The 124,487-nt window shown below is 41.4% G+C and overlaps 9 protein-coding genes across 28 annotated transcripts in view; 2 read left to right on the top strand and 7 right to left on the bottom strand.

Annotated features, from left to right (window-relative positions):
- LOC105426335 (uncharacterized) overlaps positions 1-174 on the bottom strand; it is a 10,190-nt gene extending 10,016 nt beyond the window's left edge. For all 3 annotated transcript variants that reach the window (XM_089079482.1, XM_089079481.1, XM_011637511.3), the window contains exon 1: positions 1-174. This exon is cut by the window's left edge and continues 13 nt beyond it. In XM_089079482.1, coding sequence (XP_088935608.1) covers positions 1-45 — 45 coding nt within the window. In that variant the 5' untranslated portion in view covers positions 46-174.
- Positions 1-1,085, bottom strand: part of LOC105426334 (uncharacterized) — a 12,311-nt gene extending 11,226 nt beyond the window's left edge. The window contains exon 1 of the mRNA XM_089079497.1: positions 171-1,085. The gene's annotated coding sequence lies outside the window, so the exon portion shown is untranslated. The remainder of the gene's footprint in view (positions 1-170) is intronic.
- A 1,730-nt stretch (positions 1,086-2,815) lies between these two features.
- Cnep1r2 (CTD nuclear envelope phosphatase 1 regulatory subunit 2) lies at positions 2,816-4,857 on the top strand. 2 transcript variants are annotated; one of them, XM_011637506.3, is made up of 5 exons: positions 2,816-2,888; positions 2,973-3,027; positions 3,261-3,332; positions 3,408-3,542; positions 3,620-4,857. In XM_011637506.3, exons 2-5 carry the CDS (start codon positions 3,000-3,002, stop codon positions 3,775-3,777), a joined length of 393 nt encoding a protein of 130 aa, XP_011635808.1. In that variant the 5' UTR covers positions 2,816-2,888; positions 2,973-2,999; the 3' UTR covers positions 3,778-4,857. The 2 variants fall into 2 exon arrangements, with proteins under 2 accessions (XP_011635808.1, XP_088935253.1); XM_089079127.1 differs by having other exon boundaries at positions 2,859-3,027.
- On the bottom strand, positions 4,281-8,830 carry LOC105426333 (regulation of nuclear pre-mRNA domain-containing protein 1B). Its single transcript, XM_011637507.3, has 5 exons — positions 8,481-8,830; positions 7,532-7,833; positions 7,081-7,215; positions 6,279-6,554; positions 4,281-6,178 (listed from the first exon to the last, which is right to left on the bottom strand). Exons 1-5 carry the CDS (start codon positions 8,629-8,631, stop codon positions 6,029-6,031), a joined length of 1,014 nt encoding a protein of 337 aa, XP_011635809.2. The 5' UTR covers positions 8,632-8,830; the 3' UTR covers positions 4,281-6,028.
- An 833-nt stretch (positions 8,831-9,663) lies between these two features.
- L (zinc finger protein Lobe) lies at positions 9,664-85,313 on the bottom strand. 5 transcript variants are annotated; one of them, XM_025218076.2, is made up of 10 exons: positions 84,916-85,313; positions 76,074-76,154; positions 75,625-75,687; positions 61,004-61,075; positions 24,277-24,515; positions 22,042-22,184; positions 13,835-15,677; positions 12,325-13,410; positions 11,796-12,020; positions 9,664-11,358 (listed from the first exon to the last, which is right to left on the bottom strand). In XM_025218076.2, the coding sequence occupies exons 1-10, from the start codon at positions 84,953-84,955 to the stop codon at positions 10,990-10,992; spliced, it is 4,161 nt and encodes a 1,386-aa protein (XP_025073861.2). In that variant the 5' UTR covers positions 84,956-85,313; the 3' UTR covers positions 9,664-10,989. The 5 variants fall into 5 exon arrangements, with proteins under 5 accessions (XP_025073861.2, XP_088935236.1, XP_088935237.1 ...); XM_089079110.1 differs by having other exon boundaries at positions 75,625-75,684; XM_089079111.1 differs by lacking the exon at positions 76,074-76,154.
- Positions 85,314-87,379: 2,066 nt separating this feature from the next.
- Lamtor4 (Late endosomal/lysosomal adaptor, MAPK and MTOR activator 4) lies at positions 87,380-88,639 on the top strand. Of its 2 annotated transcripts, none has more exons than XM_011637501.3 (3): positions 87,380-87,562; positions 87,791-87,865; positions 88,303-88,639. In XM_011637501.3, the coding sequence occupies exons 1-3, from the start codon at positions 87,527-87,529 to the stop codon at positions 88,543-88,545; spliced, it is 354 nt and encodes a 117-aa protein (XP_011635803.2). In that variant the 5' UTR covers positions 87,380-87,526; the 3' UTR covers positions 88,546-88,639. The 2 variants fall into 2 exon arrangements, with proteins under 2 accessions (XP_011635803.2, XP_011635804.1); XM_011637502.2 differs by having other exon boundaries at positions 87,559-87,640.
- Positions 88,640-88,841: 202 nt separating this feature from the next.
- On the bottom strand, positions 88,842-90,433 carry LOC105426327 (coiled-coil domain-containing protein 130 homolog). The gene is made up of 5 exons (XM_011637500.3): positions 90,273-90,433; positions 89,791-90,106; positions 89,458-89,718; positions 89,213-89,345; positions 88,842-89,138 (listed from the first exon to the last, which is right to left on the bottom strand). Exons 2-5 carry the CDS (start codon positions 90,100-90,102, stop codon positions 88,921-88,923), a joined length of 924 nt encoding a protein of 307 aa, XP_011635802.2. The 5' UTR covers positions 90,103-90,106; positions 90,273-90,433; the 3' UTR covers positions 88,842-88,920.
- A 129-nt stretch (positions 90,434-90,562) lies between these two features.
- On the bottom strand, positions 90,563-101,535 carry LOC105426326 (uncharacterized). Of its 2 annotated transcripts, none has more exons than XR_016139856.1 (6): positions 98,462-101,535; positions 95,806-96,366; positions 94,943-95,192; positions 94,295-94,375; positions 92,081-93,103; positions 90,563-91,686 (listed from the first exon to the last, which is right to left on the bottom strand). XR_016139856.1 is itself a non-coding variant. In XM_011637499.3 (6 exons), exons 1-5 carry the CDS (start codon positions 98,465-98,467, stop codon positions 92,235-92,237), a joined length of 1,767 nt encoding a protein of 588 aa, XP_011635801.2. In that variant the 5' UTR covers positions 98,468-101,535; the 3' UTR covers positions 90,563-91,686; positions 92,228-92,234. The 2 variants fall into 2 exon arrangements, 1 of the variants encoding a protein (XP_011635801.2); XM_011637499.3 differs by having other exon boundaries at positions 92,228-93,103.
- A 4,693-nt stretch (positions 101,536-106,228) lies between these two features.
- Positions 106,229-124,487, bottom strand: part of sei (potassium voltage-gated channel seizure) — a 99,655-nt gene continuing 81,396 nt past the window's right edge. For 5 of the 11 annotated variants that reach the window (XM_089079602.1, XM_011637487.3, XM_011637490.3 and 2 more), the window contains 16 exons: positions 120,147-120,390; positions 119,185-119,366; positions 117,622-117,642; positions 113,666-113,820; positions 113,225-113,345; positions 112,983-113,103; positions 112,270-112,579; positions 111,752-112,088; positions 111,314-111,501; positions 110,988-111,112; positions 110,192-110,287; positions 109,742-109,882; positions 109,219-109,540; positions 108,867-108,944; positions 107,491-107,730; positions 106,229-107,169 (listed from right to left, as the gene is read on the bottom strand). In XM_089079602.1, coding sequence (XP_088935728.1) covers positions 106,806-107,169; positions 107,491-107,730; positions 108,867-108,944; positions 109,219-109,540; positions 109,742-109,882; positions 110,192-110,287; positions 110,988-111,112; positions 111,314-111,501; positions 111,752-112,088; positions 112,270-112,579; positions 112,983-113,103; positions 113,225-113,345; positions 113,666-113,820; positions 117,622-117,642; positions 119,185-119,366; positions 120,147-120,390 — 3,045 coding nt within the window. In that variant the 3' untranslated portion in view covers positions 106,229-106,805. The remainder of the gene's footprint in view (positions 107,170-107,490; positions 107,731-108,866; positions 108,945-109,218; positions 109,541-109,741; positions 109,883-110,191; positions 110,288-110,987; positions 111,113-111,313; positions 111,502-111,751; positions 112,089-112,269; positions 112,580-112,982; positions 113,104-113,224; positions 113,346-113,665; positions 113,821-117,621; positions 117,643-119,184; positions 119,367-120,146; positions 120,391-124,487) is intronic. The other 6 variants (XM_011637488.3, XM_011637495.3, XM_011637492.3 and 3 more) reach the window with 6 other exon arrangements.

Below are 124,487 nucleotides of genomic sequence, written 5' to 3'. Positions count from 1 at the left end.
CCATTGGAGTCTCTTCTGTTCCACCAACGATGTCCTTCCAGTCATCCTCGGTTACGCAATTCCCGCGGGAAGACGTAACGAATAAGCGCGGCAGCGACAATGGATGATCGGAAAAGGCGAAAGAGGATCCTAAACTAAACTCATAACGATTGACATTCTCGACTGCCTACCTCTTCGGGGATCAGCAATAGTCAGCGGCAATTCCCATCAGCACGATTCATCATTTGAAATTACATCGAAAACTCTTCTTATTGTTTGCTAACATTCCATTTCTTCCATAAAAAATTTATTTGCACATATTTCGCGATCAATACTTTTTATCGATTTATAATTGCAGCGCAAAGTCGTGTTGTGCTTCGAAATGCCCGAAAAAGATAAACAAACTTTTTCATTAATTCAAAATTGAAGATAAGAAGCTTCAAATTTTCATGTTTTTATCATATTTTTTTCCTTTGTAGAGTAAGTTTTATCGCATTAAATTTCACTTTGAAAAATTGCAAGAATCTTATTGTTAAAAATTTAATTATTTGGTAGGCGATTTTAAAACAAACAAGATTAGAATTCTGTTAGTTTGATTATTGAGCTTATAGTGCTATTAATTTAACATTTAACAAAATAATTTCTAAACTTTACAAGCATCATTTTTCACTAAGATGACGCAGTACTTAGTCACCGGAAATTTCGGCAGACTTTATTTCTTTCCCAACACCGAACGCGATGACGTCGTCAACATTTTTATTGATTATCATCGAACCGAATATAAGAATCGAGAACTTCGCGAACCGAGGCATTTTCCGTTGATTGATTCTTCGATCGAACGGAAATCGTTTCAGCGATGGATCGCGACTCAGTTTCGATGGTCAACCGACTTCCTCCCAGACTGGGTGTTTTATCGTCTCGGGAATTCTTGTGAATGGAGTCGCAAGAACAATGTTCTCCGCGATTAACTGCGAGAAGACAGTTTCGCAACCCCTCCAACGACGAAGTCTCGTCTTCCGGAACACGGTTTCCCGGACTCCGCGACCACCCCGTCGCGTTAATATTCGTGTGACTGCGGTGGGGTTCGCGCGTGGTAGCCCCCTGGGCGCCAAGGAAGTCCAATGTGCGTCGCGGATTCGATCGCGGGTTTCCATAGGAACTGTCGCGCGCGAATCATACTCCCTTGCACCGTGTCCTCAGGGTAGATAATATTGACCGTGTCGCGATAAGGGATAATGACCTCCACTTTCGCGGTCAGAGATCACATTCCCACGCCGGCGGGCTTCTCCCTTTATGGAGAAGACGTGATGAGCTTTTCCATGAAAAATAAGTGAACCATACAGAAAATATCAAGAGGGTGAAATCGAATTCTTACATAGATCTCGAATATGAAGACAATTCTCGGAATTATAAATAGTGCAACGTCTTTGCAGAATATATTCTTCTGATATGATTTGTCGATTTTGCAACTTTTAATTTCCACCATTTTCAACTTTTAATTTTAATTGCAACTTGTAATTTAAAATCCTGAAATTCCAGAATTCGCAATTCTTAAAATTTTAGATAATATTATAATTTTTGGAATTTTCAATGACGCAATCTCTTTCTCTTTTTTTTCTTGCCAATTACGTTTTACTGGTACTCTGTATCTTAATTGAGTTTTCTGGGACTTGAAAGATTGATTCTCGGAATCGTATTTCTTGGAAATTTTGGAAAATTCTTAAGATTTTAAATTATAGGATTAGTAACGTCTTCTTATTGATTATAGTTATCTGATTCTTTGTTAATTTTCGAGATTTCTGATTTTTGCGATTTAAAGGCCAAATTTTTAAAGAATCGCACTTTATAAATTTTTTAAATAATTTATGGAATTTTAAATAATGCTCTTTATTTAATTATAATTTCCTAACATTTTATTAATTTTTAATAAACTTATACTTTCATGTTAAAATTATCAAATTTAAAATTCTGAAAACTGCAGTTTTTTAGAATTTTTTAGTTTAGAATAATTTTAAAAATATATGTATTTATATTTATTTATAATATAAATAGTATTTATAATTATATATAATACATGTATTTCTAAATATTATAAAATATATACATTACAATCAATATCATCAATATCATCAATATCAAGGTACAGATATAAAAACCAAGGTTATGCGTTTTTACTCGTAAATAAAATATAAATAATCTACATTACGCTAAACAAGTAAACATGTAAGCTATGTAAATCATATATAAAATACATCACTTATGTAAACCTATGAATGATAGAAGATTCATATATTATTTATATAGTATATTTTATTTAGACAAATATTTAGACAAATTAATATATAATAAATACATATATATGATATAAAATATTATATATGTATTTATTATATATTGTATATGTATTTATTATAATATCATATGTATTGTATATGTATTTATTACACATATATTTTGAGAAAATAAATTGATACTTTTATTTGAACCTGATATAATGAAAATTTGATACATTATCAATTACTACAACTTTTTAATAGTTAATATTATATATCTTTATTATTAATACACTACAAGCAAATATATTAACAATTTTAAAACTTAATTACATTTTTTTGTATTTTGCATTATCCAATTTACAATAATTTATATGTACGTATTATCTATATGAAAAAGGTTTATTTAAACATCACGTAAACATTATACAAAAAAAAATAGAGTAATCCTGTAAATATAATCTTAAAATATACAGCACATTCTGGTTTTTTCTGGTTCTTATAATTCTGCAGAGAACTGCATTATCAACAATAAAAAGAGAATTTACTTCGTCGATGTATTATTGACTGAGAAAATTCGCGAGAGATTATTTCGGAGACTTCACGACGCTACCGCGAATGCTATCATCGCACGCGGTACAGTATTGTTTATTCATCAATTACTATCGAACATACGAATCACTTATTGCAAATACGTGATTTTTCATCTTTATCTCACAGATGCGTATCCTGAACCTGTAGAGAGTTATGTCGTTGGATCAGACAGTATGCGAAGGTGAATGCAATTAAAAATGTGACAGATGGATGTGTCATTTAAACCGGTGTAGAGATAAACAATCTGTCAACGGCTTGTATTTATTTTTAATTGTTCTCGGTTTGCGTCTCAAGTTCGAGAAGAGATAGTTCGGTTAGCTCCACTTAGTATTAGAGATATTCGACTGATTCTTGGATATACGTGTCAGTTTTGATGGTTGCCTGTCGAGATAAACTTTTACTTTACATTTTCAGATTTGAAAGCTTTCGAAAGGCGACTCACCGAGGTTATCGCAAGTCTACAACCGGCCACCAAGCGATGGAGACGTATGTTTTATTTTTTTTTGTTTTGTTGTCGAATGTCCTAATGACAAGGTTCAAGAAATCTGAATATTTTTGCAGTGTTGTTGTGTGCAGTGTCCACTTTCACCGCTATCGGTGCTTGGTATTGGTTGACAGATCCAAACACATCAGCAGTGCCCTTCACACAGAGTTTATATAATCATCCATTCTTTACAATGGCTAGTGTAATTTTAGGTGGGTATGAAAGAATCCTGTTTGCATTTTGCACAAATTGACTTTGCAGATTGTAACGTTGTTAAATCATTTTGCAGTAATATTATTCATGCTGGGAGTACACAGACGAGTGATAGCACCTAGTATTATAACTCAGCGAGCCAGGAGTGTACTTGGCGATTTCAACATGAGTTGTGACGATACTGGAAAGTTAATCTTGAAACCTACGAGACCTCCCCATCCTCACGAAACTTAGAATATTTGCGATTATCAAGTAAATGTGAGAAATAAATACAAAATGAGCTCAGTCATTCTTGTTACAGTATCGTTTTGAAATTTATGACAAGTAGAAAATTTAGAATTATATATTTTGACTTATGGATTTTTAATTAATTATGCATTATGTGATCTTTTATGATGCATATTAAACTTATATATGTGAATATAATATGTGATCTACCTGAGCATGTGCTAAATCTTGGAATCGCAATTTTTTCGAAGCTTGAATAATACCATTAATTAATTAATACCAATTAATATTTTCTTGATATCACGATCTAAAATGTAAAAAAGAAATAATCAAATCGGAGAGTAAGTTTCATAAATTCAAAAGTTCCACGAGTTCCGAAAATTCCTGAAATTTTAATTGCAGATTCGAACAGTTTGAATGTTTCCTAAAAAAGCAAAGTATTAGGAGAATACAAACAGATGAGAGGTGGTAATTACGACTTTCGAAACTGCGATTTCAAAGCCGCGATGTATATAACGATTAAAACATTTATTCGTAGTAATATTCCGCATGTTACAATTTTCTTTTCCATTTTTTTCTCTTGTATGCACAATCACGCATTTGTCTTTTTAAAATAGTTACATGTACAATATTATAATCTATGCGGACTACGGTTCATTCACAATCAAATATTCACGAGGAGCCGTCTTGTCAGTTCTGAAATCATATTAGACTATAATATGTAATATGTACAAATGATTACCGACCACAGAGTACTATTTTCAACGTACCGCCAATGGACAATGATTGCGTATGTGAAAAATGTCTTGTAAGATGTCTTTAACAATTGTACAGAGCACAAAGCAAACCCTGTTGCTTTTTAAAAGTATGTGTGTACATACTTTTGTCGCCGATTTGGTACCAAGAGTAGAAAGTCTTGGCTAGCCTATCGATAAATTTCGTGATAATTTTGCCAAATGTTGGGTTGCATATAGTTTTATGCAATTTACGATTTTCGCACATTTAATAATGCGCGCTTTTTACATGCATACATTATATAATTTGAGATAAATCAGTTTACGGAATAAATCGTATGAGTTACAGGAACATTGTCTTTTGTGTCATTAGGAGATGTACATATATAAGATGTACATATATACCTCTCTTTTCTGTAACAATTTATTTTTCATAAAAATGATTCTACGTTAGCCTATTTAGATACGGTACGCTGTTCCGCAAAAAAGGATTCAAAAAGAAATTAGGCAACTCGTCACTTAAAGTACAAAACCGAGAGTTACAGCGCACGATAGATTTTTATCGTCCTTATATTCATTTATTCGCAATAAGAATAGTCATTCACGTAATCATAAGAACTTCTTATTTATATATGTACATGTATAAATAAAAAATTCTTATCCCCATCAAAAAACGATTATGAACAGTTTTATTTTCAGTATCAACAGCCTCAGTAATTTTACGCATCTTCCCATCGGTACTTCCTCGTTTCGTACTTACGCACGTAACATACAGGGATTCTCGTTTTACACACCACACACACACACACACACGCGCGCGCGCGCGCGCGCGTATATGTGTGTGTGTGTGTGTATATATATGTATGTATATATATGTATATATAATGTATATACAGAGTATCTCATAATTAGTTATATACTTCTCCTGAGCAGATAGAATCTATATTAAATAGAAAAATCCTATATCATTTTGCAATTTCTGCAATAATTAAAAAGCAATTAAATCATTAATTAAATTAAACAATTATTAATTTATAAAATAAACATGCATTCGCTCGAAGAGATAGGGATGTTTGGAAAGGTGTAATGCATGCTCTGTATTATTTATACACCTCCAAATTCTATGCTCTATTATTATTACACCTCCAAACATTTTATTCTATAGCAATTATAACTACATGTAATGGGGGGGAGGGGACTATCTCTTCGTGCAAATGTATGTTTCAGATTTTTATAAATTAATTTCATTAATTATTGAAAGAAAGTTGCAAAATAATAGAGGGTTTTTTACTCAGTATAACCCTCTGCTCACGAAAAATGTATAAGTAATTATGAAACATCCTGTGTATCGAATTTATCAAATATTTTATAGTATAAAGTCATCATCGACTACAATCACACTTTCATCGTCGTACAAATCTATTGTATTATAGATCTCTTTATGATTTTCATCTATATCCGCGTGTAAACTGAAGTGATAACTATATGAACAGCACTTGCCCAAATGCCTTACTGAGCTTACACTAGTGCATGGAAAATAGATCGCCGGCGGAAGGAAGAGGCGCCAAGCCGCCAGTCACATCGGGCAGTTGCGTCAAATCGGGGAGATTCGAAATGTGAGACTTTACTTCCGATCGAACCGCACATACCTTCTTGAGCTTCTCTTTATAATCCTACGTATGAAAAAAAAAATTTAGTATATTATATCTAATACCTTTTTCAAATTTACTTTAATTTATTTAAATAATAAGAAAAGAGGAGAAATATTAATACCTCTAAAGTACTTTGAGCTTGTTGAAGTAGTTGTCTTTGCGCTAAAGTGTAATCCCGCAGCATCGTCAGTAGTCTTCTCCTGTCCTCCATCTCGGCTTGCAGCCGTCCGTTATAGTCGGCGAGAAGAGCAGCAGCTTCGTTCACCGCTGCACTCAATTGATCTGCAGCTGTCCGATCAGCGAGGTTCGCAAGCAACGAAACCTCAGAGACTTCCGGTGGTAAGGATGCAATACGTTCTCTAACACCAGCATCTGAGGACGCAGTATTTTCCAGGTCCTGAAAAGCACAGAAGGCTTCGTTAATGATGTTCTGGACCTCTCAACGATTCGTCGCGTCTTGCGGAATTTTTCTACTGTTGTTATATTAAAAATAAATGTAACTTTATTTGTAAGAAGAATAACAAAACACATGGTATATTGCTGCAACGCGATAAATAAAAAAAAAATCAGTCAATTAAAAAATGTGGCATTGATAATACAGAGAGTAATATTCCTCTTATTAAAGCAAAGCGCTCATCAATCGCTAAAAAGAAATCAGCATTCGCTCGATTTATTTTGTGAAAGGCGAAGCTTACAAGAACCAAAAAAAAGGAATACGCAAATGTAACCCTATTTGGAGTGAAAGAAATCGGCAACACTACTAAATAAAAATATATAAAACCGATAGGGTGGATGTATCGGCTGTCGAAGTGTCTGCTGATATGCCTCATGGATTCAACATGTATTTTCATATGAACAAAATATTTTATTGCTAACGATACAAATTCCGCATCATTATTGTCGCTTGTATAATTGATATTAACCATTAAGGCTTTGATTAGTTCCTCGGTTTCTGGTGGATCACCGCCGGGAGTTCTTGGGCTTAACGTAACGTGAAGTTCTTTGGTGCCGTCTACTTCTATTTCAGTCTCTGATTTCTTTCTTTCCTTCTTGTCCTTCTACAAGCACAACAAATACATATAGATCTTTTCAAAACTTTAATTTAGTTAATATAAAAATCAAAATTATTCAGTACATAGAAAAATTGTATTTACGAATTACATTGTACTACTAAACATTATGTAAACTTTCTTATTTTTGTAACAGCTAATGGCTTAAAGGCTTTGAATATGTCTTAAATATTTACTTTAGCTTCAAAAAATTTTAATTATATAAATTAAAATTATAAAAATTAATTATATAAATTATATAAATAAATTATAAAAATTTTAATTATATATCAGGAATTCTTAATATTATTTAAAACCTTCATACCTTTACTTTTTCTATTTCAACCTTTGCTTTCTTTTTTGGTGGCATAACAGAATCCTTTTCAGATTCCGCGAAAGCTGCTTTAAATTCGGCTATTTGTGCTTTGTCATAAACTCCTCTCTCTTCCCAGATTTGTAGTAACCTATTCAATCGCTCTCTTGTTTTCTCATCGAAACCTTTCATGTGCTCAAAAGCTTTTGGCAAAACTGTCTCAAATTCTTTTCCAAATTCTGGCCCTTTCTTCTTGCTATTTTGGATAACATCATTTGCTAGATACATGAACATCAACTTGCGATTGTCCTTCACTGTAAAAATTTATGTAAAGAAATATTAAACTTATGTAGATAACTTTCACATAAGGAGTTAAAGTTAGAAAAATTATGATGATAAGTAGTGATCCTAAAGATTCATGTGTTTACAATATAATGTTTTAATTATAATTATTTAACTTATTTATACATATATATATATGTTTAATCTTTTACTTCCAAATGTATCCTATTTGATTATTTGCCTCATAGTAAATTTAAATGTTATCGTTATTAACATTTGCTTCTGTAATAACCATTAACATATCATCACTTCCTTGCCATTATCTTTTACGAATAGCAATAATATTTAATGTCTTCAAAAACCTTGTTTAATACATAAGCATGAAAATTTAAGCCAACGTAATTTTCTTTAACCCTTTATCCTCTTTTTCTTCAATCTTAAAAAATTAACAATTAACAAAGTTTCTCTTCTAAATAACATTCATAGATATCTATTCGACTACGTAACCGTAATCGTGGCAATTAACGGTGCGTCGTGCAGCAGCGATAACGCACACGATCATAACCTCAAAATTTCGGTGACGAAGCGTCCCGGGTCATCCTGCGGCGTCGTCGAGCCCAGGTAAACATTTCGATTCGGCGGCATGACAAACCGGGACATTCTCGCGATAGACTCGTACCTTTGCACATCTCTTTGAACCAGATCTTTACGATGGTCGGATGATGCTTTCTGTGATGGATCAGCCAGAGCGAGAGCGTCTGGATGCTTTGCTGTGACGGATTCAGATCCATCAGCCGTTTGACCAGGGCGCTCTCCGTGAACCCCGTCATCGCGCGTCGGCTGCCGTCGGCGACTTCGTCAACGAGGCCTTCCTCGTAGTCTCTGTCCCGAATGGAATCGCGTTCCTCGACTTACCGTTGTTGCGAAGTTTCCGAGGATACGAGAAGGCACAAGTCCCGCGTGGTGCCGACCGGACAACAGCTGAATCAAGTGCAAACTTACGATACGACGCAGCGGGACGCGCGATCTGCGCATGCGCGCTGATTCATACGAAGTGCCATCAGCATTGCCTACGGAACTTAGTGAAAATTATATTCGCGTGCTATTGCTCTTCTTTAATGATGGTAAGTATGGACTTGATTTTATCGACCGAAAAAACAAGTGGGTTCCAACAACTCGCGATGAATGACGTCACCAGTTTGAAAGCCAAAAAATTTTTTTTTTGACAAGTCAATTCCAATAAGACATTCCCGATCGCACAAATATCATTTGAGCTTTAAGCGACACTTAATACATAATGTATGTCATACATATCATATATTAAGTTTAAAATTTAAGATAACGTTGCAATCGGGTCTCAGATTATCTATTCCTTATCTATAGATATAAATATCTATGCAGATACATGTTTGAATTCACATTTTATCTCGAAGCAATATTTTAACATGAAACTTTTTTTATAATGTTTGTTATAAAGCTACAAAGCTTGCTACAACACTAAATTCTGCAATTTAATTTTTAAAAATTTACAATGAAATATGCACTTTATCGTACTCTGTAGCACAAATCTAGTTACATCAAATGAATTATTTATTTTAACTTTTTTTTTTTAAAAATGCTCTATACAGACTTGCAAGTAATTCTTCTGATGATAAATATTGTAATTACATGCAAATCTCTTAATATTGCCGTAATACAGATGAACAGGAATTTATTTAAAACAGAGATCTCTCCTGCCGATCTTCAAATGAAATCGCACGCGTTTTCCTTTTACATATATTGATTTTCTAATTATTTATCGATCAAACGAGCACGATCGATGGCATGAAACAGCTCGGGAAGAGACGGACGAAACGATTAAACAGATTTAGAACAATAATTTATTTGTATATAATGTTACCTTATTAGGAAAGACGACTATATATATATATATATATATATATATATATATATATATATATATATATATATATATATGCACGCCCAATGGACAAGTTTACTGTATATACAGTACGCAGAGTTTTTGAAACAATAATCTTATTGCGTACAGAACTATTTTATCGCTATACATCTAATGGACAGGTTATTGCGTTTCCTCTTAAATACCAATGATTTCATCGCTTATGTCGTTGATATATAAATCGATAGAACATTTATAATATACCTCTATTTGTGATATTTACAAATTCCATTTGTGAAGAAGATTATCATCTTCTCGAGTTCAGCACCCGATTATAACAAATCAATTAATAATTAATAATTAATAATTAATAATTGTTTCACTTAGAGAACATAATTAGAAATCAATAAAACAACCAAATGTTCAATATTGTATAAATATTAAAGAAATAGAGAATTTAATATATATTTAAAACGATTTAATCTCTTTTTTTTTTAACTTTTGATACTCAGAATCTCTTTTGTTCACAAAATTTCTGAGTAAGTTGCGTGTGAAAATAATTTCAAGATTGACACATTTACAAAGAGATTAAATCGATTTTTCTGTACCAATATCTGGGATTCGACTCATTGAAATTTAGGATTTAGATCCTCCTTCCTCTGAAATTCAAGCATTAATTCAAGTATTAACATGTATAACGTAAATTTAATAACAATCGGTATTGATATACAATATATAAATGTATATATATATTTAAGATTATGATTGCTTTAATTTTGACAGTCGGGCGAACTTCGTTAGAACAGCCAGACGTTTGCCGTTGATCATCGAAGCGCTCGGAAAAGGAAAAAGTTTAGGCATTAGACTTCTATAACCATAATCATAAGACTAAACATACTTGTTTGAAACGACATGAGATTAATATTAGATATTCTCTCATCAAACTTAACATAAACAAGCCTATGTTTCTTGAGAACATGAATATTCGGCTAAACTTGAAATCGACATCGGGATTTGAGGATAAAAGAGGCGTCACGCAGTTTTACAATCAAAGTTCCATTTTCGCCGTGTAAAAAACTAATCATCTGGGATAATCATCGGGAATCTTCATCGATAATACTCTTAGTTAATACTGTATCGAACTTCAACAGCCCCGTCTGCAAGTCGATGTCGTTGTCGTAGGGAATATTCACCAACACTTAATGTCATGTTACAGCTTGAACAACTTAAACAACAAATTGCTAATAATCAATTAATCCCAGAATGGAACGAAACGTCACGCAGAAAGTCACGATTCCATTCTGCCGGACGTCACCTCGTCGTCCACTTCCGTCTTCAGTTTCTGCTCCTCTCGTCCAGCCTCCCCGTGTTCCGCTTGTCCTACCTGATCTACGTTCACTTCCTCCTCTTCCTCCTCCTCTTCCTTGCCGCTTTGTATCACCTCCTCTTTCACCGTTACGCCGCCGCCGTCGCGCTTCTCGGGCTCGTGATTTTTCGCCTCGCGAATATTCTCGCCCGATGAAGACTGCGTCTCTTCTCCTGAACGGTGGAAGGTCAGCACGTGGTGGTCCAGTTCCGCGCTGAAGAAGAACTTTAGCGTGCACTTGGAACAATCATACGGTCGCGCGTCCAGACCGTGTTCCTGCAGCATGTGATTCTGCAAAAAAAAAAAATCGTATTGATCCATATCCGAATTACAAAGAGAACAGAATAATAAACTTTGCGTTTCGAGATTTTTGTATGGAAAGGTAAATAAAATCGATGAGACGAGACGAATCTAAAAGAAAATGACGCGATTCCCGCGTAATTAACCATCGTTCAGCTAAAGTGTAGGAAAAAAGAATCTGAATTTTATTTATTAGAGTATTTGCGAGTTAAGAAAAAGATTGTAAGTCAAATTTTCATTTAAAGAGCAGTGAATTAACTCGTTTCAATAAGAATTATCCTTCTCGCATGTTATTTCCAAGGCTATTTATCCGAGCGTTTTCTTCTTCTCCGAGAGTCCACGGTTGTTTTCCGGTTACCGTAAATGCGAGTGGATAACTGTTATTTCACGTTTGAGACGTATTAGCAGACAGTCGCGTCGAGTCGTACCTGAAGGCCAATGGGAGTTGTGAAGAGCGACTGGCAGATGTAACAGCTAAGAGCGGCACAACCGGCGAAAGTGTGCTCTATTAAGTGAATTTGCAGCTGCATAGGACTCGCAGCCTCAAATAAGCACAAGTGGCACCGTAAAGCCTCCAAGGACGCTTTTCCGGATGCATCCAAATGTTCCTTCCTCACGTGCTGCTGAATTTTCGCCTCGCTTGGAAATGACATCTAGGAATTAAATTTTTTTTTCTTTTATCTTGAAAGATCAAATCCACGTTTGAAAATATAAATTCAAAATGATATATCATCCTTAAAAATAAGAAAAATATTCCCGCGCTATATATTTTTAACAAAAAGCTTGAAAATTCTAGTCTAGTCTTGTGATTTTGACATTTTAAAACAAAAATTAATAAACTTTCCGTTTATCGAAATTTAATTTTCTAATTATCGTTATTTTAGCAAAGTAAAGGTCAGAGGGAAAGAAAAAGAGAGAGAAAATTATGTAAAATGTATATAGTAGCTCTGCACTAACTTGACACTGTATACAGGTGTAGGTATTCGAGCCACCACCGCCAGGCTTCTCGTGCTCGGCGAGCCGGTGCTTCTCCGCCTCTTCGAAATCCTCGAACTTCACCCCGCACTCCTCGCAGCGCTTCTTATCCGCGTTTCCCTCGTTCCTCGGCCGATCCTCTACCTTGAGCGACCCTCTCTCGTGCTCCCACTTGTCCTTAGCTCCGTCCCACTGGCCGTCTTTGTTCGCGAGCCAGGTCGCCTCATATTTCGCCCGATGCTCGTAGGTCGTCGAGTTCAGAATAGGCAGACCCTGGGAGTGTCGCATGTAGCACGGCTTGCAGACCCTGAGTAACTGTCCGCTCGTGCTGGCGGGATTGGGCGGCAGATTGACAAAGTCCTCGGCCGCGAAGTCGCGCAGGCAGAGGCAGCAACCCTGACTCTGGCCTTTGCCGCCGGGACTGGCCGGGCTGGCGCCGGCGCTGCGAGAACCCGAGGACGTTCGTAGGTGATGTCGCGCGTGCAGACGACACTCCAGGTCGCTGATCAGCGTCTGACGGCAGACGACGCATGGCGCGGGCAGATGGGGCAGCGTGCTGTCCAGTCGTTGCTGCGGGTCCACGTTCTCCAGACTGTGTCTCTGCACGTGGTCCAGGAACTGGCTCTCCGACGTGAGGCAACCGCGACACACCACGCACGTGTCGCTCAGCTGGATCTTGCAGTGTTTCTGCAGCTTGTGCTCGGCCAGACTCGCGCCGGACGGACACACCTCGTCGCAGATGTTGCACTTGTGACGTCCGCCCGGCTCGTTGGACGCGTGCTGCAGTCTCGTGTGGGATTCCAGCTCGCTTCTCGAGCGACATATCTCGCCGCAATAGCCGCACGTCATGCTCAAGGTGGACAGACTCTTGTTGGATAGCTTGGGTGGCGTGTGAGCGAGCTTCTTGTGCGCCTGCAACTCGGCTTCATTCGCGAATTCGCCGCGCTCGCAGAGCTCGCATTGCTGACCGGAGTTGCCGTAATTCGAACGTTTGTTGTTGTTGTCGCGCTGACTCACGGAGTTGTTGTTGCTCGACGCTGGCGAACGACCTCTCTTCAACGATTTCGCCTAGATTTCGGAAAAGAAAAAAATCAAATGATTTTACGCGTACCTCTACGGTTATATCATATTGTACAGAATATCTCGGTGTGATGTAAAATAAGAGAATTTTTTTATTATTTAAATGTACAGAATGCAGAGTTCAAAAGTGTAAAAATTATGTTTAAGAACGTGTAACTATTTGTCCAAGGTCCGATTGCACCAACGTTATTTTGGCTTTAAGCGAGACTTAAATACGTGTCTGTCTTTAATCATTTAGAAAGAAAAATAAAGACAAATATATGTTTAAATACTCGATTAAAGCTGAAATAACGTTGGTGCCTAATCCAGCCTTTTTTTTTATTTAAAATAAATTTATAATTTTTTCCTTGCCACGTTGATATTGATTAATTTTCTCTCATTCTATCACTGTCGAACAAATTAAAATCCTTACTTCCTCCTGATTTCTATTAGATCGTTGAACGCGTCCGTTTTCCCTGTTCCTAATCAACGGCGTCTGATGATCCTGCACCGCCTGATGGTGGACCTGAGCTACGTGTCGATCCAGCAGGAACTCCACCGCGAAACCCTCCCTGCAAATGGGACACCTATAGAGACTGGCCGAGTGGCTGGCCAGGTGAAGCTGAAGCTCGAGCTCCGAGCCGCAGCAGATGCCGCAGAAGACGCAGCGCGCCCCGACGACGCCGGGCGTTGAAGCCGGACTTCTCGTGGCAGCCCCGACGGGACTGCTGTTCATCAGGGACGAAACGATGGAGGGTGGCGCGTGCACGTTGCGCACGTGGGCCGCGATCTCGGCCTCGCTCCGGAAGAAGCTCCTGCCGTCGCCGGAAACCGTCGCCGCGTTCGCACTTCCCGGCGGCGAGTTCTCATTGTTGGACACGGCGCACACGCTGCATCGATAGATTCGGCACTCCTGGCTGTGCTTGACCGCGAAGTGCACCTGTATCGCCACCTTGGAGTCGAACGTGTCCCGGCACAGGGCGCAACGGTAGAGATGATGCGCGTGGGCGTCGAGCAGATGCCTCTGGAGTTGGTCCGGATGTGGATAGAGCTTCTTGCAGGCGCCGCATGCGTATTCCTTGCTGACCTGGCCCAGGTAGTGCTTGGTCAGGTGTGCCAGCATGTCTTCGCGGGTCGAGAATACGGCCTCGCACTTGGGGCACAAGTGCTGCCGGGCGGAGATCTCCTGGTTGCGGTGGTCGGCCTGCAGGTGCCGAGCCACGTGTTCGCGGAAGGACTCGAAGTCCTTCAGCGCGGCGTTGCACTGCCCGCACAAAAGAGTGTCGGCGGTGTAACTAGCGGCGGCAGTGGTGGTGGCATCCGCGGACGGTCTGGTCGGACGTTTGTTCGTGAGATCGGCGGCCTCGGGGACGTCCCTGTTCTTCGGCATCCTGGTGTCTCTCATCGCGGCGCCGTCGTAAACGCCGTTCAGCTTCGTCTCGCCGTAATCCATACCGGCCGTCGGCGCTGGTCGGCGATTCTCGCAATGCTGGAGAACGTAATGCTCGGCGTAGGTCGCCGCCGAGGTGCACGGGATGCCGCACAGCGGGCATATCACCATCGTCGCGCCGAAGCCGCTGTCGACCCGGTGTATCGAGAGCGAGTGGTCGCGCAGGCAGGCCAGGGTGGAGAATTTCATGGTGCAGAGGTCGCAGGTGAACGCGTTCTCGTAGTGATCCCGCTCGCCGGCGGGTCTGTCAGCTCGTTCCTCTGGCGGGTACTTCCGGTCCGAGCGCGGGTCCTTCGGCCCGTCCTGACAATCGGGCGGCTTGTCACGCGAGCAGAACACCGCCTGCTGCTCGTTCGACGTTCTATTCGGCGACGGTGGTCGCGCTAAACCACTATCTCCGCCGCTGAGGATGGCCTGGTGCATCGTGCGCACGTGCATCTGCAGCTGCTGTATGCAGCTGAACGAATCCCGGGTGCAGTACATGCACGTGAGCTTCAGGGGCGAGTTGAGAATCGGCGTGGTGGAGGCACTGCCGGTGACTTGCGACGTCTTCAGGATGTTCCTCGGGTTCAGGCTGAGATTCAGCGACGGCGACGGCGACGACGGCACCGGCGGCGAGGACGTGCTGTGCGAGGAGACGCTTCTCCTACCGTAATCGACATCCTGGAGCTTACCGGCCGACTGAGAGGATGACGACTGGTGATGCTTCTTGTGAGATTGCATGTGCGACGTTAAGGCCGCGGCTGAGCTGTAGCCTCTCGTACAGGCCGTGCACTGATAAGGCCTCTGGGTGTCGTGCGTCTTCAAGTGGATCTTCAGGTGATCGCTGGTGAAATGAAATATTGGAGCTCGTGACGGCAATTGTCAAATCTGTACTTGAGGGGATTCTGAACATGTCTGTATTACCGAGAACGCGGTAATTTTTGTATCGCTTTAATTTTTTATTAATTTGATAGATTTGGAAATTCTTCTCCACAATTAAAGTTTATATATATTAACACGTATCTAGCATATAAATTTCGTATTAAGAACGAGAAAAATTTTTTAAATTTAGATTTTTTTTTTACCATTTGTTATTTTAATATGCCGAAGCTGTCAAGTCACGTCAATATTTACTTTATATAAAAATTTTGAACCTGTACCTACAAAACTGATATTGCTAGACTAGAAGATTATATGAAGAAACAACGTTGAGTTTTTAGGATTAGGCTAGATACCTGATGTAATACACAAAAGCAATACGAAAATTTGTTTATGTGTGTATCATGTGTTTACAGAAATGCATGTATGTATGTATGTATGTATGTTTAAATGTGTGTGTGTGTGTGTGTGTGTGTGTGTGTGTGTGTGTGTGTGTGTGTGTGTGTGTATATATGAACGTAGAATGTATTACACCTATTTTTATTTACGAAAGATTATGAAAAACTTATAGATTATTCTAAATTACATTTTAAAGTAGTATAAGAAATTTTGCGGCGAATTAGTAAGTTATACTCTTAATAAATTTAATTATTATTTACGGAATAATTAATTTCTAGCGCGATAAAACTTCATATAAATTATCTTATTTATATTTAAAGATTAATAGAATACTTAAAATATTTATATTAAAAAATTGGGATTTTTGTCATTAATTACACTTTTATTAATATATGTTTATTAATATACATTTCTATTTTATATTTAAATAATTTTCCAGATTCTAAACTTTGTTACATTGTTTTTAAATACGATTTAGAATAATCTGAAAATTTTTCATAATTTTTTTCATTATAAATATAAAAATTATAAAAATAGGTGTAATACATCCTTAAATCGATACGTTAAAATACGATTTAAAATACGGTAAAATTATCAAGTTAATAATTCAATTATTAACTCGATCACGTTTGTTATACACGTAAAATGAAATGAGTGATAAAAAAATAATTATTATTTTATTCAAAATTGAAAATGTGATAATACGTGTTGGAAATAACTTTTTCACTTAAATAATGTTACGCCAATAAAAGGATATTTTATTATCCTCTTATTGATTTATCAATTGCCAAGATCCAATTCAAGGTATTTTAAGATTAAATCAACCGTTCTTCCACACTGACCATCCTGACATCCGCGATCACCATATATTGTTCTCGGAATAGATGACCGGTGCTATAGACCGACTCATCTTTAAAACGCTAAATCGCCTTTCGTTTTACAAATCCGGGATCTAATTCAGGAAATTCTATTTTCTGTAATACGTGACAAGTCCATGTATATTAAGGTTCATCAGGAACTCCGCGCTGTCAATCACATTTGGAAATAGACCTCACCTTACGGAGATATTTTGATATTTCCAGTACGGAAGTCGGACATAAAACTGTCGAGTAAGCGCGGTAGCGTATCCTTAGTAATACAGATTATTATTAAACGTCCAATAACGCTAATTTATCGGCATGTCGATAACTCTCGGGCAACTCGAAATGATGTACTCGCGTTTAATATCGAATTAGAGTTATCGGTGATGCGAATTCCAAATCCGAGGGAAAGAATTAAACGACGGCGAATTCGATTAAGAGCGCATCGTGGGAAACGTAATGAAGACAGACGGAGCTCGTCGCAATTAGCCTGAAAATATTTTTCTCTCCTCGAACGCTAATTAAGTGTCCTACTAATGAAAGGCTGAATGTATTACTTAGATCGGCATCGACGTCGAGGGCGATCGCGTTAAGCCCGTCGTTTTTACCGTTTGAAGAATGAATAAATAATTCTCATCCTGTTGAAAGGTGGGAAATCTAGCTAAAATCATTCCTCGCCGTATCACCGCCGTTTCCACACGGGCGAGAAGCTATTAATGTATGAATTTTAAGTGCTATCGATCTCTCCCCGATATTTAAATGTGCAACAGCAGCATCGAAATATGAAATCGTTATTCCGCATTGAAATAAAAGGAGTATAATAAAATTAGATTTACTTAAGTTCGATATCAATGTTTTAAAATCTTTCTTTTCTGACATTAAATAACAGTTTGATACGAGAAAAATAAGATAAAAAGTATTGCCGCGCTCGTAACTCTTGATAAAGAAATTGGGAAAAATTCTCTGTTGTTTCTCAGCCAGACGATCGCCAATTGATAACGCAAATGGAATAAATAAAATTAATGCGAACCGAGGGTAATATGCGAAGTTAATTTATTTATCGCATTCCTCGTAGAATCGTCCGACTAAAATATTATATTCGCAAACTGTGGAGTCTATCTCGTGCATCTCATATTTTTATCACAATTCACCTCACCGAGATGACACACGCGTGAAAAATTGTTTTTCTATTAGCTTCGGTATGACTAAATGGAAGCCCCGAAATATATCGAGCCCGAGTAACTATTTTCGGTGTTCTCTCTCGCGAAATGGGCGAGCCTTAAATGTATATAATAAAAATATGATATTCGAGTCGTTTTTACTCGTACCGACCAGGTAATTGTATATGAAGTGTTGCATTTATAGCAACAGCGAGTGTCGAATATGGCAGCGGGCGCGGAGATTTCGGAGCCGGGTCGAGACCGGGTAACGACTCCGGCGATTTTCGCGGTGGACCATGACGGATGAATAATTCATCAGTGTATACGTCGGTCCAGATCGACGGTGCGGCGGCGGTGGAAAACTGAAACGCCACGCTCGCTTAAAGCGAGGTCAGCCCACGAGGTCCGAGAGGAGATGAGGAGGAGGCGAGGAACGGCAAGAGAGGCGAGAGTCAAGCCGGGCGACGGTCAAGCGAGCTGTCCCGGCACGCCGAAACGAAGACAGACGGCGAATTTACTCCTGCACTTTGCGCCTGAATTATTCATGCGCCACCAGGATTATCGCCCGGGTGAACCGCGGCTGTCCTATTATCGAGCGTATCGCTTCGCGGCCGGCCGGTCGAGCGCGACCGACGACGACGCGAAAAAGAGAAGACGTGGGCGGAAAAAAAAAAAAAGGCGAGGAGAGAAGGAGTAAAAAGAGGAGACGCCGAGGAGGAAACGGAGGAGCGTTCAAAAGCGTCGCGCGCTCGGCTTAACGAGGAGGACGGATCAACAGCGCCGGTGTCGAGCGAGGTATTAAATACTGCTCGCGCATTCCTGTTTTGACGTCACTATTACGCGACGTCTCGCCGGCGTGTCACCTTCGACGAGAGATGATAAGAGAGAGATGGCCGTGAGGACACTCGGAGAAGTTCCGCTCGCGATAATCGCACAGATTAAGCACAGAATTCGCTTGGCTTGCATGAATACGAGCGAATTCTTGCGAGTTACGATATACTGCGTATTTTACATCTCGTTTGTCTATTCGAATTTTTTTTTTTATTGGAAAAAGTGAGAAAACTGAATTGGAGAATTTAGAGCCTCCCTATTCGAAATAATCATTTAGCTTGTCGATTGCGGGATTGAAAAGAGATCGAGAGCTCTGAAGGGGAACTGAATTATTTAATAATGCGGTCGTCTTCGAGTATTTTTTCCCAAGATAGATTCTTCAGCGTCTATCGGAGTTGTATTTCAAAAATAGGATTTTACGAAGATCTGTATTTTTAAAATTTAATTCACCGAGAGAAAAACGCTTTGTCTTCAAAACTATTTGTGACTTTCATTACTGCGAGAGAAAAATAAATCTATATAGGTAATAAATTTATATAGGTAAATTCCTGAAATAACTATTAGTATAAAGAAAGTTAACGATTCGACTGTTCGATCTTTGCGAAAATGTGGAGTTCAAGTGTGTAATGGCGAGCAGCCATTATACAAGAAGAAGGTCGCGTTTGGGGTGCTGAAAGGAAATGGAAATAAATGATCCGTTAAACTCCACCTCGCCAGGTCAAAGAATCACCCCCATCGTGGTGATTCGTGGGTGCGCGTTTAGCGTGCTCGATCTTTGCTCTCGTCAATCTTCAAACATTTATTTACTCTGTAAAAATTTAAATGTGGAAGGTCGTTTATTCAATAAAAAAACAATCTAGTTTTCGACATTTTTTTTACTGATTTTTCAAATAGTCAATATCGTTTTGCCTAAGCATGCGATTGTTGAAGTTCGACTAACTCTACAAGTCTTGTCTGTATCAAAATTCATACAAAAAGACGACATAAAAAATACATCGACCAAAGAAGCGGAGGGCAATACCAAGAGGTCGAATCGTGACTTCGGATCCATGAGAATTACGAGAAACTACCGTAAAATGCGATCTCGCTGCCGCATTCCGTGAGAATAAAAACATCCTCGTGGGACGCGATCTTACTCGCTAGGATACGTCAGATATTTCTGATTGGTTTCGGTCGAACCGAATCTAACTTCGAGGACAAGTTAAGACACCAGTACCATGTAAAGCAATTTTAAAGCAAACATATTTTTTTCAAAATTTTCGGAGATGTAGAGCATTTTTGAAAAATTTATAACAAAGGGAGATGATTTTTTTTCGATATGTCGGTGCGATCGGATATTGATTTTAGAATTAAATACATTTCTACTATTTCGATTTTATTAAAGTCTCCTAAATAGAAGATATATATTCTATTTAAAAAAGACTTTAGTAAGATTTAAATAATAGAAAGTATTTAACCTTAAAATCAGTATCTGATCGAGTGACATATAAAAAAATCATCTCCTTTAGTTATAAATTTTTAATTTCACAAATGTTCTACATCTCCGAAAATTTGGAAAAAGATATGTTTGCTTTAAAATTAACACCCCCCCCCCACACACACACACACACACGTATCACTAACGATACGATCGGAAAGTTACATTGTTGCGTTGTCCACAATCTGTCATGAGCGAAAGTCTTGGTTAAGGGCTGACAGATTTCTCGCGTTGCGAGACACTCAAACGTGAGAACCACGGAGATTTTCACCCTTTTGTTGGGTCACCCAAACCGACTGCTAAAGTGGGAGGACGAATAGAGACGTGGCGTAAAGATCTGGCAGTGCGATTGTAACAGCGGCTGACAGGTGAGGAGCAAAGATCTGTTAGGACTTCCTTCGAAATGGCATCATTTGCATCTGTGGTTAGCTTCAGGAAAGAAGAAAGTCTATGAAAATAGATACGAAAAATGTATAATCGGCAAACAATTATATTATAATTAGAATAATAACGTAATTTTATAAAAGAGATTAGAATAGGATACTCGAATCTCAAGAATCGACGATTTTAATGAATTTACATATTTATTAATCAGTTTTTATTAATGTATTTAATTACTTTTAAATTATTTATTTATTTTAAGCTAATTTAATTGCAGAACTTCGGAGTTCGATTCTTTTGATTGGAAGGGAAGCTAATGACAAGAATAAAACGAAGCTGCGAGGAGTTTGTGCGAGCTTTCGGTCGCGAGCGCGACTTTAACGGCCGGCGAAGGCGGACGAGCGGCAACGAGGCTCTTGACTAATGTTCTACCTGTTGTCCCGTAACACCTATGCGTCCTACCTGTCCGCTCGCCCGGGCCCCGCGGGGGCCCCGCGTATACGCGAGCGCACACGCGTGTATACACACACGTGTGTCACGTTAGAAAAAGGTGCTTCGCGCGCGCGCGCGCGCGGGCCCTATTTGCGGGGCCAGCTTAGCATTTCAATGCGCGAAGAGACGATTCAATGCCGAGAGTGCCGTGCCCGTGCGTGCGTGCGTGCGTGCGTGCATGCGTGCGTGCGTGGCGTGCGTGAATGCGCGAGAGGGCACATGCTACGCGTGAGAAAGAGGGAAACAAACCACCTCCCCGACGGGAGGGGTACGAGGGGGGAAGGAAGAAAGAAACAGCCACGTAAGAGAGTAAGCTTGACTAATGCCACCCGGGGCCGCGGTCGTCGTGTGATCATTACTCATTTGTCACCCGTTGGATCGGGGTCCTCTGGAATCAGCCCCGGAGGGATCCCGTTGGGCCCCGCGCGTCGCGCACCGACGACCGGCAGCACCCCGTCGAGGCAGCGCCTCGTTCAGCCATCTGTTGGCGTTTACGGCCGCGCCAGAGAGCGCGATTATTATTATTTTTTTTTTTACACCTTGATGATCCTCATTGATCATATATCTACACGTGTGTTTGTGTTTCGTGACATAATCCGTAAATGTGAAGGAGTTCGGAGGGAAGGAAGTCCGAGGTTTGCGACTTCGTTGTGCGAAGATCTGTCGCCGATCGCTTGACAAATTCGATCGTGGACAAAGCGAGATATCGCCGATAAAATTTGCACTTACCTTCTGGAGAAGGCGGCCTCACATTTCGAGCAGCGGTACCGTCTGTCCCCGGTATGCAACTTCACGTGACGATCGCGACTACGCTTATGCTTGAACAGTCTGTTGCACCAACTGCATCGATACGGCATCTGATCGCCGTGGCTCTGCAATCAATAGGTGTTTGCGTGTTGCTGATAGTATTTCTTCGATTACACGATTTTATTTATGAAAAAAAAAAAGAATATAGATAGCTATAGAAAAATTTAATTGCATAAATCCATAATTGTGACTAAATAAAATTATCGTACCTCTGACGCTTCACTAAAAATCATAGAATCCAATGAAACTTATATATCGCTTAAAAGTTGCAACCTTCATTTTGGAATTTCAAAGTACCATTGATGCGCAGCTTAAAGAGTTTTTTGCTGTATATTTAGATATATATATATATATATATAATAAAATGTGTACCACACACTCGTTAATATATTCCCCGAAACATTGCGTCAACGTTAGCGACGCGTCATTTTCCAACACGTTATTTTCAATTTATGTAAAATTAAAAATCCATAGAAATTACAAGATAAAAAGTGTCTATATCAAATCCTGGAGGGTTCAGTTACAATTAACGTCTTTATACTCAGATACTCCGCGCGCGAAACTTCATCGAGCGTACGAGAAGAGAAGAGTCGGTGGAAGAGAAGGGGCGAGGTTTGCAGAGCCTTCAAGAAGAAGACGTAACGCTGGCTCTCCTCCGTCGGCTGCGAAGACGCGTCACCCATCCAGATCACACGATATGATCCATACGGCCACCTTCTTTGTGCGGCGCGCTCCCGCTCGAGGAGCTAAAGCGTTTCTCCGGCTACGAAATGGTCGCGACAAGGTAAGTAAGCTCGGCACGTACGATGATACCGTGCCGGTCGACTTTCGAGCCGTCGGCTCCTTTGAAGAGACAATCTGGACGATGGGCGAAGCGATCGCCGCCTTGGTCTCTCGCTCGGACCGCGGGGAGGAGGAGGGGGAGGGGGGGAGGGGGAGGCACCGACGCTGGACGGCTCGCCGATGGCGACAGGAGGCCTGTATGCTCGCCAGTGTTCGACAATCAGACGACAATAGGAGACATTAAAAAAATGAACGCTCGGCTGAGAATTCGGCCCATATGATTATACCTATATATCGGGATGTCAAGGAGTGTCGTCAACAAATTACGTCTACGGACGCGTGGCTAATAATAAATCTTATCGTTTATCTCTCGAAGCTGCTTCCTATCTCGGAATCTTTAATCCTGGAAGACGTGATATCCTAAGGATCTTCAAAACTTTTGCGAATTCGTCGGCATTAACTTCCGCGTGACAGGTTCGCAAAGATTGAGATTAACTCGCCGTCGGCTGTCGGCGGAGTAAGGCCGGCATTGTGCGTAGCATAAATAGACAGCTATCTTACCTAGACTCGGGGACTCGTCTTGATTATCGGAGTCGTATCTACGCGCGATTCAGCTCGCGTATGATATATATATATATATATATTCCAGCAGCGCGGGGGCTTTCGCGTTGTGAAAAGGAGAAGGGACGCGACGGGGCGGCCGCCACCTGGACGAATAACCTGATAACCGGTACAACCTGTTATGGGCACGGCGGTATAGATTCTGACCCGACGATGACCCCGCGTCATGGCCGGCCTCGGACGCGGAAGAGCGAGATAGTGCCACCGCCATGCAAAACGGAAAAAAAATCCGAAGGAGAGGACTCGCCACGCGTCTCTTCCGCGGCGACGGAAACGCGTTGACCGCGTACGGGACACGTCGACCTCGCGGAATCGCGCGACACCTCGGACTTTTTCTCACACGGCGCGAACAGAGTTCTGCTCGCGCAACGAGCATACTAATGCCTGGTGTGACGAGCGTCAATCCTCTCGGTTTCGTATTTCCCTTTTCGGTCGTACGCGGCTAACCCCGCTGTCTTACATCAACGCGTGATACTCCTGAGGTTGCGGCAATTTTTGTTAACCTCAGCAGCATTGCGAATCGCGAAAATCCAGGAGGATTGATGTACCTTTGAGCTATCGCGAAGAAACGATGGAACGCTCGACCCTTCTCATCTTTGTATCCATGGATCTTTCAGCGAAGAGATTTTTATTCTCTAAACGTTGCGATCCGAATCTTAGACGTGTATTTGCAACTTTTGTTTTCAACAATAACGAGTTATCTTGACTGGGGAATATCTATTGTTGGAAGAGTCCTGTGTCGAATGTCCTTACCTGTTCGTGCTTCTTCAGATAGCTGAGCCGCGGAAATGTCCTGTCGCAGAATTGGCAGGGGTACGGGGCGGCGGGATTATTGCCGTCGGGATTGACACCGACGTCGGCGTCGACCTCGGGCTCCGACGGGAAGCTGGCCGATGTCGGCGTCGCGCAGGAGGACGGCGTCTCGCCGCCGCGACGCGAGTTGGGCCCGCCATCCTCGCTGTGCCATGAGGAACTTCCGGTTCCCAGGGCCTCTGAAATCAATTTGGAGCAGAAATAATGTCAATAATGTGCCTTGATATCAAAATTGAATCTGAGATTTTTTTTTCACGATCTTAAGTCTGGATAATTTTTCAGTGTCTCTTTAGAATTTCTTCGCGAGAAGAGGATCTCACATTTAAAGCAAGCTTATGAGCTCATTGTATATTCGCGTAATGACACTACGAATCTGGCCGGTCTCACCTCGCTTGTTACGCATTCTTTTATTTCATTCCCGAGTAACGAGTGAAGACGGTAAAACTCGTACCATTAACCCACGAGCCTTGACTGGCTTGAGAAAGATCGTGGTCCTGGACGACCCTAGATCGCGTTAGGCTATGTCAACAAGCAGGTCCAAGCAGGACCTCGCTGTCGTTAACTCAGGGTCACTTGACACTTGGGTTTGAATTTTTCACAGTGTGCAATTTTTACAAGACAAAATCATATTCATTTATCTAATAATACACTTAATTCAACATATCATTTCGTACGCAAAAATTAATTAATACCGTAGGAGATCTCGAAAATATTATAGGTGCAAGATAATTCCTCATTGTTTTGACGAAAGTTACGCATTGTAACATGCACCTTGAAAACGCGTGAAACAATTCGGAAGTAGTGACCCCGGCACGAAACGTCAAATGACTTCGGGGGCAAAAGGGTCAAGTGAAGGGTCCCCGCGTCTCTGTCACAGAAAATCCGGCTTATCCTCCGCCTCGTCGTCGAGGGAGAGCGTGTCGCGCCGTTACTTCCGGTGCGGTCACGCCGGCTAATCACGAATAATTTATAATTGCCGGGAATGAGGACTTAGAGAGATCACCGGGCACTTTCGTGATAGAGGCGAAGCGGGGCGCGTCGCGCGTAAATGGTGGAAATGACTCGGCTAGTTGGCCGTTTCCTCATTTATCGTCGGCCCCCGGCGATGGATCGACACCCACGAGTCGATTTAAGAGATTTTGCGGAATCCCGTGTCTACGCGCGCGAGAGAGACAAAGACCGCCACCCAGAGAAGACACGAGCGACGATCTTGCGATGCTGCGTAAATGGCTCGCATCCTCCACCCACGCGTCATCCTCGCGAGGCTCGTTTCCTCCTCTCCCAGAAGGAGACCTGGTCGCTCAGGCACTGCTGTATGAATTATCGCAAGGAACGACTATATCATTCATTCGAAAGATTCGAGATTTGAGTACAAAAATATAGAAAAAGAAATATTTGATTTGAGATAAAGATATCAGGAGAAAATTAATGAAGTTTCATAGACGAAACAGTCTACGATCTATCGTGTTTCATAGACAAGACTGTTCCAAGAGACACTTATTTTTTTTTTCACGTTGCACAACAACACGGGCACCTATCGGGGGGCGTTCGCCCAATTGGCATCGCGATTGACTCACGCGTTCCGATCGCTTCTTAGAGAGACGCTGAAAAAGTTCCGTTAGAAAAGACCTATCTACACGTTGCGAAACGTGACCGATCGTTGCGCGTGCGACAATGTAAGACTAGAGACAGGCACTTTGACAAATCGATTTATAAATAGAAAATCTACATCTGTGTTGCCTGCCGCTTCGTTGTTATTCGCGAGAACACCTAACTGACCTATGGGCACTCCACATATCGTTTCGCGCCACGTGAGGAGAGCGAGATGTCGGGGGTGGCTCGAGAGAGAGAAAGACCTCTCCCGGGTCCGGAGAGATCACTCTTATTTAGCCCGTGATCGTGTCCAATCGGCGACGATGTGTCATCCGGGTGAAAATAGGCGCATTTAGCGGCGCGAGCTGCCGATGCGCGCGTTAGCGACCTGCACCGCGTCGTGTCGCGTCGTCTCGCTGACGATGCTGTTGTCGCCTCGTGTGCCCCCGGGGACTATTTATAGGAGCGCTTCGACGACGCTTATTAATAGGGGCCCGATTTAACGCCTTCGTTAATTGTGACTTATGCCGGACCGCGCGCGTGCCTCGCGTGGATTTTCGCGCCAGTGGCGTAAGCACGGATCCGTAACGATGCCTAATCCACGAAATTTACCCTCGAGAAGAGTGTCCCCTTCGTTTTTCCCATCATAATCTCCCTCTAAATTTTCCATATTTCTCCCTCCTAATTTTCCGACTGGTGCTTACGAATATTCTTATACCTCCAATCTCAGTCTAAATCGGAAGTTTTTTTTTTTAATTCTGTTTGTGATCGTGTCGTCCTTCGCTTTATATATTCGAAAGAAAAAAATGGATTTTATCATACAAGATTCGAATCGGATCGTTGGAGATGTCTTCTTAATTTGATGACTTTCATTTGTTTTGAAAAATTAATGGGAGGTGATTGTACTGTACCGATTTAGCTTGACACTCGGATTTCAAACACTGACATTAGTGTTTGACATCGAGCAGCATTCCGCGATAAATATTCATGCCGTCCACTCGCAATTACGAAGCAAAATTATCGCCGCTGTTACCGGCGACAGAGTTTAATAGCGCGCTCGTCAGAAAGCCATTTTGTATCAACTTGTTCTTGGCGAACATCATCAATCGCAACGTGCTTAAAGATGTACGTGCGCGTGCGTGTGACTGCAGATCGGTTATTTATCGCGCAAGGATGAGCATTTGTCACGGGGAGATTTTCGCGCGAGTAATAAAATTTCACGTTACCTCACCAGGCTCAATTTACACGCAACCGACGATTTGAGCGCCTCCAGCGAAAGTCCAAAGCTCCTCGAAGAGGAGGAATATCGAAAGAGAGATGTAGAAAGTGAGAAAGTTATTTTCTTCGAGTATAGTTCAAACGGAACTTGAAATCAAATTTTACGTTTCAGATATGACACGAGATTATTTAGATAATCTGTATGTAACTTGTAATTAGTAAAATATCTAAGTAGAGTAAATGATGTATCGCGTCGCGTTTCAAGAGCTCGGACTCTGCACGTGTAACGTGGCCACGTGTCTGTTTTAAACGGAGTGCGATTAGTCAGCAACTTTGCATCGAGGCAAAGTGCCAGAAACAAGAAACGAGAGAGAGAAAAAGGAGTGATCATCACGAGAGGTATCGGTGCTCTCTAAGGACGGAAACGATGTGATCATAAGTGTGTTGTGATTAATCCTCTTAGTCTCGCATTTCTCGTGACGAAACACCACGCCGCAATGATAGCGCCCGAGACAATACTCATGATAAACTGCGCATGGACAAAATCCCTAAATTCCTTCCAACGGAACAAATAAGTACAAGAAATGTAAATATAGCCACAGGTAGAGTTATTTGCCTTAAATTGCCTTTGTATAATCATGCGAATCAATATAAACTGAATTCCAAGTTTTATTTCAAACTTAACCAAGAATATTTTAATAGCACGTCGACATTTGTTAACTCTAATGGCATTCTTTTACACTTTTAATAATTTTACATCAGGCCAAATTTAACGCCGAGAAAATTTTTCGCGCTGAGTCTGAGTCCGAAGTTCCACGGCGCCGAGTAAAAAGTTGTAGAATGAGATGAAGGAACGCGAAGGTTCCTTCCTCAAACTATCAAATTTTGTGGAAAAATGCGACAGTAGAATTTCGGGTAAATGAAAATCGAGCGGTAACACATCGATAGGAAGAATATAGGAGAGATAGGAAGATAACGGGAGAAGAGAGAAAAATAAAGAAAGATGACTTATCCTCAGACCTTTAGATTTGCCTTGTTCGTCCTGTTGTGGTTCCTTGTGTGCGTGAATCTTCCCTATCAGCAGTTCCAGCCGTGAACTGTTGCCTTTGAAGAGCATTTTGTTCTTCTTAGATAGCGTTCACTTTAACTGAATCTTCAGTTTGTTACCGAGCAGTCACGTGTTTGATGCAAATTATCAAGCACGTTCGGTGAGCCGAAAGTCGTCACCGAAATGTTGATACAGAATTATAAATTGTCAATATTTAAACGGTGCTTCCGTTGGAAATAAGACGAGTTGAAATCGGTGTGAGATTAGCTCAGTGAGAAAGATCAGCTGAGGCCACCTAGACAAGATCGATAAATTCGTGACGTTCGTTAAGGATTGGTCACAACGAGGTATCAATCCAACTGTCATTAAAACGTATCGACTAAGATGTCAATGCTACCAAATGGCTTTACGTGTCAATTAACAAGCAGCTTTCGATGATCCCGATTTATAAGGCACACCCCGCCTATATTCGTTCCGAATATCGTTCCGAAAATAATTCAATTTTTTTATACACACTGCACGTCAAATCTGAAAAGGCACGGGCGAGCGCGCGTGTTCTCAAATCCAAGAAAATCGCCACGATTTCATTCGGCCCGTTCCTCGAGTACCACGTTTAGTTAAGTCGGAGTATCTCTCGATCGGCTTCTCCGCTTCGCGTGATCTTCGGTATCAGGCACTTAGTGTACTCCCGTAACTCCCGTCGTACTCGCGCCCTGTAGCCTCTCCGCTAGATTCCACCGGTCTGGATCGGTCTGGATCGCGCGAGTCGGCGATCGATCCATCGTCGATCGCGATGCTCTGAGGACTGCGGGACTCGTCAGTAGTCGACCCGGTATCTCGGGCGATCTCGAGGCGAGCGCGCGTCAAGGGGGTCCCACCCGTGACTATTATCGCGCGCGATGCAAAGCGACGCACGTATGCACACATATACGCGCGCGCGCATACACACACACACACACACACACACACACACACACACACACAAACACACACGCGTACACACGGCCGAAGTTCTCCGCCAACGTGGTGCCGGCAGAAAACGACGGCAGGAAGAAGGAAAGAGAGGGGACCGCGAAAAGCCGCGCGAGAGAGGCCAGGGAGTCCTCTGGGAAACCAGCCACCGCATTGGACGGTAGGCGGGCTCACACACTAACGAGTACACCCACCTTCCGAGAACCGAGAACCACCGCCACCCGGCACCTATTTAACCTTTCTCGTAACCGGCTCCTCCACCTAATCCTCCATCACGCGCAGGGACCCCGAGGAGGACGCCGAGTGCGTGAGCGCACTCGGCGTTCGCCAGCCGCGAAAACTCGACTCGGCGTTGACGTAACTTCGAAGGTTTGCGGGCCTTCTCTCTCTCTCTCTCTCTCTCTCTCGACGATTTTGTATTAGGAGATTTCGAGAGAACGGTTCTAATAAAGAAAGCGCACTGATGCTGGTTAATATTTATTAAAAATAGGAAAAAAAAAATAAGCAGAACAAAATGAGGAAACTGCGATTCTTCTTTTCTTCGTCCATATTAATAAAACTGCCATATTAATTAATTGTAAAGTCAAGTGGTTCTTTTATTTTTATTATTGTGAGGTGGTACCGCAAATATAACGACCGTTTCGCTCATTTGAACCTTCTAAATCGCGTACAATCGTTTTTCTCAACTTTGTTTCTTCGCACCCAGTCGCTCGAATAATCGAACTCTCTGCTTGTCGAATTCACAGCGATTTCGTACGCGAGGCGTCTCGTTACCCGCGGCTAATGCTACAAAAGCACCGGTCAGGAAACTTTCAACGGGGTATTCGACCACGGAAGAGTGCCGTTATCGCTCGGTTAACTCGGTAGAAAAGGAGTCTTCGTTCCGCGCGAAGAAAATCACTCGCAATGTTCGGGATAAAATTCTTATCAAATTTTATAGACAGAATTAGGCAAAATTAAATTCATAAATTGTATTGGAAATATTTAAGTTTATAAATGGACCTCTAAAATATAGTTATATTATTATAAATGGTTACATGTAATTATAATTATTGTTATAATTATAATTATTATTTTACATAATTACATATGTTATCGAATGCTGAATAAAAATGTGCTTGGCGTAAGCTAATTTTTAGTTTTGACAGCACACAGCACATGGCCCGTCATGGGGAGAAATTACTCTCCTTTTCTTTTCTCGAGAAGACTTCACAAACACGAAGAAGAAGCAGAAGAAGAAAAGGGACAGTTGGGAGTAAGAAAGGCAAATTTCGGTAGTGAGGGCCCCCCCCCGTGAGTCCTGTGAAATCGCGCGGAATGGATTCTCACACGCGGCTGGAGCTCTGTACCACCTTATGGGGTACACAACGACGGAGCGTATGGGCACCCTATGGGGATCCATGAGGTGCACGGTCCGCAACGTAAACCGTGCCCAGGAAGGCGCCAGTGCCCACCCATCGCGATTATTTATCTCGTTGCGATCACGGCATTAGGTGGTCCCCGATGTCTTTCTCTTCTTTTCTTTCTCGCCCTTTTATTTTTCGCCACCTTCCGCGCTCTGATCGATATGTCGCCTGTAATTCCTGCAGTGACGTCGTTCATCGTCTACAATACGCGCCACGACGCCGACGGTATAAATTGAGACTTTATCCGAGAAAAAGAACATATTTATTTTTAGTTAACTCTGGCATAATTCTTTTTGCGCGATTCTTGTGACAGGTTCATCATCGACGGTCTAACAACTTCCATAGTTTGCGGTATCATCGCGACGCGATCAATCTATCGCTGAAGTGGACCGGATCATGCAAACGAGTTCACTCGATCCCGATCGAGATGAAAACCGTGCGATCTGTCCCACCGAGGCGAGACCGTAAATCGAGATAATAAGAAAAGCAGAAAAAAGAGAGAGAGAGAGAGAGAGAGAGAGAGAGAGAGAGAGAGAAAGAGACGTCGATCTTAGCAATCGCCGTCTTAGGTACGCACGTCCGAGCATGCACGAGTTATCTTAAACAACTGCGATACTGCCTTTGTCTGCGATTATATCTGTGCTCTCACGATTTTACACCCTTAACGGCGAGGCTCCTCCGAGTCCCGTTAAGAGCGATATTCTCGAAGGAGAAGAGAGAGAGAGAGGAATCCGATGAATCGCCGGACGATTTTTTGAGGGATCGACGATCGAGGAAACCTCGGCGCAAAGGAAAAAAGGGATTAGGAGCTCGTTAATGCGCGATAAGGGCGACTTGCCCGACGTGGATTCTCTTCGTAATTCGGGTCGACCGAGTCGTTGTGGGAGGCACCTTAATAAGGCGCATGTGCGAGCGAAGACGATGTTGCGAGCGACTCCGCCTACGCGCCCAGGCTCCGTCCGCGTCTCGCTCACTCGCGTGGAGTACGCACGCGTTTTCTCCTTACCGCCGTCCACGTTCCCACACGCGCGCTACCACCCACACGTGCACACACGTTACGCAACGCACGCTCGTCGGCTCCCACCACCGGTGGATGCGCCACGCGCGATTTCATTCATAGCCATCCGCGCGCGTGTTAGGCGATGCTCACACGCGAAAGACTCGTCGACGAATCGGCCGTTATCGTTTGATCCGCGAGCAAGGATTTCTTCGTGCGATCGTACTATTTGTCAAATACTAAGATAACATCAGCCTGATAATCGGATGATCCAGGTTTGATTTCTGGCAGGGAATTTTTCGTATAAGAAATTTCCGAAGAAAGGGCAGGAAGGGGGTAATTGATCTTCGTAAATTTGATCATCGATTTATAAAGATTTCAGTTTTAAGTTTTGCAGCGTTTTCAAATTAAAAGTAACGATGCTTTGCGATGTAAAGTAATTGTTTCGAATTTACTCAAGATGAAATTCAATAATAGAGAATTGACTTCTAAGATCTAGTAGTCATCCTCTCTGATTTGCTCTTTGTACTATTTGTGTAATGGAAAATAATTAAAAAGTTACAGAAAATAATAGAAAAAAATCATAGAAATCATTAACGCGGTGCCATAAAGTATTATATATGTAAAAATTTTTTTAGGTCAATGCAGAAAGAGTATGTTGAACTCAATTATTACAAGATTGTGTATTTTTGGTGAAGAATCATCTCTCGAGTTACACCAAACGTTCGCAAAGATGCGACTATGTTTCGCTCAAAATTGCGGTTTTGCGGTTGAATCCTCGACGAGAGGCGCCCAGTAATTTTGCCAGCTCACTTATGTAAAATCAATTTCATTCGATACACGCTCGTTTTGCAGGCGATAAATTCTGCATAATACGCATCTCTCCCAGTTGATCTTGGAGACGTAGGGCCGGCGCATCGCCGCATTACCGTTTTGCTATTTGCGGTCGGCAGATCACACGAAAACCGTAGGAAATCGCGCCTCGATATTCACGAAGGCCTGTGAGAACGCGGGCGACCAGGCCGTACGACGTTCCTTCATGAATTTATTAGATTGAGACTTTCTCACGCGAGCATCTCCGAGGAGATCCGCGAGACGCGGAAGTGGCGCATCGTTTCTATCGTTTCTCATGACTTTCTCGAGCAAGTTGAACGAAAAACCGAAATTATTTATTTAGAAACGACCATCACGAAAACTATTCTCTTTGTGCTTCCAAGCCAAAATGTATCTGCTTAGCTCTCATTGTTAGTTCCGTAATTTAAAAATAAAATCCAAATATAATTATTATGAAAATAAATATGCGAATTATTTATTTCTTCATTTTTTATTTATCATTGATTATTAAGAATAATCGAATTTTTTCCATATTCCTTTTACTCGCTAATTATCTTGGTTCCTTCGCTCGTATCGCTGTACCAAGGAATCGTAAATTTCAACTCAAACGGAGCCCTTTCGTCGAGATAACTTCCGACCCGTGTGGCTGAAGTGAGTTACGCGACCAGCAGGAAGCAAGCTGACCGGAAGCGCCTTTACCCTCTTAGACGATGCACCCTCGACCGTTTATCTTGGTGGTAGAGAATAGGCGAGATACCCCGTTCTTAAGTCTCAAGTCGTCGGGGCATTAACGAACCGGACTTTAAGAGTCTAGATTAGTGGCGGAAGACGGGAAGCTCTTGTCTTCCGGAGTGTTAATTAGCACCGGACACTGCATGGTAACGTCGGGGAAAGTCTAGAATTATATATCTCATTGTGTGTCGAGAACTTGGTCCGATAACGCGAAATAAGTGGCATGCTATCTCGGAAAAAATGTCAAGAACAAACTGATTTTGCGTTGGTATTTGTAGCGAGCGACAAGATTTACACGAATATAAAACAATTATACAAATATACAAAATACATTAAAAATAATAAAAGTAATATGTAAAATGTATTAAAATTCAAATAGCAGAGATATGTAACAAATCATTATGATAAATAATTTAAATAATTTAATATCGTAATACATGGATATTAGACATAATTTATTATATATGATATTGTACACTATTATTATTAAACTGTATTTCTTACATTAGTAGATGTATTTAGTGAGCAATGATATATTTAATAGGAGAGATTTTTTTTTTTATCGTAAATCCGGAGTCCATTAAAAATTGGAATGTTATTGCTACCGTCACGGTCCTTTATGGAGGGTCATTTTAAAGATATTTCAGAAATGACTAGCACATCCTGATAAAAATCCCTTGTATAGCATATCTAATCTAAAAAGTTACACGATACCGACTAAAGAATTTCGAGCCTGAGCACGGGAAACTCCGGTAGCTAATTTCTTAACGGAGCTAATGGACCGCCCATATCGTCCACTAATGCACTTATATCAAAATATTAATATCAAAATATCTGAATAATCTATCAATTATTCACCATAATAAACTTTCCTTGGGTTAAAGATTTAAAAATATCTTTATGACACTTTCATACAATTTTCCCATTCATAGTTAAATTTGCACCAACAATATCGAAATTAGCATTTTTAAATTCCAAAGAATCTAAAAATACTAATCAAATTTTCATCATTGCTTTATTGAGACATAATTGCTCCTTTAATTATTTACACATTAAAAGCTTTGCTCCACGCTTTTCTCGCAGAACTAATCGACACCATTTCTAGAAAATCGAGTCATTCAGCATACTCTTGGCGAGTCGTGAGTTCGACGAGCGTGATACAAACTCATTTATTTTTTTCCAGTCGTACCTTTACTCCCGCCAAGACTCATCGACACCCCGTTCAGATGTACGCATCTTTCCGGCATCTCCGGCAATAAGGGATCCCTAACTATCTTTTTCGCCGAACGAACGGAACGAAAGCGCACGGTATTGTCGACCACGAGCAGAGATCGAGCAGGTGAGTTCTTAATACGTTGTTGGGGGGCCCTGATATCAAAGCCGGCCGCCTCGAGGGTCCATCCCGAGGGATTCGACGCGACCACCGCTCATCATTAAGGCCCACTGAACCGTTTATTTCCAGCAACGGGGCCCACGGACGAGTCGCTGAAAAACAAACGCCCGGCACCGCCCGTAACCACCTACAATATTACCTGAACTGCACGGGCGTGTCGTAATTTCGATTTCACTGGGGTTACACCTGGCCACATCTCAACGCCACAATTAACGCGTTAATCGGTCACTTTCGTCACGTGCATGTACCCGTTTTTAACAGTAATTGAAAATAAATCAATAAATTATTTTTTTTAATCAACTTTATGTATACAAGCTTTATGTATACATGCTGGTCACAAGTGGAGATCAATTACTCGAGAGATGACTGAGAATCCAGAAACAAGAAAAAAAGTTGATATAAACATAGATCTGGAAACATGTTGTTTTTGAGTTATCATTATTCTTATGTTGAAATTTTTAATTATTGGACTATCGAAGTTGTTTGTCAAAATTTCACGTGAAAATACAGCTCGCTTAGCATCTCTTGGCAGAGATCAGGACTTCGTAGTTGTGCCAAAGCAGTCTAATTTGAACGCAAGTTTAATTTGACTTTAACTATGTTACAAAACTCATAAAGATCATCATCTCTTCTTTCAATTTTGGCAAAAAAATTCGAAAGCGAAGCAATTTCAAATTTCAACGTAAAAATAGCGCTAACTCGAAGACAATGCATTTTTGAATCTATGTTTATATCAACTTTTTTTCTTGTTTTTGAGTCCCCATTCATCTCCCCAGTAATTGATCTTGACTACGGAACATCCTGTATAAATCTCAATGACTAAACATGACACTTGCTTTGCAGCTAAAAAAGTGAACTACTGGCGATATGATACTGCAGTTTAACGGTGCATAAAATTATTTTGTTTAGTATATTATAATATGCTATAGTATACGAAGGGTAAATCCATCACGGCGCGTGCCCTTCGGTCACGCATCGATTGCGAGGATCATCGAGGTACATCGAGCTTGAGACTCACCTGTCCTCTCGAGAGTAGAATGCACGCTCGGTAAAATGTACGCGAGTGTAAGCCGTCGAAAAAAAAGGCAAAAGAAAAAGTAGCGAGTAAGAAGGCACCTGACAAAGCCGCACGATCTATTTCACGAGTAGTAAGTAGCACCTGCAGCCACTGCCCTCGCGATCGCTGGACCGAAGCTTTCGTTAACAACGCGAACACTCTCGGCTTCTTATTCAATGAAAATTTTATTTCCCATGTAATTAAGGCCAACGTTAATTTTTCTGCGTTATCGACATAATTTAAAAATCACTTAAAAATCACAACATATGTTGAGTATAAGTCATGCGACAATAAAAATAAAAAATCTATCTAATTTTAGAATTTTATTTTAATTAATATAATTTATAATAAAATTCTAAAATTATAGAGAATTAAAAAATCGATGCTTAATTTAATCATTCGTATGGAAATGTAAAATATTCCGAGTAAAATTTTTAAGTAGGAAAAATTAGGATTTATTGCGAAAAGATTTCAAGGATTTTTGGACGTGTCAATCTTTGATTAGACTCTCTCTTTCTTTAAATTGAGATCGGGGAAATAAAGGGGCAGAGAATTAAATGGACAATTGTTTTCACTCCGGTATTGTTCCGCGGTTGTTTCTGATTGGACGTCACAAAGCGATACTCGCCGTGATATCGAAATCGAAGTTTCGCAAAGAAAGTTTCGGCAGATTGACATGGCGGGGAGACTTTCATCCGACACGGGAAAGTGCTAAACCGCGAGATCCTCAGTTTTTTGCTTCTTCTATGGATTACGTTAATAGAAAAATTTGAGCGACCGACCGAATGAATCGAGAATAAAAACCGCTATTCTTGCAGTATTTGTTACTAAATTAATATCGGTGGGACTCACTTAATCAAGATCGTAAGATCCCTCGATCTTAAAAGTCTTCTTTGTAAATTTCACTTTTCTTTTTCTATTTTAAATAATCAAATAGAAGACACAGAGTCCCATTTTACACTGAAAAATTTCTATCGTCGAAATTGAACGTTTATCGATTTTATTGAGATATAATTCCGAGAGATATCGATTACTCATACAGAGAGAAAATTAATACGTATTATTTATGTCTTTTAGATATTTATCTTTGCTGGAGAGAAAACGAGAGGTCATTAAAAGCGTAAGAAAATCGAAGGTTAACGAGGCAACTATATCGATTTAAATGTGTCGCAGGTATGCTAGTATGGTACTACTTGTTGCTTCGCGATACATATAGTGCGACCGAATAACACGAGAACCGATCCTCTGCCTCGAACACAGAAAAAAAAAAGGATCCCTGACTCTGTCGTTCACACCCTTTTCTCGAACGTCGCAGCAATTTGAAATAATCACGTACGTCAATATAATTTCGCAAAATACATGGAATATAAATTGCACAACATTCGGCAAACTTGTTAATTTAAATTCCAATGATGCAGAAAAGCAAAAATAATACATTATCTCTTGTAAAATAAAGGAGACAACTCACGTCCTCTCTCTCTCTCTCTCTCTCTCTCTCTCTCTCTCTCTCTCTCTCTCTCTCTCTGCGAAAGGAAATTATAATTTTTATATATTTCTATAAAATTGGCATGCATGAAATGTGGCAGGAGATTTTGAAGATGGGGGGGAAGAGGAGGAGAAAAGAGGTTCGATGAACGCCAAACGTATGAAAAATAAGGCGCCATGTAGGAATAAATTATCCCTCGCTTTTACAAATAAACTCTATTAAGCCCGACGCGACTCGGGCAATTACGCAACGATCGGCTGTCCGGAGAGAGAGAGAGAGAGAGAGAGAGAGAGAGAGAGAGAAAGAGAGAGTGCGATTCTTAGAAGGTAGAATAAAGATGGATCTCGTTAGGCACACACTCGCGCAAACGGTGGGTAGATAGGTGCCTCCTCGTGGGTGCCCCGAGGCGTCGCGTACCTGGATCTCAGATTACAATCTCCCCGGGGGAATGGTGCCAAGATTAAGAGCCTCTCGATCTTCACGAGCAACGCGTGTGCGTGCATACGCTTACGAAACGGAGACGAGGGGAGCGGTGGTAGGAAGATCGTGTAAAAATAAATGGAAGGAAAGCGGTAAGGGGGAAGCGAGAGTGGAGGAGAAGGTGACGAGAGACGAGAGTGAACGAGAGAAGGTAATACAGTTGTCGAGGAGAATGGGGAGGGGGAGGGGGGGGGAGAGAGGGAAACTAGGAAAACATTTTTTTTCGAAAAAAAAAAAAAAATAAATAAATAAAAATAAATAAAAAGACATCTTGAATTTGTATTTTATCGAAGGAGAAAGGAAAATAAAAAATCGACTGTGAATTAGTTGAGGAGCTCCTAGGCAAAAATGAAGGCACGCATCTGAAATAGTTTGCGCATTCTACACGAGCAAATGGCACGCTGGAGACTTCGCGATTGGATTTCGTACTGAACAAACGATCCTGGGAAATCGGGGTGGTTACATCTATGCTAAATCTGGGACGGAGGGGTATCGATCGAAGGGCTCGGAAGGGCTCGATTCGTGGATTCGGATTTTCGCCTCGATTGTCGGAGATCGTCGTCGTGGTTTGTCGAAGCTGTGCGCGAAGGACGAACGGTTTATCTGCGCTTGAGGGCTTATCTATGCGCGGGTCGGCGAGCAGGAATGCGAGATCCCGATAGGGCTGACTTCGCGGAGGGCCCTCTTGGATCTTCCCTCGGAGCTCCTCGCCTCGCGGCATGAACCGGAGATGGCACGAGCGCAGCAGGTTCTTCAGGTTCCTCGGTTCCTGCCGCGGCACGTATTCCTCGGCTCGTATTTGTCCCTGGATATACGCGTGACATCTTAATCTCCCCGGACCTGCTATTCGCGTCTTTCTCACCGCGCCTCTCTGTTTACGCCTCGTATCTCCTCCCTTTCTATCCCTTTATACCTCTCCCTTTCTACCTGTCTCTCTCTTTCCTCTCCTCTCCGTCTTTCTTTGATCCCCGATATTGTACCTAGAGGAATCCTCTCCAGCTGCGAGGACGCATTTTTCGAGTTAGATTGAACTCTTTGAAACGTTGATGACTAGAAAAATTTAAATTGTTTATATACAATTCATATTTAATTATTGTTTAATATTTCGAGGCTAAACGATGATGTTACCGATCAATAATATTTCTTGGTTGAAACCAATTCAATTCAAAACAAGAAAAATTATTAAAGAGTGTGAGTTATTTAAAAAAATATGAAAACTGACAATCTTATCCCGTAAAATAAAACATAATAAAACATATAATAGAAAGTTACGTAAATAATAAAACAAAAATCAGGTTATTAAAAATTTACCGTTGGCCGTTAATTTAAAGCCAGATTACGCCTTTGCCGAATTAGAAGAAAATAGATATTTTAATCGAGCTGGGGGCAGAAAAGGGGACGGCGTGGGTGTCAAGAGTAACGACGGGGCGACACCGTCTCCCGTGTCGCTCGACAGGAGGTCGATTCTTGAACTTTATCAGAGAGTCCCAGAAAAGAGAGAGGGAGATCGGAGGGAAGGCAAGGGCAAGGCGTGCGTGAGAGCCGACGGTGCAACGGAACCCGCTTCGTGCCGGACCCCCGCAGGAGTTACGGGAACCCCCGCTGACCGGTGGTACCATGCTAACTGTCGTGTCATTGTCACAAGCCACACCGCGGAGACATTTATTTGGAGGCCGTGGTACGCACAGAGAAAGAAATAAACGTCACTTCCTCCGCGTTAGTCACGCACGATCGCCGTACGTATCCGAGGCATCACGCACCGAGTAGCGCTAGTTATGTTAGCCCCGAGTACATAAAGTTTTCCGCTCGCGTTTGTTGACAGGACTCCTCGCGTGCCCGATCGCGAGTGAAGTAAACCAGATAAAGTAAAATGCAGAAATAAATGTAGAAATAAGAAAAAGTAACAATAAATAAAATAATAATGAACTAATAAATAAAAATAATATAACAAATATATATATATATATATATGATAAAATGCAAATGACAGGCAAATGAGAAATCTTTCGTTCTTCAAGATTTATACGTGACTGCGTAAACTCAAATAAAATAACAATTTTAAGGAATCTTTTTCTCGAACTCGTTTCAATGATGACGATTATATTAGTAATTTTTGTCACAACAATTAATCCAAGATGAGAATGTCGCGTCGCAGAAGGAGAAGCGGTATCTGGGACAAAGAGCCGGCGGCCGCCTCTGTCGCGAGCCCCAAGTGTTAAGGTACCGACGGACGAGGTGGTGTTTAAGACACCAACGTCACGTTTTCCGTGGGAGCAAAGCGAGGAGAATCAGGTGACAAGACAAAGGACACAAGAAAAGTTCCGCGCTCTGAGGTCGGTCGCGTCCGGAGTGTGGGAAGCTCGGCTTCGCTCTTCGCGCTCTTTAACCGATAGCCGCGTCTCTCTTCTTCTGATTCTTTGTGAAACAGAAGAGAGTGTAACGCCGCTCGTTTTATTTATAGCCCGATCGAGGTAAAACACTTTGGTAAAAGTCGCTCTGTTATCCGCGTTTTACTTACCGTTCGGGAAACCGTGTTAAATCGCAAAAATCGTCGCCTCCAACCTCGGCGTCGGCAGAAACCGTTTCGATGACAAATGAATGAATATTTTAGCGCGACGCCGAGCTCATCTTAATCATGATAATAGTCTAAACGTGTGCCGTGTGAGAATAACTAAACCAGGGGACTCGATTAATAAATAAAATATTGAGATAAGCGGATAACATGGAAACTGAAATAAATATTATCGACGATAATATATTTTAAAGATTGCCGTTTCGAAGGGACTATTTTACGGACGGATGTTGGGTCAGGTCTTCGGCATAATTTGCTGTTACACGCTGAAATCGATATTTATCGCTGTCTCGCGGCAGAGGTTAAATTAAGAAAGTGACGATGTCAATTATGCCAGCTGCGTGAATCTTCATTCCCATTTTCGTCGTCGTCGTCGTCGTCGTCGTCGTCGTCGTCGTCGTCGTTGTCGAAGTCGTAGGATTCGATGAGGCGGAGTGGCGACGACGGAAACGACGAGGGACGAAGACGGGGTGGCGCATATCATCTTAAAGTTTAATTGAGTCTCGATCCCGCGGGGCCGCAGCCCCGAAGCCAATCTTACGCGGGCCCCGTGGGACCCGGGATACGACGCTCTGCACCCTCCCGCATACGCCTCCTCCCTCCTTCGCTCGTCTACGATGGTCGGCGCGCGTTTCATCGTCTCCCGGTGGATTATCCCCGCGAATATCTCCTGACGCGAGCTCCTCGCAGAAACATTCATCTCGGACCAATCCAGACGATCGAGCACTGACCGGCGATTCGGAAACGAGAATCGTCCTTGCAAACATCGGGCCTTGCAAACTGTCGGAAACTGAAACTGCCACCGTCCGCGTGGAATTGCATCATACATGAGTAATAATTTATAATCGCGATGAGACGACAATCTTTAATCTAGAGTCGCTATATGATGACTCTTTATAACTGAAAGTAACGCGATGAATATCCCCCGAATAAAATTTTTATGAACTACTTTGAATAATATCCAAGATTTAAACTTCCAAAATTCAGAGAGAAAGGAGAGAGAGAGAGAGAGAGAGAGAGAGAGAGAGAGAGAGAGAGAGAGAGAGAGAGAAGTGGAATATCTCGACATCGATTTTGATGTTTAATTGTAATAAATGATCACGAAACCCGTCAGTTCGAAATTACTGTTCCTGCGCGGTGGATGCAATTAAGGTAATTAAGCGCGACCAAGATACGCGGGCCGGCAAGCGAATCGATAATTCCGGCGGATGTTCTAAAGTTTCCTCGAGGGGTGAAGGGACGGACGCCTGTGGATCCTCCGAATCGGGCCGTTTCGCTCCATTTCGCGGCGGTTAATGCCTACCATTCGGAAGGACGATATCGGATGTCCCGCGAGCGGGCGCTCACAAAGGCACGCACGAGGACGAAAATCAGCGCCGCCCTTTCTTCGGACCCCTCCACCCCTTTTTGCCGGATGATTCCCCTCTGCGAGAGAAGACCACCGCGGTTTCGGATTGACAAGAGGAACGAGAAGAGGAGGGAGAGAAGAGGAAGGAAGGGCAGAGAGAGAGAGAAAGGGAGATGACGATTTAGTATAATATAAAATGGATATCCTGTCCGCGGAGAAACCGATGGGGCCCGCGACCCGTGTTGTCCCCTTTATATGCCCGGTATTAGGTGGCGCGTGTAACTCGATATGTACGCTAGCGAGGGGCTTTAAAACAAAGTATGAGCTTCTATGAAGGGCGAACCCTTCACGACGGACGACGGTGAGATTCTTGAGGGCGCGTACAGCGCGTTCCTCCCACGAGAGACGCTTGCGCGCGTTTTCAAGAAAATCGACGATTGATTTCGGATAGGATTTGCAATTGTCAAATCGACGATGGCAAGTTGAATCGTTCGGATGTTATAACTGGAACGCGAATTATAGTTGGCGATAATTTTAATCGCACTCTATCTCATTTAATTATGCAGCGATCAAATTTTAGAGGAATAATTTGTAATTATACGATGTTTTAAATGATTACATAAAATTCGATTTTTTTCTAAGAAAGTAAATTTTCATCTCATAGAATTTTAGTTCAAAATAAAGAGAGGTATGACGATATACGTGAAGTATCACGAATTTCGTGAGAGAACGAAAAAAGTGTGCCACTACACGAGCGCAGTTCTCGGATTATGAACGCGAGTGTCCTACGAGGGCGGTTTATTGTGGCCCACCCTTTGTACACGATTCTATAAACCGTGACAAGATGATTGGAGTATCTGGTTTCTGCTCCCGCAGGTGAATGAGCTCCGTGGGTTAAACGTCGAAAAAACATCGCGAACCTCGCCGATCCCTTTTCCGTCGCAATCGTCGTTCCTAGACGATAATATTAAATCTTTTTAAATGCAAAAATTGAATTATTTTGTTACAAAAGATATATCTGTCGTACAAAATAATTAAATTTATATACTATATATATTTGTTGTAAAATAAAATATGATAACGTGTAATATATTTTTGGCAGAAATATGAGATGTAAAAATATAGAAATCCAATTTTGTTAAAATATTAAGCATGCTGAAAAACGTATAATTATCTCTTTCGTGAGATTTATCCCCGCGCTAGGGATACTTTCAAAGAAAGAGACGCGTACGCGGAGGACGGGGGATATGAAGAATATATTATCCGGCTTTGTTGACGAGCACGTTAGCATAATACCCGAGATTTGCCGGCGTTCGTTCGGCGCCACGAGACGGATAGAAGGGGCTCTTCCTCTCGTGTCCGTGGTATCGCGCCCGGGCATCATCCCGCGATATACCCGGGAAGGAGGCGGCGGCCCTCTCGGGGGAGAGATGGAGCACGAAGCGCGGGAAGCCCCGGCCAATTGGCGCCCAGGGTGCATTTGTGTCTAATTCAATGCATTATATCTACACCCCCGCCCCCTTTGCCGCCCCTTCAATCCCTGGATATACCCGTCGTTTGGCTAGCCGAGAAACGCTGGCCGCTCTCCCTGCGAAATGCGCATCGATCCGCTCCCTTTGATGCGCAGGGATTCGATCTCTTCTATCGCACTTTGTCTCGACCTTCCGCAATCCGATCGGCAAAATCTCCGTTCTCAGTTGATCGCGGACGAGCGGGAAAAGTGACCGTTTCCCAGCGACGAAGATTGCGCACGCGATTAATCAGAATTGCGACGGGAACCAGGGAGAAGCGCGTTGAGATTTAGCGGAGTCGATTCCGATTATGTTGTAAAGAACAAAGATTTGCTTTCCTAGATTTTTGCTTTTATTTTTTTCTCTTCTAGAACGTTAAAATGTTAGAACGTTAAAATATTAATAAGTTAAGGCGATTTTCACTAAAGATATAGAACAATGTAGAATTTCCACAAAAATAATCATTTGTTGTAAAATAAAATATAATATGTAATTCATTAATATAATTATCATATACTAATCAAACACGATCAAAATTTATTCTTCATTCATATTCGTCTCTAAACCGACGAAGATCGTCTTTCTCTTAGATCAAGATTTCTTGCCTCGGACAAAGTCGGAACGACGGACAGTCGCACGGAGGAAGGAGGACGAGGATTCTCGAAGGATGACGGTGGCGGGCCGAGAGGGATCGGGCGAGAGCGAGCGGCGATAAGAAGACACCCGCAGGTGTAATTATGATTACCGCAGTGCAGAGAAAGACGGAGTATTGCGGGCGGACGCGTATGGCAGCCGTGGGAGCCTGGGAAATAGGAATCCTCGAACGGCACTTTCGCGTCGTCGGCTCCTGCTGCTGCCAGTTGGCTACAGTCGACCACCAACAACGCTGTTTTCCGATTGTTGGTCCCCTGGCCTTTCGTCTCGTCCCTCTCATCTCCCCTACGCTCGATCTCGTTACTTATTTCCGGCCCCCTTACGAATTCGTCCGTGACCTAATGGCAATTCCGATCTGCGAGCGGATTCGTCAAATCAACGCTAACGACAGTCACGAGTCTTATTTCCGTGCCAGGAAGATTAAATTTTAGTAAAATTCTCTTGATAAAACGTTCTCTTTAATATTGAATTTTAACCAACGTCTACATTATATCGTAGAAAACGTAAATAGTGTTCGGTGTTAAAATTTCAAACTTTAGTCTTATGTAGGACCGTCATTGAGCTCCTGTGCACCATTAATTTAGATTGTCGCCGGTAGATCTTTCTATTCCATTATTTTGCAAACGCGTGCGCGCGCAAACACGCAGTTACACACATATCGCGGAAACAGAAGGTAGGGAGGACAAGATGAGGGTGGAGGTCGGTGGTTGCCTCTCGGCAGGAGCAGTTAACAGCTGAGTTTTTCCAGCATGGACCCCTTGGGTCCGCGGCACGGCACCCCGAGGTCTCGTTTCGAAACCTATGCTTTATATGTAACCGGCCACCCCACTGCCCTCCCTCCAAACCCTCCCAATCTACTTTCCACCCCTTCAGCCAACCCCCTGCCGCCACCCGACGCGAGTAGTCCTCACACCGTGGACCATGCGATTCCCATAACGTTCCACAACCTACTGTGGATGTTCTTACGGGGTGAGGAATGGTCGGGCGATGCTAAGGGATCCTGGGAAAAATATGTACATTCCGAGAGGGGTAAATTGGTGAGGATAGATTCAGGTGAGATAAAAAAAATAAGAGCAACGGTGAGAATCGCGATAAAAAGAAACTGGTATTTTTTTTTTTTTTTTTTTACGTCTATAATCCGTGCAGATACAATAATGAAAAATTTAGAGTTATTTTTTGTCCAATAAGAAGAATATTATTCCCAGCCACATCATGCAAAAACACTTCTCGTTTAGTTTTTTTTATAAAAGTTTTAAACACGCTATCAGGCTGGAAAAATCGCAATGTAATTCTGAATCGATAAATTGCGAGATAGATTCTGATAATGATTTAAAGCCGCGATAAGCTACGAGAGATGTATTTTCTCGTTACGTCAAACCTACCGCGCGTGGAACGCCATGGAGATTTGATACAAAGTCCGTGCCGGCTTTCCGAGCCTTAAATGTTTCGATGTAACAAACAAAAGTATCGACCGGTGATCGATCAATCCGCGTTAACAAAAAAAAGAAACGTATCGCATCCTCGGGCATAGCAAGCATGTGACAACTGTGCAACATTCTGCTCCGTATCTTGTCGTCATGATTAAATCCACTTTAAAGCGCCATTCACACAGCAAAATAGAGACAATTTTGAGGTAAAAAAAGTGATATCCATTTGTCAGAAATTTTTAAAAAAGGAAGAAACAGCACAGTGATAATATTCTTGTAATAATTGCATTCACCGAAAAAATTAAGAAAAAAGTTAAAAAAAAAGTTGAAAATGTTTCCATTATACACCAATAAAATATGCCACTTTTATGTTCTAGTTGCGCCCTTATCGCTATACGATAAAAATTGTATACATTTTTTATTATATTACATTTTTAAATATAACTTCCAAGAATAGAATAGTATTAAAAAAAAAAAAAAAAAAAAAAAAAGAAAAGAATAGTATTAAATGTGTCATAAACGCAAGTATAAATAAACTTTGATTACCTTTATTAATTATTTCCGTTTTAAAATGTGAAATCTGCAATATGCACGGGACTTAAGGAACACGTTTTTTGCAGTTCCCTTTCTTTCGTCTTCTCTTGAGAAGCGAGCCCTTATCTATCATGTTCTCTTTCAATTACGATGCGGAACGTTGAGTCCGGACCCGTGCTCAGCGGCCTTCGTACTCGCGTATTGCCCGTGTGTGATAACAAAAGAAAAGAACCACGATGAGACAGGGAGTCCGGAGGAAGAAGGATCGGGAGCCGAGTGAAGCGGGAGAGGACGACGGGAATACAGAAGGAGGAAGAAGAGGCGAGGAGACGGCGTCGAAGAGAGAAAAAGGAAGGCGGCGAGCGCGGAGAACGAAGTGAAACGAGATCAGGAGGATCCCGGAAAAAAAAAAAAAAAAGGACAGTCAGGATGGGAGAAGAGAATGTTAAGGACATCGCGCGAGGAACGCGATGCATCGAGAGTGTGAGAGAACTGGACGGAGAAAGGAGGAGAGAGGAGGAAGGAGCGATGCAGCGAAGCGACGGAGGTTGCAAGTGAGGCAGCGCAAAAGGAGGAGCCCGAGGAAGATGAAGATGATCGAAGAAAATGAAACGGTAGTTTCGTCAACCGTGATTAAACGAAGACACTAACGCCGTGCCATATTTAGCTCGTTGATCGCGATCTCGTGCTTCTTGTCTCTTTCATTTTTAAGCTGAAAGTCACGCGTCAAGAAACACAAAGTCCGAATTAAAAGCAGGGTTAATAATACATTTCTGTTATTATGATGGAATTTACGTCAAACTTTTGAAATGAGAGCCCTGCCTCGTCGGAACACTTTAAATCGCGTCAAATGTAGCGTGAAGTTTGGGCCATGGAATTATCGATCTCAAAATTAACCGTTTCGCTTTAATTGGTACGTCACATATATTACTAGAAATAAAATTTAAATGTACGTTGTGGCTCCGCAACGAATATTATATTTTTGATTAATGAATCTCTTCCTCCTCCTCCTCTTCTTCTTCTTGCGGATCACATTATTGCACCCCGTTCTCTCACGAGTTTCAACCGAGTGCCGAGATTATCTCGTGCTCGCTCATCTTCGCGTGTTTCGCAAGTCGTCGCGGTCTCTTATATCGGACTCGTTGCCGCCCTCAAGAAGAAACATCAAGTAAGAGGAGGGGGGAAGGGGGAGAAAGAGGAGGAGGAAGGAGAGGGAGATGGAGGAAGAAAGGTACAGAGTATGCATACGAGGCGAAGTTTTAATAACGCGCGCTTCCTCTTCCCTCCGTTACAAGTTGTCCGTTACTGTTTTACGAGCGGATAATTATAGGACGATCCGCGCGCGCTAATGCACACGCAGAATTTCTTTCTCGGTGGGCGCCTCCTTTCCGCGTTTCGCGTCGCAACGAGGGCGGAAAACGATCGGCCGGCTGACAGGAATGAAACGCCACACGCGGGACGCGAGACATGCTCCGGAGCGGACAATTACGAGCGGGCAGGGTGAACGATCAGAAAATATTAATGACGTCGCGACGTCGGGATACCGGGAGGCTGGCAGGGTGCAGCATCACCCAGGAGCTTGTAGCCCGAGCATGCGGGTTTTGTTATTTTGCGGGCTGATTTTCTTGTTTCACGTAGTCGATGCGAGGAGATTAATAACGGAAATTTCAACGGAATTCTCTTGTCACATATTGCAATAAGTTGTAAATATTCAATGATATCGGTAATCAACTCGCTGGGAGAGTTGATTAAGAATGAAAAGATTGCGTATGTCTATTACGATGCATTAAACAGAGTTTCGTTTGAGTTGAGATCACTCGGAAGACGAATGGAGATCCAAAAATGAGAAAGAAATTTGAAATATGAACGATAGATCCGAAAATGCATTGTTTTCGAATTATTTTCGAACTATTTTTATGTTGAAATTTAAAATTTTTTGCCTTTGAATTTTTTTGCCAAAATTGAAAGGAGAGATGGCCTTTAATGAGTTTTATAATAAATTTAATTAAAGTCAAATAAAAATGCGCGCTACTTTAACATTAGAATGCACAACTGTGGAGTCTTAATCTCTCGCAAAAAGATACTAAGCGGACTGTATCTCCATGTGACGGTGTGTAGCGCTAAAGCCAGCTCGTAACTCATAAAAATCAAATCTCTTTTTTCAATTTTGACAAAAAAATTCGAAAGCAAAGCAATTCGAAATTTCAACACAAAAATGGCGATAACTCGAAAGCAATGCATTTCCGGATTTACGTTCGTATCAACTTTCTTTCTTTCTTGTTTTTCGATTCCCAATTACCTCCCGAGCGATTGACCCCCACTTCTGAGATGTTCTGTATGTGCTTGATGAAATTTATAATTTTACAAAATCATCGACTGCTATGAGGAAATAACGCAAATTAGTCGCCAGGTTTCACTCCCCCCCCCCTCCCCTCAGTTCGCGCTCGCGTGAGACTACAAGTTTGGCGTTTATGCAAATCGACGCTAGCGTCGCGAATCGCCGCGGCGGCAGGCAATCCGGTCTACGCGCATCCGGCCGCGTATACGTTCCGAGACTGCTTTACTGCCGGTTTCGCGGCAGCCGCGTCGTTCCGCCAAAGTTTTCTCGTCGGGTAACGTGAATTCAATTAACCATAAGCGTTTCTCTGCGGTCGACACGTGGGCGAGCGCGCATAACGCCGGTATTGCATGCGCGTGGTGCATCGCGAGGAGGAGGATGCACGCGCATCCCCGGATGGAGGATGCGCCGGTTGCTGCGCATCCTCGACGAGGCGCGTCTCGTCTTCCTTTTTCAGGCCCTCCCGTCCCGTGCCCTCCCTCGACCGAAAGGGCAAATTGCTTCGATCCTTGTCTCAACTGCCCTGAAACCGCAATTACTCAAGACCCGACAATTAAACGGCGCGCGGTACGCCGTGAGACGAGACAAGACGAGACGAGACGAGACGAGACTCACACTCGAGATGCATCGCGCATTTGAACGCGGATAAGGACGTAAGCACTCGCGACTACAAATCAACGAAATTAACGCATAAGAAAAGAAGAGAGGAAATTTTACAATGAATCAATGACTCGCGAAATGGAAAGTTTTGTCTTTGAAATCACATTTTCATCACGTTCGATTCGAGATACAAGACGCGTGAGATTCGGGGTAAAGAATACGAGATGGAAAAAAATATTGTTTGGCGCGAGTACACGAACGTGAAGTCGGGAGAGATTCTCGAGGTGCGGGCAGGAGAATGCGAGGAGTCACCGTGGCTAATAGATCTCCACGGAGAGATCGCATAGCGATCGGACGTCGGCCGTTGGGATCATCGAACACGCGATGAACGTGGTAGATTCTATCGGGGCCGACCCACCGCCCAAATACTAATTGGACACGGCTTTATTTATACCCCGCGACGCGGCCAGCTCCCACAGTAGCTCACGTGGCGTGCTTTACACATGACATTCTACCGTCCTCGGGCGATCGGATGGGCGCCAACCATCTCGAGCCCTCCTTCTCAGGGCCTCGAAACCGCAACCATTTGGATATGCGCCCATAGGCGTAGAAGCGTCCCGAAAAATTAGTCCTCTTCCCCCCATCGTGTCTTTTTGGAGATTTTATTTTTATGATTTTAAAAGTATATAATCGCACGACGAATTAAGATCTAAGAGATGTGAATTTCTTTTACTTAAGTTTCTCATAATGCACTTTTAACATGGAATGTGCAAAGTCTTATACACTCTTTGTCCTAATTAGCACTCATGTGCCTTGAAAATTTTCACGTTCTTGTTGAATGAGAATTGTCATCCCAGATGTAAAAGATCGGCGGAAAAATGCGATTACGAGTTGGAGTTCTCGCGACTTCTTGCAGAACTTTCCTGAGGAAGGTTGTATTATTTATGTAGCATCGCGGTCTTTAAATGTGGATGACGCTCGTTTTAGGGTAAGATAGAAAATTAAATTAAGACTTCAGTATACGTTCGTGTGCTCTTAGATATTCCGTTCAAGCGTTATCAAGTGCGTGAACGTTATCGACGTTAAATGAGAAAAAGATCTGATTGCGAGTTTAGTTTGCGGGAAAAACGGATAAACAGCCGGCGGAAAAATAATACGGCGGTGTAATGGCGGGGAAATGCAAGTTGGCTGGTCCAAGGCGGGAGAAACGATGAGAAAGGGGGACGTTGTCTTTGCGCGCTTTGCAATTCTCCTCCAGCGGAGGAGGAAGAGAGAGAGAGAGAGAGAGAGAGAGAGAGAGAGAGAGAGAGAGAGAGAGAGAGAGAGAGAGGATCGTCGTCGAGGCGAGATTTGCGGTTGGTTTCGCGAGAATAGTAAAAGAATATGCCTAATGCTATGCGGAGTACTTGAAAGTTATATTGCACCTATACGGTCTAAGCCCCTAAACGCCGCTGCGCCGAGCGCATTAACTCCGTGGAATTTTCATTTGAAATCCTCGCCACGAGACTGACCGACGTGCATTCCGCGCACTCGTCGTCGTTAAATCTCTGTCTCTATGAGATATCCGTAGCCACTTGGCAATCTTAGATATACGCGAAGGTGCCTAATTGTTTCGATCGAATCTAATCCTAAATAAGTATCCTACTCATAATCCTGTGCAATTTGATACGAACAAATTACCTCCGTGTTATTGGAAATTTTATGTCGATACTTTTGGAGATATAGATTTTTCACGTTCAATTTTAACTTTTTTTCAAATTCTAACTTCTAATTACATATCTTCTAACTGTAACTTACTAACGCTTATTAATTTTTTTTTTACTTTGATTCAGTTTTGGCAAAATTTGCACGATACCCTTTTGATATCATCAAACCTGTGTCTCATGTGATGGGAAGTACCGATCGACAGAGGGATTGATCGTGACAGATTGCTCGTTAGACGGTGTACAAAGTGCGGGCGCGTGGACGCATGTCTTCGTGCACGCATGCGAGATATAACGCATGTCTACGTCCGTATCGCTGTCAGCAGGGGTCCATCGAGATGACCATTTCTGTAGAATCAATCTCATATTTCGATTCTCTGATATCTGTCTTTCGTTTCACAGATCTACATTTATATACAGGGTGTTTCGTAGGACGAGGTCAATTATTTGAGAAAGAAATGGAAATCCAAAAACAAAGAAGAAGATTGAACAAATGTGTATTGTTTTCCAATGAATTGTCACCATTTTTTTGTTTAACTTTTATTTAACTTTAATTATGTTATAAAACTCATAAAGATTATCTTTTCTTTCAATTTTGACAGATTTTGAAAAATTTGAAAGCAAAACAATTTGAAATTTCAACATAAAAATGACGATAACTCAAAATTCATATCAATTTTTCTCCTTGTTTTTGGATCCTCAATCACTTCCCGAGCGATTAACCTCCACTTTTGAAATATATAATAAATCACAAATTGCAATTTACAATTTCAATTTCAAATGCTCTGTCTTATATAAATGTTACTAATACTGTTGAAAGCAAAAAAATTAAATCCTCTTTACATCTATCAATCATAAAGACAAACATTTTATTAGTGCATTCGATAACGATACACATATTGAATAAACATGCGGGCATCAATTCCTTAAACCATAACGAAAAGTTTTAAGACTCCTTATTACAATCTGTCATCTTCTGATAAATATAAAAGAAAAAAAAAATATATATATATATACATATATATACATATATAAATCGTGTTGTCCAGCACGGTCATCCTGCGAGGACATCGAGCGACATGCGCGTTTAATTATAACCGGCGCTACCGCGCCGGAACTAAGTGTTCCGATTTAACTCTTTATCGCTCGCATTAATCTACGATCCATCGGCGCGCGATCGAGAGCAATCGTTCCCGCGTATTTATTTGTTTCAATACGTGAAGGAGCGTCCGGCTGCCCGGAGGAGCTGCAGGAGGAACGCGATGCGGTCGGCGTCCTTTTTCTGCCAAGGAGTCGGAGGTGCAGGTCGGCAGATTTTATCGCACAGGACATTCCTATGCGCGGTACGTCCGTACGTCCGTCTGTCCATCCGTCCTTAAATCCGTTTTGTATTTTGCTTTCCGCGATATGCGCGCACCGGCGAGACTGTCGGTGGTAGCCTACGATTATGCAAGTTTATTTTTGTAATAATTTTTGACCAATATAAATTTTATTTTCTTGCCTTTTTTAAGGAATCTTTAAAACTAAACAAATCTCTATGATTGCAACGAAATGTTTCTAGTATATATTAATGTAATTATCATATAATTTCTCGCTCGCAGCACTTTGTGCTGCACAATTTTATGCAATTTTAAAGGTGAAACAATATCCAAATTGATCGTCGTGAAAGTTAGACCTAGAAGATAGCGACGCGATTTCACGCGTAAAGTTGCTCGGAAAATATCTGCATTCTGTCGTGGAACCGGTTACGTTCTCGATCTTGCAACCACGGTGGAATCTTCCGTTTAAATCGTTACACTAAACGATTTAGGAAGCGACATCCCTTCTGATACATTTAATTAAAGAGATTTCACGGAGTGTATTATGCGACATAACGATATAAACTATTATTCCTACACGCGTCGTCCGTGGAAATGTCGGAAACGTAACGAGTGTTTTCGGCGGACGCAAACGTCGTCGAAAACGGAGGCCGGAGCGCGAGCGGAAAACATAATAATCCGGGTGCCCGGGTTAGGGTAATGATGATTACCGGGCACTCAGCCTCGCTCGGATTAATTTAACGGCGCTGTGCCCGTTGTCCTGCCACGCACGGCAGCCCGGCATGCGATTCCGAAACGCCGCCGTTCATTAGGCCTCCGTGCCGCTTTCCAATTCGAGCTGCGATGCGTTGAGCTGCGATGAGCGAAATGTTCCTCCCCGCTTGCTTTCGACGCGTGCGCTATGCGACATCCGCTTATCAGCACGAAAGCATAAATCAGATCAGATATATAAGAATTAAATGGTACTTGGAGCTTCGATTGTGTAAGATAAAAAAAATGGAATAATATAGTAGTTTCTCTAGAGAGTTCGTCAATTTTAAAGAGTTTTATATTCAATGTAATTAGAAATAATTCTAATTATATAAAAGATAATAATAATAATAATATTAGAAATAATAATAATAATAATATAATTATAATTTTATGTCACTTTGATATATTTTTTTTATTTGCAGAAATATCAACTTCAATTTAATTGAATTAGCCCCACTTGAATGTAAGATTTAAGATTTAGAACATTTCGATCGAGAGAGTGAAAGGAAAGGAAGTTCTGTTGTTACAGATCAAAGATCATTACTGTCGATTCCGAGTTTAGCGAAGCCGCAATGAAGAAAAGGTCGCACTCCATTGCATTATACTTCACATTACCGATTCGGAATTAAGGCGGACAAGCAAACTGCATCATCGTACTTGCACGACGCGTCTGGTTTCTAGCATTCTCTCGGCGAAACAACGGAACGATAAGCGTCGTCGAAGCCGGGCGATAACGCGGAATCGCCGAGCGGTAAAGTACGTCGCTGAGCTGCCTGGCTCAAACTTTTCCACCGTCGTAAGAATTCCGCCGCCTTCGGGCAGACCGGCGAAAGTTTTCGCCTAAATTCCCGTGGGTGCCGTGTGTATGTGTGTACGTTTGTATAGGCGCGTGAGGGAGAGAGAGAGAGAGAGAGAGAGAGAGAGCAAAGAAAGGAGGGGATGGAGGAACCACCACATCGCTTCTGCAACCACCACTTGCCACCCTGTCATCCCCGTTTCCTACGTAAGAAACCGTCGCTACCAACACATCCCCGATAACACGGACAACGTAGCACACCGGGGGATGCCGCCGCTGCGAGATTCGAATGAGGAATATCGATACATCGGTGTGGAAGAATAATGGAATTTAGATTAAACAGGGTCCCTGAAAATATGTATGAGGCGTTGAGAGGGGAAACGGTGTGATACAATTAAAGATTTTCAAGAAGCCTTCAGACGTTCTTTTTTTTTTTAGAGAGAAACAAAGAGGAAACTAATTTTGATTGCAAAAATGATAAAACCGTGATAAAAATGTACTTCTCTAATCTTTATATCTATATATCTATTTATCCTAAAAAAAATATATAATAATTTCATCTTGGTTTCGTTTGACCGATCGATGCAGATTATATATTTGTCATATTTGTCACAACTGATCGCAACTGATTGATTCCTGAGCTCAGCATCCACTCATGATTTACATTAACGAGATCGTTTTGAGCACTGACGTGAACCTGTAATGATACGAGATAATTCGCGCCCTTCGATGTGCTCGTATTATCCCTTTAATCTTTTTTTATCGCGCATTTCTGACAAGAACCACGTCGCGGCTCCCCTCGAAAATTAATAATTCCCAAAAGCTAATCCCGCGGTGGCGAACGAAATTTCTGCGCGGGATTCCTGCGAGATCCCTCCCTCTCCCGCCCCTCTTCCCCCGTGGTCCACCGAGATCCCGGGATGGATCGGTGTGCGTGAACGCGGTCGCATACACGCGCGAACTTGGTGTCGACGTGCGCGCAAATGTGCGTGCTCTCGCGGCATTCACGTGAGAAAACTCCCTGGAGAAATAACCGAGTTGTATGTAATGCACGCCGAGGCATTGTAAGGGGGTGTAAAAGGCAGACCTTGGTGGGGATGAGAAAGAAAACGAGACGCAAAAGAGGAAGAGGAAGTAGTGGTAGTAGAAGAAGAAGAAGAAGAAGAAGAAAAAGAAGAAGAAGGAAAAGAAGAAGAGGGCGTCGGTCCGTCACCTTGCAGGTGCAAAATGCGCGTCGCCTTTTTCCGCCCCCTCCCCCCGAATCCTCCTGACGCTTCCCTCTTCTCTTCGTCTCGCTTGAAATGACGTGTATTTATTATTTTATTAGCGCCGAGCGCGGAAGCTATGAAAGACCGAAGGTCTGAACGGAAGGAAAAGGGCGTGAAGTACTAATGTTAACTCTCTAAGAGGTGCAATGAGTGTTTTTAATGGCTCTTTTTTTCTTCAAACATTGAAGGATGAGCGAAGGATTTAATAAAAAATATTCACAATTTAAATTAAAATTATTTTGTCACTTAAGATAATTTTTTAGATCGATAGTAATAATTTGTGTAAAGTTATAGCGAAAATAATCGTGTAAGTAAAATTATCACATAAAAATAATACGAAGATTTTATTAAAAACGTAGAAATAATTTGTTATCAATTAATTATTACAAGAGATGATAAAGTTTCTCTTTTAAGAGAAGCACCGCTGTTCGGACAAGTACCGCTACAGCGGTGATGTCTTACACTGGAAAGAGAAATCGATTCTACCGTCAGTCGATAAGAGTCAGTCAAAAGAGAGAATCTGAGGATAACTATTAATTTCTTTATAAATTAGAAACATAACAACAGATTAGTATATGAAAAAACACACAAGAAAACACAATATTTAAAATTACATTATGTAAAATACGTATGTAGACGTATGGAAAACACATGGGAATAAATACCAAAATATTTTTAAATCAATAACATTTAATTTCCTGAAACACTTATCCCCTCCTTATTCCTTCTAAAAAAAATTATTTTTTTTTTTAAATAAATGTGACATTTCTCCCATTGTTCAATTCAAACATTTAACAATTAAGATTGATTCCGAACAGCGGATGCCCGCAGTATTTATAATCGCGCAGGAAGAACAATTCGCACAAAATACAAATTTTTCTCTGCATAAGTAAAAAGCCGATGCCAGATGGATCAGTCCGGGTAGTGAATGAGAAGAACGAGTCCGCAAAGTTTTTCAAATAAAACGGTCAAATGTGAAACGTGTCGTCGGGGGCGACGACCCGGGTCTCGCATTTCAGATTCGGCCGATCGCCGACGCGGTTGAATATGCGCGCGCGCGCGCGCGCGCGTGTGAAACTTCCGAAGTTTATTAAATAATAAGCGAGTTAAGCCGACGCGGCGTTGCCCGCTGGAGGCGGACATTTAAAGTGCCCGTCCGTGTCCACGTCCGTCCGTGCTAATTATCTAACCGTCGCACCGACCACCGGGCATCACACCCGGGCCGGACAGGCGGCGAATCTCGTCTCCGGGCGAGCAGACAAAATTAACCGGCGCGATCATCGCCGCGCGCGCGATCGATATTGTATTCCGTTCGCGCCCGCGCGACTGACACAATTTCCATCCCGCGACGCTGTCAATTAGCGGGGGCTGTACCGCGGTTTCGGCAAGGTGCGCGCCGCGATTCGTCGACTTCGCTTCGATTGTCACTTTGCATACGTTTTTCGTGCGCGACTATTTTCAAATGGCGGAGAGTCGGAACTTAGAGCGTCAATGACAATGCCAAATCTTCGCGTTCAATAATTCTATTATATAATTTAATTAATCTCGGGCGAATCTTATCTTGGCAAAATCTTGACTCGAAAAGATAGATGTAATTGTCGAGAGATATTTATTCTTGAAATTTCGAAAGAAAAGTAAGAGAGCTTCGACTTAAACTTTGATCGGAAAAGACAAAGCCATTTCGATTTTTGATTTTTGCGTAATGCTGGTCTATTAAGTTCGTTAAAATTATAAAAATTCAAATATAACTTAGTTGAGATCTCGTGATTACTCGTGATTAATCGTTAATTGTACCAGAATGATGAAATTGCAGTTTCAGCGAACTTCTTATCGCTTATTCCTGTTTCTTAAGGCTGCCGGACCGAAGATAGGGTATACTCCTGCCGAATAATGAATGATGAATCTCGGAGCTTTCCTTGGGGGTCCAAAGACGGACGCGAGTTAAATTTTCAACGTGTCAACCGAGATTGTTACGAACCCGAGGTTGCTGTTGGCGACTCGACGGAGGCACTCAATCTCGGTGCGATCAATGTGAAAACGCAAGAGAAATTATGATATTCATTTGCGTTACGAGTCCTATCGCTCCAAAATCCCGCATGATTGAAAAGGGCTCCATTGACTGATTACGAATTAATTACGATTGACTAATTGCAATTTAAAGTATGCAGTCCCAGTTAATCGATTCGTTGTGTAATTCATTTACTCGTGAATTATTAATTATTTATCTCATTTCGGACTTTCAATAATTGATCGGCTAACGAAACAAGTAAAATCGCAATTATTTGTTCGACTGCTGTTATTAAAATAATACCCAGCTTAATTTGAGTAACGTTGATTATACACATTATAAAGATATCATGGAATTGTCATTAATAAACTACATACACATTTTAATCGTGTTTTCTATCGACACATCGTTGCGCGTGTCCGGGACCTTTTTCTTATTTTTATATATTATATTCTATATTACATTCTATTTTTATATATATTATAAAATATATTAATTTCTTATTCTATTCATTTCCTATTTATTAACTAATACGAACTGAGTTAATTATATTAATTTCTTCTCTCTTCTATTAGAAGAAACTTATGATGGAAAAAATTTTCTTCGCTAATCATTTGCCTATGCGAAATCCAAAAAAAAAAAAATTTCCTAAAAGATTTTTCATTCGGAATAATCTGATCTCGTTCAAAGATAAAGGTGGTTTAAGACGATACTCGATCTCAACAAACGCAACTCGCGCGATCGTCCGAGATTAATCCGTTTTCGAGCCGATTCTCTCCCAGAAGATAAACATCTGAAATGAATTCAGGGGCTCGCGGGGGTGGCAAGCCTCCCGGCGACCGGGAGGATAGTAGATGGCTAAATTAAGAGCATACAGAAAAGAAGGGAGCAGCCTCGGGCAAAGCCCGAAACGAGAGAAACGAGTCGAACGCCCGTAATGCGAGGCGCTTAAAGTTGCAATGGGTCTCTAGGGTACAGAGGGTGGCAGGGGGGCGGGGGTTACGGGGGTGGGTATAGGAAGCGGAGAAGGGTGGGATGAGCGAGATCGAGTGACTGACTGACTGGAACCGAAAAGAGATGCGACCTGCCTAAGAGATTGGGATCTTTGCGAATCCGAGAATGTCCGCCGGGACGGAGAGCTTGAACTTGTCCACGACGGCTCCTTTTACCAATGTTGGGTGACTCTTCTCTCGCTCCCTCTCCTCCCTCCCTTCCTCCCCTCCCCCTTTCTCTCTCTCTCTCTCTTCCATCCGTGATAAGCAGTCCTCAGAAGCGCGGCCGCGAAGGGTTGAAACGACTTCATTTTAATCCAAGACGGTCCTACGCAAGTTTGAACTTTGTAACATTATCCTTTTTGTGACTTTGTTATTTTTTTTCATCGTGCTTTCTTTCTTTGCGGATTATATATTTATCGAGATTATAATACATACAAATTTTTTATAATTATACTAAATATTAATAAATGTATTAATACTTTATTACTATTTATACTAACAAGAAAATTTCTTATTTGTAATTACATCGAACTAACAAGTTAAAAGTATATTGCAAGCATGTAAAATTAATATATTTCACATTCACATAACATAATTAGACAAATGTGCTATTCTTTGTATTCTTCTTGAAGTATATTTAGCTTTTGCAAGCAGCAATCAATGAATCTCAGCGATGTCTACTGTCCGTGGCAAAGTACTATTTTCATTTCAGATGTAATGGGAGGCATCGAGGAAGAGAGAGAGAGAGAGAGAGAGAGAGAGAGAGAGAGAGACACCGAGAGAGACACGAAGACAGAAGAAAGAGGCTAGAGAGTTAACTTGAAGGGTTAATTAAGTGTTTGCTCGTCCGACAAGCTCGACTCGCGCATCTCTAAGTACTACTACTGCCACACGTATGAACTGCGTCTGGTAACAGCCATTAAATCTAGTCCTTTCATACCGCATATAGTAGCGCTTGCTATACATTTCCCTTTGTGTGCCGTGCGAACTTATCCCCCGATTTAAACCCCCGATGCAGGATAAGGCGCTGTGAAGAGGAAAAAGGTAATGCGCGGCAGCAGCAATTTGCGGGAATTACTCTGTAAGTAGCGTTTACATCTAATTTGCCGTTAGTCTGAGGTAGTTCGCGAATTAGCGTACTATTTATCCGCCACTTATATAAAATTTGCCTATTTATCGCCAATAAACGTTGAAGAGAGATGCGGACACGATGCGAGACTTCGATGCGAGAAAAAGGATATTACATCACGAACTTATCATATCAGAGATTTGACGTTTTCATCTTATCGATTTATAATTGGAAGATGCATATGGAATTAGAAGTATTTTGAGAATAGTCGAATAAAAATTTAATCTGCTTTCAAAATCTCGAATAACAACGTATATGAATCTTTTTACTACCACGTTTGTAGCCAACGAATTTTATCGGATACAGTTTTTCGATAAGAGCCGCGACGCTTCAATCAGCTTCGACGAAGAAGCGAACGATCGCACGAATCCTGCGGTAAAATGAGCGCCGGTCCGTCAATAGATCCTAAAAGGCGCCCGATGCTGCAGAGATAGAAGGAGATAGAGATAGAGAGAGAGAGAGAGAGAGATAGAGAGAGAGAGAGAGAGAGAGAGAGAGAGAGAGAGAGAGAGAGAGAGAGAGAGAGAGAGAGAGAGAGAGAGAGAGAGAGAGAGAGAGAGAGAGAGAGAGAGAGAGAGAGACAGAGAAGTACGAAACGGCCAAGCCCTTTTGGTGGACGTATCGCAGAACGGAAGCTGGCACTAAAGGGACACATTTACGTCTTCCCAGGAGTGCGTTAGCTAGCTGGCTAGCCGTCGGCCAAGCTGGCCGACCTACCCCCAATCCCCCTCAGCCACCTCCCCCTCTCCCCCGACGTCGACCAGGGCCGGTCAACCTCGCCGGTTCGTCTCAAACTCAAGCTCGATCCCTCTGTTAGCTCCTGCTAATCGAATCACCGCGTATATAAGCGTATGTCGAATTCGCGGAAACTCCGTTAGCCATTAGGAAAGCGGTAATCCCCCAATTATTGTGCAGCCATCAGGGAACTCGGCGGCTGGGTGAGACGTTGAAGAGTCTCGCGAATTTCCGGCGAAGTAATGGTTGGCATTTCCGCGGCATTTTCTCAGACGGATTATACGGATTCGCGATAATTACTGACCTGGCGAAAGATGCATCTAACCTCGACAAGGATCAGAATAACAAATATACGAAGTAACACAACGATACAAAAGTATATGCAAACGGTAAGAATTACAAAATTCGTCGCGGTTAGCCTCCATTTATTTTCCACGTCATTCTGCGAGACGAAGAAGTTCGTATCTTAATTTTTGCTTTTTGCGCGAGCGCGATAAGGGAATTATGATCGCTTTTAATCGCGTAAAGACGCTCGCTGCCGTTGCGTGTCTGTGATGTTCCCAGATTTATCTACCGAGAACTAGTCTATCCACGCTGTGGAGCTGACGGGAGATTAGTCAACTTAAGTCGGCTCAATCCCTCCGTCCCTTACCGAAGCTTTGGCTGTTACAAGGTAATCGAATTACAGAGAGCATATGTCGAATGCATAGGCGCCATTGTATCCGTGACTCGCGCGCCGAGAAGGTAGCTGAGAGCATTATCTATTCGCCACTAACCTGCGAGGAAACCCGATTTCTCTTATCCAGAATTTCGCGTTAGCGTATCATTTGCGTTTTGAATTGACAATATGAATATTATGTAATTGCATTCATAATGGGAAACGGTAAACAAAACGGTAAACAAAAGCGGTCTAATAATCGCTTTCGACGATTCGGGAGAAAATTAAATTCGCAAACCGTCGCAAAATGGGTCATCGCCGTGTGTGTGTGTGTGTGTGTGTGTGTGTGTGTGTGTGTGTGTGTGTGTGTGTGTGTGTATGTGTGTGTGTCGAAGCTTTCAATTCTGTTTGAAATATTCGCAAAGAGAATTGGATACGCTGAAAACACTTCCGATCTAAATGCATCGACGTTGTTTCGAGGCAACTCACGGGGTTCTCCGAGCATAAAAGCCATGCTTCCCCCTCTGAGGTCAATTCTACTTTGTACTTATCCCCTCGAAGCGGGAACCACCTCTGTTCAGAGACATCGCTCGAACGCCGTAATTCAAAGTTTCTTGTAAAGTCTTCTTAAATCCTTCTGTCTCGAATCTATAGCGCCATTTGAGAACCTTATCCTACGAATTTCCTGCCAGTCAAAACGAGCAATCTCTAGCGCGAAGGGTAGCCACCCCTTTTTATCGCATGATAGGACGCCTATTAGGGTCTACGGATCACCGAGTATCGTCTTTATATCGGATCTAGACGACCCTAAACGCAAGTCAATCGTTTTAAAACGAAAAAAAATAATTTAAGATACAAGTTTCAATCAGGGTAAATGTCAAATTACAAGGAATCTTACTTGCCGTGCAAAAATATGAAATATGAAATATTTAAGGCTCAGTTTTCTCACTGCAGCCATATTAAATTAAATTATGACGTCAGAAGCAAGAAATGGCATGCAAAAAGTTTCTCGTGACGTAACGTCACATAACGCATGTCGCGCCGCGAGAAAACCAAGCCTTAATCAATTTGGCACTCATCACAAACAAGTAAATGTAACTCACCGCTGTCGAGGCTGTTCTGATTTTCTAGATCCGGGCCTTGGACGGAAGTCGATCTACCATCCTGCAGGTAATCTGAAACAATAAACGTCTCACGATTAGTACAGATATTCTTAATAACTTTCTTAATTCGTTCAAATCAAAGATAATTAATGCAGTAGAAAGGCGACACTTCGAATACTTCGTTTGGAAAAGTTCGCAGCGCGTCCTCGTCCGAATCTCGAGAGAGGATCTAAATCTCTGGCGAAGGAAAACGCACGCATTTAAGAATTAAGATTTGATATGACGAAGATTTGATTTGGATATGACGAAGGTGTCTTCGTGGACGGCTACATCATTTTCGCCGGTGTATCGCTCGTCCCCGCCGTTAGATCCGCATGGATCCGCCGTAACTCGCTCTCGCAGGCCGGGCCCTTAATAGGGATTCCGCATTGAAATTTCATGGGATTTCGGGCGATCGAGCGAAACGAGCTTGGAGATACGTCGCGCGCGGCCTATGCCGGCGCCGCAGATGATGCCGCTTGCGCGCGGACGCGAATAATACGGGAAAGGGTGGAAAAGAGCGGCGCGCGGTGTTCCCGCGGGAGCCATACCCCGGTGATATTGGCTCCCACAGCCCATTCCTGCGCATAGGAGACCGAACCGCCTTGGACCAACGTATACCCGTATACGCGCGCGAGCACACACAAACGCGTACGTAACACGCGGCAGGAAGACCGGCCAAAATTCAAATTTCCCATCGGGATACGCGCGCGACTTTAAGCACAACTTGCGGGGAAACAACCGCGGCGGCCGAAGCGCGCCGGTGTGCTCGCATCGATAATCGAACTTTACGGCGTCGATACCACCGGAAAAAAAAAAAAATTACGCCGCGCATCTTCGCGCGACGGTGATGGCTCGCCGGCGCGGTTTTTATCGCGCGTTTTCATTAGCACGCGTCGATGATGAAATATTCGTGCATTCCGCACGTACTTCTCTCACGTCGGAGGATTAAATTTTATCAGACGTCGATAATATCGAAACGGAGCGTAGGAGCAAACCGAGCGTATTCTCGCACTTAATTATTCGAGTGAGAAAATCACGGTTAATGAGAAGATATGGACAGCGACATGAACTGTGCTCTTGTCATCGATGAGAGAGGGAGAGAGAGGGAGAAAGAGACACAATTGTGATTTCGTCGCATTTGGAATCAACAATTAAATTTTCCTAAAGACACTCACGAGTCGTAATCCTCGGTTAATTCCTCCTTCGTGCCGCTTCTGCAACGCGAATAACTCACTGATAAGACGATACCGAGGAATTCCGCGGCGCGGAATAAAACGTTAAGACCGCGGCGGAACGAAAAGCCGCGGCACTCAAGCTGCTGCGGAATTATCATCGCTCGTAAGTCACGGTGCGAACATTGCAGCTGCAATTGCGGCGCAGCGGCGCGCGCGGTTCGCGGCGCTTCGGGGACGAGATAACTCGTATAAATAACCCGGAAGTCCGCGGTGCACAATAGTCCTTTTTTTTTTACGAGTATGACTTTTGGGAGTTCCAAGGCTGCACGCTAGGGACGCCGCGTTGGTAATCAGTTCGTCGTTGTTACCGAAATGCACCGAGCAAAGCAGAAAAAAAGAGAGGAGAGAAAAAGAAAAGAGAAAAAAAGACCGTCTCTCCCTCTCTCCCTCCCTCCCTCCCTCTCTCTCTCTCTCTCTCTCTCTCTCTCTCTCTCTCTCTCTCTCTCTCTCTCTCTTTCTCTCTCTATCCATGCATTTTCTTTTTATTCACTTCTAGGCACACAATCGCGAATTTTTGCGGCGCGTCCTAGATTGTACGCCGAATATTTAATTCGCACCGTGGATCGCGTACGGGAAACCACTCCAGGGCACTCTCTCTCTCTCTCTCTCTCTCTCTCTCTCTCTCTCTCTCTCTCTCTCTCTCTCTCTTTCTCTCTCGCAACCATTCGCAAAATCGTTCCGGTATCACCGTCATCCGATACCTAAATCGAACTATTACGTCCGGTATTCCGGTGCGGCGAGAATGTTATCGAGTGACACGCGTGTTGCGGACGTAAAATCGTAATATTCTTGTATCATTGCCGCGCGGTATTTCAGTTTGGCGCGCGCGTGTACACGACGCGGCAAATAAATTTGCCAATTAAAAAACGAATTCGCCGCGCGACGACGCGCGGCCCGACGCGGCACGAAATATAAAATAAAAATTTCAGGTGGTATATAAAAGTTTTTTTTTTGTTGAAAAAAATAAACTCCGCGGTGGGTCCGTTCTCGCGATGTGAAACGGGAAATTGGAAAAAAAAATACATGGGGATTTCCCTTTCGCGGAAAATAATCATTGTCATTCTCGTTTTTAAGGGCGAGATAAGGGGTGGGAATAGGGAAGGGGAAGGGGATGAAAACGTGAAATCGCGCAGCGTAATTCGCAGCTAAGCTAATTTCTGGCTTTATTATTTTATTATTCTTAGATGTAAAATTAATCCCGTTGTATTTGTGTTTAAAAACAACGTGTGCATTTTTGCATTTTTTGCGAATCTCCGTTGCGCGAAAGCGCGCCATGATACATCATCAACATACCGCCGGCGCTGCGCGATGGAATATGAAAATTCTCTTAATGTGAACGACAGGCTTTTCAACGTGATTCTTTTCGCGGGGGGCGATAATTTAATTCGCGAGAAAAACGCAACCGCACACTTCTACACGACACGTGCGACATACATTAAACGTAACGTCGGTCAGATATTACGTGTAAATACTCGGGGATCGATTGTGCGCCGCGACGTCCAGCATCATTTTTCACGCGCTCGCGCACAGCTGTCGTCATTGTGTGCATGTACATGTATATACGTACACGTATATGCGTATGTATATGAATTTTGGGAATTCGACGGCCGACGAGCAAAGCTGTTGGGAACCGGTTTTGGTTTTGTATTAGCATGTAACTCCGGCAGGAGTTGAAGTTGCGATGGCTTGTGGGTGGTCGGGCGGCGGCAGGGAGGGTAATTACCTCCTTGGGGAGCACCCTCTCCACGGCGTAGCCCGGTATAGCCCCAGCACGGGTACAGAGGCTTCCCACTGCTCCCAGTGGTCCCGCGGGATCGTGCCAGTGGCTCTCACGATCGCGGTTCTCATTCCGCCGGAATTGGAACTCGTCCGAAGAATGGTGAAGGAAGAGGAACTCGTGAATAGAGTGTCGAGTATATTTCATACAGCCAGCATCAAAGGCAAAGTACTAGAGATTAGTACTAATTAGTACTAATGTTTAGCGTGTATCGCTATTTGAATAATATTTTGTACTCGACACTCAGATTTCAGATATTTTGAAAATAAATTTTTTTCGAGAATAATTTTTAATAGTGTGCTTCGCGATTTTATGCTTTAAATTATATAGGAAATAAAAACCTATATGTATATGGAAAATAATTTACGAATTACATGTGTCGTCGTTTCATCATTAACGTTGCGTTATCATTTTACGTAATTTAAATTGAGCCCCGTGTCCCATAAGGCGTCATAATGACAGCCCAATTAAGCATCGCCGACCCCTAGATTGGGAGAACAAAAGCGTCACGTGACAATGCAAATTATTATGGTAAGCTGACCCTATAATTTATATTTGCCTCATTAACGAGATATGCTTAATTCTATCATCGCGTGAACTCGGCATATGTCTTATTATATATTACATATTAGTTCCCTTACTAAAATTATTTTTTTAAAAAAGATTATGTTGGTATAATAGAAAAAAAAATAGTCTATGATATTATTATTATTATAAAACTCTTCTCTTTCTTTTCAAAATTATATGAAAATATCATAACAGTAATTGAATGACATATTATAAAATGAGAGTTTGTAAATATAAATTTTTATCATATTATATAGAATGTAGAAATATAACAAATATATAATTCACCAGAAAGAATTATTTAACGAGAGGATTTGTGCTACGGTTGATTTAGCAAGGATTGCCAAGATACGAATTTTTGTATCATTAAAATTTATTTCACTACACGAGACGACAAATCGAAACTCATATTTTCGGGGCGCTTCAATTCGCGGCCGGTAGTCAAATTCGAAGCGCCCGGATGGCTGATACGTTTTTAATTGGCCGTCTCGGCCCGATATCATCGACGCCACCGCCGAAACCGCCGACGGAATAAAACGCGAGTGTGCGGTTCCTTCTCGTTGGAAAATGGAATTGCAGTCGCCGCGTTGCCGCCGACTTTTGAACCGGCTAATTCGCCCGGAAATAATAGACACCGTTGGCGCACTCATACCCGTAAGCTAATTTCGACCATTGGTGTGGCTTAATGACCGCACATGGGAAATGAGCTTTCATAATTCGTGACTACCTCCATAATGTACATGCGACAAGTTGAGCAACGAAAAACGTCTAAAAAACGAATACAAAACGTATTCGCGCGATTGCCTTTGAAAAGGAAACGTCCCAATTGATAAAATCCTTGCTGAGCAGGTCGGAATTCACGCGAATGACAAATACGCGCGATGATCGTTCAAAATCGATGGAATTTCGATTTTGAATCGCTTAATAATCAAAACCGGACGCATTGAGGGCGACAGAGGCAAGTGGTATTGCGGACACCCGGTACGGTGTCATCGGCACATGCCACTGTTAAGGGCAGGTCTATCCCTGGGGAGCGTCACAAACAATAGCAATGGGCTAGCCGGTGCCACCCTACGACCACCCTACGGCAGTATCCTTCGACCTACCCTGGTCCTAACATCGGGACTCCGGCGGCTAAGATAGCGACGAGAAGAGGAGAGCGAGAAAGACGAATGGGGGATGAAAGGGGACGGAGGAGAAGACTATACCTCAGGGAAAACTTTAATTTCTTTCTGAGAAAGATGGCTGTTCCTTGTACTTCGCCGTTGCAAGACTATCAACCCTGTCTATCCTCCGTGTGTATATGTGTATATATATATATATATATATATATATATATATATATATATATATATACATGTATATTTTGTGGATGCTTGTATATGTGCATGTGCGTACGCATGTATGTATATTCGTGACATCGGCTTCATAGGAATTAATTTCAACGTGATGTCTCTACTGGGGCACGTCTCTTCCTCGCCGATGTCACTCATACGCAACTGATTTTTTAAGATGTAACTATGAATCTTAATAAAAAATGCAAACAGGATGTTTTAAAAATGGAAGTCAATCGCTCGGAAAATGATTAAGGACCGAAAAATAAAAAAAAAATTGATATGCATATAGATTTGGAAATGCATTGTTTTCGAGTTATCGCCATTTTTATATTGAAATTTCAAATTACTTTGCTTTCGCAATTTTCTTGTCTTTATGAATTTTATAATATAACTAAAGTTAAATAAAAATTGTGGACTGGTTTAGCACTACAGGATGCACCACGTGGAAATACAACTCTCTTGACAGATATCAGGACTCCACAGTTGTGCATCCTGAATTTTTTATTTTAATTATGTTATAAAACTTATCAAAAAACATCTTCTTCCAATTTTAATAAAAGAATTCGAAAGCAAAGCAATTTCAAATTGGTAGCGATTTCTTACAAATATTTCTTTAAACACAAGATAAATAATGCATAATAAAAATAAAATTATTTACATAAAATGTAGAAAATACATTTTTTTTTATTTGCTTTTAATTCATATCACTTTTTATTCTTTTTTTTTTTTCGATCATGTATGTACCCGCAACATGGAGACTCCGGTATCCTTCCTCCCCATGTCTCGAATTAAGTTGAAAGTTCAAGAGGGTTTAATGCTGACCGCTGTCCGACGCACTTAAATGAAGCGTGTGCCACCCGACGAAATTTATACGTAGCCCCCTCAGCAACAAACGCGGTCGCATTTGTCAAGGGTCGCCGCGGCCCACCCTTTCCGACCATGTCAAAAGCCGCGTACGCGCCGTAATTTCGAGTTCGCCAGTGCGCTAATTCCCCGGTTAACTGGTTCTGCGAGAGCTTACGATCTCGTAACGTCCACGTTTACGATACGCAGGTGTATGCACCCCTTTATGATCCATCCCATGAGCCGTGGTACGAACTCCATAGGGGTGACGCGCGCGGCAAAATTTCAACCTATAAAAACGTTATCTTGAAGTTAAGCTAAGCTGCCTATCAGAGAGCTTAAGATATATTATATAATCTTTATATAAATATAAAAAAATCAAATGAAAACCTTTCCACATGTAAGACGAAAAATATTAATTAAATTCTAATTAAAATATAAAAATTATATGATGTGTGTGTGTGTGTGTGTGTGTGTGTGTGTGTGTGTATGTGTGTGTGTGGTGTGTGTGTGTTTTATACTATCTAATAATTAACAAGATAACATTAGCTAATAATTAATAAAAAAATTTTAATAATTTCAATAGAATTGGGCAATGAAAATAGGAGACTTTTACGAGAATTCCGTATCTTCTCAGCAGCGAAAAATACGAGTAACCGAGCGAGCTTCCCCGTGACGCGAGGTTTTCATTGTGCGAAGTGCCGGTATACAGCCTAAGGAGAGAAGATTAGCATAAAGTTAGCGTGGTACCCGATACCATATGTTCGCGCAAAAGTTAAGTTGGGTTGCGTCGCGCTGGACCTCGGGTCCCTAGACACTCCGGGTACGACTGCTTTCGTCATATTTCGACGCGAGAACTCACTGGTGTATTTCCGAAGCGTCATCGCAAAGAGAAAAATCTCTTCCTGCGTAATGCATCTCGATGCGTTTCACGGTTTTGCGTGGAAAAACTCGTGCTTCGACGTGTGGCAAGTTGAAGCGCAATAATCGATTTTGATAATCGGCCACAATTTTAAATAAATATCGACGCCAATTTAAAAGTTTTTCGTAATATGTAAAATAATTACATATGTGATTTTCATTTTAAATATATAATTTTCAGATATTCGAAATAAATCGCGATAAACAATAATGAATATTTAATTTAGGCCAGGATTGGTCAAAGTTGGGACACCAGCGTAGAGAGATCTTAAGTGTAAACAGAAGAAGATTCTAGGGAGGAGGATCGTTAGTATGACCTCGGGATACTGATACCTTTTATCTCCTCGAGTTACTAAGTCTTACCGGAGAGAAACGGAAGATAGCGCCTCGACGAGTGTCGCGAGTTATTAGCCGTAGTTATTAGGCGTGTTTCTCTTTTCGCGGTCCTACCTACTAACACTCGCTCGCTCGTTTTCGCGCGAAAGAAATAACAGGTGGTATTTCCGCGACCGACAAAGGTCGGTTATCCACCGCCGGAGAAAAGCCACGATTGCAATCGCTAAACTAATCTCCGGGACGTCGCTAATCTCGCGCCTGAAAGAAGAGTTCGTCATTCCCGTCGCTTAGAGTGCCGTGGATTGTTCAATTTAAAGCCCGACCGAAGTGTCACTTCGTAATACCGTTTCGCTTGGGAACGCTTCCCGGAAAGCCTCTTTGCGCGGCGGAAGCGATTTATCAGAGACGTAACGTTCTGCAAGAAGATCCCTCCGTGTGCCCTTTCGAGCCACGCTGAGTTCTATTAAAGATCTGCTTGCTTGGAAAGTGCATAATTATGAGCTGTATCTTAAGATGTCTTAAAATTAGAGTTTCTAAAAATTATGGCAAACAAAGTATCTGTTTTTTTTTTTTTTTATTAATTTTTCTTTTTAATCTGAAAAAATTTTTTAATTTGAGAAATTTTAATATCTTAAAAACTTTTAACAATTTGAGAAATTCTTGCTTTAATTGAAATCCCTCCGTGTGCCCTTTCGAATTATACTGAGTTCTATCAAAGATCTGCTTGCGGAAAATGCATAATTATGAGCTGTATCTTAAAGTAAATGTCTTAAAATTGGAGTTTGTAAAAATTATGGCAACTTACTAAGTATCTCTTTTTTTTATTAATTTTTCTCTCTCAATCAGAAAAAAATGTTTTAATTTGAGAAATTTTAATACCTTAAAACTATTAACAATTTAAGAATTTTTGCTTCAATTGAAATCTCTGTTTATCTGCATATTGTGATTAATAAAGGTATATTCTGGATGGTTAACGTGCCGTATAGACCGATTCAAAGTTCTGTGATCGCAAGCGCGCGGCTGCACCTGCAGGGATTATCGCGCGGCAATGCGATTGTATTACGCACGGGGCGGAAAGTAGTGGCGTCGAGAGAGCGAGTTTATAATGAGACCGTGTCATATTTTCCGTGTTTGCCGGCACCGCCGGCGCGAGCGACGACGGGTGCAGCTCGCGCGAAAATATGTTCCTGGTTCCGCGCGCACAATACCGCAGGATGCGACCGGGGAAAGAAGACGGATTACCCGCGTGTGTTCGAGCACCTTCGGCCGTATTCGCGATGCGCGTGTATGCGCAGCATCCGCGCGATGCACAGGAGGAGAGGAGGCGCGCGGTGTACGAGTGTAGGTAGGATGCAGGTACGCGAAGAATTCGTCGTATGGGTTCGCAGGGAGGAGGGTAGGACGAGCGGAGGCACGGAGAACGGGGGGATGAAGGGTAACAACGGGGACGAGCGGAGCGGAGAGGGAGGGAGGAATAGAGAGAGAGAGAGAGAGAGAGAGAGAGAGAGAGAGAGAGAGAGAGATAGAGGGACTTGGAGTCGGTCCCGAGGGATACGTAGGAGCTGCGCCACGGCCCGAGGCAGCTCGTCACCTGGGACACTCTTATATCGCCAAGTACAGTCGCGTCGAGAAAGCGCCATTGTAGAGCGCCATACGTAGAGACAGTTCTCCTTGCTTCTTGGATCAGGAGTCAGTTGAGACTCGTGACTTCTGCCTGCTTGTCACGAAGATTCGCTACGTCGTGATTGTCTGACGCGGATGAAAAAGAAACCGATGGACGAGTCGCGTATCAGGTGATCGAATACTTTGAGCTTATCTCATTATGCTGGCGGAATAAAAACCGATTTAGCTTTAGAAAAAATTTTTCCCAGAGATTAATATCACTATACAATCATGTGTCGATTTAAATATCATAAATAAAATTGTATTACAAAAATGTTTATTATTTATCAAAAAGTGATAAACTTTCATTTACGATTCTTCATTCTTTTTTCTGCAATGAAATTTCTTCTTTTTTGGTATGTTGATTTATATAAATATTATAAGTAATATATAATAAAAAGATGATAAATGTGTTAAATATTTTCATCAATTAGTCACACCGCGTGAATAAATACTTTTCAAGAAAATGTAACAAAAGAGAAATTATTCTGACTTTGTCAATTCGTGCCTCACTCGTGAATTACTCATCATCGACCCGACGAAACATGCAATTGCGACTCTGTACGATAGAAATGCGATTTCCCAAAATGTTTCGGAGAACCCACAGGGGTTGCGAAATACAACTTTATTAGCAGACGTTGTATCGGGAATATAAGACGCAAGACGTAAAATGTGGAAAGCCCAATGAAGAGGAGAAGAAGGAGAAATGTACCAGATAGGGAAAGGGGATAAAACGAGAAGAGGGATGTACGGAATAGAGACGAGGCCAGAGCGAGAGGAAAATAGATGCGGAGAAAGGAGGATGGAGAATGAGAAAGTTTTATTAGTGGGTGCTGGTATCGGGAATATAAGACGCAACAACGTAAAAAGGCGAAGGTACCGCGAAGAGAGGAGAAACTGAAAGATACAACGGAGGAAGAAGAAGGGATCACGAGGAGATGAGGTAAGGAGGAGGAGGAGAAGGAAGAGGAGGAGGAGAGAAAGAGAGAGAGAGAGAGAGAGAGAGAGAGAGAGAGAGAGAGAGAGACGCAGTGATGAGGAGAAGAGGGTAGGTGGGCGCGAAGAGGCAGCGGGGCCAGGTCCCGAGGGACTACGTGCTCTCCTCTGGCGCTGCTAGCACTCGGGAACGCGAAAGAGGGAGAGGATGGCAGCGGAGAGTAGAGAGGAGGGTAGGGGAGAACTAATCAGCTCGACGCATGCGCACAGGGCTGCTCTTAGGGTCCCTCGGGATTCCCCTGGCATTCCCCATAATATACCCTCTTCTCTCCTGATCCCCGCCGCACCCTCGGAGCGTGCCCTCCCGAACCCCCCGGCCGCCCTCTTTACCTCCTCCGTAGCCTCCGCTTGGTCGCAGCTGTACCGACCGGCTCTACAGGACTTTCCAGCTTCCCAGAGGGGAGTCAAGATCAAAACCGCTCGATGCGATTATTTTACGTTGATTATTTTATATTGTGTACTTTGTTATTATAAAATCAAAAATGCGCAGAGAGAGAGGGACACGCAAATGTATCGAATCACTCAACTTTAACTACGTATACTTTTTATATTTATACTTTTATATTTTGCACATCTCATCTTTTCTCGCACAAGATTATATTTTTACACACTTTTTATAAAATAAATTATTTTTCTTTTTCTTTATATAAATAAAACTATAATACTACATTCCTAATTATAATAAAGCCGCTTTCTGGATAACAAATATAAGTTGCCTCAATTACAACAAGGGAAAGAAGTGTGTTTTCGTCTCTATATTCCTCTCTTTTCCTACTACTACTCGAATCTGTCACAGCAATTATTACAATATCCTGCGAGAGACAATCCACGAGAGAGAGGGATGTTATTTCGAGTGATGTTACAATCTTCCCTACCGACCGCCGCCGGTCCCCGGCCACCGCGCCATCACCCACCATCGGGCCCGAGGAGTTGCTGGCTTTCCCCATCGGAATTCGAGATCCCCCATTTTCTTAATGTCAGAGATTTCAATCTGTCACAAGAGCGGCTCGGCAACTTTTCGCTTATCCGTCCGACAATTTCCGCTACCAAAGTTTTGTGTGCCGTGCAATTTAGCTCGCATTAAATTTTCGCCAAAAGATTGGTGGTGATTCGTCAGTGAAAGAGAAAGAGACATTTTCTTGATAAGAAAAAAATATACAAGTCATCGATCATCGATCAAATATTCAAATTACATTGGGTTTTAGGAGACAAAATTTTACTTCGAAATTCATTTTGATCGATTAAAAATAATTTAAGATTTTTCAAATTAAAAATCAATTTCAAACTGATCACATGTTTCTGCGTCTTAGCCGTTTGTGTTGAGATCTGTATAAAAAGCAAATTGCAATTGAATATTCTGTAAAAAAAAAAAAGAAAATTGCGCTAAGAGCATCAATGATCGGTAATTGGCTGTGTGCTTGCACGCAATAACAAGGAGAAAAGAGAGAAAAGGGAAAAGGAAAATCGCAAGCGCATAATTCGACTGACTGAATAATCGAGTCCCGGCGGGGGTGACTCTGACTTTTCGAAGACCGATCTCTCTTTCTCTCTCTCTCTCCCTTTCTCTCGATCTATTTATCTATCTATCTTTTCTTCAGCTGGCGACTGTAATAAGGCGTTAGTTCGCATTTTCTCGCTCTTTCTTTTCCTCTATCTCTTCGTTTCTTTCTTCGTACCTCAACCCTTATGGAAAAAGGAAGCCCCCGGATATGATGACGATAATAATAACAAACGCGTGGGAATGTTTGAACACTTTATCTTCGTCGTATTTCCGAAAGCTCGCTGCAAAGTCACTAGTGACCCCACGTGAGTTAAAATATATTTAAAATTCGCATTTTCATTTTTCTTTCAAAGCAAAGGCGTATTACTCGTAAAAAGTGCGTTCTCTTCATTTAAACTGTACACGAATTTTTTGTATCTCTCTTAGACAATTTTATTTAATCGCAGGAATATTTTTCACGAAGATAATTATCTTTCTCAATTGATGATCTCAAAGAAAAAGAAATTTCGCAAAATGCTAATTTAATAAGTCTTGTCTCAGGATATCGTCGAGGGGGTCCTACGTCATCCCTAATAGGGCGAAAAAAATTGCCACATGAGCCAATTCCCTTCGAAATGATGATGGGGCGCAGGTGACAAAGGTGATCCTGCACACTGCATATTATGTCGATATATCTCGTAACCGAAATCCTGTTATAGACTTATATTGCCCAACATGGATTTCTAAAGTAACACTTTGATACCATACATTTTCTCTAAAAAGATATATAATTTAATATAATAATCTGTTACAGATTACAGATATAGTACGATAATGTAAATCATATCGTTTGAAAATAATTCCAACTTAAAAAAGAGACAGAGATATTTTCGCATTTATGTAAATATAAAAAAGATCTAACTTTGTATTTTACATATTATTTAATCAATATATACGTTATATCATTATAATTTAATACACGTTAATCTTATCTCTCGTTTCTCTCCCTTTCTACTTTCTTCTCTCCTAATTTTATTTGTGACATGTAAATATTATTTGCGATTAAACTGATCTTCCGAAGGAATCGATGCGTTTGTGCATCTCTAAGATACGTCTCTGCGGAATAATCGCATGGTTAGATAGCGTGTCACAAGCGTTAGAAATTCTTGCCAAGCAAGGCGTATGTATCACGCATCAATTATCACCTCGGCTTAAATAAATTAAGGCGATAAACGCGTTATTGCGTCTCGTGGCTTGCCAAAGTTGCTTATTCGATTATTAATATATACATCTTGAAAATGCCGAATACACGTAATCGCGCTACGAAAAGAAAATATTTGTAACGCTTAAACTGGGACGTTGTTTCCTACACGCTAACATTCCGAAGCAAATAGTTGTTGTTCTTCAAATGTTTTCAAGATAACGCGACGCTTAACTTTAAATGTCAGTTTGACGAAAAAGCAAATGTACAAGGATACGTCAATTACGTTCTGCCGAGTGAACGCAAACTTCGAAGACCGGAAAGTGAAACGTAACTCCAGCACTAATATCTTCGCAGTTACTTTGACCTGTATTCTCATTGTGTATTTAGAGTATTTAGAGTATAGCTGTATAGTTTTACTTTACTAAAATAACGTATATCGCGTAAATTCAGCTTGAGGACTTGAAAATTTTCCCGAATAGATCTCTACATATCATATAACATCACACCGTGGTTCATCCCCGGATGTTCAAGGGGGAACAAAAGTTCGAAGTGACATCGATCTATTCGAGAAGGTTTCACTCTAACAATATTAGACACTTCAAGATTTTAGGTCCTAAAGAGAAGACACGCGGAAGCTAGTTTTAAGAGGACGTTTCGCTGATCGTTGCGGGCAAAGATATTAGTGTATATTCGCCGGGGTTGAAAAACGAGAAAGAGAGGAAGACAACGAGGAAAATAACGATGTCCCAATGGTTTAATGAGCGGTGTGGGTACACGGTGCATTAAAGAAGCGGAGGAAGTCCGATGTTTTTCAGGTAAGCAGACGGACGAGGCATCTCCCGTGGGAGTGCGGGCCGCCTCCTGCGGGAGGCAACCTCGTTCTCCGCGAGCTCCTCCAAGCCGGTTTTACCTCCGAGTATAAAGCGCGCGCGCAAGTACACTTTGCGAAAGGTAGCCTGAAATAATAATCGTGCCGTACGTACGGGGGAGCGGATAAAGGTTTGATCTTCCCGGCCTCCTCGGGGAGGAAAACTGCTGGATACTTGGGAAAGGTACGAATCTTTCGAGACAGTTTCGCTAGTTACGTAACAAGGGCGGTACCGTAGGGCACACGCCGCGCGGGCACACTGGGGACGCGGAAATTTTACTTAGCGCAAAAATAGTTCGGATAGAAACTGTCGGGAGACCGTGCGGAAGAAACGAAAAGTAGACGTCGCGAGAGAGATACTGTACGTTTAATCTGTTGGCCATTTCGTTGGCTATCCCGCAGTTTGGAAATAAAAAATGCATTTACGCCGAGAGAATTAAATGATTGCGATCAAATAAATAAATTTCAACCGCCAAGAATATTTAACTATTATTCCTGACAAAATGGCATAGAGAGAGAGAGAATGTGACCGAAATGAATTAAGAGAGAAATTTCGAGTAAAAAAAAAAAACGTTCCGTATCTAATCCCGTCAACCGAGAGCCATTTTTAACGATAATTATATGCGAAAGAGTATGCGAGAAAAGAGAGCGGTGTATGGCCGCGAAATATATTTTCCGCATTTTTCATTGACCGCAAATGAAATACTTCGCGATACAAAATAATCGAGCGTGCATACATTCGCGTACATACACAGCCGCGTGACCAACGAGGGGTTAAAATCCCGTCATTCTGTCGACAAAAAGCCGACGCGCATCTCATCATCCGCGCGCACGGGAAAGAGGCGAAAAATGCGCGATGTCGGCATTGTTCGATGTACATGCACTCGTGCTTGGGTTAGGTACGTGCCGCGCGTCCCCCATGGGATCAGGGAATCCCATATTCATGGGATTTATGGCGGGATCGCGCTTCTTGAACACCTTCGAACAACAATGACGATGCATCGCGACGCATTGTTGCGTGCCCGTAGGGCAATTCGAGTAATGCACCAGAATGCGCCGAGCGACTTTCTCTCAGTCCTTCTCTTTCTCTTTCTCTCGCAATTTCTTCGCATTGTTACGCAAAGAAGGCCGGTTTTGTGCACGTGGGACGGTTCTCATTGCGCAAAGCGATCGATTTTACTGCGAACTTTGATAGAGGAAGATCGCACTTTACACCACGAGACATCCACGGGAGATAATCTCTGAATTTGAATCAAATATTCCGAAAATTAAACGAGCGTTCCTAATAATCAGGGATCACGACGAAAGACACAATGTATTCCATTTGTTTCTATTATTCTAAATACTTCTTACCTTCTGACTGACGGCTGAACGCTCGTTGTAACTCCTCCTCTTCCTCCTCCTCTTCATCATCTTCTGAAACATATTATTACACGGTTATCTTCCTCGTTCAAAGAAATTTATTTTAATTTTCTTTAATATAAATTATAATACATTTGATAAAAAGAATATAAAATTATTTTAATTTCAATCAAAATCTCTACAAATATTGGCGAACAAATATGGATATTTGTTCTCGGTAAGTATTACAAATATTTGTTCAGTTCGAAATCCACCGTGAAATGATTTAATTTAGATCGAGCTTTTCCGTTTTCAACAACTTCGCCAATTTTTATTATACAAGGTGCGGAAAACGCGTCCTATTTATCTCGTATGATTCACTGTGCAAACGCTGCCACCTGTTGTACGTAAATACTGAAGAAAAGTCCACGGGAGTTGGCAGTCTAACAAATAACACTCACGCTTAATCGCCGTCGTTTCGTTATCCTGTTCGGCCGCTTCCAGGACATTCTGCTCGTTACCGTCGTCCCACTCTTCGTCCCCTGCACAGAGGGAGAGAGAAGCCACCGTTAATTCTATTACATTTGCATACCGCCGGCAAAGAGCGGAATCCGCAGCTGCCCCAGAAGTACATGCGACACAAAACGCGAGATTCCCGAGTTTTAAATCACGTCCCAGAAAATTTTCGAGTCCGCCGCCACGTAACGATCGTTTTTACACTCTCGTAAGCAAAGCTATCTCTGTCATGAAAATCATTCGCTGTGTATTATCAAAAACGAAACAACAGGCCATTTTTCGTCGTAAAATATATCGGGTCGGTGCACAGGCCGGGGTGGCGGCACCGCCACCCCGTTTGTCACCGTGGGACCGCAGAATTAAACTTAAAAATTACACCCTCGTCCGCATGGCCAACAGGTCGTTTGTTATTTTGCATGGTATCCGATCTACCACCATCGCCTCTCCTCTCGCTGATTCGCTCTTTCATTGTCACATGGCAAGTTTATACTGTAAACTAACTTGCCACTCCGATGATTGCGCTTCGATTGCAAAATTGTTTCAAAGGTGTTAAAATCCAGGAGTATACCATGATCTTGTCTACTAAATTTTCATCCGACCGGCATTTGTTATTGTTAACGATAGATTAAGCTAACCAATCGCGCGAACTTTTTCTGCTAATTGTCCAGTGATTTCTGCAAATGCGAAATTACGCGAAAAATTGCACTTATGAAAACGAACAAAAGTCTTTATTGGTTCTTCTACAAACAATTGCAGCGTAGTTAAATTAATTTGTCATAAGTAAGTTGAATGTAAAGATAATTTTCATGTTTTTTTATATATATTTTCTACAATTTAAAATAATTTAAAATGTGCGGACAAAAGGTTGAGAGGATTTAAAAGAAGACTTTCACATAAGGGTGCAAATTAATTTTCGTCTAATCGCGATTCGAACGTTTCTCTAACCGCTAAACGTCAGATGAGAGAGGCAACGTGTCAAATCTACAGATGGGGCGTTGGGGCTTAAATATTCCAGAAGACGCGAAGATAACGCGTCCTTCGATCGTGCGCCTCGGCGCCCTACGAACTCTGTCAGCTGTCAGGCATGTCTCACGCCGAGACGCGGTTCGTGTTACCGGTGCGATACCACGACGGTTAATGGTTCATCCATCATCGTGTAGCCGAGGACTTTCGGCGAGTTCCGGTCGATTCGTTAATTGCCTCGGAATCAAGGCGAGATGCGCGACCAATTATACGCTCGTTTTCTTTCCTTCTTTTTTTTTTTTTTTTTTTTTTTTAATGCAAGAACTGTTACTTAAAAATTTTTATATTTTTATCGAAGAAATATTCCTCACGATTATAAATAACAGTTGAGACATATTTAGAATAAGGGATGCTATTTCTTTGAGAAAAACGACCCGCTACTCACGTCGGCGTATTCAATTTACCGTAAAACACGATAAATAATTTGGCGATAAGACAGGCTGAACCCTTATGACAATAATCGTAAAGGTAGAGGGTGGTTGTATCGGCTCGAGGGCACCCTTTCCTCACGTACGGTGTACCCATAACGCTCGTTCCGCAACGAGCCAACGTAATACGGCCTGGCCTAGACGACGCCATTCTCAAGATGGTCCGGGAGAAGGTCGGCGAAGGTGGCCGCGCGAGGGAGAGGAGGGAGGTAAACTCACGAAAATACAGGTTGCAATCTCGGCCCGAGCTCCGTGGCTAACGTTAAACGGATGTGTTATTATGGCTTCGGCATGCACGCCGGGCAAGATAACTGCATATTGCGGCTTAACCCCTTCTAGGAAGATCATTCGAGTCACGATGCCCCCGTCTCTCTCGATAATACCTCCCGCGGCGGAAGTATATCGCGTCTTCCAAATAATAACGTTTTATCTTGATTCCTTAGAATTTTCAGAAACTGACGATCTCGCTACCCCCATCTTTGTTTACACAAATTCTTTAACGCCTTGATAGGTTAACTTGAATTCTTATGTTGTTATTCGTTAAAAGTATAGAACGAAAAAAGATATTGGAAAAAATTGGCAGATGCTCCATTTAAAAGATAATAAAATTGTTAGAGCATATCGACAAAGCTTAAATTAATATTTATGGGATTTAATATAGATGATTATAGTGAGTAAACCTCTGTCTATCTTTGCACGTGTGTCTAAAGATGTGAAGTTCCCAATTCCCGCGATCTTTTCACGATCCATCGTGAACGAACGACTTCCCGACGCGGTCAGAAGTCGATGTAACTTTCTGATAATTTTACAACGACACCTCTCTCCGTTCCGCGTCAAGTCCGCGCGAGCTGACCTCGCCGATAAACCCTTCCGGTTGCGTCGGGGCGAGTCCCGCGGGACGCGTCGATCCTCACGGAAGTCGGCGGGGGTCCGCGAGTCATTAATCGATACGGCGCGAATAAAGGAGCGCCCTGCGGGTTATATCCGGGGCGCGTGCGATATCTCTATCCGCGTTGCAGCTGCCGTACGTCTTGGAACCCGTGACAGGCAGGCAGGCAGGCAGGCAGGCAAGCAAGCAAGCAGACAGCCGCCGCCGCCGCTGCCGCTGCTGCGATGGGTAGCGGAGAGGGTAGGGAGGATTGTCGGGAGGAAAGTCGAGGGAGATCCCGAGGGACCGCGTACCCAGGGTAGCTCTGACGCGGACTCAGACTCCCGAGGGACGCGAGCATCCGCCAGCGACGGCGCCGTCAACGAGGCACCTGCCTCCTCCTGAAGGACTCGGGAATATTGCAAGGGACCTTTGGTACCTGTCACACCAATCCTGCGTGTGTTTGTCAGACCGACTTCAAAGTAATGTAATTTTCAGTTTCAGAGGAAATAACGAGAGATATGATCTTTTAACCGCATCGCGATCCTTTTCGAAGAGATATGTAGTTCTGACTTAAAAAAAAAAAAAAAAAAAAAAAAAAAAAAAAAAAAAAAAAAAAAAAAAAGACGTTTCTAAATCCCAAATAAATAACGATCCCGCAACTATTTTCAATTAATCTCGCGAGAGAAATACAAGCTCGATTTTTTTTTGCCGAGCGACCGCTGCGTTCGGTGCGAGCAGACTCCCTGCTGGAGGCAGGACTGAAAGAGAATCTCTTAAATCGACGTCGTCGTTGCGCGACGTGCTGACGTGCATCGCCACAAAAGCGACGCCAAGTTTGCGGACTTGTCAACGGGTGGCCGCTTCTCAAAGGAATACCGCCGCGTCGCGGGAATGCGTTCTCGAGTATGTCTTTTGTAACGTGCGCTCTCCTTGCCACGGGGTACGCAGCCTTCCGCATACCGCCCGTTATTAAGAAGCACACGCACACGCACACGCACACGCGGACGCCCATCTCTCGAAGTTCGCCAGCTTCATCTCCCGCCTTCTAATTCCGTACGGATGATCTAACCTTGTCGCGATCGCTGCAATTTGTAGCAGCTGCAACTCCGCGGGCTTCTCTACATCCTCATATATATATATATATATATATCTTTTAAGAATCACATTAATTTCACGCATTATGACTTACCAAAATATTATTTTTTTTTCTAACAATGAGCATCGATAGAACAAGATGTTAAATGTCTTATAATTTTCCTTTTTTTTTTTTTTAATTGAATTATCCTTCGCAAGAATTTCGTGTGTACTCGATTTTCATGCTTGATTTTAAGAATACAGCTTTGAGCTGCTGAGTTGGAAAATCAATAAATAACAGCACATAGTTCGCGATATTAAGCAACTGTTCTGAATTTAGATATAAATTCAATTAAAAAAAAAAAATGGAAAATTATAAGACATAAGACCCTGTCTATCGAACGATGCCATTTAATATCCTATTATTTGGAACTTATCTTGGAACTTATTATATTATTTATTTTTTCTAATTCTAGTTGTTACTATCATTACAAAATAACTTCAAAACTAAAATAGAAGACAATACGCGAAAATTTCTTTTGGAGTAATCACAAGCAAGAATAGTATATCTAATGTATATTCTGTTTGATGAGAAATTATTTATCAAGGTATGTAATAAGAGAGAGAGAGAGAGAGAGAGAGAGAGAGAGAGAGAAGAAACAGACGTAATTGAAAGTCGTGTGATGTAGAAACCGTGTGCGCTCTCCGTAAACAATAATTTAACGAGAAGCCGATAACTTAATCCGAGTTAGCGGACGCGTTATAACGATTATGACCGCCGGTGAGGACTTAGTGCTGTCACTGCAAAAACTAATAGCGGCTTAAGTTTTAGAGGAGCCACGATTAAATGGCTTAAAAGGCTAAGCCGGAAATTTACATTGTACCGGTAACACGGCCGTCTCCTGTCTGTCCTAATAGTCCTATTACCGCGACCCGAAGAAAGTAGAGGCCCAAGCAAGTGTTTTATTATCGATACGTGGCGTAAAATGTCCTGTGCCATTACCTAAGAATACCTAATATAAAATTAACCAATTAACTATATCGCGTTACTAATTAATTGTATAATGCTGTCATATAATTATCATAATTTAATTATTATACTAAATGTATCTCCGATGTAATTCTTTGTAACGAAATTATTTTATTCAGAAGCAATTTGGTTTGAATGCGATTTAATATGCAATTTTCCCTTTAATAATATGTCTTCAATGCAACCAATCGCGTTTCAGCTCTAATGTTTAACGTAGGAAAAGGGAGGGAAATAATAATCATCGATAAGCAAGCACCGCTCCAGCTCCGGATCGTTAATCATTTCTGCGCGTGTAAATTAATTCCGGGACGATAATTATGCATTTATGCGAGTACGCACAAATTACAATCACGTTCCTGAGGCATAATGCACATGATTCAGGTCATTGCGTCCTACTCACCAATTATAATGCGCTTATATATCGAGTATATTTAGGTGTTCCTTCATACTTGCCGTTAGAAATGCATATGCACGTTGGCAACTGGATTTACATATGATATATAATGCAGCTCCAACAACGCACCGTACAGATTGATAAATTAAGATTTCTCTAACAATCGACACAGTTGGATTTCGCCAGTTTCCACCATGTGTCATTCAAAAGTATCGACTTTCGAAATTATTTTTTTTTTTTTATACGAACACATATTTGCGCGATTCATTTTATTTTACGTATTTTCAAGCTGACAATGCGTTGAAAATAATTAATTTCAATATTTCTTTAGCACAATATTTGGCATTAATAAAATTTCAACAAAAAGAATATAATTTTTTCGATATTTAATCCCCCCCCCTTCTCTCTCTCTCTCTCTCTCTCTCTCTCTCTCCTCTCTTTCTCTCTTAGGGCAAAATGAAAATTTGAACACATTCAGCAGCTTTATTTATAAACTTTCGGAAAAATATTTGAAATGCAAGTCGAAATGACCCGAGGCATGTCGATGCGAGCTGATATATTCCTATTAACGCAATTATCCTCCGTTCAACTGCTACCTACCGGTTGTCCACGTTATGACGAGGGCATTGGAATCCATTAATACAGCTTCGGTCGCGCGCAGGTTCATTATCGTGCATTAATTAGCAACACCCTATATCACTGGCAATACTATCGGCTCGGCTTGCTATTTCGTGGCTAACCACTGGCTCGTGACGTTCTGACCGCGCGATGGCAGTCAGCTTGATCCGATAAAAGACGACGGTTTATTTACCGCAACAAACAAGCAAACGCGCAACGCGATATTCTTGTTGCTGATCTACATCGCGCATGCTATCACTACGGCCTATATGTCTGGCCCTTTCGTAAATGCAACAACCCTGCCAGCGCTAGATTCAGATAAATGTAATTGACCCCGATGAATTAAAGTTTTCATCCTAGTAACATCTAATATTGAAAATTAAGAAATGTACGTATTATATTCGTCATAACATATATATTTCAAAAAAATTCCGAGTTATTAAAAAAATTTTTATTTGATTTAGGAAATATTATTTCTAGCAAATGATCATAATCAACGTAAGAAAAAGGTAATATTTTAACAAAGATTGACAGACACGGACGTGCCATCCTATCTAAATCGTAATTCGCGAAACGACGTTCTACGCTCATCAATCAGCACCAATATTTCGGTAGTCGAGTGCCTTTTACGTCCGCTATTGGAATCCGGATGTGGCCACCGAGCAGCGGCCGGCTCGAAACGAGCAACGTGAAACTTTCGTTTCCGCTCAATCGTCAATTCCGCCGACAAACGAGAAATGATACGAGTACCGCGGCGCGGTCGCAATTTCGGTGGAAAAAGGGCTGCACTATACCGTATATATATATATATATATGTGTGACGTTACGTATACCTATCGCGAGCCTGCGGGATCTTCGTGGTTGCGAATCGTGTTTTTGAAACATACGTGGCTAAAACTGATCGAGTCTGTAATTCGCACAAGATCTACTTTAAATGTGAAATCGCGCCTAAAATGAGACATACACATTCTACTCTTTTTATTGCTTTTCATTGCTCGAGAATTGAAAAATTTCATAAAAAGAAAGAAACGAGAAAAATTATAAAATAAAAATAAAGAACCGTTGCATAGATTAGAAATAGAGAGAGAGAGAGAGAGAGAGAGAGAGAGAGAGAGAGAGAGAGAAAGACTCAAAGAAACAGCAGGCTTAGCGGGGAGGACAGAAAGCGCTGACAAATATGATATAGACAACAAGAGAAAAAGGAACGGAGAGAAACAGAGAGAAAGAGAGAAAGAGAGAGGTCGGAAAGCCGGAGGAGTGAGATGTGCGTGCAAAAGGAGATGCAGGACGAGGAGGACGAGAGGAGTGCGACCAGAATTGGATAGGATAGGCGAACTGGTGATTACAGAGGCCGGGGATTCCCCGGGGACGAGCGCCGGTCTCCCGCGGGCTTCCACCTAATTCCATCCTGGCTGACTACTGACTCTCCTCTCCCTCTAACGTTCTCTCTATCTATCCCGTGCATCTATTGCCTCTCTTTCTGCCTCCAACCGTTCACCTCTGTTGATGTCCTCCTATTTCTATCTCTATCTCTTTCGCGTATTCTCCTTCCCTCTTTCTGTTTCTCGCTTTACCTTTTGCGGTGAGATTTTCCGTCCTTATTTTTTACTCTCCGCGTTTGATCAGCCCTCAATTCTCTCTCCTCCTCCCCCCCCCCTCTCTTTCTCTCTCTCTCTCTCTCTCTCTCTCTCTCTCTCTCTCTCAACACGCGTTTCTCCTTCTTGTCGTTTCTCTTTTCACGTCTATTTGTTTCGCTTTCTGCATTTCTCTTAGTCTTTCTGTTTATTTTGCATTTACGATTCGCTCCTTTTTCCTCTTTGTCTCATCTCCTTCATCTTTCGTTCTTTATGTCAATTGTATTTCGGTTATTCAGTTACACGTATGTTCTCGATCTGCTTCAACAATCCAACACCCCTGCATGTTGGAGAATAGCAAAAATCCAACGGTTTTTATTATTCTATTTATCTCCATTCTCCACTGTTCATCATAAACGTACGGATACCGCGTTATTCGATAATTGATATCATTTGACCATATAAACATAAATAAATTTTTTATGGAGCAACTAAATATTATATATGTTTCAATTTCAAAAAATCTGAAATTATCATTTAGAAAATCAATCGGATTACTAATAGGTGATTTAATATAACTCTAAATAATCTATTCTTTATTAATATGTATCGTGTAATTATAATAATTTGAACAGAAGCTATGAATTAAACGGAATATTAAAATTGATAACAAATATACCATTATCGATAACAAATATTGTATTTTATATGTCTAACAAATCTTTCTTAATTCTAATATTTCCTTGGAAGTAAAGTTTCGTGTAAGAAATCTTTTCCTTCCAGATCTTCAGATTTCCTCATTCTCTTTTTAACTGTACGAGCCACTGTATTTCGGCCAGCATTTAACGTCAAAATTATATAACGTTGCAACGCGGAATGCAAATGCGCGATCGTTAAAAACCGTAGAATTCTCCAGTTCCAAAGTTTCTTCAGGACAATTCAGTCGTTTTTGTAATTACTACAGCGTTACGGCACACTTTCTCTAACAATAGTGGCTTTTGGCACTCGTATCGTACGTTACTTTTATGTCGGGGCACGGTTGCACGTGTCTGGAAGTTTTCACCAAGCACCCTTTTAGCCAAGACTTCTTTTCCGCCCTCCATATACCGACGACATCCACACGTACATACAAACACCTTGCGACAAACTTCGCTATTATTCGCGTGTCTTTGCGACACAAATGTGAGAGCTCATGAACCTTAATCCCCGTTAAAGCCGCCGTCACCTAGGGACGGCAGATTCTCGCGTTTGTTTTATTTTGATTTTTTTTTCTCTTTCGCATTTATCACGCGCACGAAGCTTTCCTCTTTCCTTCGTCTTCTCCCTTTTTTTCTTTCCTTCGCGCGATAAATCAGGGAGGCTTTCAGTATTATCACGAATATTTATTATTCCAAGAGGTTAGACACGCGCTCGGAGGTTACATATTTTATCTAAATTCGTAATTTTCATGATTCGATTTAGATTTACAAATGCTCAAACATTTGCTTACTAAAAATGAAAATATAGCTAATGTTGTCAAATTTCAAAATCGCGTCAAATTGATGTTGAGAATCAGTCGGTTCGTTATCTCGTTGAATCTATCATTGGAATATTCTTCCTCGTAATGACAGAGTTATATAAAATTAGTAATAAATTACGTGCTATCCTGTTTACATCGCACACACTCCCGCATTAATACTTGCCGCGATCTCTATGAATTATCAATGAGATAAAGGAAGAGAAAGATCCGGGGTGAGGTTAGGGATAAATATAGTAATGTGATAATGGCGACTTACGTTTGAGAGATCGAGGCTTCGCCTGCTTCCTCCTGGACATATCACCGCACTGGCACGCACTTGCGAACGTGGACGGGGACACGGGGGATCAATAGCCGCTCCTCGCCGGCATGTCACTCGCGGCTCTTGTCAGGAATTCGAATTTCGAGTCGGGTTTTACTGCCACGCGTGACGTTCTCTCCCCGTCAACGGTCTCATCCGCGGGGAAATAAATAATGGGGCCGCGAGCGCGAGACTCGAGCGCGCGACACGCGTGAAGTTGGCTTCGAAAGTTCGCGCGCGCCGCGATCGGGAATCGAACCGGCGCGCGATACCACGTGGTCTGGCGGCGCACGAAGGGCTTGACGGACGGGGCGCGCCTCGCGTGCGGACCGGCAACAGCCGCGCTCGGAGGACGCGCGACGAATGGCGTGGCCGCTGCGCGCCTTCGGAGAACCACTGGCGCGTGCGTCGCGCAAGCGTGCGGTCCTCATGAACGTCCTGCGCGCGACACTCAATCGGAGATATTCGACTGTGAATAGCTCGCGATCGGAATAAGAAATAAAGAATTGAACGTAGGAAAAATAAGAAATAGACAACTAAACTTTGACATGTGGAAAATCATGCTTCGCATACACAATCTAGAAATATCAAGATATTCTTTCATTCGAAAGTAATTTTCTGTTCTTAATTGTTTATGTTCAATTTTTTATTTCTTACTAATTGTGTCTAAATTGATTCTAATTATTAGGTGAGCATGATTTTTTATGCGATTGTGAATAGAGTATAATCGCTAGAATATAGACACGTAAATACGAGCATGTAAAAAAAAATTGTTAAAAAAATTAATGTTATTAAAGCATCTTTATTGTTAATATCCATGAAAATATATAGATATGGAATATGAATATGAGAGTCATCATCTTTATATGCTAAATACGTTATATTAGGCATAGATTTCTACCTTATCGTTGGCGGAGAGGAAACGGAATATGATAACGCACCGACAGGAACAATACGCGTGAAATATTGTTCTTCATCAAAAAGATATCTACTGTTCATTTTCGACATTAATATTAGTCTACAGCATTTAATAAAATAATTCTCTAAATTGTCCTATATTTTAAAATATTGCAATTACTGTTGCTTACTCAATTACTGTTGCCAATCAATCCGCGAAACTCTATACGATCCGTCACCGACGCCATATGCAATGTTTGATGTTACTACGATCGCATGGGGTACACTTGACAAAACTTTTCGCATTTCAAATAAAAACAATATAAGTATCATAACAAGGGATGGATTTTCCGTTTAAATATGCTAAAATTTAATATGATTCCTTATAAATTATATCCACAAGATAGATCAAAAGCCAAAATCCGATCAAATCGATATGTGAGCACATAAACGTGATTTAATCTAATCGGGACTTACGGAAAATCAATATTGTTGTCGCAATGCCAGCATCCGGCAGTGATTGCACGATGATATCGGGTTCGATATTTCACGAAAAACTCCCGATAACATTTCGATGCGCGTGATTCATTTTCTGCGAGAAACGCAAACGCAATTTATTCAAAATGATGCGTTCCGTCGACTGATCGCGATTCGAAATCTATCGAACGTTGTGATCTTCGAGATATCGAAGCTCTCTGAGAGGGCGTTAGTGCACGGAGTTAAGCTGATTAAAAACCATTGATTTAAACTCATATAATTGTAAAAATAATATGTACCAGTACCAATACTAATACCAGTTTTATAAGATTCTACATGTTCTATACAGATACAACAGGCTATAAAACGAGTATTCTATAACTTGTTTTGTCATTCTTCGTTGATTCCTCTTGAGAAAACTAATAAATATTATTATGATATTATACAATAATATTATACAACATATGTAAAAGGTGAACTTATTATTTTGTTTATACATATGGAACGGCATTTTTTCTTAATTTTCGTAACCATGTCCTGGCTTATAGTACCCTTCTTTAAAATGTATAGAACAAATAGTAGCTGTTTTACGTACAATTATGTCTTTTAAATCGCGCAAGCCACTTTTTTTCTTTTCTTTATATTCTTTGGAAATCTAAAAAAAATTTGATACACACATATACACACACGTATAATAAAATAATAAATATAAATATATGTAAATTTAACATGTTTCTATATAAATTTATTATATAATTTGGAATTAATTTGTAATGTTTTACTTACAAATAAAATGAAATCTTTTTACCCTTAACTTCATTTTCTAATTGTTTGTAGTTCTTTTTAACATTGCGATTTTTAACCTCCAAGTACTACACAGTAACTCATATTGACAATTTTTCGACTTTTTCACGTTCCAAAGCCATGAATACAAATCATTCATGTGCACACAATTAAGTGAGCCGAATCTTATCGAAGATAACCGAACTTTATCGAAGTCAGTAATCCCCTTACGGCTATTATTACCGCCCCCTTCGCCCTACTATGCTGTCATACAATCAACTACGACTCCATCTATATATTCTTAAGTCCATTATTATAAACGTTTTAACGTGAATATATTTTCGCAGGATCGTCATCTTTGATATCATTTTGTCAGTGCCGAAACGCGTGTTTATCCCACTCTTTCGTATGCATGACATTTCGACGTTCACTGACACTATCATTACACGTAAGTTTATGCTTTTTTCGCTTTTCGTTATCAATATCTCCATTGTTTAGGTTAGAATAAGCTTGACAATTCATGGATGTACGTATTATAAATAAGTGGAAAACATAGAAATTTGTAACTATATCTTAATAATTTGACAATTTTCACTGATATTACTTCCTATTTATTTTCTATTCTCCTTTATCAACTATCGGAGCAAATGCAAAATAAGCCACTTGTCATTTGTAGAAAATGCTGGCGTTGGAGCGCATACCTGATCAAACAGGATACTTGGTGTTAACCGAAGATGGTGCCGTATTGACGGTAAGAAACCGCTTCTGATGATACTTCTCTTTGTTTCTTTATAATAATAAATGGAATTTTTAAAAAATCTAAAGACTTTTGCTATTCTATAACTAAATGATATACCATATCAAAACCCTAGTGTATTGTTCACCTTGGTTGCAAAGTCCAGTGGCACAAAATCGGATGACATCTAAATATGTTAAAGACGACCCATTAGCCCTCAATTATTATCAATGTAATTTTATTAATGTCATTTCCTAATAATGTAAACATCTAAACCTTATCATATGGAATCAGAATGGATATTGAGAATAGTTCAAATTTGAATCAAGACATTTGTATCTTTGTACTTTCTTTCATTACATAGTAAAATATTTACATTCAGTTAACTGCACCTGACTCTCATTAGCTCTATTTTCCTTTATTTAAATGGAATTTTGTCTATGTTGTTGCAGTCTGGAGGAGATTTGGAAAATGACGAGAGAGTGGCAAATATTATCAGTAATTTGGTTACATTGACGAATAAAGTTGACCCAAAGGCGTTTCCCTCACATGATCCTTTTGAAAAGATATCGATTAAATATAAGGATCATTGCTATGTCGTATGTCTCTCCAATAAAAAGATTTATGTGGTAAAGAGAAAACTGCAACCTCCGACTGTGGCGATCGTCGAGCAGCAGCCTACTGTCGACGTTTAGATACAAATAAACATATGTTTATAAAACAATAAATCTATTCTTTGTAAGCTTTGATATCTAATACAAGTTCAATTTCTTGTCATCATTCTGAAAAGTTTCTACTCACTGTTATATATCTATAAAAATATATGTATTCTAAGAATTAAATTAGTGCAATGTAGTTTTAGGGAAAGATACATGCCAATGCCATGGCTTCTTTCGATTTCTTAAGTAAAATATTCTTCCAATATGTAATTTGATGAGAATTATGGCTATGATTAGTCTTGAAATATATTTTTTATCAAAATATTTAAAAATTTTTTTGTATCATACATTTTATTTACAAATATATTATACATATATACATATACAATTTTAAATTCGGAATATAAAATACTAAGTGTCGCTATCGGTACTAGAACTATCATAATTTACTAAAGACGTGCTCGAACTACTGGCTTTGGAGGTAGTAGCATTATCCGTTACTTCCTGTACTTTTGGTGATTTCTGATTTTGTGGTTTCAATCGATTACTTGAAGATATATTTTTTCTATTTTTAGATCGTACAATCGAAACTAACCGTTTCAATTCCGTGCCTCCTTTCTTTCTTGCATCTGGAAAGAAAGCATTCGTAATGTATAATAGACAAATTAAAATTTACATTTTAACTTAAATGCTGAATAAATACTTTTTTTATGGGTGAGTAATTTGGCTAATTTGATGTCATCTTCATGTTCGTTTACCAAATCAATATTCAATCCAGTTTTTTTTAATAATGCATGATCTCCAGCTTGTTTTTTCTTAAGCTCCTGTTTCCGTTCCTACAATATAAACAATACAGGTCAAGTAAGAATTGAAATCTATTATTGGAAACTTAACATTCTATTCATAAATAAAAATTATATATTATAAAAACAAATTTTATTATTATACCCGAAATAAAGCCCTCACTGCACAATTGGAGCTGTAATCATCTTTCCAAATACTCTCATTCAATGCTATTGCACCTTCCAGTATTGAATCTCGAGACTTTGCTACTTTCTTATCTTCCATGCCATGTTCAAGCTTATACATTGCATCATCATACAATCTATGGGATACTTCTTTCGTCTCTGGTACTACTTGTTCATTTTGCTTAGGATCCCATCGATTTTCCTGACGTCTTGCACCACTAACTATGACATAATCTAAATTCTAAAAAACAATAAAAAGAATATTAGAAAAATATTATAAAAGCAATTCATATGCATTAACAATTATGCTTACAGCAGGATCAGTTTTTATCTCAAAGTGATTGTCGCAGAGATGACACTTCATGCGAAATTGATAGAGCGGAGTACTGTAGTACATTCCAATCTTTTTTTTCTCTGCATTATATCGTACACCCATGCCAATGTGATTTCCGCATCCATTACACCATATATTATAGGGCATTTCAAATCGTATGATTAAGATGCCCATGTGGAGTTTGCGGGCACGCTCACGTAACGCGTGAGTCCCCTGGAATTTATTCAGACCACCAGCACGGGGATCATAGTCCGGTGGATAGTACAAATTTGTTCCCTTCCGTTCTCCCATTGTGCTGCAATTTGTTTATATATAAAGTAAATTAAAAATATAAACATCTAGTCGATAATAAATAATTATGTAACTGAATGACAATTGTCATCCAAAAAAATTTGTATCATCTATTATCAGAATCTGCTTGTATCTGTAACAATTATTATTATTATTATAAATTATTGTACCTTAATTCTCTTTCAAAACTTGAGGAAAAAAATAAAGCAACTGGATTTTCTTGAAACGATCTTTTTTACAAACTGTCTAGACTCGTGAGATATCAAATCTCGTTTTGTCAATAATGGAAATAGGTTAAAATACGAATTCCTTAAACAAGTAGCGACATCTTTCCAACAAACTTTAAGTTGAGAGAATACTGTTCTAAACTAATTACCGACATTTTTTTTAAAGTAACATAAAATTTTGAAATAATTTTTGAAATAATTGTAGAAGCTAGCATTCAGAAAAAAAGTGCTGATTATTTATCGCAATTTTAGTTATTTTTATTAACTTTTATTAATTCTAACAGAGTTCTATTCTCTACAATCATTTTTAAACAAAATTTTAAGCGAAGTTCTGAATACATGTGTGTGCTTCTAAAATTAGAAAATTAATTATTTCGAGACGAATTAATGATTTCGTTAAGCAGAAAATATCATTGATAGTACATTTTTTTGTATTCAATTTCAATGGAAGATGGTAATCCTTAGCAATGATGAAAGATACTATTTTTCAGTAGAACAAATCAGGTTTTTGGTAAAATAATACATTTGGTCTTTGCTAAAACCAGCCCGAATAATGATATAATTTGCGCGTTGCAAAATTTTCATATAAAAATGGATGTTTTTATAGTTTTAGCAATATAGCTTCTAGATATATTATATATTCATATGAATAATTAAAATCATAACTTTCTAATGCAAACATTTTCGCTTATAAAATTCAGACGGATGTTTAATATAAAATAATTTTACATTTATTTATTTAACAAAATTAACATGTACATAAGATATATTAAGATCATTTTTTTTTCCATGGCTGTAAGTCTCTTACGAGCTGCATTAATTCTGACCTCTCGAGACTTACGTAATCAGGTTCGCCACGATCGCAATTGGCGAACAAATAGAACGCAATTGAGAGTTTTATCACAAATTAAATAATTATATATCTTAACAATAGTCGTGTAATTAACGTTGGAGATGTTACTTCTTTAATATTCGAATTCTGGTTTTCTGATTTGCTCGCAGAATCCGCATAATCGTTTCTCTTTACAGATCGAGATATTTATACGGAATGTCTCAAAAGATTCAACTTCAAATCTCCATTTTGTTCGAGTAGGAGTCTTTCGAGGCACCCAGTATAACTGTACGACACACTTCGGTGTCGTGAACTCCGTGCGCCTCAATGATATGCGAATCCTTCGTCTGGATGTGGGTCGTTCTTTTGTGCTGGCTCAGAAACGTATCCTGCAGATTCGCTTTCGCCGATTTCTTTCCCTCTCCGTCTTCCGTGTGCTCGCCGAAAGTTCTTATCGTCCGTAAGGATACAGCCATTTGTACCTGTATCTGGCCGGACGTGGATAATACGCAACCGCGTAGACCACTGCAACAGAGAGCACAGTTGCGTGCAATAAAATACGTATTGGACATCCTTTGTTTTTAACAAGTGGAAAATATATATCAATTTTTCTCGTTAAAATAGAGAGTTTAATAATTCTTAAAAAGTATATTATACCAAGTGTAAGACAATCTCCTACGAGTGCCACTTTAAAGCAACGTTTGTTTTGGATTGTGCATAATAATGTGAGGATTTTTTTGATATAAAGAGAAGATATTTTTCTCACTTTTCTTTTTGATCTATTTTTTTTAAATTTGACATTAGCCTATATATTATTCATAATATTAATTGCCAGGAAAATATATATATTTAATCTCGGGTTCAGGATGGAAATATACTATTTAGCAATGTGTCGCATTGCTAAATATGTTCTACGCACTTTTTATTTTAATTTTTAGGAGACGGATACGATCTGGACCCCGAAACATTTTCATCGTACATCGACGAAGGTTGCGAGAAACTTTTGAAAGGATTACTTCAGACGCCCGCGCCTGAATCACATTCGTGCCGACGCCTCGTTACTTGCCTCGACCTTACAGCCGATGGAGCCTCGTCTTCTGCAACGACGCGTATCGCGCGAGTCGTTTGGCGAACGCCCGCCTCTGGAGGGCGTTTCTCTTATGGAAGTGATCCAGCGTGTCGAGAGCTGAGGTCGGTATCAGCGATCCTTGGCTCTGCCAGTAGTAGGCCGACGGCATCGGGTTAAGGAGCGGCACCCTCAACGGGCCGCCCAAGCTGCCGTGAAGGTAATTCGCGAACTCGGGCTGCCCGTGAAAATTTACATGCGGCTGCAACTTGGGCAGATCGAGACTGTCCGAATGGCCCCCCAGAAGGGACACCTTCAAGGGCGCGAGCTGCGGCTCGGTGTCCACGGACACGCTCGCGTACACCGACGTGCCGCCGTCTTCGTGCGGCAACTTGGGCGGCAAAGCGCCTATGTTGGGAATCTGCTGCAGCAAGTCCGGCTGGATCGACAGATTGGGATCCAGGCCCAAGTTCGGGAAGTGATGATGCGGCGGCAGGATCGGTAATTCGGGCCGTTGGTAAGCGCCGTCTTGAGCAGCGGGATACTTCTGCCCGTAGTTGCCCAATGCGTCGGGGGTGTTTATGGGATAGTCCGGTACACCGTAGCTTGCGACTGGATACTTGATGGGAAGGTTCGCATTGTTATCGTTGTGGTGACTGCCCTGCTGGCCAGCTACGATCTGATCCTTCAAACCGACGCTACCCTTTGGCACGCTGTTCAAAAGATTCTTGATGGTGGAGGTTGGCCCACCGAAACTCTCCTCTAATTTGGCCGGATCCGGACCCTTTTGCACCGCCACGTTCGTGTGCTGGTCGTTGTGCTCGTCCAGGTCAGATTTCGTCGGTGTCACGATCAGCAGGCCGCCCTGGCCGTGGTCTGTGAACGTGACGTCTGTCAGTCTCGTCGGCGAGTTTATTCGGTGCTTTAGGGTGTTAAGTATAGTATAAGTTCGTTAGTCGAGTTGGAGCATAAAAGCGGATACTGTCGAGACCGATTAGCACGTTGTTGCACGTGTGCGCCGAGAGTATTGTAACGTGTCCGTCGAGTAAGTGCCAAGGGTAACATGACAATCCACTTCTGGATGCGCACATTCGATACACGAATGGTACACTAACACATATTTGCAGGGAATCATCACAGGCCACAATACAGAGTGCGTTTGTGTCACGCTAAATTTCAAAAAAAGTGTGTTTTGGATGTGATAAAGTGACAACTGGAGCGATCTCTCTATTTTCTGATTACAGTGTCCCAGATATTTGATAAAAATCATCGTATGCTGTTTTTACCAAATAACACGTTTCACGACGGAACGTTATTGTTATTATTTTTCTATATTAGCGTCGTTACAGACATATTACGTACATACACACACACACACACACACATATGCATTCCAAATTAAAAGAAATTGAAGAAAAGTATGTCAGGAAATACAGCTGTATCGTAGCTACCGCCTCTCGCCAACTTTCGGGGAAAGTGAAAGGTCGCGTGCTGGGTACATTCATGGGAAAACGTACGCGAATCGTGAAACGAGACGTTCTTCCGGGAGGAGTACATTGACATTCACCGAGTTGTTCGGCGATGATGACGTGCGATACAGAAAGGGAAATTCGGGCATCTTCAAGCGAGTTAACGTGTTCCGAGAGAGGATCGAAAGTATCGGCATTCGATAAAATGTCAAAGATATTGTAATTATCAGCCAGAACTCGGTAACAAAATTTATTCGTGAAAGTGACATTTGGTTGCACCGAAACGAATAAATTAAGGCACGTAACATCTTCCGCAGTTCAAGTCGTTTCGAAATTCCAAGAGAAAATGAAGAAACTCAAATTATTTTTTTCCGCTCCACATGGAAGCTGTTCTCTTTCCGCAAATAATTAATTCCGCTTAATAAACACCAGAAATATTAGATGAAAGCAGTTACACTTGTCAAGTTCTCATCAGCGTGTTATTACTACGTGAAGTTAATTGCCGGTATTATAGAAAGGCGTAAAGATACGAGACACCGGAATACAATTTCAAGGAACTCTACGATGTTACGGTTCTACATACAAAGATGAAACCTACCGTCTGATGGCACACTGTAAGTTCCGTGTGGAGAAAAATCATTGGGTCCTTCATGATAGTCATCGGAGCCTGGCGGTGGTCCTACAATTTCAAAAGGAAGTAATTTGACGGATTTACGTAAGAAGAAATAAAAATCTTACTTTTAATAGATCTAACTTAATAATTAATTAGAAAGATCGAGACAACGTTTAATCAATGATAACGATATAATACGTATGTCTGATAAAACTTCATCATAAACGACGTCAACCCATTTCTTTTTTACGAATTGTGACATTCGAATTGTTATCGCTTCTCGGATTCGAGAAAAGCATGTAATACTCGGTTGGTATTCAAACGCGTAATTACCGTGAATATCCGGCTTCAATCCGGCTCGTGAATACTAAAATGACTTTCAATACCCTGCCATTTCTCGATATAAAATTACATCTTTGATCGGTTTCCATATCTAATCGGTTGAATACGTAGACAAGTGAGCGTACAATAGAAAGCAAATGCGTCAAGTTTTTAGTACTATGTACGAGCATGTTTGTAATTTCCGCGTGTGTGTATATGTGTGCAACTTTTTTTAATAGCTTTCTAATCGATCCTTCACCGTCGTAGCAGCGCCGTCAAAAAATTCAACAGATTTTGCTCGTTAAGCCTCACCTATCGGCGGATGATCGTAGTAACCTTCTGGTTTCGGTTGCACGCTAGTCGCCAATTGTTTACCGAAGGAGGTGATAACGTCCCCCGCTTTACTAACAACTTTGCCTTTACCCGCCAGTAAGTAACCACCCCCTTTGACCAGTTGACCTTTGAGAGCCAACACGCCACCGCCTATCGCCTTGAGCGCTTGGTACAACGTGCTAAAAATCGCCTTCTTGAAATCCCACGGACCGAACGGCTTCTCCTCATACTGAAGAAACAAGATCAATGTCAAATTATGTCACGGTTGTAATTTAAATTGTAATTTATTGCGTAACAAAATAAAACATGAACTTTAAAGTAGCTAGGAAGAAGTATATCTTCTTCATCTCTCCTCACTGACATCCTTCTCCCATTTATTTTCTAATTGATGTATTAAATTGCTCGTTACTCAGCATAATAGCTTGTTTAACAACGCTGTGATTTTCACTTTGTCATTTACTTTAATTGCCATGCGGAATAAGAAAAAAAATATCTTCACGATCGCGATCGTGAGCGCGGGAAAATAATAAAAAAAAGAAAAAACTGAACAGAATCAAGAACCAGTTAGAATTTCGCTCCTTTGAAGCAACGTGGACGACCTACATCACATTTCCACGTACACAACAAAACTTTTCCTTTTCCTGCGGTTGTACAGTCTACCAATTAATTAATTTCACCCTTTTTTTTCCAGGCTTTGTTTAAAGATCCCATTTTCTCTGTGCCATTACTCTACCTTTTGTTATCAAAATTCGAATTTGAAATTCAATTTAAACAAGAACGCACAAGCAGAGTACACTGCATATTGAAGTTTATCACATATTTAAATGAAGCCTCGATATTACCGAGTGGTAGGTGTGCTCCACCGTAGGTGCACCGTATATCGGTGCCTTATACGCCTGTTCGCTGCTACCCGCTGATGCCTTCGCCGCGGAACCACTCGACGCACTGGCCACCCCACTTAGCACCCCGCCCGCTATGCCGGTTAGAAGACTGGCGGATCCGTAATCGAAGCCCCTTTTTATTCTGTCTCGCATCAGGGCGGCGTACCGCGGATCGGCGATAACGCCGATGGTTATCATTTTCTTCTCGTCGTCGAGCCTCTTCGCGGCATCCGGCTCTTCCGCCTGTTCGGGCGAGATCTCGGGTATCTCCCATGGTACAGCTTGCTCCACGTCGCTCTTTGTCCCGTCCAATTGATTCTGATCCGCCAGGGACTTCCAGGTCTCCAGCAAGTTCGAGAGATCCTCCGTGCGATCCTCCGCCGTTCTTCTGTACGGCGCTAATCGCTCGAGCTGCTCCGCGGCTCTCTTCAGTAGCGTCTCCTGATCGCCCTCCGCCGTTTCTGCTGACCGAGCCGCCACGACTATCGAGCACCACGTGACCGTCAAGAGTTCAAGGACCAGCTGAAAAGCATGACGAAACGACAAGAGCAATTACAATCGTCGATAAATTTTTATCCATTATTTGAGGAGCAACTTTTATATCGAATATGAAAAAAAAGTATCAAACAAATGTTTTGCCTTCTACAAAAACGCATCATTATTATCATTGTTATTTTTATTATCGTCATAATTATTATTAATTGAAGTACGAGTCGAAGTTTACGACGACGTCGGATTAATGGTCAACGCCCGGTGAGCTCACAGACCTCACAATACGGTCTGCGGCTTAGGGAAGGTCTCTCAGGTTCGTTAAGCGCCGCGTTAGCTTAATTGCTAAACGTTTTGAGGGTCAAGTGTTGATTTCCGAATTGCTCGAGCGTAGAGCGCATCGACGGGAGCAGCGGCAAGTAGAGCGATGCCGGGTGAAAGTCACACGGCTACCGGCGAGGCGCGCTCGCCACGCGGATCGCCATACATGACTTGAGGCAAAAACGGCCATCTCGGGAATACCGATGGTTTCACGTAGATATAAACGTGCGAGACAACTAAAAGTGAACTGTTGCTGATTAGCGATAAGACAAGTTGTGCAATTTGTATCTCTCTCCGCAGAACAATTCCGTCTCTTCCGGGTTTCGGCAGTCAACTTTCTTGAACAGAGTCGCAGTGTCGGGCCAGATATGGAAAAAAGAAATGATGAGATGATTATGAGGCAGATACGAAAAACGGTAGAATTGTCATTTCCGATGTCAATTGAATAATTCCGAAGTTTCGCCGCGGATCGTCCCACCTGAATGAGCGAGAGAGTGATCAGCGGCGTAACCTTGATCTTGCACACGTAGAGTCATTGGCTGACCCAGTTCTCTCTAGTGTAATCATTCGCTGTGCGTATTCTCGGCGATTTCTAAAAAGGATATAGGTATATCAAACATTTGCTGATAAATATTTCCGTATCAAAAGCAAAATCGCGCCTCTCGACCGGAAACTATTCCCACAAAGTAGAAAGGCAAACGAAGTAATATTCTTCCGGCTCATAAACTTCTTTGCAGAGTCACGTGTAAATTTCCTGTCACTCGGGATGGGATTATATCATTCAAGTTTGTTCAAGTTTCCTTTATCTTTCGTCACGTATCAGACATGCATAATTTATGGAAAGTGATCTAATTAGAAAATAAATCACAGAAGAAGATATGAAAGCAGCATATAGGCGCGAGAACTAAAACTTTCCAGTAGTTTCGCAGCCTATTCATGGCCTATAGATTTTTCGCAAGGCATTTCCGAAGTGTATGTCTGTGAAAAAATATGGAAAATTCAAATCTTTCTCTTCGCAAATAAAGGTTCGACGCTTCGAGAGATTCGCGCACGCAGAATCAACAGATAGATTTGTTTAACGAATAATCAAGGAGAAATTGCAATGGAGATAGATAAAACGACGTAAGCGACGGCTTAATGCATAGTGCAGTTCCCAGGGTGAATTGTGCGAATTATGATAAACAAAACAACTCGTTGAGAGATTGGCTTGCCATTTGTAGAAAGTGAAATAGTACGCGGATGCAAATGGCTTTCGACAAACGTATTAACGATGCAACAATTATTTCTTCACGGCTAGGAGCCTTTGCACCGTTGGGGAACAGGATCGGATAATTTTCCTCATTGTTACAGGTGTGAAACTCACGACGGCGAGCACGCCGATGGAAGGTTACGGCCAGACTTCGTGGAACTTTCACGTGAATGAGAAGCAAGGCGCCTTTTGCTCTCGAGCGGCGCGGTGTGAAATTTACAAGCGGCTGATGACAAAGAAATTAATGGTTGAAGAAGAAGAAGAAGAAGAAGAAGAAGAAGAAGAAGCGCAAAATTTAATTAATAATTCAAAGAGAATTACGGCACTTTCCAGTTACTCGTCGCGAGAGTTTGCAATCTTTGCTATTATGCGAAAAGTGACTTGCGAGAGATTAAGATGAACATCGATCACGCAGTTTTATCATCGGACATCGGAAAAGTCGCGAATGCCGAAACTCGTTTCGATCGATGCTTAAGTATCAATTGGCACTTCACACATCTCCACATCTCCGATTCAAAACAGGTTGGATCGACGCACGATGGACTGTGATGGATATACCTTCATATTTAACTTTCACGGCACAACGGTGAAATGATCGCGGCACTCTCACTGAACTCACTGACCATCGTCATGGAATATATCCTCTCTTTATACCGACTCCCACCTTTGCCGATGATCAAGAAAGTGACGTCCACCTTGCCTTAGGGAATGACGCTCCTGCCAAAAATTCGTGCGGTTACGTCGTCGTATCCGAGATTGCTTTGTGAATAATAATTAAGTAGAATTTTATTACTTTCTAACACGTAATCAATGTTAGATAATTAAAGGGAGATTTTGATAAAAAAAAAAATCTAAACGATTCTCAGATTTTATTTTTAAATATCACCGAGTTTTGTGTTACATTACAAGATCGCTCCGTATCGCACTGTTCTGTACAAACAGAAATATAAATATTCAAAATAAAATGTTTCATGATTAATAGCGAGTATTTTTTGCACTTTTTGTTCGTTTTTTTTTTACTCGACAATAAATGCAAAGAGTGTTTTGTTAAAGGTGATGACTTTGTAATCACTATAATACGCTCTGAATTTAATTAATATCTTAGATCAGCACTTCTAATAAGTATGATTAAAGAGCGACTAAGTAAAACGTATAAATAAATGATATCATATTTAGATTCGAACCAAAATGCGCTCGATAATTGATCGGTGATTGACGACATCTTGGGCTCAATTCCTCAATTTCTTCAATTCAAGCCTCTCATGATCTTCCTTAGGAATGATGGCTCCTTCGCATCTCTCGAATTAACTTGGATCGCAGATTTTTGAAATTGCGCATCTTCATTTTTCGACATTCCACAAACAACACATAACCGAAGCTTCTCGGGTTTTTTTAAAATTAGGTAGCGTAACATATTTTTTTTTAATTGGATAGCTCTTTCTATTTACTTGCTTCTACATCATATAACATTGCAAATGCAACGACGCGTTTTTTCGGATATGTCGTAAGACGGAAACGCGACGACACAATGGAATGATCCGGATGTTGTTAGCTCTTTACCATGTCGGACTGTTAAGTATCGAATCGCTCATTTTCCTTCCTCGCGATTTCCGTCGCGCTAACTAAAACCTGTCATGAATACAGACCGAAATTCGCGACACTGAATGCAATTACGCGTTGTATCGGATGCACATTGCGAGGTAGAAAGGCGGAAAGGCGGAAGGATATGGGGTGTCGGTTTTGACAAAATTCACCAGTCGAATCACGCGAATGAAAGTCTCCAGATAAAATGCGTATCGTCTTCTCTCGCTCATTAAACGAAAAGAGCTCTTACTCGTTAAACTCGCTCGTATTCATCTCTTCTTTTTTCATCTTTTACTATATGCACATATGTGGATTGTAATAAATCAATAAATCAATAGTGAAAGTATCTGCGACATATATCTAAAACTATAAAAATCGTTAAAACTCATGACAAATTTAATTCACGATATCTCTATACCTTATGCTGATTCGATTATAAATTAATTTAATATAGTTATACCTGAACCTGACATTCCTTTCTTTCGATCATCGTCCACGTTGAATAGAGCCAAAACCATTACTGCGCGATGATCCCTTTACCTCTGTTGTCTCTCCAACGACGTGGAATAGAAAGTATGTCGTTAGCAGACTCGTCGATTTATATCTCGATTGTAATTCGCGGGGAGCGCGGGGAGCCGATTAATCACGGATATAATTTACGAGCTATATTTTGTGTCCCGTGTAATAACAAGATGATTGCCATCAATTGTGATCTGTGCACCGGATTGTGACGGACTGGCAAAGTTTTGCTCGCGGACATTTCCTCTTTCTGACCGTTGAATTCGCAGTCACTCATTAGCGAGTAATCTATACATCTTTGATTTGCACAGCACGTTTTCACTGGACATTGATTATTTTTATATAAGTTGCGATAGCATATCACTTGTTAAATATTTACATTTACAGATGCATAAAATGACGTGAACAAAAACAGTTTTACTAACAGAACGGTAATTATAATTACATTCGGAATTGCATCTTTTTTTAATTAGACACAGTTCAAATATTATATAAGTAATAATAAAAAATAATAAATAATTGTAAGGAAATAAAAGTTCAATCAAAGATAAACAAAAAATCAAAAATATAACGTATTCATATAACAAATTGGATTTTAATCTTTCTCGTCTGTCGTAATATTTATTGCAAAATATCTTCACTTACCTAGTCGTTCCGCTTCTAATCTTGCTAACAATTGTTTATTGTTGAATCGGTAATTTATATAATAATAGCAAATTGCTATCAGATTAAACACCTCAATCATCATTGTCATCATTTTCCCTTCATTCCCTTCATTCTTCCCGTTGCGTTTTCTCATGCAAAGTCTTAGAAATTTCAATTGTATTATCTGTCCTCTTTCTTTTTTTCTTGATGTATGAAAAGATCAATGATGATAAATATCATCAATTACCATTAAAAAAATAATAAGAATGAAGACTAATCTTTTCAACTTTGAATTTTGTTCTAAATCTTGGATATAATTTGTCAATGCTAAAAAAAATGAATTACTGGTAGTAAAAGAAAAAAAGAAAAGTGCAGTGGGTAGGGAAAGCCAGGCATGATGAGGCCAGTATGAATAAAATGCATATTGGCATAGTGAAAATATGTAATAAACATATTTTATGCAATATATATATATATATACATATATATATATATATATATATATATATATATATATATATGAAAACTTATAGATACACAACATAGCTTCGTCACCATCAATACCACCGCCACTCCCAGCGCCTGCTCCACTGCTAATCACCATCAATTTCATTTTTAATCAGATCTGTTAATTTACACGATAATATACTTTCACGATAATATGTACAAACACGCAATGGCAGAATAACTTCGACAAATATAATGTAATAATTGAAATAAGTTCGAACAGTTCTTCGAACAGTTTTGTCATCTCTTGATAACCTAAATAAATTATTACACTAATGTAATTATATTGTTTACAAATATTTAAATGTAGCTTTATGAAACATGTAAAATAAAGTGAAAATCAAATAATAAATTTAATTTTATTCTCCTATTAAAGATCATTTACTGTTCCGTTCGTGGGAGGGCGGATCGGGGAGATGGTGACGTAACGAGTCTTCAGGGCTATCTCGCCCTGCGGATGGGGATGTTAGCTGAAGGGCAGGAGCGAGGCGGGGACGATGCAAGAAGTCTCTCCTCTGTCGCGCTCACTTTCGAACTAATTTCCATGTTACAAGTGTTACAAATCAGTGCGCTCGGCGTACAATCGTACAATCCAAGATTATATTATATATTATATACAGAACAATCTTAAACCGCTGAATTTTTTGGGTAAAGAACACGCGATTAAATTCATCTACCGCGGCTGGAACTTTCTTCCCTCTGACCCACTTTTTTCTTTCGCACCCCGCGTTTCGTCTCTCTCTTTAGCTTCGCGCGCGAAATTCTGACGCTTTCGCAATCGCGAGAGAAGACATCGTCGAAACTCGGATCCAATTTTATCTCGACTTAGCTTTCGGGGGGAAAAAAAAAACTACGAAATTAGCTCCAAGCTTCGTTAAAACGCGCGTCTTTCGCATGGGAACACGCGTCCCGGAATTCTGGAATTGGAAAATTCAGAATCGTGCCCGCACGCGCGAATGGACCAATCGCGGTAGAGAAAAAGCGAGAGGCGGCTTCGATGAGAGAGATCGCAGGATTTCATTTTCATCGGCGAGCAAGGCGATAGAGAGATTGAGAATCTGAGGGGTCAAGGTACTCGATGATACATATTACTCGTGCGTAGCCACTCGAATAGTTGAAAGACGAAGGACGAAGTGTGTGCCAGGCGAAGCCGCGAAAATGTCCGATGGAAGGACCTCGGGCGATCCTTTCTCGACGACGGTCTCTTGCGCTCTCCTCAGCATCCTTTTTTTTTTTTTTTTAAGCAATTTTGAGATTGCCAAGGCGAAAGGATTCTCCGCGATACCGAGCTCCTCGGAATTGTAGGAAGGGACATAGACGCGAGTGGATCGTATCGATTATCGCATTCAGCATAGCCGCGGTTAAGAAGTCGACATAATTAGAATCAAACTCTCTAATTGCACTCGCCATTCGTTCCACCGTCCACAGCATTGAAGAAAGTGACACGCTCGCTTTCATCAAAGTGACTAAATAATTTCAACGGAATCTCTTCGATTCCCGCTCTTTTCCATCCATTTTACGGAATATCAATAACGAATATTTCCTGCAACGCGACATTTCCAGGATAATAATCTTCCCCGTGAAATTTTGAGGAAAAGAGAGAGAGTTACTAGCTCTGGCGACTTTTCAATCGTGTTCCATCGATCGAGACACTACCCTTAAGGGACATCTCCTCCCCCGCTGTGGGATTGAAAGAGCGACGCATTTGTCTTGCACAGCATGAATTTATAATTGGGCGCAGACACTATAAAATGTTACATACGTTTCCCTGCGAAGAGCGTTAAAATACCTTTTAAGTCTCTCTCTCTACCCATAAGCCGCAGGGATCGTCGGAGTCGTCGTTGTTATTGTTGTTATTGTTGTTGTTGTAAAACGCGAGCGGTCGGTGTCGCGTGGCACCCATGAGTGCGACTCGTTAATTTCGACGCAACGGAGATGAACTCGATCACGCATCCTTCCCGTTTCGCGCGTATTGCGTGCTCAGTGTCTTCGCCAGCTGCGATTTTGTTTGCGCGATCGAGGGCGGCCACGTTTGGCCAGCCGAGGTCTCTCAGCTTTTCACACGAGCTTAATTCTCCCATTCTTACCCAGTTACTTCCAGAAGCCACAACGAAATTTGGATAACTTTCAAATTTACCATCTACGAAATCATTCCGCATGTCTGCATGTTCAGCATTCTACTAATCTGATCTGAAAGGTGTCTCCTTAAGAAGAATAAAAAAAAAAGAGACTTAAATATTTTTTCTATATAACTCTATCTAACTATGTCAGAACGAGAGATTTAAGCAAACGCGAACAAAATGATGCGTGAAAAATACTTCTCTTATTTGCCATAACTGCATAATATTATTTAGTATAGAGATAAGATAAAATTACGAACTCTTCTTCTACGCGGCATATCTTTTTATCCGACTATAAAAATAGTGATCATATTTAGTTTACTTAAAACAATTGTCAAAAGTAGATAATCCTTAATTGGCATGGCAAGAACACTGTACTCGATACTGCCAATTTACAATTTTAAATTAAACGACCAGATAAATTGCGGACACTTATTATTGTTAAAACGAGCAAGTAAAAACAATTATTTGTTATACGGTAACGGCATTCGGCAACTAAGATAAGAGAAAGAAACGGGAGAATGCCGTACCAGTCGAGGAATAATGCAATACGTGTTCTCGAGGACAGCGCATAGAACATTTGAGGAAATATCAGCCTACGTACATTAAGAATTATCTTTCTTTTTTTTTTTTTTTTTTTTAATGCGAGACTCCGAATGAGATATGGCCGGCGACGGAAGGCCAGACGGCGATATGTATTTTCGTTACATTACAGTTACACATCCGTGATACGAGGATCCGAGATTCGCGCGCGCGAACGCGGCCGCCCTCGGCCGGGACCACGCCGGACTCTCTTTCCTTTTTCTAAAAAGGATCACCTAACTGTACGTAAAACTCCTGCCGTGTACCCTAAGTGCGAGAATCCACATATGTTGCGTGTCATGTGTCTTTTGTGTGTAGTGTGTGTGTGCGTGCGCGCGAACGCGGTGTGTGTGTGTGTGTGCGCGCGCGCGCGCGCGCGCGCGCGCGTGTGTGTGTGTGTGTGTGTGTGTGTGTGTGTGGGGTGTGTACTATTGGTATAATTTAACAATCAAAAAACCGCTATCTGCAAAATTGAAAAGCTGCGTTTTTCTCCCGGTATTAGCGCCGCGCCGCTGCGCCATTGTTTCGCCGCAGTGAATTAACTACGAGTCGTCTGTGTGTGTGTGTGTGTGTGTGTGTGTGTGTGTGTGTGTGTGTGTGTGTTTTTAATCGTTACATCGAAAAGTATTCGGTATCGGTTACAGCCTAGAATACTGAGCAAAGAACGAATACATCAGCGATCGGTGATCCATGAACGATCTCGAAGCGCCATTCCCGTGAACTCGATTCCTCTCTCCCTCTCTCTCCTCCTTTCTCTCTTTTATCGAGTGTGTAGTGTGTAAAAATCCGATGTGAAGTCTCGAGCCCGTAAGTAAAGCCCGTCGAAGCTGTCGATCATTTGCCATTTTCCATCAGTATTTTTTTTTTTTTTTTTTTTTTTTTTTACATCGATTCGTGACACCAATGGCGGAGATAGAGTCGCGGGAGGACGAGAAATGAACAGGGAGAAAGAGAAAAAGAGAGAGACCGGCATTTATACGCGTTTAGGAGCAGTAGCGACTCGAAATGTTTCGTAAAAAATTTATAGAATATATATATATATATACATCTATGTTCCTTTCTGTATATGTATATATATGTAGAAGTATATATTATTGCGTAGGCATTATGTCGTCGGTGTTATTTTTTTCTTCGTTTCCTTTCCGTCGCGCTTGCGTTTCTTCCGCTGTTATACAATAATAATAAGAAGAATAAGAAGAATAACAATAATAATAATAATAATAATGAATACTAATAATACTAATAATAGCGATAACAATAATTATTACGATAATGACAATCATAAGAAATACGAATCTCGATGATCGCCTAATGTCATCAACCAGCGCGACATCTTCTCTCGTTCGTCGCATTCTGTCTGTATAAAGGACATGACTACTTTATACGGCGGCTGAATCGGGAAAAGTCGTTTTCTTCATGTTTCTCCGATGTCCCGGCTTAAATAGCTACGTGATGAATATCGCGAAACTGTATCTTCTTGTAAGTACCGTTACCTCGTTAATATTGTAGTCTAACGTCGTCTAAAAAGCAAGAATAAAAAAAAAAAGTAGGTGCTTTCACAGTCGTCTTAATTAATCCGTTAAAAATCGAAACTGCTCACGCACTCGGGTTTACTTTTTCAAAGCAAAATTCCGCGGTGAATAGATCGATCGCGCTAAAACCTCGCACTTTTTGTCCAGCTTAAGCGCCGAGATGCCAGCGGGAAATCGCGAATCGCAGGGTCCAACTATCTGCATGCTGAAGCAGCGAAAAACAAATGTTTTTTTTTTTTTTCCTCAACACGCTCGTAATCGTCGTTTAATCATTTATGTAATATGTTTGAAGAGCTAAATATTTCTTCGTCGGCAATCTAATTTCGCGTGACGAGACATCTCAATCAGGATATTTCGTAATCCCCGATTCTTCGCGATCGTCATCCGCTAAGATCTCTGCGATTTTATCGCGCGACGTATTATGTACTTTCTATGCGCTCTTCTTTCGTCCTTAATTATATCCCTCTTATTACAGCGCACAAGGTATCTCTCTTAACGCGTAAATATATATAAATAATTATTCGCGATCTCGGTGAATAAAATAATTGGCGTCTAATTGGCGAGATACGGTATACTTTTTTTTCGTTCGCTGCTCTTCGACGCGTAAAAAAATCGATCTGAAGATACGAATATCGAATTGTTCGAACCGCTTTGTCGGAACTCGGAAGAGGCGAGCCGAACGAAGAGTCTTCGAAAAGCCTAAATCGTCGATTTTTAATAAGCGATTCTTTAAATTCGAACTAAAGAAACGGCGTTAGAGCAACTTCTGCGCTTATAAAATTATTTTTTAGAGCACGTAAAATTGAAGAAGGCATGTTTTATTTCATCTTCTTTAAAAAAAAAAAAATGACAAATTTCTTTGATTTAGTCTTATCTTAATCTTATCGTAATTTTTCGACAATCTTTCTAAAATTTTTTCAGACTTTATCGATATAAATAATGTAAATTATAATAATAGAAATTAATATGTCAAAATATTCTTTTTATGATCTGGGTGAAAAATTTAAAATATTATTTCGACTTGTACAAGTAACTTCAACCATGTTTCACTCTTCATCTTGTCGTTAACCTATTGATCTCTTCAATCACAATACAAATAAATTCTCAGCAATATTACACTAAACTTTTGATGCTTCCTTCAATGACACGCGCTCCTAAATTGATCTGTGGGTATCATGTTACATTCCCTGTAATTCGGCTAGAAAATTTGACTTCAAGGCAAGCATGGTTATGATATCGGTCGGAGCGAGATTTCCTATGGAAGGTTCGAACGGCTTCGGTCGCACTCTCCCGACGTTCTCGCGACATCGCGGCTTTCCGCGTCTCGTCGATCGGGACGAGTCGATCCTCACACGGCGACGATTACGGTTTTCTAACTGACAGAACGATTTCCTCCGCGCACGGCGCTTTCCCTTAACTACCATGGTCCTGATCAAGCTCGTCCAGCGACTCGAGCCTGGCGATCGGCGCCTCGTTTATCGTGAACTCCCACGATATGTCTTCGCTAGTCTGCCTCGAGGACTCCTGCTGTCGAGTCCCGCTCGCCTGCTGCCCTCTGCTACCACCCTCGTGTTGTCTGCCCTCCGATCGCCCCTGTTGAACCCCTGACATGGACTCCGTGCCGTTGCCGCCGCGATGATTCGACGAGTCCTTGCGCGAATCTCCGCTGCGCGGACGCTGGCCGCCGCCCCGATCCTCCGGCACCACGCTGCTCCAGGGATCCTCGCCCTCCGGCTCCGAGCGTTTATTGAACGAGCTGTATCTGCCGTAAGGCACGCTTTTGTCAACGGCGTGATAGCGGCGTCCCGGTCGACATCGAGCGCGGCCACTAAACGTGGACGGGACGGGAGATCGAGAAATCGGAGATCATCCACGTTTAGCGGCCGACGCCAACAGTGGCATGTTTTCCAAGATTTTTAAATAGAGTCGAAACTCGCGACAAGACCAAGTCTCGCGAATTCGAAAGCCGCGGAAACATGTCACTGCCAATTCCGCGATTTCACCCTTCTTCACAAGTTAGGTCAAGATCATCCCGATTTTCGCGATCTCGTTTTCGAAAAACTCTGTTCGCCAAAGAGTTCTTCACCAAATTACCTACCCACTACGATATTCGCCCCTCCTGAAGGCGGCGGGCTGACTGTGCCAGGCGTGAGCCTGATGGACCTGCTGCTGCGTGCTGGTCGGCACCGCCAGGTCGACCGGCTGGCTCTGCGATCTCGTGGGTCCAGTTCGACCGTTCAGCGCCGTCTGCAACGCCGTGGCGAGCGCGGACGTGTCCGACGTGACGGTCAGCCTCGACGTTCCCGACGACGTGGAGGTCGGCTCCCTCACCGGGGGTCTGTCGCAGAGGGAAGAGTAAAGTCGTATCGGTAAATCGACATGCGGCCGGCCAACTTTTTTTTTTCTCAAGAGAATCGCTAAGGACAGCCGAGCGAGATATATACTTGAAGCGTACGTGATTATATACAGTGGGATTGTATATATATATATATATATATATATATATATATATATATATATATATATGTATGTATATATATATTCGACACAGGCCTCTAATCTTCTAAGTTTGATCCGGAGCAGTGTCACGGGTTCCACTTCCGCTTCTGGGGCTACTGGCCGCGCAGTGGAATCGACATCGACCATTCGCTTCGGCTATTGTAATCGATCAAGATTATGGATGAAGAACGAGAAATGAAAGAATGAACTATCTAAACGTGCATGAGACATGATTCATCCTACCGAAAGATCGGCTTCCGTCAACGTCGGCTAACTTCGATTAGATTCTAATTGATCGCTCCAAGAAGGATAAAAGAAATCAATCAAGATTAAAGTTAACCGAGATTGGCGAGATTGGATGCTGAACAAAGTATTTTTTTCAACAGGTTCGAAAAATTACGAGCTAATCGAGTTAGTTGAAGGCTAATGACAAACGTGAAGAAAAAAAAATATATATATATACGTCAGCGAGATTGGATAGAAGAGAAAAGTAAAGAAAATACGTGCAAATCAGAGAGAAACATTTTCTAGGGAAATATTACTTTTATCTTAACGTAATGCTTTCTTACTTTTCTTGCATTTCTAAATACTCTTTCTAAAATACTGAATGGGCGACGTGATTTACAAGTGAAAAAAAGCTTTCGAGGCGTGCGACGTTAGAGATGATAATCTACAGAAAAAGAATGCCAAAAATATACGGTTCTAAGGATTATAAAATCCCATAATAGCACGATGTCTCTAGAAGAAGATTTACGTAATTGATTTATATAAGTTTTGATGAGGTCAGTCAGTCATTATCGGCGATCCAATTATCAATTTTCTAGGCAGTTTATGATTATGTTCGTGATCAAAGGGAAAATTTAGAATTTCTTCGTGATGGATATGTCAACGCCGCGTCGTCGTTGTCGTCCGTGCCCGACTTCCGTGACACTGCTCGCAAAGAGTTTCAAAGAAGAATTACGTGATGGTGGTCACCTTCGGAACTTGTCCAACTTTTCCAAAATAAAAGACGCCGAAATCAAATGCAACTGATCCAGGGATTTCGAAAGAAGGCTTTTCAAGAATAACAAAATATCGATTACTTCTTGCGATTCAGCTTTCGATAGTTTTTTTTTTTTTTTTTTTTTTTTTTTTTTTTTTTTTTTTTTTTTCGGAATCTACCGCACATCGCAAAACCCTCTCTGTCGTATCCGAACGAGCGTCGTCGCTGTCGCGTACATGACAGTGACGTCACGCGAAAGTAACTCCAAGTCTCAACGAGAGAGGTTCGCGCGATCCGACTAATTAGAGAACCGCGCGGGGTCTCATTTAGGTATCTCGTTCCCACCTGAACAAGCCGTGCGACGTGCTGGGTTGGATCTTCCCGTTTCCGTTGCCCGTCGGGACCGTCGGCGGCTGCGGCTCGCTCGCCGATCTCTGGACCAAGGCGGGCGCGCGGCTGCTCTGCCTGGTGCCGGCCGGCGCGGTCCCCGGCATCATCTCGATGCTGGAGCTCTCCCTGGACGAGTTGAGCGTCTGCTGGAGCAGGCTCAGGATCAGCCTGATGTCGCCGGCCATCGAATGCTCCAACGAGGACACCTGCCGTGACAACTGGTCGATTCTGGCGTTGAGCTCCTCCACCGGCCGACCGGGGCCGCTCTGAAAGTCACCTGGAAGGGACAAATGTCCTCATCTCGCGGCGATTCAGGTCTCACGATCGAGATTCGAACAGCGCGATATCCGGTGATACGCAATGATAGTACAAAAGTGACGACGGATACTGTCGTATCGGTGTGAGTGAGACGAGAGCAAGAAGTGAACACAAGTTCGCGTAAGTTACTGACTGAGATTAAGAGAAATGGGGCCCCTACCATGGGAATGAGGATGCTGCGGGGGCGATGGTGTGGTGTAGTGGCTCGACGTTGCCGAAGTGGGATGAACGACGTTTTGACTGAGGCAACTCTCGCCGGCGGCGGAACTCCGGCGCGCTGGTTTCGTCAGCGGCGTGGTCACTAGGTTTTAAACGCCACCGGTGAGTAACCACGAGTACGAGGGGCGATGTAAAAAAAAGTTGAGTGCTACTTATCGCATATAGCGGGTGCATACCGCGCTGGACGAGAATATTCTTTACTACGGCGTGCGTCGCGAGAGCAAGAATTAATCCAAGTGAGGGAGTGAAAGTCGCAGGTTTTCTTCGTAGGATTCTCAGACAAGCGGCGTACAGGAGCTCGGCGGGTTGGGGATGATTTTTTTTTTTTTAGGTGCAATGAGATCGGGCCGATCTACTTCGGGAACAATTCGGAACAATACGGGATACTTACTTTGCTTCGCGAGATAATCATGACTGGTAAGCGGCTGCAGATGAATCTTGTGCTGACGTAGATCCGGTATGCTGCGCTTGAGATGGGTTAGCATGCCTGAACAACCAGGTTTCAAGGTGTTATCGAATTTGGGATTCAAACAAAAAGCAATACGCAAGAGCGTAGGAAGGAGAGGGAGGAAAGAGAGAGAGAGAGAGAGAGAGAAAATAAACGGAAGGGGACGTGGTTGTCACATATCCATAATGCTAAATAGATCAAAATGACCGATACATAATGAGCTACATCGAGATAGAGGCAAATTACGTTTTCGAAAGCCTACGAAAAAGAAACGCTTTTAATATCGTTACAGATTATAAGCATGTTTGAGTAATCGATTCAAAGATTTAGTTTACCTTACACACGCATTTAGCGCTAAATGTGATTATATAAATTTCTATTTCCAGTCCAGTCTAAATTTTCGTGTTAAACAAGTATAACTTGGGCTCAGATAAATTTAGCGCTAATGTTTACAATTATACGGATATATTTAGCGCTGAATGCGAGTCGTTAATGCGGGCGTAAATTGCAGTCAATCTTTATCAGGGATCTTGCCGTTAATGAACAGAGATCAAACGCAATCAAAAGAAAAAAAATCTGGAATATTAAAAAAGAAAATATGACCTGCTTCGAAGGGATCTATATCGTCGTGCAATGAACAACATTCCTCAAACAGAATATCAGGAGCAAACATGAGACAAATTGGAACATTGTTTCCCCGAAGCGGGGAAACCAATCGAGGGAAGTGATGGCCACTCACCAGTTATGGAGTTTAAGGTCGAGCTTCTCTGTTTAGGCTCGTCGAATTCCAGATTCAATGGCGTCACATCTTGACCGGCCTTGTCCGTGCTGAATTCTAAAATACCATGACCGCTGCCTTTGTCACTGCAACAGGTAAGAGGTGAAATTAAGAAGCTGATCGATTAATCCGTCAATTGTTCTGGCAAACATGACACGCTGCGCTCTCGTTTTCTTCTTTAATATCCATTAGCCGTTTATCTCGCTAATCTGATTAGTAAATATTGAATATCTTCCTATTTAACAAAAATTGAAAAAAAATAGATATAATGGATAAGTCAATCTTACTAGTCATCCTGGTCGTCCTGCAAGGAGTCTTGTCGACCTGTGGGAATAAGATTTGTGCCAGGACCACCACCTGGTCCTCGACGGTATCTTGGTGGACGGAAAGCGAACCTCCTAGCGTCGATGTCGACGTCGGTCGGAGTGCTGACAGGAAACCTTGCTGATATTGGATCGACACCAGCCTGCTCCTCCTGAAGATAAAGCAGCAGTCACGCAATCAATTTAAGTTAATAATTATGAAGCAAAAATCTTATCAAAACAAAAGTGTCAAAATTATAAAATATAATGTAAATTATATGTAAAAATGTTTCTTTATAAATTTCGTGACAAGTTGATGGTGAAATTTAAAGAAAAATGGGACTATAATTTTATTAATTTTATATTATTAATCTTCGTAAAATCGCGCATGAAAAAAAAAAAAACACGAAAGATAACACTCACGTCTCGCATGTTAAAAGTAATCTCGAGATTCTGGCTGAAGTGATTAGCAAATTCCGGATAAAGCGCCAAGACGTCGAGCAGGTCATCCCGATGGATCTTGTGAAGGTCGCAATATGTAAGGGCGCGAACGTTACAGGACGATTTTCCGACTGTCGGATAAATGCACGGATTCTCGCCAAATATGTCGTCCTTGCCCAAAATGGCCATCACGATATCATCCTTCAGGATCTCGATACTCCCGCGGGATATAAAATACAAGGAGGTCAGCACGTCTCCTCGATGAACTAAAGTGTCACCCGGAGGCGCGTGCGTCGTCTTAAACTTTAAGGATAATGCCCTGTTTTGCAAAAAAGGGTTTCCTTATCAGTACGAATAAATTATAGATAATTACACACACACACACATTTCAATTTATTGATGAAAGAACTTTTCTTATGAAAAGTATCTCTCTTCCTTGATGAAAAGTGTATGTCAAAGGTATTTTTAATTTCGCATCAAGAGTGAATTGTAGGAAGTACCTTAAACAGCCTGGACTAGCCCCCTCGAAGGCTCGGCAATTGTTTAAAAGATTCCTATTGAGATGAAGACAGATGTCGGCCTGAAGGCACTCGGGGAACCCTTTCAGAACACTGTTCATATCAATCCCGTTCGTGTAGGTCCACGCGTGTTGAAAGTACTCCTCCAACCGTTGGCGGAGCGGATTCGGTATCTGATGGAATCTTATGAATTCCCTGACCCTGAGCATCTGTGTGTGATACCGGGCGGTGCCGCTGTATAGCCTCTGAATGATTGCCGATACATTACCGAAGATACTGGCGTACATCAGAGCTAAAAGCAAGGTATCGTGGAATAAATCGCGAATCTCACATTATTTTCCGGCGGTTTCAGACGAATTAATTTCATTATTTTAGCGGTTTCCAGGAAATTAATTTCATCATCTGTCTATCCAAAGATTTAAAAATTTTAAATTCCATGATATTTTAATACCAATATTTTTTATAGTATATTTATAGAATACGTTTATTACGTTTATATTTCATTTATTTTCATCACGATTCAATTATTATCTATTTATTCTACTTCTTTTATTTTTATTTTTTATTTGTATTTATACTTTCAGTTATTTTTTAATTTCATTCTGTTTCTTTCTATCAATATTATTACTTTTAATTAGGAGATTTTAAATTCGTGCCTGCGCGCCACAGAGATTTATCATTATTTATCGACTCACATCCGATCAACATGACGATTATCGTAAAGATCTTCTCGGCGTCGGTGTTGGGCGCTACGTTTCCGAAGCCTACGGACGTGAGGCTGCTGAAGGTGAAGTAAAGCGCCGTGATGTAGCGACTCTGGAAAAAAAAATTACGACGTTACACACGTTACACACGTAAAAAGTAATCGCGTATATTTCCATTAATGTTGCGATCTCAAATAGAGCATACTCGAGAGGTGCTCGCGCGGATGGCTTACTTTTATGCTCGGCCCGCCGGTGTTATTGTGAAAGTAAAACTGATGCGTGTCGTTGGCTAGAATGTCGAGCCAACCAACCTTGCTCTTCAGGGTCGGTCTCTCGGCGTTTCCTATGGCGTACCTTCAAACAGCGCGAAATAACCGGGACGTAACACTTTGCATTGAGAGAAAGTTTTAAAATATATATGCATTTTGTAAGACATTCATTTCTAATAATCTTTTAATACTTTATTAGTTATTTATATCGCTTAGAAAAGAAGGCAGATCTCCCTGGACAAAGTTTTCAGTTTTTTAAAAAAAGGTCAACTTGAACTCGATTATGAAAATTACGGTTGAAGATATAACTACAATATTAATACTCGACTATAGCTATAATAATAATCATACTTATTACATGAATTAGTGAGGAGTATCTCCGAGGATATAGACGATATTACTTACCATATACACGCCATCCAGTGAGCAATAAGGGCAAAAGTGGCCATTAAGAGTAACAAAACGGCAGCACCATATTCGCTGTATCTGTCGATCTTCCTGGCCACTCTGACAAGGCGGAGCAGACGGGCCGTCTTCAGGAGTCCGATCAAAGTCGTCGTCTGAAAACGATCGCTCATTTTTCCCATCTGCCGAGTCAGCGAGTCCGCGAAAATACGTCAATTTTCGCCACACAGAAATCGGCCTTACTAAACGCCATCCGTTATCATCGCTTATAAATAACCGATATCTTTTATCGTTTCATGAATTTGGAGTTGCTCATGCAAAGATGAATCGTGCTTTCGCAGCAAGATGTGTCCGCATGAATGTGATATTTATGTGAAACGAATAAAAAATATATTTCTTAATCTTCAATTATTTTTACACACGGTTAATTTCTTTTCTTTATGTAAGAACGTATATAAGTTGCAATAAATAAACACGACGGGTTTGTCGTTTCCATTAAAACGCGCCTCCGATGCAACACGGTCGTTTATCTGAAGTCTAATCGTTCGACGTTCGCGTAAAGGCCATTTCCGTGTTGGAAGTGTCACTCTCGCCGGAAGTCGTCACTCCGCTTGCACATCAATCGTCGAAGCGGGGGACGTCATCCCGCCGGAATATCGCGATATGATACGTCTCGCCGCGTTCCAAATACCAAAGTTGAAGCTCGTCGTCTCGTGCCACTCCTTGGCATCAATTTAACCGCAGGTCCCCCATTCGAGAAACCGATCTTTTCGAGAACGATCTGCAGCGGGAATTAATTTGCAACGTCGTTAGAGCATCGCGTTTGGCGGTGGGGAAGGAGGGGGGTGCGTTTCGAGTAAAATGACGACCTCCTTAGGAGTTAATCAGCTGCGGCTGTAAGTAAGCTCGAGTTTCGATTCGAGTTACTTATTTCATTTGCTTAGCTTTGAGAAAGATAGAAATTCGAAATAATAAGACATATATATATAATATATATATATATATATATATATATATATATATATATATATATATAATCTGCGAGCACTTTTGATTGTACTTAATACTCGAATAAAGTATGGACATAATTACAAATAATAGAATAGACCGAACTGCCGAAAAAAAAGAGAAAAGCTCCTCATCGATGTAATTTGCGATCAGCCTTGGGGAAAAAAAAAAACATCTCGCGTGAGCAAGCGTACTCATGCTTCCTCTTCGTTCTTACCTGCCGAGAGAATTTGGAAAAAACTCTCTCGGTTTAAAAAAGATCATTTTCAGGCATGCAAACAGTGATAAGTTCTACATTGATCGAACGCTCACAAACGCTGAAAGAGATAGAACTCTATATATTTTCATAGCTATCATGCTATTGTGTTCCAATCGAAACAATTTAAATTGTCACATATTCCATGTGCGCTTGAAGCGAAGCTTTGAGCGCGATACAAATACGTTCGAAACAGATAAATGTATCGTTTTGCGAACGGTGAAAATTTTGCCGATACAAACGCGACTCATTGCGCGCTCATTAGAAAAGAGGCAAAGCGTATAAGCGATACAAAACACGCATAATCACACGTACACAAAAGTTCTTAAGCAAACAACGATTGAACGAGCGAGTGAATGGAGAAGATAAGTACTATGAAAATTAATTTATAAATTGATCAAGAAAATCCGATATAAAAATTTTCAGATTTCGAACGAAAAATACGCTCGTCAATTTGGGAAAAGTCGACTTTCACATAGAAAAAAAAGGGCATAAAGATATATAAAACTTCTATTATTCGCTTGCTTTTTCAATCGTCATAAATATGAAACGTAAAATTCTGTCAAGCGCAAAGACGAAACAGACGCGCATGAACACACACACACACACACACACACACACACACACACACACACACACACACACACACACACACACACACACACACACACACACACACACACACACGTACGCACGCACGCACGCACGCACGCACGCACGCACGCACGCATACATGTTAAACCGAAAACAGTTTGCCGGTTGGAAAACTCTCTCGTTTTTGGGGATCGAGTACAATCACGTTTTGTACAGCTTGCAACAGAGGCGTAATAAAAAAGTACAGTATACAAAAGAAGCTCGATAACAGAACGGTAGAACCAACAGAGTAATCGGAACAGAATCAAAAAGAAATAGCTGAAGCGTACGCGCAGTCGCTGACGAAATCGCGACGAGATATTTTGAATCGAGATGTACTCGAAATACGATACTATTGGTCGCTTTTCTTCACGATTGGCACACATTTTGTCCGGTTTGTACGGTTCGTGACCGATTGTGCGTGTCGCGTCATGTGTGTATGTGTTTGTGTGAGTGTGATCAATAACATATCCTAATAAAAATTTCATTTCATTTCATTTCCCCGAGTGGTTCGATTCATTGTCCCTCTTGAAAACCTTTCCGAATTACCTTTGGGATCAAAAGTTTCCCTCTTCGAAACCTCTTCTTTTGAAATCCGTCGACATTTTCGCAAAATTGGAAATCAATTTAAAAAACGAAAGCTCGATATATGTATATCGTTTAAGATTAAGATGAATAAACGAAAGCATGTATATCGTGTGATGCTCAAATGCTCGCCTGTGGATCCGATAAGAGCATAGTCTGAGCGAAATGTGATCGAGGCAATCGTAAGCAGTCGTATTGATTCTGAAAAGAGAGATGAGTCGCGCGAGACTCGAGCGAGTAAAGCAGGAGTAGAAGGTCGATTTACTCATTGAAAATCAAACTCGACAAGCTGGATGCAAGAAGAATAAATAATACAAAATATAAGATACTCGTCGCGTATTCTTGTCGAAAAATGTCGTGCGATCGACGTAGGCGTGATTCGATATCTGGTAAGATGGTCTAATTAGAAGATAATAAAGCCAACTATAGTTCCTACCAGATATCGGCAGCGCAAATCAGTTTTATTACAGTTTTATTACATGTGATAAATCGCCGATGATAATTTTTAAACTGTTAAAATTCAAACTTCTCGCCACGATCGAAAACTGAAACGCGCATCTGCGCTAATACGCGAGAAATCGGCGTTCTGCATTTGCACATAATTGAATATTAATCCCATTCTTTTGTGTTCCAATATTATGTAAATTTGGAAAATTTGCATTGGCGCAGACGTGCGTCCACTTGCCAGTTGTAGTAAAATTCAGATTCTAATAATTATCCTCGTGGCACGTAACTTGCAAAACGGACCGATTTTTGCGGGAACGACACAAACGACACAAGCCAACGACGCAATGCGCTTTGTAAACGAAATAAATTTTATGCAATCCAAATCTCTTTAAATCAAAACGGATTGAAAGCGAATTATCTTGTCGGTTTCTCATACAGTATCTAATTAAAAAAAAAAAAAAAAAAAAGAAAAAGAAAAGAGAAAGAAACATGCACTTCGATATAATTTTAATATATCGTACAGGCGAGAATAGAGTTGATGAAAAAATCCTGCCTCCTCGCATCACGGTCGACTATGTATCTTTGCAAATTAAAGAAAAGAAGCATTTATATCGAAGAAAAGCCGAGCAACGATTTGCCATCAACTTTATTCTAAACTTCCTCGGCATGGGGTTGCAGTGATCAAGTGAGATGTTTGTACGTGTGATGAGTCGAGACTCTTGATCGTCGAGATGATAACGCCGAGGAGGGATGATTGGTATTGCAAGAGAGACGGTGCTGAAAGTATTTAAGATGTGTAATATGTGTTTAAGCGGTTTGTACATGAGAGAAAGAGAAAGAGAGAAAGAGAGATAGAGGAAAGACAGAGAGAAGAGAATTAGTTAGTAGAGAAAACTCGTGATTGCGGTGGTGATCTTAATCGTTTTTTGGTGTGTGAAAATCGGTGTGACTTGTAATCCTCGTTAAGTAAACGAAAGAAAAGACACGTCAGTGAGGATCTCTTGTGTATATTATTGTGTTAACTAACCTCGTCCTTGTCCAAGCCGAGCTACGAAAACGTTAAACTGAGGTTAAAACTTGTTCTTTTCACACCACACAGGGATGAGTTATAATTTTATTTTCCAAATCGTTTTTACGTTTCAGCATTCACTTAAATTAGGAGTAAGAAATTCATACAAATTCTCATTTTCATCTTGAACAAATTGCCGAGATGGTTGACTTTATTAATTACTTTCGTAACACGGAAACTGGTCGATTGGGAATGTAAATGATATTCTGATCTCTCTTATTAGGGGCGCGATAAATTAAATTAATTACAGGAAGAGTTATTTATATTCACCGTTTTTTTCCCTATATAGACTATCTTCATTAGCCACCGGCTATCGTTCATACAAATCGAGGGGAGAGAGAGAGAGAGAGAGTGAGAGAGAGAGAGAGAGAGAGAGAGAGAGAGAGAGAGAGAAAGAGAAAAAGAGATAAATAAAGACTTTATAGAAAAATCTCATAAAAGAATCATAAAGAACTCATGAAAGAAAGTCGAAAAGAATCACTTGAACGAAATAAATAAAAAGAAAAAAGAAACACGATTAACGAAAAATAGAGGAGAATCTTGACGAAGATCTGATATATATATATGTATAGTCTAATACTTTGACAATCAGAGCAGAAATTTTCACAGCGACAAACTAGATATTTACTTACATATTTATGAAGAGTATATGCATACGTGTGCGTACAGGTACGAGTCACAGTTCGAGGAAACAAAGGCATCTATGTTAAGTTACACGCATGTTGTTCCGCATGATACGTAACTTTGTTACTGATAGTTATTGAGGCTGAAATGTCGCACGACCGCTTGTCGATCGCGTTCATCTATAATTTCGCTTCTATTGGCAGTTCAACGTAACGCGATGAATTCGGATCGGCAAACGGGAAAGCGGACACCGTTGTGCGATTGACTCCCGACCGACGCACGTGTAGCACACGTTTTAAACGTTGTGTAAAAATCCGTACCGGACAGCGAGAACGCCATTAGAACGTCCCTCGCTCGTCCGTACGTATACATTGTGTGCACATTAACACGACGACTCGACTAACTCTCGACAAAGGAAAAAACGAAATCATTCAACACCGAGAGAAAATGGTCGAAAAAATAGGGAGAAACGAGAATTAAGCACCAGTCCGGTAAAGTCACATCTATGGGCACGTAACTTGGGCTCGGCATGTCATCCTAATCATATTTACCAGCTAACACCGACATTCTAAAAAAAAATTCTGCCCCGGAGATCTGGCGTTCGCGAGTTTATCTCTTTATTTTTCATTTTTCAGATCTCATTTTCTTTTTACTTTTTTCCTTTATTGCTTTGATGCTCGATATTACAATTTCGTTTCGTCTTAAAAATTAAAAACGTGACGAGACAAGTGATGATTAACGAAACGAGAGATATTAATGAATCACAAATTGTTGCAATTTTCAATAATTCGCGAAATAATAAGTCGATAAATTTGGCGTGAGACATAATCCCGCAAAACGCCAGACCCGGCTTGGAAGAAAGATCTAACGTAATGCAAAGCGTGCGACGAAACTTACCTCGTCAGTGTCCGATCCGACGAGTAGGAGGTCGAAGGGAATGGCAGCTACCAGGTCGATGATGAACCAACCCCTCAGATAATGGACGGCTATCTTTCCAGGATGGGAGACCACCTCATCGTTGCTGTTGACGAAAGTCGTGCGAAAATTTATGATGATGTCCACGATGAAGGTGACGTCGACTAAAAGACAGAAATATACCGCTATAGTCTAAAGAAATTGACAATTATCTAATATTTCTGTAATTATCAGAGATAGTCGATTATAATTAAAAAAATTTTTTTTTACATCAAACAGATTGTATTAATCTTTATTCAATTTCTATACACACAAAATTAAGATCCCCGTACATCAAGTAATATCGAGAGTAATATCATTGTGTCCTCCCAAAATTTCGATAAAACTGAAATTGATTTCTGAAGCGAAGTAATATGAGATAGCTATTCCCGAACTGTTCGTTTGGACATTTCTCCGATTTCTTCTCCATTCGTTCTATTCCCGTGCTATTGTCTCTTTATCCGTTCTATTGTTTCAGAACTCATGACACGTGTTATCCTACATTGTGCTATGAAACATTATATAATGCTGTTCAGGCATCGATATCAAATTTAGAACTTAATACTTTAAAAACCGGTTTTATCTCTTAGTATGTCAGATGATTTAACAATATCATATCATTTTTAATTAAAATTCACTTCCGTTATAAAATTTTTCTCTAATTTCAAAAATCAAATTTTATATATATATATATATACATATATATGGCAAGTATTAAGTTATTCAACTATTAAAATTAAAATTTTGATTTAAAAAACGATTATTATCATTATTATCACATTATATCACTTGTAATTAGTCAAATCAACATAATTATTTATACTTTTAGGTATTATTAGTCGTTATATATAGTTTTCTACGCTAAAAATAAAATTGTAAAAGAGTAAATTTTGGCGATTGCTCACCTATGAGGTCTATGATGACGATAGGATCGTCACTGTACTTTTTGTTCTTCCTGCTGTTGTATTCTGAATCCGACAGAACAAAGGCGGCAACGTACGGCGTAAATATGGCGGTGTACATCACGAGCAACAATATAATCCAATCCCAGACCGCCTTGAACGGCGAATAGTGTAGTATGGTCCACTTATGGATTCTGGGGGACTGTAATTTGTACTCCGGGAGGACGTCTGCTCCGAGGGACAGTACCTGCGACAGGCGATATCGAAATTTTGAAATGGAGTTCCTTCATCTTCATTTTTCTATTTTTCACATTTTCTCTGCTCTACATCCTCGGAAAAGCTCTGTCACGTAGAATAAAATGCTTTACGTCCGGCGAAGGAGAGGTCCGACACGTTATATAAAAATGCGGTCCGAGTGGAGCGTTCCGTGTACATAGAAAAAAAAAAACAAAAAAAAATAGAGAAAAAAGAAAAAAATACGTCGCGCTTCGGACAGGTAACGGAAAGTGGTTTTCCATCAGCACGAAATCGTTTATACCTCGCGGCGAACGTTCCGGCAACATTGTCCAAACATCGTTACTCGACGTGCAACGACACCGGGATAACGTTGTTCACGCTAAATTGCATCACGAATAACACACTTATTCGAGGCGCCTCGATCGTGAAGGGAGTGTGATGTCGCGCGAGTGACGTTTAATGTCATCCGCAAGATACGCGGAGGAAGAGCGCGGAAGCGACTGCGAGCAAGACTGTTTGCTGACCTGTCGAGCGCAGAAGCGTTTCGAGTTACTTATTGGACTCTCTGCCATTTAAGACGCGCGCGGATTCGACCGGGAATCGATCAGCGGTGAGACGTGAATCGATGATGCGCGCCAAGCGAGCTCGAGGATTCCCCGAGGGAGTGGTTTTTACGCCAAAGGTGCCCGTACATCCATCTCGTCAACCCGATCCGGCCGGTGGATGAAAGTAGATCTTTCGAATCACGCTGCTCCACATCTCCGAGAGCATCGCCTCCAAACAGCTGTTGAACTCTTTCCCCGCCGAGCTGTTATCCCCTATATTGTTTCCCGATGTTCGAGGGGTGTTCGCACGAGGGATTATTACGGTCACAAGTGCCCCCGAGCTTAAAAACACCTGGCTTCGTGCTCGAGCGAGAGCTTAACCACTTAGCTCGCCGTCGTAATCCGCAATTTCTTCAAAGCCTCGTGTTCGTCATAATACCGAACGCTGGCGATCGTCTTTGGGTTGCTCGCATACCAAAACCATGGAAGAAACGGGGAAGAATTTATCGGAACACGCGAGAAACACGTTAACACGGCAGCGACCACTGTCGGATGGAAATTTCGAAATTTGCGGATTCGCGTCGCGACGGAATGATGAGGCGGAAAATCGACGGCTCCTCGGAGGGCGACTCTCCCCTCAAAAACGCGGCCGATATTTCGAGGATTATCGATCGCCGCACGCGGTGCTCGGAATCGAGGACGCTTGTTTACGGTTTGGCGGGAACGTGGGAAGAACCGGAAGAGTGCCGTCCGAGCGCTAGCTTAACACTGATGCAATGCGGCCCGACGAAGGGAGGCGTTCGTTCGATTGGCTCGGGGTTGGCTGGCTTGGGGCTAGCTGGCTGTTCGCGAGAAGCGGCGTGCGGGTTAGGGTAGCACCACCGTCACACCCTCAGCCAGCATATTTCAGTCCGTGAAGTGTCGGGTGGCACAACACTGAGCCGCCCGAGAGTCGTCGGGCCGTCGGCAGTAGTTTCAGTGAGGACTACTTCGGGAGTTCGATAACGATAACCCGTACTCGAGAGGCTCGTAACAGAAACTGACGATCCTATCTCGGACGAAGTCGCAGTTCGCTCCCTCTTACTTCGCCCCTCCTCCCCACCCCTGGTGCCGTTGATTTATTATTATCAACCCCCTGCCGATAAACGGCCGATAAGTGGATAAAAATGGAAAATGGGATATTGCTGATGCGGATGCCAACATCATTATATAGCTTCATGTTGCTGATACTTGACGGTGATTCCGAGTATCCGGACCGACATTGCCTTCCCTATGCTTCCGTTTATTGATCTTTAAATCAGCCTTTGAACGGCCTTGATCGGCCATGTGATCTATTCCACGCTAAATTTACCATTTTAACTCTTTGCAGATTAATACTTATATATATTGCCGCAACGTTTCTCTTTAATTTAATATATAATTCTTCTAAATAAATAGAGATCTGAATTTTCTTCTTTCGATATTCATATGCGACTAGCGTTAAATTTTTAATTTGGTGTGATGTGATTATTATATTCATATTTTTATTTATCTCATATGATTTATATGAATATCGAATACGTTCGGTGACAGATAAATCTATCTTGCTGCTATGTTTTTAAAAGGAAAAGACTCAGGATAGCTCGAGCTTTCTTCCTTAGCTTCTTTATCGATTTTTTTATTATCAGCTTCCATCTGGTGGAAAGCGTGTAGTCAGGCGGGTAAGGGGAGGCGAAGTAGAAACTCGCTGGTTGGCTCGTCAGAGACAGCCGCGAGAATGTAAATTCAGGTAGGTCATGTTTTATTCATGCACCCGATGCTAGGTGAGAAGGATCGCGCGGACGACCTCATTCCAATGACCCGAAGTTATTGCAATTTGTGCCATCTCTTATAAACTACAAGGGAGATGTATGTCGAAACACAATACCAAACTCCAAAAATGTATGCATGGAAAAGCATCTTCGACAAACTGAATCTTTAAACCAAACTGAAAATAAACTAGACTGAGGTGCGCCATAGAAATATCCTCATTTCTTTTAAATTAATGCTTTTTTATTTTTGCGCTTTTTTCCTTTTCTTCAATTTTTTTTCAATTATTTTTCATAAAAAGAGCCTCCAAAAGCAAAATTGAATGTACAAGTAATAAATGGTTGAATAAATTAACAGTCGGGAAAAGATCCTTTAACGTAATTTAATCGTAACTTGATTCTGGCGAGCTAGTCATTCATGCATGCATGAAATTTCTCTTCGACCTAAGATGTTATGGAGACGCGAAGTAATCGAATACACGAAAGAGGATGGCGAACGGTAGTTATCACGTGACGTGACCTGGAATTATCGGATAGCTACCGCGTTACGTGATCATGATCTATCAGTGTTTAACAAACCAGGAAAAATGGCGTCGAGATAAGGCGCGCGAAAAGTATCACCAGCGCAACAATGCGGAAATTTATGCTTCCTTCGAAACCCTCCTCCAATCCTGTTGCGTCGCGGAGGGAGATGCGGGGATGGGGATAAAAGAGACGGGTGATAAAAACTTGAAAACAATCTAATCAAAAATCGTAACAGCCATTTACGACTAGCAATTTCGACTGCGCACTCCTTTATGAGTTAGGTCCAACTCCCCCGCAGCCGGATCTAATATTTGCAGACTCAACGGCGGAGCCGTTTCCCGCGTAAATATGTACCCGACACGTGTAAAGTAAAATATGTATCTGCAGCTTCTGTAGTGCGATAAGAACGCTTTTTAGAATAGCCTCTGGAATCTTCTGGAAGGTATGGGAATGCTCTTTGAATCACGAAAGTAACGAGTCCGCGCGGCAAATATAGCGACGCAGTAGTAAAATAGGAAACGTAAGTGTTCGCATTTAAAATCACTCTTTAAACCGAGCGAGAATAAAACGGCAGTTACTCATCGCGCTAATTTCGTAACGTTAAGCGTTTCGCGGATATGGCCGGGGCGTTCCGCGAGTGTCATAAGTTTGTCTAAAATTAGGTGAAATTTATCCCCCGACTAATTCGATCGGCATCGGGATAATGACGATTTCCCATATTGATAAACCAGGCGAACGCGAACGGATATATATATTTATATTTTCGCGCGGCGTTTTTAAAGCACTACCTTGAAAATGAGGTCGCGTCAGCGAAACGGCGCGGAGTTATAATCCATTTTAACGGGAAGAAAGCTCCTGTCAAAGCTCCTGTTAGCGCTCCCGAGATGTACGGCCTCGTAATGCATAATAACGGGTCAGCCACGACGAGTGGCGTCCGGCGGATTTGCACGGATTTGCTACGCAATATTACGATCGATATCGCGCGGAATGTACGTGCCATTCCATCGCAAATTGGACGAACCCATTCGCGGTTTGATAGCCCTGATAAACGCGAATAAACAATGTGATTAAGATGATACGCGCGAAAGAGAGAGAGAGAGAGAGAGAGAGAGAGAGAGAGAGAGAGAGAGAGAAGTATCGCGAAAATAAATTGAATCGCGCACTTTAATTTATCACCTAAGTTTCAAACACACATTTTAAACAGTAATAAAGTTAAATAAACAGTTCGCCTGAAAAAAAATTCAGATAAT

Source organism: Pogonomyrmex barbatus, unplaced genomic scaffold (genome assembly GCF_055798465.1).
Source record: "Pogonomyrmex barbatus isolate J1 unplaced genomic scaffold, ASM5579846v1 scaffold3, whole genome shotgun sequence".
NCBI classification, from domain to species: Eukaryota; Metazoa; Arthropoda; class Insecta; order Hymenoptera; family Formicidae; genus Pogonomyrmex; species Pogonomyrmex barbatus.
This window is presented reverse-complemented; position numbering and strand designations above follow the sequence as displayed.

Coding starts and splice junctions, on each gene's coding strand:
- Cnep1r2 (XM_011637506.3), top strand. CDS start 3,000: ATGTCGTTGGATCAGACAGTATGCGAAG. Junction 3,028..3,260: donor GGATCAGACAGTATGCGAAG/GTGAATGCAATT, acceptor TTACATTTTCAG/ATTTGAAAGCTTTCGAAAGG. Junction 3,543..3,619: donor AATGGCTAGTGTAATTTTAG/GTGGGTATGAAA, acceptor ATCATTTTGCAG/TAATATTATTCATGCTGGGA.
- LOC105426333 (XM_011637507.3), bottom strand. CDS start 8,631: ATGACGGGGTTCACGGAGAGCGCCCTGGTCAAACGGCTGATGGATCTG. Junction 7,216..7,531: donor TTGAAATAGAAAAAGTAAAG/GTATGAAGGTTT, acceptor TTGTGCTTGTAG/AAGGACAAGAAGGAAAGAAA. Junction 6,179..6,278: donor AAGCTCAAAGTACTTTAGAG/GTATTAATATTT, acceptor TTTCATACGTAG/GATTATAAAGAGAAGCTCAA.
- L (XM_025218076.2), bottom strand. CDS start 84,955: ATGTCCAGGAGGAAGCAGGCGAAGCCTCGATCTCTCAAAC. Junction 12,021..12,324: donor ACACCTGTATACAGTGTCAA/GTTAGTGCAGAG, acceptor TTTAATTCCTAG/ATGTCATTTCCAAGCGAGGC. Junction 11,359..11,795: donor CAACTCCCATTGGCCTTCAG/GTACGACTCGAC, acceptor TTTTTTTTGCAG/AATCACATGCTGCAGGAACA.
- Lamtor4 (XM_011637501.3), top strand. CDS start 87,527: ATGACATTTCGACGTTCACTGACACTATCATTACAC. Junction 87,563..87,790: donor CACTGACACTATCATTACAC/GTAAGTTTATGC, acceptor TGTCATTTGTAG/AAAATGCTGGCGTTGGAGCG. Junction 87,866..88,302: donor AAGATGGTGCCGTATTGACG/GTAAGAAACCGC, acceptor ATGTTGTTGCAG/TCTGGAGGAGATTTGGAAAA.
- LOC105426327 (XM_011637500.3), bottom strand. CDS start 90,102: ATGGGAGAACGGAAGGGAACAAATTTGTACTATCCACCGGACTATGAT. Junction 89,719..89,790: donor AGATAAAAACTGATCCTGCT/GTAAGCATAATT, acceptor ATTGTTTTTTAG/AATTTAGATTATGTCATAGT. Junction 89,139..89,212: donor ATTACTCACCCATAAAAAAA/GTATTTATTCAG, acceptor CTTTCTTTCCAG/ATGCAAGAAAGAAAGGAGGC.
- LOC105426326 (XM_011637499.3), bottom strand. Junction 95,193..95,805: donor TGGAGCACACCTACCACTCG/GTAATATCGAGG, acceptor TTGTTTCTTCAG/TATGAGGAGAAGCCGTTCGG. Junction 94,376..94,942: donor CTACGATCATCCGCCGATAG/GTGAGGCTTAAC, acceptor TTGAAATTGTAG/GACCACCGCCAGGCTCCGAT.